Below are 144179 nucleotides of genomic sequence, written 5' to 3'. Positions count from 1 at the left end.
GCAACCTGGAACTCCGGCTTCATCTGCAAGTGTGATATACGTGCTACTCATGCATAAATAAACATTCATCCATCAAAAATCCTGTGTTATGTGCATGCAATAGACTAACCAGGCTAGGAATGAGCATGCACACCTGACTTCATTAATAAGCAGTGATTGCTATGGGGGCTCTGTTTATTCTAAGAACATGCAGAAAATTATAAACTATAATCTCCTTGTAGTTGTCCTCAACTACATGAGTTCTGTTCCTCAAGGACATTTCCTTCTGACAATGACACTGAAGAGGAGCCTTTAGGTATTTGGCAGCTGGGGTGATTCCTGGATATACAGGACTGCCCTTTTCCACATCACATCTTCTCCCACCGTACCATACTTCCTGCTGTTTCCTCTAATGCTACAGTTTCTATCCATTCATTTTGCCCTTTATGTTAATCCGGAATTCTGTCTTACAGATCACTTCACCATATATTCCATAGCAAACATTTTTATCACCACATGTTTATTAATGTCTATTTATTAATGACCCAAAGGCAGAGAAAAAATAATTCACCATTTAAAGTCCTATGAGGTTATCAAAATTAAAAATTTACATGCTTTAAAGACACCATCGAGAAAGTGAAAAAGCCCATAGAGTGGAAGAAAAGTTTCACAACTCATATATTTAATAAGGGACTTGTATCTAGAATATATAGGGAACTATGACAACTCAAGACGAATAACCCAGCTGAAAGCAGGCAAGACACTGAATAGATATTTTACCAAAGAAGACATGCAAGTAGCCAGCAAGCACATGAAATGATGTTCAGTGTCATTAGCCCCCAAGAATGTGCAAATCAAAACCGCAGTAGGATACCACCGCTACATGCGGGTCTTTGTTCTTACAGCTCCCAAGATGTGGCGAGCCACTCTCAGGATGGCGGCAAGTCTTTTGTTCCCTGACCTGGGGTTCTTGGCCTCACGGATTCCAAGGAACGGAACCTTGGGCCATGTGGTGAGTGTTATAGCTCTATTAGAAGCCGTGGGTCACAGAATAGAACCATGGAACCCAGCAACTAGTGTTTAGCTCAGTTAGGACGAACTCTGGGGCCTTAGTCTTGCAGGAACAATAGCGAGCCTCTAGCCCCATCGGGAGCGGCAATGGGCGCCTCACTGGATCAGAAGCACAGCGGTCACCCCACTGGATCCGAAGGGGTGGAAGTCAGCGGCGGGTCTGTGACGACGGCAAACAGCAATGGTGGACGGCGAGCGAAAGCTCAGCTCCAACTGTAACAAACACTGACCAGAGGAGTGTGTAGTTGCAAGATTGAATAGAGTGAAAACAGAGCTCCCATCCAATGGGAGGGGACCCCAAGGGAGTTGCTGCTCCCTGCTCAAATGCCTGGGTTTATATCCCGATCATTGTCCCTCCCCCTGTGCTCTCAGGCAATATCTTATTTGACTATTTATTTACCTCCTGCTTTAGCCTAATTTGTGTTTTAGTGAGCCCTCTTTACTACCTGATTGGTTGGGTGCGAGTTGAGTTACAAGCCCCGTGTTTAAGGGTAGGTGCAGTCACCTCTCCCAGCTAGGCTTAGGAATTCTTAGTTAAACTAGGAAATCCAGCTAGTCCTGTCTCTCACCACTTCACACCCACTAAAATAACTCTAACAGAGAAGACAGATAATAACAAGTGTTGGTGAGAATATGGAGAAATCAGAACTCTAATATGCTGCTGATGGGAATGCAGAATGCTGCGGCTGCTTTGGAAATCATTCTGCAGTCAACCAGTCTGGCAGTTCCTTGAATGATTAAACACAGAGTAACCATAGGTGCCAGTAATTCACCTCCAAGGTATATACCCAAAACACATGACAACACATGTCTACACAAAAGCTTATACACAAATGTGCATAGCAGCATGATTCATCATAGCAAAAAAGGACAAAGAACCCAAATGTCCTTCAGCTGATGGAAGGATAAATAAAATGTGGTATGTCCATACAATGGAATATTATTCAGCAACAGAAAGAAACGAAGTACAAATACATGCTACAACATGAATGAACCTTAAAAACATGCCAAGTGATGTAGTCCCAGCTACTCGGGAGGCTGAGACAGGAGAATTGCTTGAACCTCGGAGGCGGAGGTTGCAGTGAGCTGAGATGGCACTACTACACTCCAGCCTGGGCAAGAGAGCAAGACTCCATCTAAAAAAAAAAAAAAAAAAAAATGTCAAGTGAAGGAAGCCAGTCACAAAGGACCCCATATTATAGGACTTCATATATGAAACATCCAGAACCGGCAAACTGCAGAGACAGAAAGCAGATTAGTGCTTGCCTTAGGTTGCCTAAGTGGTTGCCTAAGAGGCATTCTAAATGGTTATTTCTCCCAAGAAGATGCAGAAATAGCCAAATGGGCGTATCAGGGGCTGACAGCTAAGGGGTGTGAAATTTCTTTTTAGGATAATGAGAATGTTCTAAAATTACTTCTGCTGATGGTTGCACAACTGTGTGGATATCGTAAAGGCCATTGATTTGTATGCGTCACAGGGGTGAATTATCCGTTATGTGAATTGTATTTCATCAAAGCTTTTAAAAAAACTGTGAGGTTAATTAAATACTCATAATTAGCTGGCAATTTTAATTGAAAGAGCATGGGACTTCACTCAGACTCTTTGCAATCTCGTCCTAACCTTGACCCTGCTCTAAATGACTAAGTAACTGAGGCAAGCGCCCTCGGCCTCCGGCCTCTACGCCCTCATCTGTAAAACGAGGAGCGTGGACAGATGTTCCCTGAGGACTTTCCACTTTTAATTCTTTCAAAAAACAGTGGCCTCCAAAACAATTGTACTGATAAAATGGCCTGACTGTTCTTTGAACTCTCTGAAAGTTATCATATTCTTTTCCTTGGTTTTTAAAATTCCACCATGGACTCCACTGGGTCGTTAAAATAATAAGTTAATTGTGTTTGATTTCAATGAAAGCAAAGTGTTTTAGATTAGTGTGTTTTGTTTATGTGCTGATAATGACCTTTTCTGCATGCTGAGGTGGGCAGCAGGAGTGAAATCTTCCCAACTGAAGCCAGCCTCATTGGGGTCTGCCAGGGCCTGGGAAGCCCCTTCCTACTCGGTCTAAGCTGAGTACATCCACTTCCTCTGAGTCCTCCTCTGTCCTCCCATGCAAATTCTTATTTCCTGGTGTCCTTCATGTGTGAGTATGAGCCGGTTAGGTCCCCAGGCCAGCACCACATAGACTTGCAGATTAATTCTAGTTTGCAAGTGAATCATAGCATGGCCGGACATTTTTTTAGGTGTGAGTTTTCTTGTCCTCACCATTTTTTACTTGATGGTGGTGCAGGAAGGTGAAGGTGCCAAGCTGCCATATAAAGTATTGGTCAGAGGTCTGCTTGACTGGCTAGAATTCAGCCAAGGCTGGCTTCAGAGAGCAGTGAACAGAGCGGGTTGCCTCCTAAGCCCTCATGTTGACAGTGACATAGCTGTGCTGATGTAGAGGCTGCTTTCCCTCTTCCCCATTTCCACCCAGCCTCCTGGCTCTGTTTCAAAGATTCCCTTTTCCCCATCAAAATAAATATCTAAGCTTATAAAATACAGCTTCAGCCTAAATCCTGTCTTGTGCTCAAAGCCTTCACATTTGCCTGCACTAATACCCTCTTCCTCCGAATCCCATCACAATCATGCTTATGAACCATAAAATGCTGGAAATGGGTGGCTAGTTGTCTAATGTCTTTCAAATCAGCATCTTCTACTGGTTCTTGAGGTCAGAACTAAGTCTAATGCTTCTCTGCTGTCTTCCTCAGTGCCTAGCACAGTTAGATAGACGTTAAATAAATGTCTATTAATTGGCTTTACGAAAAATAGTCCTAAGGGAGCACCTACAAAGATGTGGTTCATGCTGGCATCCTGAGACAAGCTAAAATGCTGACAATTTCCAACAGATTTCTGAAAATAGTCAAAGAAAACTTTCATAAATATTGTGGTCATGCCCTACTAATCAGCCGGCTAGAACTTTTCTTGGGATACATTTAAGTATTTCTTAAATAAAGAAATAATGAAGCTATGACTTTCTTTTTTTTTTTTTTTTTTTTGACATGGAATTTCGCTCCTGTTACCCAGGCTGGAGTGCAATGGCACAGTCTCAGCTCACTGAAACCTCCACCTGTTTCAACCTTCAAGTGATTCTCCTGCCTCAGCCTCCCAAGTAGCTGGGATTATAGGCGCCTGCCACCACGCCCAGCTAATGTTTGTATTTTTAGTAGAGACGGGGTGTCACCATGTTGGCCAGGCTGGTCTCGAACTCCTGACCTCAAGTGATCCACCCACCTCGGCCTCCCAAAGTGCTGGGATTACAGGCATGGGCCACTACACCTGGCTGAAGCTATCACTTTCTTTCTCGAACTCTTCTATAGGGGAGGAGTGTGTGTCTTTCCAATGTTTTCATTCTTTCCCTCCAGAGACAAGGAACTCATCCCTCTGGACTCCTCACCAGTGTTTTAGGTTAGATCTTCATCTACACTCTGAAAGCCTCACCAGTACCTTCACCCCGAGTTGTCTTCTTGTACTTGCCTTTCGTTTCCTCTTCCTAAACCTCTTTGGAAGAAGAAATCCTCTTCCTCAGTCCTCTTCCATGGTAGCCTTTCCCCTCATACTATCTCTGGAGTAAAAAAATGTTGAGAATCCACGTAGGCAAATTCTCCATTACATGTGTATGATTAATGACCCTCTGAAAAATAACATTACTGCAAACTATTGTATTTTAATTTGGTCATGGCCAACTTTGGGAGTTTTGTTTGGTTTGCTTTGGTTTGGTAGATCACAGTAGGCTTCAAGAAAATTGGAGTGGGCAAATAATTAGTTTTCCTCTGCCACCTTTTTAGCAGATAATAAAAAAAGCAAGTCCCTGACCAAATTCTCACACATGCAGACAAGCTCAGAACAGTTCATCAAGCAGTCCTGTAAACCTGGAGTCCCAGCTCTCAGCTCTCTGTTTAGGTGCCCCAAGCCTGTCCTATAAAAGGTCTGCTTACCACAGACAGCAACAACTCTCGGCAAGATTCAAAACATTGCCATCTGCATTATCTCATCTCTTAACCAATGGCTGTAAGATTAACTGAGGCTCAAGCTAAGAAAATATCCCCAAAGGGAACAGATCCATGGTTGAGTGGATTCTGAGGTGCTCTTCATTCAAGAAGGAAGGAGGACCTCTAAGCTCTAATCTATGCATCTTGAATTCCTTTAATTTTGCCAAAGAAAACTAACTACCAAGACACAGATTTCATCCATAAAAACTCATTGTTTACATCTTACATAAGAATTAGCAAAGTAATGGTCGTTGAACAAGGAGGGCTTGTAAAAGACATGTCTGGCCTTTCTTATGTAATCCTGCCTGGCCACCCCATGAGAGGCGTTCTTGATTGGCACATGAAGTTCACCTAAGCTAAAGTAACACACAGAGTATCACACTAGATACTATCAAGTATTTCTTTCTTTCTAGACGGAGTCTCGCTCTGTTGCTAAACTGGAGTGCAGTGGCGCAATCTTGACTTACTGCAGTCTCTGCCTCCCCGGTTCAAGCAATTCCCTTGCCTCAGCCCCCTGAGTAGCTGGGACTACGGGCACACACCAGCTAATTTTTTGTATTTTAGTAGAGATCGAGTTTCACCATGTTGGCCAGGATGGTCTCCATCTCCTGACCTCATGATCTGCCCGCCTCAGCCTCCCAACGTGCTGGGATTACAAATCAGCGTGCTGGGATTACAGGCGTGAGCCACCGTGCCTGGCCACTGTCAAGTATTTCTAAGTAAGCTACAGGCACGATAAGCCTATAAACTAACACTTTATACCTAAAACTGCTTCAGAAAAATATGTTGCATCATTTTGTAAAGTAGGAAATTACCCCACTACCATATTTATCCTTTACATGATTTTTTAAATTTATCATTTTTATTTATTTATTTTAGAGATGGGGTCTTGCTATGTTGCCCAGGCTGGAATGCAGTGATTATTCACAGGTGCAGTCCCACTACTCATCTGCATGGTAGATTTTTCTTTTTTGTTTGTTTGTTTGAGACAGAGTCTCGCTCTGTGGCCCAGACTGGAGTGCAGTGGCGCTATCTCAGCTCACTGCAAGCTCCGCCTCCCGGGTTCACGCCATTCTCCTGCCTCAGCCTCCCACGTAGCTGGGACTACAGGTGCCCGCCACTGCACCAGGCTACTTTTTTGTATTTTTAGTAGAGACAGGGTTTCACCGTGTTAGCCAGGATGGTCTCGATCTCCTGACCTCGTGATCCGCCCGTCTCGGCCTCCCAAAGTGCTGGGATTACAGGCATGAGCCACCACGCCCAGCCCTGCACAGTAGTTTTAACTGCTTGTATCTGACCTAAGCTGGCTCACCCCTCTTTAGGCAACCTGGTGGTCCCTGCTTCTGGGAGGTCATCATAGTGATGTTGAACTTAGTGCAGATGCTTAACCAGCACAGCGTCCTGCAGCCCAGAACTCCTGGGCTCAAGTGATCCTCCCGCCTCAGACTCCCAAGTAGCTGGGACTACAGGCTAAATGATTTTTTATAAGCTGGTTTTCTTAAAGTTAGGCTTACATGTGATGGAATGCTGGAACTGCACCAGGCAGGTGTGTGAGCACTCGGAGAGTTCCCACATGGGGTCCTCTGAACAAGTGATGAAGATGGAAGTTTGATGGCTGTGTAGTGACATAGTCATATTGCTGCTGGTGGTGAAAGGCCCTTTTAAGCTATGTTGGGCAGAGAGGGACTGTGACTCCCAGCCTGAATCTCCACTTCACATGTGGGCCCCACTCTCTCCCCACAAGGGTTGTGGTCGGCCAGTTTTTTCCATACCTCTCCAGTTACACACTGAAAAGCCTGGAGGTCTTAAGCTTTTGATGTTCAATGACTACTTTGAGAATGTAGTGAAAATCTCTTCAATAAAATTGCATGTACGTACCAGCAGAAAGCAAATGTTAAGTATCATTTCAGTGAGTTATGGACCCCACCACCACCAGTTTCATCCTTAAATCTCCTAGGAATCCATCAAGGTGGTCAGGGAACCTCTGACATTATGATGTCAAGAAAGTCAGTTAACCTCCCTGAGCCGCTGAGTTTCATCTTCCATAAAATGTGCTGCTCTCATTGTGCTACCTCCTACTCCATCACAGTACTCTGAGGAGGGAGTAAAATATCAATTATGGAAGTACATTGGAAAGTGTAGATTACTGTGTGAATGCACGGCGACTCTGTTTAATGAAAGTGCAACCCACCGGGAGGACCAGCTTCTGTCCTCTGGACCTTTCCCTGGACACACAAGATGTTATCTGGCATCTGAATCTACTCATGTCCTTCTGTGTTTTATCAAAGCCAGAGAAGTGACACTGATTCCCAGGACTGTCCTCTACCATGATGGGAAAATCAATATACCTGTGGTGTCTTCTCCCCTCTCAAACATTGCCCTTTACTTTCAGTTTTCCTTCCTCTCCAGTCCTCACCAAGAGCTGTCGTTCATCCCTGAGCCCTTGAACTAGTGAATTAATTTACACTGAAAAGATAATGATTTTATATATTGTTTATTCCCAGCAGTATTTTGCATTTTAAAAGAGAAGTGCACTGTTTAGGCTACAGTGGATGCTAAAGAATGTACCCCTAATGATGGAATTCCAATAACTGTTGTACCAGGAGAAGCTATTTTTTTAGGAAGTTATTCAAATCAACCACATAGGCTATTTCGTATTCCCCATATAAGCCTGAAGGCTAAGTTTGCCACTCACTTTAACTTTTTAGTGAAGATGAGATGATCCTCCCATATCTAGGCAAGAATATTTTGAAAGGGGTGTAAAGAATTCTGCTCCTCCAGCTACAAAGAGCACAGCTTTTCTATGCAAAGAAGAGGAGAATCAGGTTTATTTCAATGCCTGTTGTGTCAAAACTCCATCCACACCCTAGAGGGGAAAACAGGTTCGGAGGGCATGGCTCCCAAAGGGCTCCCATTTTCACCAGCTCTAGAGGGAGTCTTCCTGGCCACGCTGTGGTCACAGCACACCTTTTGGGAAGGCGTATGAGGATGATCAAAGGACTGTGCTGGGATGGAAGACCTTCCCCTTAACACACCTCTCACCTGAAAAGCACTTGAAGTCTTAAAGTCAGAAGCCTGATTTACTTGTCCCCACCTCTCCTTTTTCCACTGTATTAGTCCATTTTCACACTGCTGATAAAGACATATCTGAAACTGAGTAATTTGTAAAGAAAAATAGGTTTAATGGACTCACAGTTCCATGTGGCTGGGGAGGCCTCACAATCCTGCGGATGGTGAAAGGCACATCTTACATGGTGGCAGACAAGAGAAAATGAGAGAACTTGTGCAGGGAAACTCCCCCTTATAATTCCATTGAATCTCATAAGACTTATTCACGGCCGGGCGCGGTGGCTCAAGCCTGTAATCCCAGCACTTTGGGAGGCCGAGACGGGCGGATCATGAGGTCAGGAGATCGAGACCCTCCTGGCTAACACGGTGAAACCCCGTCTCTACTAAAAATACAAAAACTAGCCGGGCGAGGTGGCGGGCGCCTGTAGTCCCAGCTACTCGGGAGGCTGAGGCAGGAGAATGGCGTAAACCCGGGAGGCGGAGCTTGCAGTGAGCTGAGATCCGGCCACTGCACTCCAGCCGGGGCGACAGAGCGAGACTCCGCCTCAAAAAAAAAAAAAAAAGACTTATTCACTATCATGAGAATGGCATGGGAAAGACCCACCTCCATGATTCAGCTACCTCCCACCGGGTCCCTTGCATGACACATGAAAATTGTGGGAGATACAATTTAAGATGAGATTTGGGTGGGGACACAGTCAAACCATATCACACGCTAACCCTCAATGAATGGAACAGACCTAAGCCCATGCTCTGTATTGCAGCCCTCACCTCACCCTTGTCTCACTTCAGGCTAATGGCTTGGCCTCGCCATTCTTGCTCACATCTAAGCATTTTTCCCATCTATGGCCTCTCCCTGATGAGGTCCCCCCTTCCCAGTCAAGTCCTGGCTAAAAGCTATTTTAGAACTTGCAGGTCCAGCTCATGCCCCTGACAATTCTGAGCCCACCCCTGCCCTTCAGGGGAAAAGCAGCACTCTTCCTGGCTCAGGTTGCCCAATCCTCTTAAGCATAGGCCAGCTCTGCCAATTCCTCACCATGAACCTATGTTCCAAAGGAGAGACTTATGAATTCATATTCTTTCCTTGAAACCAACAATTATGGGATCATGGTACAGGACTTCATGTGTTTTTGAATGACTCAAACTTCATTTTTCATGTAATTCATACAAGAATCCTGGAGCCCTGGATTTCCTATCCACCCTCTATTTCCATTTTCCCTTGCTTTTCTTGTCCAATTTTTAATGACTCAGCTGGAGTTGAGACCATATTTGCTACTCGCGTTTGTTTGAACACTTAGGTTCTGTGAAAATATTTGCCTCCCAAATTCCCAATGATAGACAGATGTCCTAGCTCATTGCTGTTGCTTTTTAAGTATCTTGGCAGGGAGAGAATTGGCTTCACATTTCAAAGAATTCCTTTTCTGCTAAAAAGTTCTGGTGTCACCACACAAAAGCACTTGCAATGCATACCCACAAAATGGAGCCATCAGGCCCTCCTTGGAAAGAAAATGCAACTCTTCATTCTCTCTCAAGGTCCACTAATTAGCTCAGTGTCCTTGGGCTTAACCTCTCTGGACCTTAGTTTCCTTATTTGTAAATGAGGGATTTGTTTGATTTCTAAGGTTTCATCCAACCGTGACCTTCTATGATTCTATCAAAACAGGTCACAGGGAAGGAAACCATAATTTTACTTTGAGCACAGGGATTTTTGGAAGACTGTTGCAAATCTGCAAATAGAGTTTAAGATCTCATCAATCTTCCTTTACTAACAAAATACATTACCATTCCTTATTCACTGAGTAATGGAAAATAGCCTTGAAGGGTAATATTTGAGGGGCCTGGGTGACAGCAGGGTTCATTTTCTTGTTTTTAGATTCCAAAGTTAAAAAAAAAAAAAACTATTAAAGCCAATTCCTCTCACCAGGCCAGATCCAGAAGTTGCCATTTCAACTGGGTCTATTTTGAGGTAAAAGGAGATGAATATGAACACATTTCCGTAGATGGAACTCATGCAAGAAGAGGGCAAGGTAAAGTTCCCCCTTCTGAAATCAAAACAAACCAAGAAAATCCATGATCTGTTACAGCTACACTTGACATGTTTCTGCCCGTGTTATTTGGGGCTCCCTTAAGTTCCAGATTTCATGGAGTGGGGGAGACAGAGTTGTCACTCATCTGAGGATTTCTCATGCACTGCGCTGCTAGTTGGTGAACAAAGCTACGACTGTCACTTTGCTCCTACAGCCTCTGACTTTCCAGCATAGCTCTGAATGTCTCTGCATGGAGAAGGACTACTTCATGAAAATGTCCCTGATCATTTTAACTGCACCATGAGCCACACGAAGGCCAAAGGGGGAGCTATAAAGTAGTTAGCTGCAGAAATTGGCCTCCTGCCTGGAGGTTATTTGGCCTCTTCTCTCCCACTTTTCCCTGGATGCTGAGTCTCTGTCTCTTTACTGTTCCTTTGAGTTCTTTCTCAAAACCATGTGCTGTGCTTCTATGAACCAGAGCTAAGTGGAGCCCAAGGATGTCAGTTTCATGCAGCACTCAGAAGAAATTGACCATTTTAGCTCTGTCCTCTTACAGAGTTACAGTCACACAGGAATATTAAAAAGCTTTTTGGCCCACAATTCAGTTCTTAACCGTCACTCCGTCACATATCCATTTTCTAATGAAAAACAATCTGGAAAAAAATAGCTGGCTATATCTTCATTTTGTTTTTTGTCTCCTGTGGAAAAAAATATATAGTTTTTCATTTATTCTCATTAAGAAGGGTTGGAAGAGGCTATAGATTTCATATATGTATATTTAAACTTGTTGGACTTTTTAATTCTCTCTACCCAATTATTAGTTTGAAAGGGTTAGAAGAGGTTCACTGACAACAATCCAGTTTATGAAGGTCTAGAGAAACATTCCATATGGGAAAAATAAGGCCAAGCAAAAAGGAAAATGTAAACTTCCTCTACCAAAAATAGGGAAAGGGCCCTAGAAGAAACCAAATGCCAAGAATATCTTGAAAGAAAAGCATTCCCAGGCAGCAAAAGGCATGCACACACACACATGCACACACACACATGCACACACACACATGCACACACACACACCACCCATATACACGCAAGCATGCATGGATGCAAGGACACAAAGACACACATACACACATATATCTGAACCCAGTGGGCTTGTCCAACCATTGGGAGGTGTGTGTCACGAGCTCCTTTTGTTCTTGTCCTTGATAAACTGGTAATCTTTAAGTTCTGCTGCAAAAGCAAAGATATGGAAGGTAAAACATGATTCTGTCATTTTTTTTTTTTTTGGAAAAAAACATAGAAATCCCTGAATGTATGTCTGTTGGCTTTATACCAAAGATGACTATTCATTTATTCAACAAATGTATTTTTTGGTAAGCATCTGCCATATTCTGGGCACTGTGGATATAGGATTGTAGAACACTGGCCATGACGGATGGCGCTCTCCTGTCTGGGGAGTAAGGTGGGCATAGAAAGAGATAATTAGGGTAAAAATGGTTGGTATGGAGAAGGATTATGTACACCCTAAGTGGCAACACAGAAGAGAGAACAACCGTCTCTGCTAAGGGCTCATAGTGGAAGAAACATTTTGCTAAGTATGGAAGCAGGACAGAGACTCACTAAGGAAGCTGGAAGGGCGTTATTGGCAGAAGGAAGGGCATGAACACCATCACAGAGATGGGGAACAGCATGGTGTGTTCTGCACACAGCAGCGGATCCCACAAAGCTGGAGTTTAGATGAGTCAGGTTTTGAAGGACACGATCGACCATCATGCTGAGGAATCTCAGCTTTATGGCATAGGCAATGTGGCAGCATCAGAGGACTCTCTGTCTCTCTCCCCGCCACAAGCATAACTGTTAATTTTTGGCTTATGGATTTGCTTTGAGATTTATGCTGCTGCAGAGTTTCTTTGGTGATAATAAGAAGAAGGAACTGGAGGTGTGTGAGGCAAGGAGGCAAGTTAGCGGCTGCAGCCGTGCTCCTCATAAGAGCGGAGGAAGAAAGTCCTGGCTTGGGGAGTGAAAACAGAAAGGAAGACTCACAGACACAGGCCAGGAATGACCCAGACCACACTCGTGTCCTTGGTCTCCTGGATTATTCCTATCAGGGGTCACCTGTGTCCCTCCCACCCAGGACAATGGCATGTCTGTGAACTCTTCTGCGAACAGCTGCCAAGTCCCTCTTGTGGGGGCCAAAGAAGACTCAACTCATCACTCTACCCAGGCCTCCTGCCTGAGGGTCTGAACAGATTTAACCACCAGAGCTCACGCCAGATTTATGGAAACATGGTTAAAGGGGACATCAATAAGAATGGCTGACTTGCATATTAACTTTTTCTTTTAAGCTCCAACAGACATGGCATACTATTGGTGCTCAACAAATGCTTTTATGCTGGGCGTGGTGGCGCATGCTTGTAATCCCAGCTACCAGGGAGGCTGAGGCAGTAAAACTGCTTGAACCAGGGAGTCGAAGGTTGCAGTGAGCCGAGATCATGCCATTGCACTTCAGTCTGGTGACAGAGCAAGACTCCGTCTCAAAAAAAAAAAAAAAAATAGGCTTTTGAACGAAATGAGAGGGGTGGGCTACACAAGTAAGTCTGGAACTGAGCTTAACCTAAGTCTACAAATTTGCCAGACAAGCTTTGAACCCTGCTGTGGGGGCCTATGTGCTGGGCCTCACCAGAGATATTCTACCTGCGTTTTTGTGACTGTCCACATCCTATTTCATTTTAAGAAAAACTTCTACAACTAAGACCAGATCATTGCTAAAGCCCTCCCTTTCTTAAAACATCTCTGCAGCATTAAGACATCAATGAACTGATTATCAGTAATTAATATGCTCTAGCAATTTGTGTTTAATGCATTTTTAATCCACTTGTGACTGAAATAAAAACCTTTCTCTTCCCTTATACTTGAGAAAAGGGAATTCTAGAAGTGGCCTTGGTTTCAGAGGAATGAGGCTTGCCAACATGGGGTTTTATAACTGGTTTTATAAATATTATTCTACCCTGTTCCCCGGTCCTTCAAACAATTAGTGATACCACTGTGGCTTAAAATAAAAACCTCTTGGCTGCTCTCTGACCCTCCCTAGTCACCCCCAAACCTCTCTAGGGGACTTGGACTTCCAAACCAGAATGACTTCCTCACCCAACAAGCAATGGGGGCTGGATTTTTCTCCCCTTAGGGTATCTTTCTAACTTGTTATTTCCATAATTAACTTTAATTACTTTCCTCCTCCTCCTCTCTTTCCACACAACACCCTATTTTCATTCTTTGTGGGGGTGGTAGACCTCCAAGCTTCTGGCAACTCTCCCTTTGACCAAGGTCCCCAGGAAGAATTTCCAAGGTCAACTGAGGGGGCCTAGGAGAGCTGTGTGGAAAATGAGGCTTAGGAGATGAGGAGGGGCTGGGAGAAGGGGAGGAATGAACTTTCCAATGGAAAAAAGACTCTAAGAACATTTATTCCAAGTTTTATTTCATAGATGAGAATGCTGAAACCTAATGAGGTGAGGCAACTCACCCCAGGTTGCCATTGTTGGGGGGTCTTGGGGACATGACCCTATCAAAACTGGAGGCAGAGTTGAAACTGAGCGTCCGTCATTGGCAACCTGAACTTCTTCTTGTCTGTTTTAAGTGAAACATGGCAGCAGCTGAGCCTTACTTTTCTGGAACCTCTAGCTCACATCTTCACATTCAAAACCTTTGCCTAGCCTGGCCTATTTTGTAGATTCGGCTACATGTTCCGGCGGGACCATCACTCAGCACTCTCTGCCACAGTGCTCAGGACTTTCCAGGGCCCAAAGGCAATAGGAGATTGAGAAGCTCACCCAGGAGAGAAGGGCCTTGACCACCCCAGCAGACAGCTCCACATTCTTCTCCTGTGCTCTCCTCTCTCCCGCACGCATGAGCCTTCTTGTTTCACACATGTGTTTTTGAACACAGCAGCATCTCTCACTCATTTATTCATGAATTTTACATCACCCTGTGCACTTCCCAGGCACCCTGATCCCTCATACCTTCCCCAGCCCTAAACTCAACACAGGATGCAAGAGAAATATGCACTCAGACGACACACAGGCAAAGTCACATGTGCACACATACATCCCAGAGAAACCTAGAAAACAGTAGGAAAGGACTGCTTTACAAGGGCAATTATTTTCTTTTTTTTTTTTTTTTGGCTTATATTAAATGTTTCTGGAGTTCATTTGAATTACTAACTCTATTTGAATACCTAATAACACAAATAAATGCCTTTTTTCTTTTTGAGACAGGGTCTCGCTCTGTTGCCCAGGCTGCAGTACAATGGCACAATTATAGCTTACCGCAATCTCGAACTCCTGGGCTCAAGCCATCCTCTTACACCTCAGCCTCTGAGTAGCAGAAACTACAGGTATGCACCACCATGTCCAGCTATTTTTTAAAATTTTTTTGTAGAGATGGGGTCTTGCTATGTTGCCCAGGCTGGTCTCAAACTCCTGGCCTCATGCAATCCTCCTGCCCCAGTAAATGTTAGTTTTAAAACTTCTATGCAAAATGTGTTTAATGGGCACAGTCCCTCCCTCATATATATTTCAGCTACTCATTCAATAAGCTTTGGTTTTTACCTCATTGCCAGGGTAGTGCTCAGGGTAAGAAGAAGACGAGTAGCTTGTTTGTGTTCTCAATCTATCACTTATCAAGGAAAGAATACATTGAAGATATCACTTAAATTAAGTCTAGACCCAATCCAGATATAAAAATATGATTACAATTTAAAAGTATGCAACAAAGATTTCTCAGTGCCAGCTAATGATCAACATGTGACAGGTGGAAATATACTACGAAAGAAGCCTCCAGCTCCACCATCGAGTCCTTCAGGGCACACAGAGTGAGGGGCTTTGACCTGGACAAGGCATGACTAATGAGGCAATGAGGCTCGGCTGTCATTCTGCTTATTGGCAAACACGCCAGAACTCCTGCCTCTAAATAAACAGGTCCTTCCTGGGAGTCAGCACAGACGGCTACAGGCTCGTTCAAGCCAGACCATCACTGCTCGGATTATTTTGGAGCTATTCTTTGGGAACTTTCCTTATAACCAGTTTATCAGCCACATGGGAACATTAGCCACTTGCCTCATAGTCTGCTTCAGAATTAATATTTAAAAGAAAGGCAGGAAGCTAAGTGTTGGGAGTCTCACCAAGGGGTAAGGGCGCAACAGATGCCCAGTGCTAAGGAAGCCACTGGGTCCAGACAGTGTGAGCTCTCTCAGGGCTGTCACGGGGCCAGGCATCCTCTGGTGCTCAGAGCAGTGCCTGACACACAGTTGGTCATTAATAAATACTAGTAGAAAAAAAATTGAGAAAAAAATGCAGCAACATTATGGTCAAATCCATAACCCACATATGACACACTCACTTATCCAGACCAGCCAGGTGCTGGACTGTTCCTGCTGAAATGAAAAGAAAAGGGGGTCTCAAAGCTTCTTTCTTCTCTTTTCATCTTCTTTTCTAATGAACATACAGGGTCAGGCTCAAACTGTTAAAACTCTTCCCAGACTCCACGTTTATAATCACATATTTGACATGAAGGCAAAGGTATGTCAGACTCATCATCATAGACAAAGGCAGTCAGGTTCAAAGTCAAATGTTGAATGCTCAGGCCAAAGCCTTCAAGTCCAGGCAGGCGCTCAGGGTGGCTGGAGACCTCGCAGGGCCCTGACTTTCACACCCACCTGGCTGCTCAGGGTCAGGGGTTTGAGAGGGTGTCAGCAGGAGACAGACCAGATCACCATGCATTGGCCCTGCCTTCCAGGTGAAGCAGACAGTGTCTGCCGAGCGGCCCTGCCTTGCTCCTGCCTTGCTCCTGCCTGAGGCTGAGTGGCCCACATTCCTTTCATTCAGCTCAGGCCCATGGAAACCCTCCTTGGTCCATCGTCTCTGCCGGGGACCTCTAGAATCCACTGCTCTCCAAGCCAGGGTTAACAGGGCTTTCTCCAACCCTCCATCCTTTTTTCTAAAAGAGAAGGGGTTTCGCCAGGCGCGGTGCCTCACGCCTGTAATCCCAGCACTTTGGGAGGCTGAGGCGGGTGGATCACAAGGTCAGGAGATCGAGACCATCCTGGCTAACACGGTGAAACCCCGTCTCTACTAAAAATACAAAAAATTAGCTGGGCGAGGTGGCGGGCGCCTGTAGTCCCAGCTACTCCGGAGGCTGAGGCAGGAGAATGGCGTGAACCCGGGAGGCGGAGCTTGCAGTGAGCCTAGATCGCACCACTGCACTCCAGCCTGGGGGACAGAGCAAGACTCCGTGTCAAAAAAAAAAAGAGAGAGAAGGGGTTTCAGAAGATATTCCTCCCTGGGGTGGGGTCAGGAGTGTGGGGAATGGATAAGGGAGTGAGCTTTGTCCAGACAATCAAGATCTGCTGCTCTAGTTCAGTTTTTCTGAAACATGAACAAGGAACGCTTTTTCTCCCCCAATTCAAACTGCACACACCTTATAAGGAAACAATGGCCTGTAGGTGTCATCTCAGCAGCCGGCTGGTTTTGTACCCCTGGAAATCCCTGAAGTGGGCAAGCTGGTCATATCCCTTGGGCATATAGCAATTTTTAGTGGTAACTCTATCAAATAGAATTATTAATTATCTTATTGACTACATTCTATCAAGGGCTAACCATACTCCAAGCCCTGAGCTGAAAGTCAATTATCTCATTTAATCCTCATGAAAATCCCGTGGAGCAGGATTGATTCCAGTTTTACAGAAATAAAAATAAGGTGTGTAGGCAGCCCCTAAAATAGACTGACAAATTCACAGTCTGATGGAGTTCCAGGTGTAACCAATGTATATTGTTACAGGTTGGTTTTCAGAGTTCGCTGGGACTCGGGTTTTTTCTGTTTTTTGTTTTTTGTTTGTTTGTTTGTTAATTGTTGGGAGACATTATTATGTGAGCAGAAAATAAGATCTGAGTGGGCAGCGTGTAGAGCTGTGATCCAAAAAAATTCAGAAGCCTGGTTATTAATCTGACACCTGCGGAAGCTGGGCATGGCTGATGCTTGACTGCAAGGTCACTGAGCCTGAGCCGCCTGGGAGGAGCACAGGCCAGGTGTCCACTTCCTCTACTCAAAACTCCAGCTCTCTGACCTCAGCTTCTCACGCTCCAGCCCAGCCTCCCAGGGATGCCTTGTGATGCTGGCCTGCCCGGGGCTGACTGTGTGGCAGCCTGTGTGCTAGGAAGTTTCCAGGACCCACAGAGAGTGAGGATATGTGTGGCCTTATTCACAAGGACTCGCCCACACCTGGCACATAATAGATGCTCAACAAATATTTGCTGACTTACTGATTCCTCCCCAGGGCCTCTCCTTGGGTAAGTGACAGCAGCCCCCCTTCATCCTGCATTCCTGAGCTGGGCTTACCCAGAGACGCGGTGCTGTATTTGGTCACCAAGCATCACCTCCAGCTGAGTCCAGCAGAGAAGACAACAAAGTGCACAAGGAACCTCGTGTTGGCCTCCAGCGACTTCTCCCAGCCCAGGTCTGCTCTCAGCCAGGCTGTACTGACAGCTGCATCTGCCAGGGCTGGGAGCTTTGGGGGTGTGAGCCTGGGCCCCCACAAAACTGAGGCCCCACCCAGGACTTGTCCTGGGCACTGTTAGAGCAGGCATGTTGGCGGCTGCCTCCCCTCCTTCTCTGTCTCCAATCCTCTGGGTCTCCAAGATCTCATCCCTGTAAATATTTCGCTAAGGCATGCATGGGCAACTAAGGTAGAATATTTACATTTTGAAAGCAGGACTCAAATCTGAAAAACTCACACTCGAGAAATGCAGCTCTGATGTGGGGAGAACGTGAGTGAGGATGGCTTAGCGGAGGGCAGGAATCCTTGCCTCACTTCCCTCAAAGTCAGGCACTGTCAGGAATCCCCAGGAGTAGCGACTCAAAGGCTGATGCTGTGCCACACCCCACAGAGGAATGTGTGCAAGGAGGTCCCAGTTATTGCAGCCTCGCCAGAGAGATGCCGGGCTGTCAGGAGCCTTTTGCCTAAACCACCTGTTTGAGAAGAAGGGGTGTGTGTGCATGTGTGTGCATGTGTGTGCGTGTGCGCGTGCGTGTGTGTGCGTGTGCGCGCGTGTGCGCGTGCGCGTGTGTGCGCGTGCGTGTGTGTGCGCGTGCGTGCGCGTGCGTGTGTGTGCGCGTGCGCGTGCGTGTGTGTGTGTGCGTGTGTGTGCGTGTGCGCGTGCGTGTGTGTGTGCGTGTGTGTGCGTGTGCGCGTGCGTGTGTGTGCGTGTGCGCGTGCGTGTGTGTGCGTGCACACGTGCGCTGTGCTGCTCCTGCTGAAATAAAAAGGGGCTCTCAATGCCCCTTTCTTCTCTTTTCATCCTCTTGTCTGATGAACACAGAAGTTAGGCGTAAACTATTAAAATTCTTCCCAGCCTCCGTGTTTACAGGCACATATTTGAATTGTATGTGGGGGGTTAGGGGGCGGTGGGAAGAGAGAGAGAAGAGAAGGAAAGAGAGAAAGGAAGGAGTAGAAGGGAGAGAAAGAAAGATGGAGAAGGTTAAGCAAATAGTTTTAGGGCTAGGGCCTACTGTTCAGCAGCCACCCTGGGGAGCCCCGGTCTTGGGCACAGAGAAGATAAAAGCTAAGTACCTCCAAGGAGCTCACGGGCCAGCGCAAGGAATGAAACATCCAAGCAGAGGCTGTCGCTCGAATGAGCCAGGTCTGACGGGACCAGCAGGGTCAGACTATGTCTGGGACCACAGGGACAGGATCATCCACCCTTAGCTTGAGGTTTCAAAGCAGTTTTCCCAGAGAGACTTCGCTCATGTTAAAAGATATATTTTTGGCCTTATAGTTTGGCCTCTGATCATTTAGTGGCAAAGAGTTCCCCGACCTGGCTTTCTTCTACCAACACTCCGTAGGCAGCTGTCTGTTCATGCCTCTGTAGTATGAACGCACCCTAAAACCGGCCATGGAGGGCTGAATGCCTCTCCAGCCTGGCCCACAGAGCTTTTCTGGTCCAGAGGTGTAGATGCCATGGGGAGAAAAAAGCTCAGTGTCAGGGACCAGAGGTACAGGGAGGAGAAAAGGCAAATGCTTGCCGCATCTTGGGAAATGTTTGCCAACCATGTTGTCCCAGACGCAGAGATGACAATGTCATCCCAGGTGGAACCTGGACTTTTAGACACTCTGGGAGACCCTCTTTAGGAAAAGGAAATAAAAAGGATTCCTCTTACAAACTGTCAGAAACACAGGACTTACGTAGACATTGACGGGTTCTTTGCAGAAAGCAGGCCACTGCAAATGAGGGGCCCTCAGGCTTAAGCTTCCTGTGGCCTTCATGGCAAACCCACCTCTGCTCAGAGGCCAAGAAATGGTCTTTCTCTGGAGGAAAGAATTGGGAGCCAGCCCACCCTGTGTAACTTAATCATCTGTGAACTGCACAGGCAGAATGGCAGCTATCGAGCGTCCCCTGCTTGTTCCCATGGGTCACTAGGAAGATGTAATCTTATTTTCAGAGCACAAACTTTCTTCAGCATTTCAGTTTGGCATCTAAAATTTTCACAGGGAAGCAAATGACAGCACTCGGCAGAAAACAAAATAGCCCTCCTATTACATTTTTATTGCTGTTCTAATGAGCCAAGGGCACAGGATACTAGTTTTTAAACAACGTAACAAAAATATTTGCCCTTAATGAAGCTTGTGTTCTCTTTCTTTAGAGGTTAAAAATGTCAGAGATTTGAACATCTCACATTAAAATCAGCAATGTATTTATTGCTTTTGTTCCCACCTAACATACAGTGTTGCTAAAGATTAGGAAAAAAGAGTCTGACGAGCAAGTGGAAATTGATCAGGTTTTTCATCATCACTGTTACTACAGCGACTGTGTAACTGGTTAACATTACTCACAATAATGGTAACCAGTTCTCTGTAAGACTTCATAAGTGAGATGAAAATCGCATCAAGTACCAACCTAAGCAGAGTTTGGAAAGCAAAACGTACTCGAAATGGTAACCCTGAAGAGTTTTTCCCTCCAATATTCATCCTTTTCTCCACACCTGTGTTCCTTAGGGAAGCAGCCCTCCACAAGACACAGTTCTGCCTGGTCACAGGTAGGCAGACATCGTTGGGGAAGAGGCCTAAAGCCAAAGGGCAGAGCTTTGTTAGGAGACAGCTCTTGACTCTGTAGTCCTCTTCCTTCTTCCCATTCTCCCTACTGGATAGCCTGGGGGTATAGCAGTCACACTAGAAAACAAAGATAGGCAAGTATGAAGGAGAACCTTCTGTGCTGGGCAATGGGAAGACGACTTTGAGCAATGGGAGGGTGCCATGTTTGGGTCACACACCAGCCCTGTCCAGGCCTCCTCTGATGATTCTTTTCTGAGATAAGCATACCTTTATTTCTTTAAGCCACCATCAGAAATATCAATAGTTCTGATACTTGTTGCCAAATACATTTCTAACTAATGTAAGAGAAAGAAAGAGCCCGGTCCCCTCTAATTCCATCATAAATATATTAGCAAATTATGGGACAAGCAAAAGCGTTCTATGTTCTCTAAGCTTCCATTTTCTCCTGGGTAAAATACATAACTGTTCTTGACCTCGTTATGGCGTTGCTCTGAGGATGAAATGATATATGTGAGGACAGTCTGAGAACTGTCAACTGCATATGATTGTCAGTAGCAGGTGCCATGCTAGGAGCCTAGTCTGAGTGCCCATCTTTGCTTGGGTGTTAGGATCAGCCACTAAAAGATCTAGTTTCTAAAGTCTTCTTACAAAAGACTTCTCTGGCATAGAAGTGCCCCAGAGATAAAGGGCCAGCTAACACAGAAATCAAGTACAGAAACTCAGAACAAATATGAGAGTGAGGGTCAGAGTGCCCCCCACTAACAGTGTCAGAGAAACCACAGAACTGGTGGATGATGAGGAATTTTCTGGTACAACCCTGCATTCATTGCCTGGGGCTACCGTGACAAATGATCCCAAGTTAGGTGGTTTATTTTATTTTTTATTTTTTATTTTTTTTTGAGACGGAGTCTTGCTCTTTCACCCGGGCTGGAGTGCAGTGGCCGGATCTCAGCTCACTGCAAGCTCCGCCTCCCGAGTTCACGCCATTCTCCTGCCTCAGCCTCCGGAGTAGCTGGGACTACAGGCGCCCGCCACCTCGCCCGGCTAGTTTTTTGTATTTTTAGTAGAGACGGGGTTTCACCGTGTTAGCCAGGATGGTCTCGATCTCCTGACCTCGTGATCCGCCCGTCTCGGCCTCCCAAGTGCTGGGATTACAGGCTTGAGCCACCGCGCCCGGCCGGTTTATTTTATTTTTATTACGTATTTATTTGTTGAGATGGAGTCTTGCTCTGTCACCAGGCTGGAGTGCAGTGGCGCCATCTCAGTTCACGGCAACCTCCGTCTCCCGGGTTCAAGTGATTCTCCTGCCTCAGCCTCCTGAGTAGCTGGGACTACAGGCACATGCCACCACGCCTGGCTAATTTTTAGTAGAGACAGGGTTTCACTATGTTGGCCAGGATAGTCTCCATCTCTTAACCTCATGATCCACCTGCCTTAGCCTCCCAAAGTACTGAGATTACAGCCACCGCGCCTGACCTATTTTATTTTTTTCTTAAAGGCCAGTGCAACAGTATTGGGTACTTCAAAGCAAAGGAAACTCATTTCTTTCATAGTCCTGGAGATCAGATGTCTGAAATCAAGGTGTCAGCAGGGTTCATTGCTTCCAGGGGCTCAGAGGGAGAATCTGTTCCTCTCCTCTCTCCTACCGGCTGGTGGCTCCCACAGTCCTTGGCATTTCTTAGTAGCAGATTCATCACTTCAAGCTCTGCCTCCATCTTCCCAAGGCTTTCTCCTCCCAGTGTCTCTGTGTCTGTTCCTTTTTCTTTGTCTCTTACAACACCCCTCACTGGATTTGGGGTCCACCCTAAATCAAGATGATCTCAATTTGAGATTTTTATCTAAACGACATCTACAAAGATGCTTAATCCAAATAAGGTCATATTCTGAGGTTCTGAGTGAACCTAAATCTATTGGGAGCCACAGTACAAATCCCAAGATTATCCCTCGGATATTCTTGGGTCCAAGTTCTGGGTAACAGGCTCACATCCTTGCAAAAGGGGAAGTGTGGGTTTTCCTTTGGGGGCCTAAAGGGTCTGTGGTCACTGAGAGGTTCTCACAGCCTCCAAAGGCACAACTGCAGAAGGGAAGTTGCTGCAGCAGTAGATGAGGCTGGGAGAGAGGCAAAGCCAGCAGCTGCAGCTCCGGGAAGGGATGCACCGCCTCCCCTGTATGGCCCTTTCCCTACTCAGCTGACCAGCCACCTGTCTGTCTTGTCCCAAGTTCCAGAACAGTCTTAACAGGGTGTATCAAGTGCACTCAGTCCTTCTCATCCATCCCCACACCCCTCTACCTGCCTCCCAATACCCAGTTCACAGGGCTTCAAATCATATCACCATCTGCTTTTGGTCCAACCTGGGACACAGAGTCCTAGGGCTGCCGCTGAGCTCCAGGAATCACCTGAGTCATCGCCCCTCCCCAGCGTTGTCCCCACGACAGAGGTTCAGGTTCCACAGCCTCTTCACACAACTCCCTAATCCTGAGTCCACTGAGCACCTCAGGAGAGTGAACTTCTGTCCTGGCTTCTATTTCTGAGCCTGCCATGTCATCTGAGGAAGCTCTCCAACATGCTGTGTGAGGACTCCCGCCTCGCTCTAGCCAGGCTTCTTGGATCTCACCCCTTCCCACTATCTTCTGCCATCGAGGCACACACACACCTTGCAGAATGCTGAGTGAAACAGAAACATAAGGAGAAGGCTCATAGGACTCAGGCAACCTCAGAGCTCACATGATTTGGGGAGAAAAGGAATCTATAATTGTACTAGGAAGCTCATGGCAAGTGTCAAGTGGCAGAATAGACATGAAAGCCCCAGAGAAAGTTACGAGAAAGGAATTAGGCATGGCAAAGGTGGAATTTGATTTAATGAAGAAAATCTTCTCTGATCATTCTTGGCCATCTTGTTACACTTCCAACAATGTCATATGGCTGATGATTTTCAGTCTGTATCTCTAGCCCAAGGCTTTCTCCACAGTCTCACGACTGTTATCTGTAGCCCTACTGGGCATCTCCACCTGGATGTCTCCCAGGACCTCAACCTCAACATGACCAGACTTGAACTCTCTCTCTTTTTTTTTTTTTTTTGAGATGGAGTTTCACTCTTGTCACCTAGACTGGAGTGTAGTGGCCCGATCTTGGCTCACTACAACCTCCACCTCCCAGGTCCAGGCGATTCTCCTACCTCAGCCTCCTGAGTAGCTGGGATTACAGGCGTCTGCCACCACACCCAGCTAATTTTTGTATTTTTAGTAGAAACAGGGTTTCGCCATGTTAGCCAGGCTGGTCTCGAACTCCTGGCTTCAGGTGATCCACCCACCACAGCCTCCCAAAGTGCTGGGATTACAGGCATGAGCCACCGCACCCGGTCAATCTCTTTTTCTTCCTCCTCGGGTACAGAGCGTTGCTGGCTTCCCAAGCAGATGTCTAGGAAGCATCTTCAACAACTTCTTTTCCTTTACCCTCTTATGTGATCACATAGGCACAGAATAGATACATTTAAGAGAAGGAAGAGAGGGAAAAGGAGTTCATGTTGTTGAGCCTCAATCACTAAATTCTTAATTAATTCAGAGGCTCAATCTGCCCTAGGGGACAGAGAACCAACACTGATGTCGCCTGTCTCATATGCTTCCCTTCTTCCTGGCTAACAGAATCATCATAATTGTGCTAGGGGAGCAAAGTACCCAGCTGAAACTACTGGTAGATTTCTCAACTTCCTTCACCACTAACAGCAGCCATGTGACATGATGCTGGCCAGCAAGCTGCAGGTAAATGTCCCCAAGAAAGAGGTCCCCTTCTCAAAATAAAAAAAGCAAAACCTCTCTAAAAGAAAGCCCTTTTGTTGCCCTTTGCACCTTTGCACTGCCCTCATTCCTGCTTACAAGGAGGCAGCCATCCTGCAGCCACAGGGGAACAAGCATGACAATTGATTGGCAAGAGAATGGTGCGTGGAAAGATGGGCCGAGCCTGCATCCATGATGTTGCATATGCCTGGATGGCCCATTCCTGCAGACCTCTTTTTGTATAACACAAAATAAGCCACTCTGTGTTTAATCCACTGTAGTCAGGTTTCTCATTATTTATGTTCCTGATTTCTGCCATTATTTTATCACTAGTATTCATATATAGGCACACCTATGTATATCCTACAAATTCTTCAATGATCCTTCACAAAACACAGGGAATGTCACAGATACTGTGCTACTGCCTAAATTTCCCCCTTCAAAAAGGGAGAATTTACTGCCCAATACTGTCACTCCTTGCTATGGTTTGGCTCTGTGTCCTTGCCCAAATTTCAGGTCGTCTTGTAATCCCCAGTATTGGAGGTGGGGCCTCGTGGGAGGGGATTGAACCATGGGGCCTGGTGTGTGGTGATAGAATCACGGGCGTGGATTTCCCCCTTGGTGCTGTTCTGGCGAAAATGAGTGAGATCTCATGAGATCTGGTTGTTTAAAAGAGGGTGGCACCTTCCCCCCTCCCTCTTGCTTCTGCTCCCGCCATGTGAGATGCCTGCTTCTGCTTTGCCTTCCATAATGACTGGAAGCTTCCTGAGGCCTCTCCAGAGGCAGAAGCCTCTATGCTTTCTGTATAGCCTGCAGAACTGTGAGACAATTAAACTTGTTTTCTTATAAATTACCCAGTCTCAGGTATTTTTTATAGCAGTGCAAGAATGGATTAATATAGTCCTCTTTGAGAGTTAACTTTACTCAAGAGAGATGCTCACTCAAGGTCACCCTCCCGCCTTGGAAAGCACATTGCCAACAGCCAATGCAGGATATCTATGTCTGGTCCCCTTCCCCCAACTCAGATCTCCCTGAGGGACCATGCCCCTGGGATTAGCTGAGAACTCTGGTGACTGCGTCACACCAACTTTTCCCTCTGCTCTCATGGATGTTGATCCTGACGACATTCCAGAGTTAGGCGAATCTCCATCTCAGCATCTTCTTCAGGGACACCAACCTGCAAAGAACCGCCCACATAACAAAACGTGAGAAAGGCAGTCTAGCATGCTCACGTTAAGACATTGTCAATTTTACAAGGACAGGGCTTTTTTTCCCCTCTTAAACAATCAAGTATAAAATAACTTTGTCAAAATAGCATTAACACCAAGCCAGAGCTCATGCATGTCCCATAATGGCTTAACAACCAGGGCCCCAGAATGACTTCTTTGCTTACCATGGGTTCTTTCAACTTTTTACTACTTGGCTTAAACGTTAACAACCTATTGTCTGATTATTTTAATGGACTTTTAAGTACTGTTGCCAACCCTCCTGGAAAAGATCTGTTTGTGTTAGCTATTCAGGCATGAATATTGGAATTTGAAAACAAAGAACATGATCTAGTAAGCTCATGAGACTTATCCTTCCAGAGGAAAATGTTCCCCATGTCCACACACTGTCCCACAGCAGATGCACCCACCCTTCTACTACTAGAGTTGTGTTCACGCCAGATGTGTTCTGCTTAGGGCTGGGGTCAGCATGTACATTTGTGTCTTAGATAAAATGACTTAGTGCCAACGTGTGTCTGAGTCATGGAGTGGTGAATTGTTCGGGGCCCTCTTGTATGTTGTAGAACGGAGGGACCAAGTTCGAACTTGCATTAAAGATCCTTGCCGCTTGGCTTTGACTCTGGACTCTGGTGGTCTTCTTCGGGGAATAAACGGTCTGGGCATAACAAATTTGGATTCCATACCACCCAGGCAGGCTGAAACTCTGGGTAGGTGTGGAAAGGGTTGTAAAGATATTTCAGAATGTCACAGAGAACTGTGAGCTCTGAGAAAACTCTATCATGAGTTTAGTGCAAAGTACTTGAGCACAGGAAAGCCAATCAGAGGAGAACGCAGTTTGGCCCAGGGAAATTCCGTGAACAGAATCCTGAGATGCCTCTGGGCTTCGGTTCAGGTAACTTCAACACAGAGGAGAGGTTGCAAAAGAAGTTTCTTCACCTCAAAATTGAGTCTGGAAGAAATCTCAGGGAAAGATGTTGTCACATTAAACAGAACTGGAAACAGCTGTAAAAATTGGATTTTGCAGTCAATCTGGGGATTTTTTTCAGTTCTATCAAATAACAGAGACTCTCAGCTGGAAGAGCACAAAATGAGCGAGCGGTACATCATTGAAGGGTGACATGGAACCTAGGGACCCAGTCAGAGATCCAGAAACCCTCCAGGCCCTAAGTGGAAGCAGGAAGGGCCCCCACCCCCAGTGTCCTGTGTACTAGAGAGGGGCTGAGGGGCAGGAGTCTGGCTTACTTGGAGCCAGCGACTCTTCCCTTTCACACACACCGACACCACACCAGTCATTTCATTTGTGTGAGTAAAAAGCCCAGATCACCATTTATTCTGTCCACAAATCGCACAAGACAAAGAGCACAGATCCATGGGTAGAGGGACAGGCCCACCCATGCCGAGAATGGGTTTTCTTCTTGCTCAGAGCATCTTTAATGCTAACTCAGACACACTGGTTTCCCCAGGCCCACACGATGGCCTTCCTCAGGACTGGGAGGCAGGACAGGGCTGCTGCTTACACAGAATCCCACAGAATAGTCCCTGGCGAGGTGGGCAGCCATGGACAAGCCTGCTATGGGTTGAATTGTGTCCCATTCCCACAAATTCATATATTGATGTCCTAACCCCCTAGGACCTCAAAATGTGACATTTGGAGATACGCCGGTTAAGAAGGATAATTAAGGTAACATGAGGATATTCAGGTGGGCCCTAATTTACTATGACTGCTGTCCTTATAAGAAGGGGAGATGAGGACACAAACACACTGGGAGGACATACCATCTATAAGCCAAGGAGAGAAGCCTTGGGAGAAACCAATTCCACCCAGAGCTTCATCTTAGATTTCCAGCCTCGAGTCCATGGTACCTTGTGATGGTGGCCAGAGCAGACCAACAGCCTTTCCAGACAAAAGTCTTAAGAGACTGCTGATTGTGCTTGGGATCAGGGGGTCCTGTGTTGGTATTGTTTACCTGATCCCCCCAGGGCCTAGCCCGGAGCCTGGCCTACACAATACTAAATTCATTGTGTTTGAGAAATCAGTGAAAGACTTGGGATGAACCTTCCTGGGACAGAAAATTTCCATGTGGCCTCACTCTGCTACACGGCCTTCCCTGAATGGTTGTCAAGAATCTTGCTCTGTTCCAAAAAGCTATAAATGCATAGCAGTAGTAACCTGTCAATGATTATAAGCCCAGGAGAAGAGGGGAGGGGGTAACAAATACTTTTTATTTTGTTTTCTTTCAGCCCTCAGCACAATTGCCTTAGGTCGGTCAAGGCTCGTGATTTCTTTTTAGGAAGGTAACTATGGTATGGCTCCACCATGGCTGGTAGGACAAATCCATGTTTCGTAAAATTAGTGACATTCAAGAATTTTTCTCTCAGGCACTCATGGCTCTAGCACTGGTCCCATTTTATCCCTCCCAACTTCTGTCAATGGTCCCTCCATTCTCCCATGGCTTAGGCTCAGACCCTCAGAGTCATACTGGTTTCCTTTTTATTCTTGAATCTCTAAATCCAATCAGTCACAAAATCCTCTTCCTTTTTCCTTCCCCATGCCTCTAGCTTCTTCTTCAGATCCCTCAACTTTACAACCCAGCTCATGCCTCGCAACATGGGAATCCTCAATGATTCCCCCTGCCTCTAAACTTGTCACTTCACTGTGTGATATTTTTGCTGCAAACCCCACCTGTGTCAAGCCTCAGAAACTCTTTCCTGGGACCCTGGGTCAAGAATAATGAAGGTGTGTCTTAGTCATTTAATACATGGAAGCCATGGTTAAGAAGTTTTTGGAAGGAGGGAGGATGAAAGGCTAGGAAAAATTGCTAGAAATATCAGCTACCTTCATCTACAACCACTGGGGCTCTTCTAGAATCAGAAAGCACATTTCCAGCTGCTACTCTACAAAATACAACCAGCTTCACCTTAGGTTGTTGGACACAAGAATTCAGCCTTTAGAACACGCCAGAGTTCATAGGTAAACAGTTAATAATCTTTCCTGCTCATTTATTTTTGCAGGAATTGTCATAAGATGGGGCAGGGTTGGGGAGAGAGGTGGCATGTGCAGGCCAGAGGGACATGGGGAGAGAAGGAGGCTGCTCCCAGGAACACAGAGTCATCGCCAAGAACTTTAAGTCTAACCTTCACCCTGCACGGTTCAGTGGCTTGCAGGCTGAGAGAAGGAAAGCGACATCTGGGATTTAGTCCATATGAGACACTTGACCTCTCAGCTTCATGCCTCAACAGGTTTGGTGTGGGGCTGAGGCCAGAGAAGCAGAGCAGCACATACAGTGCAGGCGAATGTTGACAGAAAAAATATTCATATATTCTTCTCTGGATGCAAACTACAAATAGCCTACCCTCCAACAGGAGGTCTTGTGGTAGATTTCCTGCTTACATTAATGTTTAAAACATATGAGTCTGTTCGGTTTGGTTAGCTGTGGGAGGATGAGTTCCTGGACAGCACTGGTAGAATATAACCATCCTTCTCTGCCTTGGGTTTTTTTTTTTTTTTTTTTTTGAGATGGAGTCTCACTCTGTCGCCCAGGCTGGAGTGCAGTGGTGTGATCTCTGCTCACTGCAAACTCCGCCTCCCGGGTTCATGCCATTCTCCTGCCTCAGCCTCCTGAGTAGCTGGGACTACAGGTGCCCGCCACCACACCAGGCTAAATTTTTTTGTATTTTTAGTAGAGACGGGGTTTCACCATGTCAGCCAGGATGGTCTCGATCTCCGGACATCATGATCCGCCTGCCTCAGCCTCCCAAAGTGCTGGGATTACAAGTGTGAGCCACCGCGCCCGGCCTGGGTTTTTAATGAGAAACCATGGCCATGTGTGTGCCATTGGAGTTTCTGAAGCTGAGAGTCCTATAATGGCCAGCGATTGACCCTAACTCTGGGCCTAGGATCTCCAAGTTTGGCATGCAGAGGTGTTTTGGAATGAATAAAGGACTTATGGAAAACAGAAATTGTTTTCTTTATTAATCATTACAAGTGTAGTTAGAGACAAACCAGCCCGGGCATGTCCACCCAAACTCCTGCATCCTGGATTTACTTCCTTACTCTGCCCTCACTTCAATCCCTAACACAATAAAACTTTGAATACACTGTCCCTGGGATGCTTATTACCTTTTAGTTACAAAAGCTGACGCTATGGGGAAAAGTACAGAAAGACATCCCCAAAGGAATCTGGATCGGTTCATCCAAAGAGAAGGATACAGAGTTCTTCTGATTCAGGGTCAATTCCGTTTCCTTGTCTGTCAAATGGAAAAATACTCTGTTTACCCTCTAGCATCCCTTCTAGTATACAGATCTATGATATTAAAATATTGCTCTTTTCAGCCCTAGGCATAGGGTAAGAGGAAACTAACCCACAGTAGAAGGTTATGGGAAGGCTGAAGATACTCTTTTCAAGGAAGGTAGTTCTAGTTATTAAAAAACCATATTCAGAAACATAGTAAACTACCAATGCTAACAAATATTAACATTGCTTTATTTAGTCAATTAATTACTTATTGAGTATGATGATCACTTATACAAAATGTGTGTGCTGGGGACAGTAGCATGCTGATCAACTGGCTCTTTAGAGAAACAAACAGCCCTGAACTGTAGTGTTTGCAGATTTTCATGGTGTAAATAGTCCTACTGTAGCTAGTTTCAAGGTATGAACCTGATGTCACTGGACTCCTCGACAGAGAACTGGGAACATGTGTACAATTGACTCTCGAGGGCTGGCTCAGGATCCAACACACCACTAGTTGGGTATAGTCTGAGCAACATCCAGATTTGTTGAAATCAGCTTAAATTCCTATATTATGATTTTATTTTCTCCTTTCACTATTTGTGCCAGGAAGACCTAGTCTGACAATAAACAGACACATATTTTGAAACTGAACTCCCATGAGTGGAGAGTAAGCAGTAAAATCACTGAAAACCAAAATGGGGTCCAGCCATCTGGCCCTTCTCCTGCAGGGCAGAAAATCATGGGGATAAGCAGACTTTCAGGCTCTCCTCACTACAAGCCACTTGACTGCCTAACTGCCGGGGTGGCCTGTGCTGGCAGCAGCCCCATTTCCAGCACACACTTACTGAGCTGTATGCCAGTTACACAGCTCAACCCACAGCTCATGACACATATTCAATAAATGTTAATCAAATACGAGTTCATTCTCTAACAAGGTCTTGAATGCCAACCATTAAAACACTGTGGTTTCTGTTCTAATAAAAGTCAGGTAGATCCAACAGACCGCCGGTCAGTTGAGTGGAGAAAGAAAGTAATGAGTGATGTCCAGAAGGATAAACACCATCCTCTCTAACAATGGCCAGATTCATTCTGCTGACATAGGGGAAGATGAAATTAACCCACAGCAGAAGGTTCTGGGAAGGTATCTCTTCAGGGAAGGTAACTCTAGTGATTAAAAAACACATTCAGATACTTCATTATCTCTACTGACAAGCAATGGTCCTTGGGCACCTACCTAGACTAGAAGTTGTAGGGCCTATTATCCTTGTACAAATTCGTTTCCTCTTTTTTTTTTTTTTTTAATTGAGACAGAATTTCGCTCTTGTCGCCCAGGCTGGAGTGCAATGGTGAAATCTCAGCTCACTGCAACCTTCACCTCCCAGGTTCAAGCGATTCTCCTGCCTCAGCCTCCTAAGTAGCTGGGATTACAGGTGCATGCCACTATGCCCAGCAAGTTTTTGTATTTTTAATAGAGACGGGGTTTCACCATGTTGGCCAGGCTGGTCTCAAACTCCTGACCTCAGGTGATTCACCAGCCTCAGCCCCGCAAAGTGCTGAGATTACAGGCGTGAGCCACCACACCTGGCCAGTTTCCTCGTCTTTAAAACAAGGACATCAATGCCTATTTTGCTGGCCTATTGTGCAGATTAAGTGAAATAGCATATACCGTGCCTAGCCCTAGGTCGAGGACATGACGGTTTAGTAAATGGCAGATGTTATGATGACTATTACATTCATGTAAGTCTCCACATCCCTTTTCTCTGTCTTCTCACACCTTCATATTGACTCCATGCTGGTAAAAAACTCTGCTCTAAGCCCTGTCAAAAATACTGATCTGCTGCCCCCTCTCTGAGGTGTCTGGGAATTGTTTTGTGTTACGATTCCAAGCTGCTTAAACCGTAGGCAATAAGTAAAATCTTCCTTGGCTGGTGGGACATCCTGTAGGGTCACAATTTCAGCATTTTGCCCTGTGGACTGTGCTAGATAGGACAATGGCCCCCTAAAGATGTCTGCATCCTAATCCCCGGAACCTATGACTATGTTACCTTTCATGGCAAAAGAGACTTTGCTGATGTAATTAACTTAAGAATTTTAGACGGAGAGATTATTCTGCATTAACTGGGTGAGCCTAGTTTAATCTGCAGGGTCCTCTGAGAAGGGGACATGAGGGTTAGGATCAGAGAAGAAGACTGAATGATGAAAGCAGAGGTTGGGGTGATGAGGCCAGGAGTCAGGGAGTGCTGGCAGCCTCTAGAAACTGAAAGAGGCAAAGAATGGAATGTCCCCTAGAGCCTCCAGAAGCATCCAGCCTTACTAGCTTGCTGACACCTTGACTTTGGTCCAGTGAGACAGATTTTTGACTTCTGTCTTCCGGAACTGTAAGATAACAACTTGTTTTAAGCCACTAAGCTCGTAATAATTTATAAAGAAGGAATAGGAAATTAATACAAAGGCAAATAATAAAACACAGGTCATGAGTCCCAGAAGGGGAGCAATCCTTCCTCTCCAAACCCCATGTGTGAGAGGGAAGGACACAGTCTCCTTAGTCTACGACAGTGTCACTTCCTCAGGTGAGACATTTTTACAGCAGAAAAGTACAGGTCACCAACCAGTCCTCAAACCTTCCAATATTATAGCTTAAGTTGGGGATAGGAAAGGAATAAGGTTTAGTGTGCAAAAAGCTGTAAGCCATCAGTATTGTGGAAGTCAGGTGATTACATGTATATATACATAAATACATTATATACACTTGGATAAACATAAAATATATAAAGGTTATATACTTATATATACTTTAGAGTGGCATATATACTTCTATATATACATAGTATATATACTTCTATATATACATAGTATACATAGTATATATAGAAATACATATGTAAATATATAGTGGTATATACTTATATACTTTATATGTATACTTTAAGTATATACTTTGTATATACTTTATAATATAATATATATACTTTACAGATATACTAATATATACACTATAAAGTATGTATAATATATACTTCATTATATCTCTTATAATGTATATAATATATATAATATGTATATTGAATTATATATAATAAAGTAATAATATATTATAATGTATATAATATATGAGATATTTTATAACATATATAATACATAAGATATAATGCATATAATATAATATTACAATATATACAATATATGCTATATTATCACAATGTATATAGTATGCAAGCTGTATTATTCTAATGTATATAGAATATATAATACATTATGTAATATACATTATTATAATGTACATTGTATATTTATTATATATGATATATTTATTATTATGTATATAATATGTATATTATATATTATATACATACTTTATAATATATAAAGTATAGTATAATATGTATACCTTATAATAGATACTATATATACTTTATATAAAGTATATATTATATATTATGAAGTATATATACTTTATATAAAGTATATAATATATAATATGTACTATTTATACATTATACTTCATATAAAGTATATATACTTTATCATATATATCATATGTAAGTTACATACATTATACTTTACATATATACTTTATATATACATAGATTTTATATACTTATATACATATGTACAGTATATATATTTAAAGTATGTATATTTAGGTGTATATATACTTTATAATATATATTATACTTTACAGATATACTTGATATATACAATATACTTTATATACATATACATACTTTATATACAGATATGTAAAGTATGTACTTTAAATATATATAAATAAATAAGAAGTGTGTGTGTACATATACATATGTATATAAAGTATATATATATAAACTGTATGTGTACCCACACACACTTATGTTAGAAGTTCAGAGTAATAACACTGTGAGTGGACCAAGAAAGCTAAGTAAGTGATTTTTCAAATAGATCCTGAAGAGGAATTAGGAAACAAATGACCTTAACTGAGTTATGACCTCATTTTTGAGGAATGAACTGTAGGCCCTGAACTGTAGTGTTCAGGAATGAAAGCTCCAGCTTAGCGTGCATGAGGAATTCTGAGAAACCACTGGAAACCATTTGGTAAGAAATAACGGCCTCCTGGCAGCAGGACTAAAGTTCTTTCACGACCTCACCAGGAGTGTAGCGTGAGTTCCTGTGATCCCAACTGGCCCCACCCATCGTGTCTGAGCCACATTTGTAAACTCCAGAAGTTCATGGGGCATTTGAGGGTACCCTCAAGCTTTCATGGGGCTTGAGCTGTGGAGAAAAGTGTTGAGAGCAGAAATGAGAGCGGGCGGAGCTGGCCATCTGGCTAACACCCTGCACTCCATGGGGTTCATGTTGACTCACTTTACAAAAGGCCCTCTGCGCCCATCTCTTTAAGAAAAATGCTTCTCAGACAGAGCTGCCAATAGACTCAAAATGGAAGGCCTTTCAAAGGGCTCCTTCTGATTTTTTTTCATTGTCATAGCTTAGAAAGCATATAGAAAAACAATCATTAAGGATGATTTCCTGGTGTGTGTGTGTGTGTGTGTGTGTATAAAATATATGCAAATATAAGCATAGTATTTTTGGTGGGATACCCGTGAAATTGGTTAACAGTGGATAATTTTGAAGGTAGGATTAGAAAAGTGGCAAGGGGACCTAAACTTACCGATTCATGTGTTTTTAAGTGGAGATATTTAGGATGCTTTTTTCTTTTATGTTAATTGTTTCAGCTATTTTTTCCCCAAATACTTTCTTTTTCTAAATAAAAGAACTTTTGCCTTTTGGCTGAAAAGAGGTAATATCGCAAAGCAGAAAACAGAAAGCCTCTGATTGAACCCATTGAATTTCCAAAATAAGTTCTTTCCTCTTACAACCAAACTGTCCTGGGCCAGTGAATGGCTCATCTACCTCCCAGACGTGCGCGGTGGTACGGCTTCATTTCAGCGCTTCTCTAACTAAAACATGCAAATGAATCACCCAAGGATCTTGTTACAAGGATCTTGTTCAGGCTCCTATTCCGCGTATCTAGGGTGGGGCCTTTCTAACAAGCTCCCGAGGGATGCTGATGCTGCCGGTCTATGGACCACATGGTGACACCTGTTGGACGAGGTATCCAGAATGAATACCATGCTTTCCAGTTTAGCCATCAGAACATAGAAGCCCTGGAGTTATGCGAACCTCTGGCCGGTAAGTCAGAAGTTTCCAAGGTCAGCCCAAGATCACACAATGAACTCCAAAACCAGAGTGGATAACTGATGGGCATGGTCCCAGGCCCACTGAGGCTGGAGGCAGTTCCACTTTGAAGCCCACTAATCCCACACTAGAATACTGAGGAAATGCTGCCACAGGAACAATCTATGTTTCTACCTCAGGTCCCTGCTTCTTTACTGTTTTTTGCTAGAAGTGGAAAGGCTTTCTTTGGGAGATCCCCAGGGACCTGACACTGGCTCTTGTTGCGGTTACTGCTGTTATCGCTGATGTTACAGTAAGGGCTATGATGCCAGTGAGCTAGAATGCTTGTTCCAAATACCAGGACATTCAATTCTTTGTGATTACCCTTCAAGGAGAGTCTCTGCTATTTTGAAACTGGTACACTTATTAAAAAATTAAATACCAGGTGGTCAGCCAGAGCCCAAGGGCATTTCCCACCCTGAACTGTGCATGCCAAAACCAACCAAACAGCCTGGTTGTGTTTTCCTTTTCTATTACCGGCATGCGAACAATGCAATCGCCGTCGTTTATGCTGGAGATATGGTGTCACCGTTAACCAAGACAAAGGATCAAAACAGGCTTTGTTCTAGGACTCTCTGTTCTATGGCCAGAGAGTTCTTGTAGGATTTGTACTTGCTGATCCTTGGAGTGCAAGTTAGATTTCTTTAAGTCCCCAGTACACTTATTCCTGTAACCAAGATTTTAATAAGGACTTCTCCCCCACCCACCAATGTTGCCTGTGCCACTGCTTCTCTGCAATTCCAGCTATAAAAGGTGTTGTCCAGGTTTGTTTGTTTTTTTGAGGGGGGGCGCGGGGAAGCAATTTCCTTCTTGCTGAGACTAAAGGAGGACAATCTCTACCTCCACGTGTCTCTGGGCTTCTTACTAGCTTCTTAGGCCCAATCAGAGATTCCATTTCATAGAATCCGATTTTTAACAGATTTTGGAAATTATTCAGTACAATCTCTCCAATTTGCAGATGAGAAACTTGTGGCCAGGAAGAATGAAGTGTTCAAAGTCACTCAGCCAATTTGTGGCAGAACCAGAGCCAAAATTCTGTCTTCTGACCCCCAGACCCATGCTGGGCCCACAGCACTCTGGCTGCCTGGGATCATGGCTGACATCAACGGGTTTCCCATCCTATACAGGAAAAGTGGCATTCCAAAACTTCCTTCAAAATGAAATCTAGCCACAGTGTGCAGACATAATCTTGTGAGTCACTCACTGAGAATCTGAATATCTAAACAGTATCTAAGTAGCTAAATATCACCAGATTAAGAGCCAAAAAAAACCTCACTGGAGTTGAGTTGGTTTTACATTTAACATTGGGTACATACTTGGATGGTTCAGGATTTGCTGGGCCATATTTTCCTAAAACATAAAATGGTGCTAGCAATAGGTCCTCATCTGCCTTGCAGGGTAATTAGGAAGATAATTTGAAAGGAAGTTTTATTTTAATAGTCATGGCATAAATGAATTTGATGCCCACACACCTAGGTTTGATTCCTGCTCCGTAAATTACTGGCAGCAGGCTCTGGAAAAATCCTTTAACCACTCTAGCCAATAGTTTTCATACCTTTGAAAATGAGGCAAAGACTTTTATCTCATAGCTTTGTAGAGGATTAAAATGAGATGGGTATGAAATCAGGTGTATGACACAGTTTCTGGTAAGTGGTGAGCATCCACTGATAAACTGCACATTCTACCTTCATCACTTCCTTTGTGTATCTGGTTTTCCCCACCTAGACTTCAACTTCCACACAGATTTGTTTCTTTGAAGTGAAAGGCTAACACTCAAGACATGCTTCCAGTTTACTTCCAAAGCAGAAGAAAACATGATGCTAGCCCTTAGGGAGTTCTTACTGCCTGCAGAAAAACAAAATGAGCTAACATATTGAGCACTTTGCAAGCGTTATCTCATTTAATTCTGATGGCATCTCTATAACATATACGGTGTTTGAAGCTCATTTTACAGTCAACAATATGCAGGCACCAAGAGATGAAGGAACCTACCCAAGAGCACAAATCCACTACATGGCAGAGCTGGAACTCTCCCACTTTTGCCCCTGGTTTGTAGACTCGTCTTCTATTCCTGCCCTAGTGTTCTGATCTCTCATCATGTCTTCCAAGGTGCATTTTAGCAAGGAACTCCGTTTCACGGTTCCTGATGGGTTTTTTTTCTAACCATGTGTGTTTGTTTGCTAGGGCTGCCATAGCAAAATACCACAGACTGCAGGGCTTAAACAATAGAAATGTGTTCTTTCACAGCCCTGGAGCACAGAAGTTCGAGATCCAGGTGTGAGCAGGGTTGGTTTCTCCTGAGGCCTCTCTCCTTGGTTTGCAGATGGCGTCTTCCCCTGTGTGCTCCTATGATCTTCCCTCTGTGTATGTCTGTGTCCTCATCTCATCTTCATAGAAGGACACCAGTTATATTGATTGAATTAGGGCCCACCCTCATGACTTTACTTTTTAACTTCATTACTTCTGTAAAGTCCCTATCTCCAAATACAGTCACACTCTTGAGGGTTTGGACTTCAACAGATGAATTTTGAGGGACATAATTCAGCCATAACATTGTGATTTCCATCACAAATGTGTATCTCCTCCTAAACAAATTCTGAAGTCCTAGCCTCCAGAAACAATGGAGAAAGGGAGGGGAAGGGCAGGTGGCATAGACTCTGCTGAGGAAGGTGCACACGTTTCTCGTGGAACACTTTTCAGTGGCCCCTTCAGCTCCTTTGAATAACCTGACTACTTCATCATTCCCACGCCCTCCGTATTCTCCAATAAGCCCTTTACACCAGTTTCTCTTGTCAGGGCTACCACGTCCCCGCTTGAATCCTCATCTTGGTGTGCTTCTGGGGGAATCCAAATAAAGACAATTGCTAAAATGAAATCCTAAATAGAGCTGATGTGAACACTAGTAGACATACGCTACACAAATCTTTCTCCAAGATTGAGCCCAACGGCCCTGTGATGTGTTTCTGCCAAAATTTCTATTTATCACCAGCACAGCAAGCTCCGTATTCGTGGGACCCAGTGCAATGAAAACTGTTTAAAAGTGGAGGAAGAAAGTATCGTTAAAGGTACTATAAAATAAAGTTTTTTCCTTCCTTCTGCAGTCTCAACTTCTCATGACATTAAAAAAATCTGCTGTTTAGTGTTATTCTAAGTCAAGAAAAAATAAAAATTTAAATTATTAGCATGAATTTTATGATTCATCTTTACATTGCATAATGTCAGTTTTAAATGCAAATATGGGCCAGGCATGATGGCCAACACCTGCAAAACCAGCACTTTGGAAGGCCAAGGCAGGTGGATCACCTGAGGTCAGGAGTTTGAAACCAGCCTGGGCAACATGGTGAAATCCCATCTCTACTAAAAATACAAAAATTAGCCAGGCGTGTTGGTGCATGCCTGTAATCCCAAGCTACTTACTCTGAAGACTGAAGCATGAGAATCACTGGAACCCCAGAGGCGGAGGTTGCAGTGAGCTAAGATCGTGCCACTGCACTGCAGCCTGGGTGACAGAGCAAGACTTCATCTCAAAAAATGATAAAAAATAAAAAATAAAATAAATAAATAAATAAATGCAAATATGAGAGTATTTAACTCATCTGCTGAATCGCTGGAATTATGTAATTCATACTTTGCAGCTTATACATGAATATATATTTTTTTTTCTTGCCAGAACAGTGGAAATACTGCACAAAACTAACTTAACTCTGTTTATTTTCCTTTTTTTTTTCTTTTTTTTGAGATAGAATCTCTGTCTGTCACCCAGGCTTTAGTGTAGTGGCACAATCTTGGCTCACTGTACCCTCAGCCTCCTGGGTTCAAAGCAATTCTCCTGTCTCAGCCTCCTGAGTAGCTGGGTTTACAGGTGTGCACCACCACGCCCAGCTAATTTTTGTATTTTTAGTAGAGATGGGGTTTCACCATGTTGGCCAAGCTAGTCTCAAACTCCTGATCTCAGGTGACCTGACCACCTTGGTCTCCCAAAGTGCTGGAATTACAGGCGTGAGCCACCACACACAGTCTTTTATTTTACTTCTTGATATGCACATACTCTATCAAATCTTAATTCTCAGCTGCCTTTTTTCCTTTTGGTCTATGTCTTCATTTTCAGAGAAAGTGTATGGTTAATTCAGGGAAGTGCATGAGTAAGAAAGAACAGAATAGGGTCCCTTGGTTGTTAGTATTTGTTATTAATAGAATGCCATTGCCTTCTTTCTTGTGTCAAAGCAAGTTCTGCTTCAAATGGAAAGTGTGCCCTCTTGGGGCTGTCAGTGTCCCTCCTCCTTCCTCACCTCACCTTCCTTGGCTGTCCACACTTACCTTGTATTTACTTTGAGTCTTCTCTGAATCCGCACACATGGTGGTTCCACTGGAATTCTGTGTCCGGGGGCATCGCGAACGCTGTATGTGAATGAGCAGCAAGGACCAATGGACATACATGTTCCATGTCACTACTCAGCTCACGTGCATGCTCCATTTTCATGTTGGAGTACATCTATGAGACATGAGTTGAAAGGTATTAAGGATTCATTAAGGATTAATAATTTATTAATCCTTATTAAGGATTTTACCATGGCAACAGCAGAATGTTAAACCAGATGTGAGACGCGTGTGAGTTCAGGGCCCTGGGTAGGTCACTCAACTGTGATGCTAACTTTGATCACAGAGAAAAGGAAGCCACGGCATGTTGTACACCCCTAAGTGGGAATCACGATTCTGCATTACAACCAGAGGCAAGGCACTGAACTCTCTGGTGATCAGAGTCCTTATAAGATGAATGTCTTGTGCATGATAATCACGAAGGTTTTATTTCTAAACACTTTATCATTCAGCCAAGGTGAGAGGGCTTCTTGAAGTTCTTTACTATGTTTAAGCAGGTCTCATTTAAGACCAAGAATGAATTTAAAGAACACACCTGTCTCTTTCTTTGGGATTCCCCTGCTCTCATTAATATCACTTAGATAAGTAAAAAAAAAAAAAAATCTTGATAGCTTTTGAATGTCTTTGGCAAGAACAAAATTTCTTCTAGATGGTCAGAAAATTTCCACTATTATTTTTTCCTCTTAAATGCAGGGGGCTTTGCAGGCTTCTAATTTTTAATCCTGAGTGCATCCGCAGACACACATAGACACACGCACGCCCTTGGTTTCCCCTCTGGCCCACACCAGCATGGCGTGGCCGGGACAGCTGCAGTTTGTTGTGTTCGCTGGTTTCCATCTGTGGTCCTTGCACCTGCCCTCACCCGTGTTTGTACATTCTGGAATGTCTGCTGGTTTTCCTTATCAGACGCGTGGAAGAACATAAACATGTCACCTCTTCCGAACAAGACTTGCAGTGTGTGTGTGTGTGAGAGTGTGTGTGTGCGCGTTTGTGGGACTTCCTAGAAGCTAGGGCTGTTTTCTCTTGCCAGGCGCCACAGCAGGCCTTCCTGTGCAGGAGGTCATTTCAATAAGGACTCTTGGAGTTTAGTAAGCGGAGAAAAGAAGGTCATTCCCAGACAGGATGTTGGGAAGACGCCCGGCCGGCGTGAGCCTTGCTGGGCAAGAGACGCCAACCGGACCAAGAATGTGGGCCAGTCCCCCAGGAAGTTATTCATGAGCCTGCACTGTATGATAAACAGGCAACCAAAACCTTTTCTAAACAACTAAAATAACAATGTTCCAAATTCCAGAAAATCCTCAAACAATGACTGGACATTCCTTATCCCCTATTTGCTTATTTGTTCACCAAGTACTTTCAAAGAAACCAGAAACTGAAGTTCTGTCTTGCGTTTCAGAGCAGGAATAAAGTGCGAGAAGATGTGCTGGCCACGCCGCACTCCCCGGGGCCATTCTTCCTTGCGCCAGCCGGGCCTTCCAGAATCCTTGTCACTCCCAGTGGCAGTTGAAGGCTGAAGGCCAGCATGGACTAGCGTTAAGACAGGTCAGCAGGATGGCGTTGAAAACAGGGAGAAGCTTCTATGGCTTATATAAGGGATCAAAAGATGTAAACTGATCAGGTTAGAAAATTATTCCTGAATAAGCAAAAACCTCTTTGGGGAGCTGGAAATTTACTATATATCTCAATGACTTGAAAGAGATATCAAAATTCCTTGCGGGCACGTATCGTTTAAATTATAATATACACTCACTTGCTACACAATGACATTTCAAAGGCAGACTGCATATATGATGGTGGTCCTGTAAGATGACAGTACAGTATTTTTACTCTACTTTTGTATGTTTAGCCACACAGAAACTTACCATTGCATCCCAGTGGCTTATAGTACTCAGTACAGTACCATGGAATCCAGGTTTGTAGCCTAAGAGTGATAGGGTCTACCATATAGCATAAGTGTGTAGCGGGCTAAGCCACCTTGGTTCGTGTAACTCTGATCACACAATGATGAAGTAACCTAATGAAGCATTTCTCAGAAGACAGCCTCATTGTTAAGCAACACATAACTGTGTGTATGTATAATATGTATGATTACATGCGTGTACACATATATAATGTATACATAATTATGAAATAATATTCTGAGTATCATTTTATAGACATAAATCTCTACAGAATCTAAGTCTGCAAATAGTAAGATGACAGGTGGATATACGCACATATATTTTCTGTCTTCTAATACCCGTTTATAGTAAGACCCATTCTTCATAGGAAGGAATAGAAACTCTTTTCATTTTTCTCACTGGGTCAGTAAAATTGCACTTGGAAACTTCAATGGAATCTTCTCTCTACTGTCCCGGCTGCAGGCCAGAACACCCAGTTTCTTCTTTTTTCCTGTGGGGCTTAAGACTTCATGTATGCGGTTTATCTATTCTTTACTGTTTGTGATCTGTCTCCCACACTTCCCTCTCCCTTATAATGAGAGCTTTCAAGGCAACCATTTTTTGTTGTTTCCTTGTTCCCTAAGTACACAAAGCAGTGACTGGTACATACTAGACACTCAAAATTAATTTTGAATGAATAAATGCATCTAGCCTCATTTCCAAAATTCAAAAGCACCAGGTATTTACCAGACACCAGTGAATACTTCTGATTAGTGTGGACCTAAATGGAAGACTGGATTGGTATTGAGATGGTACTTTCTGGAGAATGGAAAACTCAAACTCACAAACATACAATTAAGATTTGACCAAAGGACCATCACGGGTGTCAAGAAGGATACATTTTAATGGGACAGACAGAAGAACCTGGACCATCTGGAACAACACACAGAAATGAGCCCCTGCCTAGAAGCCCAAGGAATCTCTACCCTTAGACATCCTTGAAGCCAGTGCTCTGAAATGGCCAGTTTCCATCTTGTCTGTTGGTAGGAGACAGGCTGCACAGAGAGACTTTACGATTTTTCCAAGCACTCTTTTCCCAAGATTCTGTGAATTTCTCCATCCATCTCCCAGGGGCAGGAATTCACAGCACATCAAACCTCCCGACAATGCTGGCAGCATGGCTGGTGTGAAAGAGACTCTGGACTTGGATCAAGAAGGGATGGAGGAGAGTGAGGTTGAGATCAAAAAGCAGGAAGAACAGCCTGGGGAAAGAGCCAGGGAGGAGCCAGCTCTGCTCTTTGCACTTCTACCGGTTTCTACTGGACCAGCTTTAGTTCTGCAGCACTTTTCAGCAAGCTCTTTCCTGGCAATGTTCAGATTATTTCTAAAATAAACACAAATCACTTTGCATCTCTCTCCATAGGCTGTGATGAACAGTAAGAGGCTTTGGAGAGCCGTGGGGACTCAGGAGCTGGAACCAGGCTTGAGACGGGGTCTAGAAGGAGCAAGATGGGATACCTTTGGACTGACACCTTAAATTCCACCCAGTTTATTACAGCCCTGCTCACTCCTCTACCTGTCCCGCCCCAGTCAGGTGCAAACTGCCCTCTCCAGTCTTCCTTCCTCTCTAATTCATAGGTTGTCTCTGTTTTAAGAAGACAAGTGGCCAGTGAGAACCTTAAACTACCTTTGGGTTCTCTAAATAAGATATGCCTCCATGGAGCTGTGAAAGTGGATCTTTGCATGTCACAAAATCACATATGCATACCAGGGCCCTTTTTGCTGTGGCGGGGAGTGGGGGAATGTGGTGAGACACGCTATATATTTCTTGTCTTTAAGACAACAATCTTGTCAAGAACGAAGACCAATTCTAATGGAATCCTAAATCCCTTTCCTTACCAACTGCATCAAGAGAAGCCAAGGCAAATCTATTTCTAGCCCGAGATAGCTTGAAATTAAATTTGGAATAAAATTTCAGGAGATGGGTCATTTCTGGCTTTCAAAGGCAAACCCAGAATCAGGCAGCCCCACGTCCCGTTAGGGGCACGTTCCCCTCTGAAAACGATGACACATGGAGGCAGGGAGGTGACAGGTGTTTAAAATTTAAACCATGTTTCCGGGGGTGGGTGCTTCCGGGGGTGGGTGCTTCCGGGGGTGGTGTTTCCGGGGGTGGGTGCTTCCGGGGGTGGGTGTTTCCGGGGGTGGGTGCTTCGGGGGTGGGTGCTTCCGGGGGTGGGTGCTTCCGGGGGTGGGTGCTTCCGGGAGCAGGCGCCGATCCTGGCATGCAGCCCTGGCACCCACATGATAATGAGGGGCTCAGCTGGAATCTCTGGCTCAGGGCTTTTGTTGGAAAAGGTAGCAGGCAAGCCCAAAGAGCTCCCCAACAGATATAATGGCTTAATTATTCCTTTCATCAGTAAGGCTGAGGTTCCTTAAAGGGCAGCTTCCTTCCCTTAGTTTTTTTCATCCCACTAGCTGCACTCACAGCTGACTGTTCTGAGCAGGGTCCTGTAACAGAGGGCACATGGCCAACTGGATCTTAAACCAGCTTTGTGCACTGTAAACAAGATGTACTCTAATTATAAAAGAGGGTAAGTGGAAGAGCCCAACAGGCAGAGGAGATTGAACATGGGTACAGAGTCAGTTGACTCAGAGGTTAACTACCCATTGAAATGGAGTCTAAAATGAGAAGTGACCTTTCTTCAGCACGGTTTTCATTCCATGCTTGATCCACAAAGGAACAGATACCGCACAAGATAAAGGCACCCGTGGCTAGCAGACAACCTTGACTTGGTTCGTTGGATTTCAGCAAGCTTGCCAAAAAAAAAAGGGGGTGGGTGAAGAGCATCTGCTTTTTACAAAGAGACTGAAATGTAAAATTAATGTTCCAGGTCTTGTTTTAGAAACATGCACCTCACAGCAGCTAGGCCACACTGTTTCTGTCTGAAAGGTTAGGATGGCTCATTTCAGTGTCCCATCCCACCCTCCCACCCTGCCCCAGCTTCCTGCATTCAACTCACGGCAGCTTCTAAATAAGCCTCTTTGTGCAAAGCCAGAGTGCCCTGCTTGCTCGGGGCACAAACTTGATAGTCGTGGCTTCCCTCGTCTCTGCCCAATCGCATTTCTGGAAAATGGATTTTCAGGTTTCAGTTTGACCCAACTCTACCCAGAGCTTGTTTTCCTGGAAGGTTCAAGTTTTCTTTGCAGATTTTTCCTGGGAGCCCTCAACTCTTTCCCCAATCCTGATAGCTTTAAATTCTATTTTCAGCCTCTGCACACGATAACCCTTTTTGTTCTCTTGGAGCCCTCATGCTGACATGATGCCCTTCCTCCTTTATAATCTGTCTATCTTTCTATATATTTATCTCTGCAGGAATGTAGCACCAAAGGAAGAAAAGTTGGTAACAGGGTTTACTCCCTGCAGCCTAGTTGGCTGTTTGTGTCTCTCTATACAAAGCACTCACCCCAGAAAGGAACGTGCACAGCTCTGGGCATCCCAGAAAACAAACCATCCCAATGCCAGGTAACTCAGTCAAGCACAGAGGGAACTCAGATCTATTTTTCTTCCTTTGTTTTAGAACAAATGATGTCCGTAAGTGCTCAAATCTGAGTGGGGAAAAAGGAGGGTGTTAGAAGAAACAAAATAAGTGGTGTTGCAATCGTGTGTTCTTCCTTTCCCAGGGCTCTGTGTGCACCCCACCCTCATGGCAGCCTGGCCAAGAATAGGAGATGATTCTTTGACTAAAGCCTCCAAAATGGCCGGGCGCGGTGGCTCAAGCCTGTAATCCTAGCACTTTGGGAGGCCGAGACGGGCGGATCGCAAGGTCAGGAGATGGAGACCATCCTGGCTAACACGGTGAAACCCCGTCTCTACTAAAAACTACAAAAAACTAGCCGGGCGAGGTGGCGGCGCCTGTAGTCCCAGCTACCCGGGAGGCTGAGGCAGGAGAATGGCGTGAACCCGGGAGGCGGAGCTTGCAGTGAGCTGAGATCCGGCCACTGCACTCCAGCCTGGGTGACAGAGCGAGACTCCGTCTCAAAAAAAAAAAAAAAAAAAAAGCCTCCAAAATGAGACCCCCGTTTTTGTTCCTCCCTGGGGTTCCCTGGGGACAGGGGTTCCCTGGGTCCGGTGATCAAGAAGTCCTGCCTGTGGTGTTCTGATGAGTTCTTTGTCCTCTGTTATCCATTCAAGTTCCTAAAACAAAGGTGATGCATGTTTTACTGAGTATTCAAAAAAAAGAAGCTCTGGAAGCTGATAAAAATTGACTACTGTCAGTTTAGAGGCAGAATCCTTAGTTTGTTGTTTCTTCTTCTTTCTTTTCTCCCCCTCTCCGTCCTTCTCCTCCTTCCCCTCCTTCCCCTTCCTCCCCCTCCCCCTCCTCCCCTTACCCTTCCTTCCCTCCCCCTCCTCCTCTCCCTCCCCTCCTCCTCCTCTGCCCCTACTCCTCCTCCTTCTTCTTCTTATTCTATTTTTTGCTATTATATTCTTCCACAGAGTCTTTCACATATCTGTGATGAAATTTGGAAAGTCAAGAATGTGTCTAGGGACCCATGTAGTAGTGAAAACCTGCTGATCAGGGCCCTCCTGCCTCTAACCATGACAAAATCCACAAAATCATATGTATGTATGACTCGCCCAAAACACAAATTCTGATCCGTCTGTCCTCACCCCTCCCATCTCCCTTCCCTCCTTCCCACTTTACCAGCTAGCTTAAGTCATCCTGGTATTACTGCTTTTGCCAGGGGATTAAATTTCTTACTGCAATAAAACCTTCTCTCCCATGCTACCCTGTGAGGAAGCACCCATCCTAACTGTATGGTCAGCCCCGTACCACCCAGCTGACCTCCTGGAGATGAGCATCAACTCTGGTGCTGACAACTTCCCCATCCTTCTGTATCCAGTCCATCAGCCCCAGACAGGGTGCCCTGTGCAGTCAGTCCTGCTATCACAATACTTTAAGTCATCTGGTACCTTGCTCCAGTTTAGGAGGGCGACTTCTTGGTTACTCTGTTACTTTTCTCTCTAACCTCATGCCCTGCAATCTTGATCGACTGGTAGGTGCTCTGGCCCAGGTTTCCAGGGCATGGCCCTTGTCATGTGTCTCTCCAACTACTCCCTGGTTGGGTCAATCCAAGACTTTGGGAATTCAAGGTCTGGCCGTTACCAAGCCTACTAACTTTGTGGATGTGCTAGTGCTCAAGGGAACCTGTTTTGAATTCTGATGAGATTCTTGGACCTCAGCCTCGGTGAAGCCTTTCGGATGGGACTTGAAAGGAATGATCTCAGAAGGAAAACCAGATTCTCCATCATCCTTTTCTCGTCTGATCTAAGAGCCTCTGCTCCTAAGATTCCTCTGCAGAAAGGCCCAATCTTAAGGAGTGACTTTGGTTGGCTGAGAGACCCCAAGAAGTAATCCTCTGTGTTATTTCTAAATGGTAGAACCAAACTCAGGGTCCCAGTCAACCTTGCCTGACACTGGAAAAAGGATGATTAGCTGATTGGCTGCTGCTTCTGGAACTCACACAGATGTCCTCAGGGTTAGCTCATTGCACATGAGCTCAAATAAGTGCAGGGATGAAACAGGGCCAATGCCTTCTGCAACACTCATCCCAGTGCAGGTGGATTCAGTCAACATGTATCCCATGATGGGTATGTATTTTGAATCACTACAGGAAATGAAAAACCAATAGTCATTGCAGAGATAAAGGCAGACATACACAAAAAATAAAGGGCAGAGTGTACATTGTTAATAATAATGTGTAATTACAGATCCAAATAAAGTGCTGTAGGAGCACAAAGAAGGAAGAAGGGACTTCCATTGGGAGAGAGGAGTAGAAGAGGGTGAGGAGGTGGGCTGTTATCACCCAGGCCTTGTGAGCAGGATCTCGAAGAAGCAATTCTTACTAAATGAACCAAATGAAAAGTCTTTTGGTGGCTATTTTTCTTGGCTCATAGCTGCTGCTTCAGAACCTCTCCTGTCTTATACAATTACAGATTTTGAGGTATTCTGGAGGAAGGACTCCTAGGCAGGACAAATATTCTAAATATCAAATAACCAGTGAGGCACAGGCAATAGCCATGGAAATGGGCATACTGTGAACAACTGGCACAACTGGGCTGGTGCACACCCACCGATTTCATCCCCACTTCCAGCGACAGCAGGTGGGGGAGATGAGAACAAGAGGTCAAAGAGGTTTGGGGGTAAGGAGAGGTTTGGGGGTGACGGGTCATGGCAACGTTACAACCAATCTAGTGGTGGTAGTCTTTACTTTTTGAATTTAAGGGAAACTTTGGATTCATTCTAATGAGTATGTCTTGTTTTTATTACAAACAAAAATCAACTAATTTTAAAAGAATATAAAGATTTCAAATTCTTTATATTCTGTGGAACCATACCCACAAGCGTGGGTGACTACTAACTAAAAAACAATAAAAATAAAAACTATCCAGAAAATAGCAAGGATATGGAGATAGTGAAAGCTTTGTGTGAACTGTTGGTGGGGATGTAAAGTGGTACAGCTGCCTTGGAAAACAGTATGGCAGCTCCTCAGAAAATTAAAAACAGAATTACTGCACGATCCAAGAATCCCACCTCTGGGTATATATCTGAAATAATTGAAAGCAGAGACTTGAAGAGATATTTGTACACCTGTGTTCGTAGCAGCATCAGTCACAATAGCTACAAGGTAGAAACAGCCCAAGTGTCCAACAACAATGACTGGATAAACAAAATGTGGTACATGCATATGATGGAATACTATACAGCCTTTAAAAGGAAGGAAATTCTGACACATATGACAACATGAATAAACCTTAGGGATATCATGCTAGGTAAAAGACAGTCATAAAAGAATAAATACTGTCTGAATCCACATATATGAGGTGTCTAATGTAGTCAAATTCAGAGAGACAGAAAGTAGAATGGGGGATGCCTGGGGCTGGGGTAGAGGGGAAGAGGGAGTGTTTAATGGTTATAGAGTTTCAGTTTGAGAAGATAGAAAAGTTCTGGTGATGGATGGTGGTGATGGTGGCACAGCAATATTAATAAACTTAATGCCACTGGACTGCACACTTAAAAATGGTTTCAATGGTCAGTTTTATGTGTATTTTATCACAATTTCTTTAAACTTTAAGAGAAAGAGAGCCTATGGAAGAGAAGCATGTCCCAGGAGAGGGAATGGCTTATGCAGAGCCTGTGGGTGGAAAAGCAAGTGTGTGCCTGCTCCTGTCATGGCAGGTGCAGAACATTGCTGCAACTACACATTAGAAATAGATTGTGGGCCGGGCGCGGTGGCTCACACCTGTAATCCCAGCACTTTGGGAGGCCGAGACGGGCGGATCACGAGGTCAGGAGATCGAGACCTTCCTGGCTAACACGGTGAAACCCCATCTCTACTAAAAAACACACACACAAAAAAAACTAGCCGGGCTAGGTGGCAGGCGCCTGTAGTCCCAGCTACTCCGGAGGCTGAGGCAGGAGAATGGCGTAAACCCGGGGTACGGAGCTTGCAGTGAGCTGAGATCCGGCCACTGCACTCCAGCCCGGGCGACAGAGCGATACTCCGTCTCAAAAAAAAAAAAAAAAAAGATTGTGAGGCCAGACACAGCTTACACCTGTAATCCCAGCACTTTGGGAGGCCAAGGTGGGTGAATCACTTGAGCCAGGAGTTCTACACCATCCTGGGCAACACAGTGAGAATCCGTCACTTAAAAAACAAAGCCAGGTGTGATGGCATGCACCTGTGGTCCCAGCTACTCAGGAGGCTGGGGTAGGAGGATGGATCACTTGAACCTGAGAGGTTGAAGCTGCAGTGAGCTGTGCAACTGCACTCCAGCTCAGGCAACAGGGCAAAAGTCTGTATCCCGCTCCCGCCTCCAAAAAAAAAAAAAATAGACTGTAAGAGGGAAAAGTTGAAATTTTGGCTGGGTCTGGTGGTGGGGGTGCAGGGAGTCGGAGTTGGGCACATTGTTCTCTGATTGGCTGATGGCTTTTGAGGAAGGCGGGGTTATGATTCAAGATGGATCTCAGGCAGCCGTCACTAAGCAGAACCATGTGGGTTCATCCAGCGAAGAACAGACTGGAGGTCTCAGCCGAGCGTGAAGGATTCGAAGAAAAAGAGGCTTTTTGGTGGAAATGGCAGAAGGGGAAGGGTAGAAAAGATGTTGCTCATGTAGAACCAATGTGAGGCCAATATGACATTATAGAGACTTGGGGAAAGAATATATCCTAATGGTTTTTCCTGAGAGGGCAGCACGGAAAGGGTGGGAAGAGTCATCGCTTCAACCTGAAACCTCTCTAGTTTAAGTGTCTGTCACTAGGGGCACCTGGTAAGTTAGAACTCTGATGAAACGAATGAGTGACAGGTCAGGAGATGGCAAAATGCACCAAGCTCCCTCGCCTAACTCCTCCAGATTCTGTCCAGAGCTTTCACCTGACCTTTCAGTTCTCCTCCTATCTCCTTCTAAATGCCAGTTTCTTAGGGAAAGTCTTCCTCACGTCCCCACCCCATTCATACAGAGGCATCCCTGCTAGGTGCTCCTACAACATCCTGTATCCCCCACACCACAGCACTTACCAGGCTATATTGGAATAGCTCCTTCCATTTTTTGGTACACTGGCTGGCCCACAGAAGATGCTCAATAAATACCCATTGAGAAGTTGGGAGGAAGGAAAGGGCCGGTGAAAGAGGGAAGGAGATGGGAGGAAAGAAGGGAGGGAGGTTAGGAGGGAAGAAAAACCTGGAGTTTGGAAAAGAAGTGAGGTCTATGAGTGCCAATTTAGAGGCTATTCACAGAGGTAACAGATAAAGTCCGAAGAAGAAAGAAAAATAAGGCTAGAACGTACATACAGAGAAAATGAACAAAGCCTGTACATTTGAAAAGAAGCAGGAGTGGGAAGGGCAGGAAGATTAGGAAAGAAGACATAGGAATGATTTCAAGGGTTTGAGGAAAATCAAGGCAGAGAAGTGCCACTGCAGCTGGGGAAACAGTTTGAAAAAGCAGAGGCTGAGGTGGCACGAGGAGGGGGAGGATCGTGATTGCGGAAATGTCCTTTGGTCCAGGCATCCAGGAAGGCTGAGGTGGAAGAAGTCAGTGAGAGTGAGGGTGAGGCTTCTGCAGGTGCTGGGAGTGGACACTCCGCCTCTAAGAAGTGTGGCCCCGGCAGGGAGGAGGAAGATGTGCTGGCAGCTCAAAGGAAGAATGGGGCTTGGGTTTTCTTTTTCCAGTGTAGGAGTCTAGGGAGATATGAGACTGTTCATAACCTGTAGTGAGAGAGTCACAGTGCAATGCAAGACAAAGGTCATGGGACATGATCAACAGAGACTAGGAGGACTAATGGTCAGGGTCAGGGACAAAGGGGACGTTCTCCTGTAAGAGGAAGAGGAAGACATGGTTCCTTAAAAGATAAAGCAGAAAGGGACATGTAAGAACAGCAGACATTCAACGTGGTGAGACAGGTTGTAGGCTCCCTCTTGGATGAGTCAGAGGCATTTGCCAAGGAAGGAGGTCAGGTGAGGGGCAGCGGTAGATGTGGCGCTGGGTCTGGCAAGAGTGAAAAAGGTTTGGAAATCCCTCTCCCGTTAAACAGGAGAGAATGTGAATATACATGGGAGGTCTGGACCCCACAGAGCCTTTAAAATAAAAGCACACATGCCCCGAAGATTCACTAGTTTCTAACAGCTTAACTTTGAGCATCCAGGGAAGAGTGAGCACAACAAGACTTTCTGAGAAAAGGAGAAGACTTTGTATCCATTCCAAGAGTTGGTCCAACAGCAAAGTCGGACCTCCAGGTTACTCCCTGCAGGGACAGCCTGCCCACTCCCAGCCTGACCTCTGTCACCTGACACCTGTTCCCTCATCTAGCTTTCAACCCTGAGGCCCACACCCCAGACCCAGCTGTGAGTCTCTTGGAAGTCAGGACCCCAGGCATGGCTGGAGGCAGCCTAACAGAAAGGAACAGCAGGGAATTCCCTACATGATGGATAGAATGAGGTGCGTGCGGAAAATGTGTTACCACTTGAGAAATTCCTATTTCGCTATTAGAAATGTGCCTTTAAGGCCGGGCACGGTGGCTCACGCCTGTAATCCCAGCACTTCAGTAGGCCGAGGCAGGCGGATTGCCTGAGCTCAGAAGTTCTCGACCAGCCTGCGCAACATGGTGAAACCCCGTCTCTACTAAAATACAAAAAATTAGCCAGGCATGGTGGCAGGCGCCTATAGTCCCAGCTACTTGGGATGCTGAGGCAGGAGAATCGCTTGAAATGGGGAAGTGGAGGTTGCAGTGAGCCAAGATTGTGCCACTGCACTCCAGGCTGGGTGACAGGGCGAGACTCCGTCTCAGAAAAGAAAGAAAGAAAGAAAGAAAGAAAGAAAGAAAGAAAGAAAGAAAGAAAGAAAAGAAAGAAGGAAGGAAGGAAGGAAGGAAGGAAGGAAGGAAGGAAGGAAGAAAGGAGCCTTTAAAATCAAAGTGGGAAGAAATAGTAACTAGGTGAGTGATGGATGGGTTAACTTGGTGGCAGTAATCATTTCGCCATATGTACAGATATCAAAACATCATGTCATACATCTAAAATATATGCAATTATTTGTCAATCATACCTCAATAATGCTGGGAGGAGATATCAAAATGGGAAAAGCAGAACATAAAGAGGGAGGTCAGTTGTGGGCATTTGTGGATTGCCTTGACCCTCTGTCTATTTCTAAAAATTAGCCAATATCAGCTATCCCGGGGAATGAGAGTTGTGGAAGGTGACTGGGATAGGCCATTTTGGAAAACAGAATGGAACTAGACAGACTGCTACAGTGAGGACTTCCAGCCACAGGAACACTGAGTACTTGAGATTTTAGGATGGGAGGGAAAAGAAATGGAGATGAAAAGCCTATGAAAAGGAGAGGTAGAGAGGAACCAAAACAAACAAAGCCCTGTGTGCTCCATAATTTTACTTGGAGTTGACTTCGTCTGAGGGACAGTGGAGTATTTTGAGAAAGAACCAGTTAGCAGAGAATTTGGCAGAGCCCAGAGTGGGATTAGGTCAGAGTTTATTCCAGCAAAGCAATCCACCCAGGTTCAGCGGAATCAAGTTAGGGAAGTCTGGAAGGAGGACAGGAAAGAGGGAAGAAGAAAGGGAAGAAGAGAAGGAGGCGGCAAAGGGCGGGAGGGAGCCATTCAGGAATATTTTGAGAATCCAGAGCTGGTTCCACAGACACATTTCAACTGGCAGGGGGCATGGGAATGCCAGATGCTAGCAATGATTGGATACTGCCCAGTTCAGAAGGATAAGCTGCTGGGCACCTAGTCCCCCAAAAAGTCCACCACAAGCTTGGATATTCTGACTTCTGGCTTAGCCCCCTCCCTTCCTCCCTTCTGAGTATTAGTAACATAACATTCTTTTGATAATTTTTCTTTTAAAGGAGATACTGCTCTTACTAAAAGGTCAACCAACTAAAAATATTTTGCTCAGATTTTCCATGCACTTCTGTTCATGATTTCTTTGCTTCTAGCCTTGCCTGGGAGAAATGATCGAAGCATTTTCCACCCTCAGGGAATCATTTTCTAGGCATTGACGCCAATGTTTGTCTTCTCACTTCTCCTTCCCTGCTTTACCCTCTTTGGTTTTATCAGTAACTTTCGGAAGAACCAAATGAAATATTTTATTTTTAAGGAAAAAGTCCAACCTCTCTTTGACATTTTAAGCCAAAGCGTCCTTTTCAGTAAATCCTTTTTAGTAAATCCCTTCACCAGAGCAGAGGCAGGGCGCTGTGGCATGCGGGATGGAAATGGGGGCTTTACTTGGGGCAGGACCCAGGTGTGGTGGGGCACCTGATGGCCCGTGGGTAGGAACAGCAGCTGTGCCCCTGGTAGAGCAATTTGAGGGGTGCCCCAAATGGTACCTGGAATTCCTACTGGCAGAATCATTTGTTTGGGGCAAAACATGGAAGATCCCTATCCAACCTTCTCTTCCTGGAATGCTCCTTCCTCCATTTCTCCACCAGGTGAAATTCTACTCATTCTTAAGACGGAGTCTCACTCTGTTGCCCAGGCTGGAGTGCAGTGACGCCATCTCAGCTCACTGCAAACTCCGCCTCCCGGGTTCAAGCGATTCTTCTGCCTCAGCCTCCTGAGTAGCTGGGATTATAGGCACCTGCCAGCACACCCTACTAATTTTTGTATTTTTAGTAGAGACGGGAGTTCATGTTGGCCAGGCTGGTCTCAAACACCTGAAATCGTGATCTGCCCGCCTTGGCCTCCCACAGTGCTGGGATTACAGGCATGAGCCACCACACCCGGCCCTACTCATTCTTTAGTACACAGCTCTAAGTGTACCTGCTTGGGGTTAGTTGTTTTGTTTTCTGGGTTCTCATAGCAGCTGACTCCTACCACCATCATGGTACTCAACTTGTCTTTTATCTGCTTGCATGCCTGTCTTTCCATAGCACACCCTCTCCCTGTGAGACCCTTCTGTGCTTCCAGGTCAGCCTCAGTCTGATTATCTCTGTAAACGTAAGACCTGGAACCTAATGGGTACTGTTCAAGAAAAAATTATGCTGACACTTGTCATTATGGCAAGGAAGACTGTATTCAAAACTATTGCAATAGGAGAGAGAGACTTAGTTCAACCCCAAATGCAGCAACGATATGCAGGGATTTACAGCAAGGGGCAGAGTAAGGGAGAAAGTGACTAGGAATTACTAAGAGGAGACCTCGGTGGGAGGGAGATTCTGGCTAAACTGACTTAGCAGGATACTTTGCTAAAATTTGTTTGGGCAGACCAAGGACGGGGTGGGGACCATGGTCAAGGCCTAATGGAAAAGAGAGCTTAGAGGAGCCTAACTAAATTTTGGTCAAGGAGCAACTCTTTGTCAGTACCAAAGAGTTTATAAAATGAAAGGATCTATCTCTAAGAAGTAGCTCATTCTTGTCATTTAGTCCTATTCACTTTCTTCTCTCTGTAAACAATTAGTAGCCATGTGACCAAGATTCTCTCTTTGACCAAACTGTAGGAGGATCCTCTGAACTCTCTTCTCATCTATGCCTTGACCTTTGGGCTTCTGTGTTAGTCTTTGCATTGCCCAATTTAGCAAGAATCTTGCTAAATCTGTTTAGCCAGAATCTCCCATCCTTCATATCTCACCAGGTTCCTCGTCCCCCCCATCTCCTAGGTGATATGTGATTACACTGGTCTGTCTTCAGGCAGAATCCCGCAGGGATACTTTAGTCAGAATCTCCTGTTACCTCTGATGTTTTCTCCAGGAATTTTTCATCTGCTGACCTTGTGTACTAAGAGCTGAGCCCAATCTCTCACCCCCACTGCAAAACCCCCTGCCGCGGTAGTCTTGATGTCTCCCTCAATAGTCCCACTGAATAAAGTCTGCCTTCCCATTCTTTAACAAGTGTTAGGAATAATTATTTTTTGGGCATGTTTTGTCACCAACCCTGGCTAGAGAGCAAGCCGAATCCCTGGGCATTGCCAGGGGACTGGGGGCTGTGCTCTGGACAGGGAACCTGGGGCCATGGGTCCCTGAAGGCCAGGGTGGCAGAGGTAGGGGCTGCTGAAGACCGATCTCACCCCCATCACAATTGGGCCTGAAGCCAACCCTTGCCATCAGGATGCCAAATTCTTCTCATATCCAATGAAACTTTCAAACTGTTTCTATTTCCTAGTCAAGGAGAGTTATTTTTCTTTTTTCTTTTTGCCATTACAAACATTTTTATTTAAATATTAAAAAGTAGCATGCCTTTTTTGTTGTTGTTTCGAGGTCTTTTGTGTTTTGAGAACATCCTTCAGCCCAAAAGCGGTCCCCATGGGAATTTCTTTTAAGACTACAAAACCCGAGAATGCAGGAGTGAATGGTAGTTAGCAGATGTGCCCAGGGGAGGGTGAAAGTAAAAGCTGAGTTCTGCTTATTTTTAACCTGTTTTCCTCAGGATCATCTCCTCCCATAAGGAGCTTTGTGTCAACATGATAGGACTCTCCACAGAGTTTTTAGAACTGGGCAGAGATCATCTGATCTGTCCCTGACATGTCAAAGCTTGGAAAGGAAAAGAAAAAGGAAGGGAAGAAAAGAAAAAGACTGAGATAAAGAGGTAAAGGCATTTACTGAAGTCCCCAACTGTCTCAGGGGACAGTTGTCACCAACCCTGGCTAGAGAGCAAGCTGCATACCTGGGCAATGCCAGGGGACTGGGGGCTGTGCTCTGGACATGTCTCACAAGGGAATCTCCATGTCTCACAAGGGAAACTTACATGCTGTTGGTGGGCATGTAAACTATTACAACCACTATGGAGAACAATATGGAGATTCCTCAAAAAATTAAAAATAGAACTACCATATGATCCAGTACTCCTACTTCTGGATATATATTCAAAGAATATGAAACCACTATGTTAAAGGCATATCTTCACTCCCCTGTTTATTGCAGCACTGTTCACAATGGCCAAGATATGCAATCAACTTAAGAGTCCATCAATGGATGAATGAATACAGAAAATGAGGTATATTCATACACAGTGGAACTCTATTCAGCCATATAAAATAATGAAATCCTATCATTTGTGACAACATGGATGAGACTGGAGGAGGTTGTGCTGAGTGAAACACAGGAAGACAAAACACAAGATCTCATTTCTATGTGAAATCCAGAAAGGTCTAACTCATAAAAGCAGAGTAAATGGAGGTTACCAGGGGCTGGGACAGGGAAGAGGTAATTAGGGAGATGTTGGTCAAAGGACACAAAACTTCAATTAAAGGAATGAGTTGCAAGAGATCTTTTTTATAACATGGTGATTATAGTTAATAACAATACATTATACACTTCAAAATTGCTAAGAAAATACATTTTGAGTGTTCTCACCAGAAATAAATAAGTACATTTATGTGCTATAAAAACAACGTTTTGTTCGATGATGGACCCCCCCATGACAGTGGTTCCATAAGATTATCAAAGAGCTGAAATTTTTCTATGGTTTAGTGACATGGTGCAAGGCATTACCTGTGTTTATGGCAATGCTAGTGTAAGCAAATTTGCTGCTTTGCCAGTCATATAAAAGTCTAGCACATACAATGATGTATACTACATAATACTTGATAGTGACAATAAAAAATTATGCTACTGGCTCATTATGTATGATGCTGTACTTTTTTATTATGATTATCGAGTGTACTCCTACTTATCAAAAAAAAGTACACTCTATGATATTTGCACAAGGACAAAATCTAACAACACTTTTCTCAGAAAGTACCCGTGGTTAAGCCACACCTGACTGTAGATGAGGCAATGCATATGTTAATTGGCTTGGTTTAGCTATTGTACAAAGTATACATCTATCAAACCGTGATATTGCACACCATAAATATATATTACTTTTATTTGTCAATTTGAAAAAGGCTTCTTCTTCTTCTTCTTCTTTTTTTTTTTTTTTGAAACAGAGTCTCGCTCTGTCGTCCAGGCTGTAGTGCACTGGCAGGCACTGGCGCGATCTTGGCTCACTGCAAGCTCCGCCTCCCAGATTCACGCCATTCTCCTGCCTCAGCCTCCCGAGTAGCTGGGACTACAGGCCCCCGCCACCACGCCTGGCTAATTTTTTTGTATTTTTATTAGAGACGGGGTTTCACCGTGTTAGCCAGGATGGTCTCCATCTCCTGACTTCGTGATCTGCCCACCTCGGCCTCCCAAAGTGCTGGGATTACAGGCATGAGCCACTGCGCCCGGCCTCCGGGAGAGGCTGTTAAGAGAAAGAATTCCCTGGCCAAGGAATTCAAATATGTTTGATAAAACTTGCCTTCTATATTCCTGTCTTAGAGATTCACAGTTCCCACATATATATTGAAGACCGTGGAAAGCTCTGAGTTACAAACCTATTTGGCTTTGTTTAATTTCCATAAATACTCTTTTAGTAAGTCAACATCTATAGAAGGAATGTCCCTAGTTGATTCTGTGGTCTTCCAGGAAGTGCTTGCAAGCATATTTTTAAAGTTCATCCTGGTCCCCATCCCAAACGTCTCTGGCCCATCACACTACACCTGAACTGGGTTTCGACATCTACGTTTTTTATTTTCGTTTTGATCCCAGGCTGGTGTGCAGTGGCATGGTCTCAGCACACTGCAACCTCTGCCTCCCAGGTTCAAGCGATTTTCCTGCCTCAGCCTCCCGAGTAGCTGAGACTACAGGCGCGCACCGACACACCCAGCAAATTTTTATATTTTCAGTAGAGACAGAGTTTTAACATGTTGACCAGGCCGGTCTCAAACTCCTGACCTCAGGTGATCCACCCGCCTCAGCTTCCCAAAGTGCTGGGATTACAGACATGAGCCACTGCACCCGGCTGACATCTAAGTTTTTATCTAAGTTTGTAATCCCACTGCTCAGTGTTGTTTCTCTTTAGCCTGCCAGTATTTACTGACCTGATTTCTCATCCTCTGCCAGGCCCCTGGGCTCCAAAACCTTCCCAGTCCTATGATGTCATGTTTGGCAGATTTCTGTCTGGAATTTCCTAACTTGGGTGTCCTTCTGGGGATTCCCAGACCCAAAACCCAAGGCTGGCACTCACTACCCATGGCCCAGGTAGTCTACGAATGTGGGAGCCTCGTATAAAACCCAAGATTGCAACTGGCAAATGTCAAATGAGCTGTCTGGACCAAATGTCACAGGGTTCCACAGGAAGGGAGCAGCTGCAGGGGTCTGGGAAGGTCAGGGACAGCTTCACAGATGACTTGGGCAGTGGGACAGGCTTCAAGCCATGAGTTTCTGAAGGCAGAAGTGGTGGCTTATCATGAAGAGGGAACATCCAGATATGGATACTTAGTTGAAAGAGCACCAGAAACCCACACATTAGGGGTCAGAGTATGTGGAGGGAGTTACGGACAAGTGAGGTCACAGTGGGAAGAAGTGGGAGGCAGGTAGGTAAGCAGGCGCCAGCCTGGAGCCCCGAACTCCAGGAGAAAGGGCTGGAATTGTATCTTACAGGCAGTTGAAACTTTTTGAAAAAGAAAAGTGTACCTCCATCTGAAATTAGAGGGCAGGCAAGGGATGGGGTACAGTTGTTGACTCTAACATTGTTTTCGTGTCTGCTTTTTAGATCCAGTGGGAAAGAATGAGGGCTTCCCAGTCAGAATCTTCTATCGAATTCCACCTTTGCCACTTAGGAGTTGAATCATCTTAGGAACGACTTCATCTCATGGCGTCTCAGTTTCCTCACTGAAGTGATTTCAAAGCTTGTAAAGTAACTGTGGTGCTGGAACAGAGCCTGTCTACGGACATACTTAAGGAAGTGGTGCGTTAGAGGACCATTCGAATAGGCATCAGTTCCCTGGACACTGGCAGGCACGCTGTCTGGTCCAATGCCTGCCTTGTCTGGAATCCCTGAATCTCACTGTTCTGTTTGCCTGCAATAGAGAGGATGGTGTTGCAACAGTCTTACTCCTTTTACAATTTTCATTAATGTTTTTTGAGACAGGGTCTCCCTCTGTCCCCAGGCTGGAGTGCAGTGGCACAGTCATAGCCCACTGCAGCCTCAACTTCCAGGGCTCAGGTGATCCTCTTGCCTTAGCCCCCAGAGTAGCTGGGAAGACAGGTGCACACCACCACACCAGGCTAATTTTTAAATTTTTTGTAGAGATGGGGTCTCATTCTGTTGCTTAAGCTGGTCTCAAACTCCTGCGTTCAGGCGATCCTTCTGCCTTGGCCTCCCAAAGTGCTAGGATTACAGGTGTGAGCCACCACGCCAGGCCCATTTCTCCTTCTTTTTTTTTTTTTTTTTTTTTTTGAGACGGAGTCTCGCTCTGCCGCCCAGGCTGGAGTGCAGTGGCCGGGTCTCAGCTCACTGCAAGCTCCGCCTCCTGGGTTTACCCATTCTCCTGCCTCAGCCTCCCAAGCAGCTGGGACTACAGGCGCCCGCCATGTCGCCCGGCTAGTTTTTTGTATTTTTTAGTAGAGACGGGGTTTCACCATGTTAGCCAGGATGGTCTCGATCTCCTGACCTCGTGATCCGCCCGTCTCGGCCTCCCAAAGTGCTGGGATTACAGGCTTGAGCCACCGCGCCCGGCCCCATTTCTCCTTCTTTTTTTTTTTTTTTTTTTTTTTTTTTTTTTTTTTTTTTTTTGAGACGGAGTCTTGCTCTGCCACCCAGGCTGGAGTACAGTGGCCGGATCTCAGCTCACTGCAAGCTCCGCCTCCCGGGTTTACGCCATTCTCCTGCCTCAGCCTCCGGAGTAGCTGGGACTACAGGCGCCCGCCTCGTCGCCCGGCTAGTTTTTTGTATTTTTTTAAGTAGAGACAGGGTTTCACCGTATTAGCCAGGATGGTCTCGATCTCCTGACCTCGTGATCCGCCCGTCTCGGCCTCCCAAAGTGCTGGGATTACAGGCTTGAGCCACCGCGCCCGGCCCCATTTCTCCTTCTTAATCTGAACTGCTGGTGGCTGTTGTTTTGAGACCCTCACCTGAGATAGAAAGCCCCTAAGGGAAAAATTCTAAACATACATGCATGTGACCACCCCCCGGGCTTACACAAACAACTTATCTAGAAAACCCCTAGCCATTTGAGGTTGCAACATACATGCATGTGACCACCCCCCGGGCTTACACAAACAACTTATCTGGAAAACCCCCAGCCGTCTGAGGTTGCGAAAAAGGCAGGAACCAACCAGAAACTGCCGAATGTTCAACTTTAAATGTTAACCAATAATAAGCTTGTAACTACTGTTTCTCTGTGACTTGTTTGTACCTCGCTAGAAAAGAAACCCTAAAACAGCAGCCGGGGCCTCTCTCTTTACCTGCCATTGTATAAAGTGGAGAGGTCCGGGTTCGAACTCGTAATAAAGCGACCCCGGCTATTTGGCTTTGACTCTGGACTCTGGTGGTCACTTACTGGGGTCTCGCGGCTTTGGGCACAACACACCAGCACATTATTCTTAATTAGCATTAAGGTTAGCTGCCGTCAACAGGCAGAAGCAGCCACCTTGGCTGGCTCTTGAGTAGGACTTCTTGAAACCCAATCTGCCTAATTACCTCCTGTGCAAAAAGGCGGGTCAGAAGGAGGTGAAACCAATTGACCTCAACATGGCAGGTTTTGCCTAGAGCCTGAAACCAGAATTCCCTTTGTAGCTTCTCTTCTTCTTAAAGTTCATTAACTGTGGGAGAGAATGCCTGATGGGAATTCTCCTTAATGTTTCTTATCTGGGCACAAGTTGAGGCCTAAGGCATTATAGATAAGTAAAAGTAAACTCCTAGGTATTGAGAGTTTGAAAAGACAAGACACTTAGCAAGTAGTTAATACAAGTCAAACATTTATTTATGTCCCTTGGTCTATTATTTCTATCCTTACCCTTTCTCTTGTATAAAGTTAATATTCACCACTCGGCCCCCTGGCCCCTGCCATGCCCATTCCAGCCTCTCTCTGGACTGAAGGCACTGTTTTGCTTTCTTTTCATTGGTGGCTTCTCCATCACATGTCCATGGAGGTTCTGGCCTCTGAACCTACTCCTGGACCTTTCCCCTTCTCCAGGCGCCACACCCAGCATGGCGGCCTTCTGCAGGCGAGGCTGCACCCGGACCGGGTTCCTGGGAAAGATTTGAGTAGGTTCCGAGTCATGAGGGAAGAAGCCAATGGAGAAAAGAAGAAAGGTGAGAGCGAGAAGAGTGGGGGAGATTGATTGTTGGGGTGAAGTCTCAAAGCAGAGACGGCGGGAGGAGATAGGGGAGGAAAGCCTGGCCCTGATGGGACATCTATTCAATGGCATGTTCCAGTGACGTGAAGCAAAGGGGATGAGATTGAGTGTGGCTGAGGACAGGTAAGTGGTATTGATACAATACCAGTGTTCCATTATTACAAAATGACTACATGCAGTCACACACCCCAACATACTCACAGTGGAGAGCAGCCCTGGCCCCTGCCCCTGTCCAAGTGAGAGCGCTGGGGACAAGACACCTTCCTGCCCTTGGTTTACAGACTTGCTGTCAGTTTCCTGGTGTGGCTGTTAGTTATGTTTTTTTTTTTTTTCCATGAGGACTGGGGTAATTTTCATAAAAAGCATTTCTAGTCCTACATTTTAATTCTCATTTTTCCCAGAATCCCAAATCTGGCTAAGATATTTAAAGACTGTAGTTTACCCCTGAAACTTCCTCTGATCACCTGCATTTATAATAAAATCTCAGCTCCTTCACACCACCTTGATACCTGCAGGACAGGGATTGCCTTCTTGGATTTATAGAGATGTGTCTAGAGGCTTTAGGTCAAGAAGCAAACTAAAAATGTCTACATCAATTAATAATGTATGGAGCAAATAATTTGTTCTTATAAATTGGTGGGAAGGTTCTCATGAATTATCTCAGCTGTGAGTAAAACATTTTTCTTTGTTGCGTTAAAAACATTAAATAGCTTACCCTGCAGCAAGACTTTTGGGATACACTTGGCTAACACGGTGAAACCCCGCCTCTACTAAAAATACAAAAAATTAGCCGGGCGTGGTGGCGGGCGCCTGTAGTCCCAGCTACTCGGGAGGCTGAAGCAGGAGAATGGGGTGAACCCAGAAGCTGGGTTCCAGCTGCACTCCAGCCTGGGCAACAGAGCAAGACTCTGTCTCTTTTTTTTTTTTTTTTTTTTTGAGACGGAGTCTCGCTCTGTCGCCCGGGCTGGAGTGCAGTGGCTGGATCTCAGCTCACTGCAAGCTCCGTCTCCCGGGTTCACGCCATTCTCCTGCCTCAGCCTCCCGGGTAGCTGGGACTACAGGCGCCCGCCACCTCGCCCGGCTAGTTTTTTGTATTTTTTAGTAGAGTCGGGGTTTCACCGTGTTAGCCAGGATGGTCTCCATCTCCTGACCTTGTGATCCGCCCGTCTTAGCCTCCCAAAGTGCTGGGATTACAGGCTTGAGCCACCGCGCCCGGCCAACTCTGTCTCAAAAAAAAAAAAAAGAGCCTCTCCCAGTTAGTGTTCTTTAGAACAGGGGTCCTCAACCCCCAGGCTGCAGACAGGTACCAGTCTGTTGCCTGTTAAGAACCAGGCCACACAGGCCAAGGGAGGTGGCTCACGCCTGTAATCCCAGCACTTTGGGAGGCCGAGGTGGGCGGATCACGAGGTCAGGAGATGGAGACCATCCTGGCTAACACGGTGAAACCCCGTCTCTAATAAAAATACAAAAAATTAGCCGGGCGTGGTGGCGGGCGCCTGTAGTCCCAGCTACTCGGGAGGCTGAGGCAGGAGAATGGCGTGAACCCGGGAGGTGGAACTTGCCGTGAGCGGAGATTGCGCCACTGCACTCCAGTCTGGGCGACAGAGCGAGACTCTGTCTCAAAAAATAAAATAAAATAAAATAAAAAATAAAATAAAATAAAATAAATAAAATAAAATAAAATAAAATACCAGGCAGCACAGCAGGAGGTAAGCGGCGAGCTGCGCTTCACGTCAGATCAGTGGCGGCGTTAGAGTCTGGTGGGAGCACAAGCCCTATTGTGAACTGGGTATGTGAGGGATCTAGGTTGTGTGCTCCTTGTAAGAATCTAATGCCTGATGATCTGAGATGGAAGAGTTTCATCTTGAAACCACCCCCCACTCTGTCTGTGGAAAAATTGTCTTCCACAAAACCAGTCCCTCCTGCCAAAAACGTTGGGGACTGCTGCTTTAGAACACACTTAATAAATGCTATTTACATTTAGTCTAACCCATTTGTCATTGTGGCTACCAAAGTGAGAAGACTGGAAAATTTGAGAGAGAGAGAGGAGAGAGAGAGATCAGGCTTTATTTTACCAAATTTATTACTGTATTAAAAGCTAGAGTTTTTGATAGTTTTGAACAAAAGCTGTTACTAACACCAGACTGGATTAGTAACAGCCAAGATAACCATAGGATTCTTTGAGTTGTGCATCATAAAACTGGAATCCTACCAAATGATTTGAGACATTTTTCAAGTTGATGTCTGATACTTTCCAGAATTAAAAATGCTGAATGGATATGTAAGAATAAACCAATTCTTAGTTATTCGGCCTGATTGTCCTCATTTCCTCTTATGAAAAAGCCCTGCTTTCATGACAGAACCTATTTCAAGGGCTTATTTTGTTAACTTTTAGGACAGTTCTTTAAACACACACACACACACATTATCTACATTATTCCTATCTTAATTCTCCACCTACACTGCATGTGAAGAAATCCTTTGACATTTGACCACCTCTGCCCCCTTCCAGAGATGGTAAAGACAAAGTTGCATACATTTGAGATAGAAATGCTTTAAAATAGAAAGTGACACTTGTAAAGTGATACAAGTTTCAACATCAAACAAAAATTATTTTGGGGATATTTGCCAATTTATCTTTACCTCTTGTCTCCTGCATTGTGTAGGTGACATAAAGTTGAGCTGGTCTTTATGGACATGATTATAATATAAATTTTGGTTCAAACTTTTTAAATAGTTTCCCCAATACAGTCCCTAACACCACACAGATTCCTGATGTCATGAGTTAGGGTGTTTTTACTTAATCCTGATTCTGAGGTTGATCAGCAAACTGTTCATTTTTCCCATCACAACCAACAAAACTGCTCCTGATATACTTTAGACTCCAGTCTACAGGGGTCTTGAAAACACAGCTTCCCATATCAACGACCCCAAAAGTACTGTTTTCTTTCGTCCTTTTTGGACTCAAAAAAGGTCCAGCCGGCCTTCATGTTTTGCTTTGATTTGGCAACTTTTCCTGTCCAGATAATTGGTGGTGTGCATTGAACTAGTCAAGGTGAAACAAGAGTCTGAGAAGCATGCCGCTTTGTTTGTGAAAAAAATAGTCGGCCGGGTGCGGTGGCTCAAGCCTGTAATCCCAGCACTTTGGGAGGCCGAGACGGGCGGATCACGAGGTCAGGAGATCAAGACCATCCTGGCTAATACGGTGAAACCCTGTCTCTACTTAAAAATACAAAAAACTAGCCGGGCGACGAGGCGGGCGCCTGTAGTCCCAGCTACTCGGGAGGCTGAGGCAGGAGAATGGCATGAACCCGGGAGGCGGAGCTTGCAGTGAGCTGAGATCCGGCCACTGCACTCCAGCCTGGGTGGCAGAGCAAGACTCCGTCTCAAAAAAAAAAAAAAAAAAAAAAAAAAAATAGTCTGCTTAGTTAAACTAACGTTGAAAAATCTAAATGAAGCATTGCGGCACTTCTATTCTATGAGCATTCTATTGACCTGGGTGTGTAACTCTTATGACTGAAGAGCTCCGTCACAAGATATTCCTGATAGAAGAAAACGAGACTTAACCCCTCAGTAAGATCTCATGTGAACATCCGGGCCTTTGTACATCCTTTCTCTTAAAATTCATAAGCCAAAGCATTGTGACAGGAAAATGAGCTAGTCATGGGTTACCCAGGAAGTGACTAGTTTCCAAGGGGATCCCTTTGGGCCTCTAGGGATTACCGGAGTCCAGGCAATTAGGCTGTTATGGCCACCTCCATTCTGCTCTTAACATGCACATCTGTTCAAACAGCTGTCCAGGTCTCACAAGAGACCTTTGTTTAACCAAGTAAATGGCTTTCTTCATTTATTAAAAGCATTTTACCTTTCCCTCAAATAAGAACAGATTGTGAGGACAAAATGACATTACAGATGTGAAAATGGTTTGAGAGTAAAAGTTGAATTCCAACATTATTACAATGATTACCCTATCAGTAATACAGGCTTTACATATATCCTCTAGGCACTTGTGAAAAATGAAAAACAGGCCAGACACAGTGGCCCACACCGATAATCCCAGCACTTTGGGAGGCTGAGGTAGGTAGATCACCTGAGGTCAGGTGTTTGAGAGCAGCCTGGCCAACATGGTGAAACCCCACCTCTACTAAAACCACAAAAATTGGCCAGGCATGGTGGTGGGCACCTGTAATCCCAGCTACTTGGGAGGCTGAGACAAAAGAATCACTTGAACATGGGAGGCAGAGGTTGCAGTGAGCCAAGATCGCGCCATTGCATTCCAGCCTGGGCAACAAGAGCGAAACCCTGTCTAAACAAAAAAACAAAAAAACAAAAAAAGAACAAAAGTTATTTGAAAAGCTGAATTTAGATCAAGACACTGTGTGTGTATATATTCTTGCATATGCATATATGAACACACATGTTTGTGTATGATGTTGGCCAAGACATGTAACCTGTATGCCTCAGTTTCTGGATCAGCAAAATTGGAATAATACCTCTGCCTTGTTGAATTGCAAAAAATGGGGAAAAAACAGAAGTTAGAGTTTAGATTTGAACTTTTCGTCCCTTCTCATTCACCTTGGAAAAAAATCCCCCAAGTTAAACAAGTTTCAAATAAATCTGGACATAGACTAAGGCTCAGAACTACACGGACATGTTAAGTGTCAAATGCTTGGAGCCAAACTGGTCCTGGCCTAGGAAAGTCTGAGAATAACAGGCCTGATGCTGTCCTGTTACAAGTTTCAACTTGCATTTATGAGAAAGCAAAAAGAGTTGATGTGTTTTCAGGTTTATTGAAGAAGAAAATGGCATAGAGAGATTAAGTCTAATATGAGGTCTCATGGGCACAAAGGGTCAGAACCTAAGAGAAGACCCAGGTCTCATGTCATCTCCTCTCAGGTAACATGCAAAGGGCTTTCAAAAGTCACAAGTCTCAATAAATAGGAATGCTTTTACACTGTTGATGGGAACGTAAATTAGTTCCACCATTGTGGAAGACAGTGTGGTGATTCCTCAAGGATCTAAAACCAGAAATACCATTTGACCCAGCAATCCCATTACTGGGTATATATCCAAAAAAATATAAATCATTCTACTATAAAGACACATGCACATATGTTTACTGCAGCACTATTTATAATAGCAAAGACATGGAACCAACCCAAATGCCCATCAATGATAGACTGGATAAAGAAAATGTGGTAGACATACACCATGGAATACTATGCAGCCATAAAAAGGAATGAGATCATGTCCTTTGCAGGGACATGATGAAGCTGGAAGCCATCATTCTCAGCATACTAACACAGGAACAGAAATCCAAACACCACATGTTCTCACTCATAAGTGGGAGCTGAATAATGAGAACACATGGACACAGGGAGGGGAACAACACACACCAGAGCCTGCTGGTGGGTGGAGCACAAGGGAAGGGAATCTAGAGGATGGGTCAATAGGTGCAGCAAACCACCATGGCACACGTATACCTATGTAACAAACATGCACGTTCTGCACATGGACCCCAGAACTTAAAGAAAAAAAAGGAAAGTCACGAGTCTCTCAAAATTGTAGTTTCTTCAACCCTACATCTCCCACTCATCCCTGTACCTTCTCCTATTTTCCACATCAAAGATAACACAAGTGTCTTCTTTTAACACATTTTGGAGTCGCCCACCAACACCGATTCCCACAAAAAGTAAGCCAAGTGTAGTTTTATGAAAATCTGTTTGGTCCTCTTCTTTTCTTTTCTTCTCTTTTCTATTTATTTATTATTTATTTATTTTTGCGACAGAGTCTTACTTGGTCGCCCAGGCTGGAGTGCAGTGGTGCCATCTTGGCTCACTGCAACCTCTGCCTCCCGAGTTCAAGCGATTCTCCTTCCTCAGCCTCCTGCGTAGCTGGGATTACAGCCGCCCACCAACATGCCCTGCTAATTTTTTATATTTTTAATAGAAAGGGTGTCTCACCATGTTGGCCAGGCTGGTCTTGAACTCCTGACCTCAAGTGATCTGCCCGCCTTGGCCTCCCAAAGTGCTGGGATTACAGGCGTGCGCCATCTGCTGTCTGAAGTTCAGTCCTGATTGAAGACCCTGAGTGCAGGGGCACGTGTGTCTCCATGGCTGCTGCAGGCCACACTATGGAAAACAAAACTCAACGCTTTTACAACCAGAACCCTGGAGCTGAAAAGACCAACCCTCCCTCTCTGAGTTTGAACTAAATAGTTTGTCTCTGTAGCATAGTAAACAAAGCAGAGAAGCTCATTAGCAACAGGATCTGTGGTGGTTGATGACTATGTGCACAGCTGATGGGCAAGTCCCGGCCATCTTTCAGGATTAATTTATGCTGGCCGCCTTGGCTTCCTCATCTTGTACATATTTGGTTTAGAGAATGCGAGGAATTTGCTATCTGAGCAAGTTTATTCATCCTGCTTTCTAACTAGGCTCTTTCCCACTGAGATATGTTTCTAAAATTTCCCTCAGCAGACTTCGTGGCAAAAGCAGTGCAGCCTTCAATGGGACAGTTTAAATCTAAAACAAAACCTCCCTAAAAATGCACTGTTCTCTGTCAGGGCAGAGTCTGACTTAGTCTTTGAAACAGAAGTGCCTGAACTTATTACCAAAACTTCTAGTAAAGGCTGGAAGGACATTATCCCTCTATGTGCAGACAATACATTGAAAGAGGCCACTGGGACAAAGGTTATTTGCTAAGCACTCACTACATGCAACATGAGATGTCATTCCATTTTACTAATGTAAGAACAGACTGTTGCAGAAGTTAAATGACTTGGACAAGTTCAATTACTAAGTGGGTGGAGGAGGAATTTAAAACCAAGTCTCATGATACAAGGCCGATTGCACTGTGTGTGTGTAACCCCAAGTTGACCAACTGTATAACTAAGTGTCACTAAGAAAGTGTAGACTATTAAATTAGATACTAAGAAGTCAAGGCTTGCACCTGTAATCCCAGCTATTCGAGAGGCTGAGGCAGGAGGATTGCTTGAGGCTAGGGGTCGGAGACTTGCCTGGGTAACACAGTGTGACTCTCTAAATAATAAATAAAATACACTAGATAAAATAAATAAATTAGATAAATCCATTATGCATTGAGTTGGAAGTTAAGAAAAATATATAAATCAAAGTCTAGATTAATGACTTACAAAAATCATAAACTAAAGTGATTTTCTCATTTGCAAACAACCCTGAAACCTATCTTAATAATTCTTTGGAAAGTTAAATTGGCTAGTGATGACATGAAGCAACCTTAATTTTTCTCATATTTAATTTTCTGGTGTGCATTTCTTTTGGAAAAAAATTAACATTAAATATACCACATGGAAATGAATCCAAAAGTAACAGTTAATTTCAGTTCATAGGTAATGTCCAAAGCAAAAAGCAAGGAGAAAAATAAAATAGAACCACTGCACCATCTAGTGACGGAACTCTTGCTTTACAAGAAAACCACCTGATGAATTACATTTTGCAAATCAGTCCCCAGAACTTTCTGAGCCTGAAGAATATTCATAAAATTGTCCAAAAGAATGCATAGTGACAATCAATCATAGAAAATTAAGAGCAGACAGGATAGATTCTTCTCCTAAGTTTCCATTTGGAAGCTAGAGGCAAAGCAAGTTTTACTCCTCAAGGAGTAAGTAGGTGCCATGGGTCCTGTTTACTTTCCCCTCTGCACCCAGAAGTTTTATGTACTATTTTATGAGCTAATAAGGGTTCGAAGCCAGGCATGGTGGCACACACCTGTAATCCCAGCTACTCAGGAGGCTAAGGTGAAGGACTGCTTAAGCCCAGGAGTTTGAGACCAACCTTGGCAAAATAGTGAGCAATCCACTCTCAAAAACAAAATAATAAGGGTTCAACTGCAAAACATAGATGGTATAAGGACCTGTTCGGTTAATCTGAAATGTTTCTCCACAAGCCTGACCAGGACTCATTCATATTGGTAAACACAAGGCTCAGTTTAAGACTCAGGCATCGGCCGGGCGCGGTGGCTCAAGCCTGTAATCCCAGCACTTTGGGAGGCCGAGGCGGGTGGATCACAAGGTCAGGAGATCGAGACCATCCTGGCTAACACAGTGAAACCCCGTCTCTACTAAAAAAAGTACAAAAAAAAACTAGCCGGGCGAGGTGGCGGGCGCCTGTAGTCCCAGCTACTCGGGAGGCTGAGGCAGGAGAATGGCGTGAACCCGGGAGGCGGAGCTTGCAGTGAGCTGAGATCCGGCCACTACACTCCAGCTTGGGCGACAGAGCGAGACTCCGTCTCAAAAAAAAAAAAAAAAAAAAAAAAAAAAAGACTCAGGCATCTTCCTTCTAATTACCTTTCCCTGTAGTTTTGTCCAGCGTAGGTGGTGATAAATCTGAAATGTACTAGCCAAGCCTAGTGGTGCACACCTGTAGTCCTAGCTACTGGAGAGGCTGAGGAGGAAGGATCACTTGAGCCCAGGAGGTCAAGGCTGTAGTGAGCTACATCACTGCACTCCAGGCTGGGCAACAGTCAGACCTCATCAATCACTCACTAAATCTGAAATAAGTAAATGTGAAATTTAATGTCTTATTTGAATGCTCAGCAAATAACAAAACGCCCAAAGAAAACTGACTTATGTTTTAAAATTACAAAAATATTACTTCAAGAGCCAAAGATACTAGAACTAAAATAGAAAACTTTTTTTGGATCTCACGATTCATATTTTGTCCAAGATGTTAATATTCATGGCCAGGGAGAAAATATATTGAATAATTTCATGATTATTATGAATTTAAGAAATTACCAAGGAAGAAGAAAATACATTTCCAGAGTAATTATGTGGAATGAGTATGTCAGGGTATGTGAAAAAATGTTTACTTCCATTATGCTTGCGCAATGTTTAAAGTGAAGCTAGTTTTCATTCCAGCAAGATTTGAAACATGTATAGTGACTGGCCCCGTCAGCTCCAATCTCTTCACAGGCAAGAAAGTAGTTGAAAGCAGTTGGGTACTTAGCACTTCCCTGAGAAATCCCAAACATTCAAAATATGCATAAATTTGACAGTTCAAGTCCTGAGTTCGTCATTTTTCAAAACCACATAATTTCATCTGGTTTTTGACAGATGAGATAATGATATTATCTCATTACAGGTAAGAGCTCCCAAAATACTCTGTGGACACCAATACAACATAGTTGCGGGGAAGCAAGGTCATAGAGCAAGAAAATCCCAGCCCGGCAATTATTAGCTCTGTGACCTTGAGAAGATTCCTACCTTAACTTCAAATGCTTCATCTATAAAACGGTGACAAAACACATCACTTGAAGGATTACCTTAAGTGTTAAAGAATACATATGAAGTGTCTAACAGATAAGAAGCACTCAACAAATGGTAGCTCCTTATTAATAAAACTGATAGCATGCTTCTTTAAACGGTAACTCAGAAGTAGATGTTACGTAGCCCAGGATTGGTCCTAGGCAAGTCTGTTAACTAGACTTTATGCCTCTCACCTTTATGTATTTATTTATTTATTTATTTTCTGAGACAGAGTCTCACTCCGTTGCCCAGGCTGGAGTGCAGTGGCGCGTTTTTGTCTCACTGAAACCTCCGCCTTTCGTGACTTCCCAGCCTCAGCCTCCCAAGTAGCTGGGACTACAGGTACACACCACTGCGTCCGGCTAATTTTTTTTGTATTTTTAGTAGAGACGGGGTTTCACCATGTTGGCCAGGCTGGTCGCCTCTCACCTTTTAAGCACTACCTCCTAAATCTGTAGGTAAAACTGGGCCAGAAAAATTGATAAAAAGGCAAGAGAAGACATTTGAGTCCACAGTGAATGAATTGAAAAGATGTATCACCAAGAGTCGAACACCCCATAAAGCTTTCAAAGACAGGTTTATTTATATATAAGTGCATGAAATTGAATACAGAAACTTTATTAAAATACTGTATATTACAAATTTTTAATCCAATAAATTCTGTGTAATGACATTTAAGTGCTGGATTCACTTTTAACAGTTGTTTTGTGTGTATCAGTAAAGAGTTCACCCTGTATATTACAAAGAGGAGAGCCACATGAGGACCTCAGAAATGGTCCTGTGATTAGACACTGAATGATAGTAACTGTGCATCTTTTCCTTAAAGAAATGAATTGAAACCTAGATCTTATCTTTGTAGACCTACTTTCTATAGTTAAAAATAACTTGCGTATGTTTATTGCTGCCCTTTGAAGAAAATGAGAATGGTGAAAAATAATTTAAAATAAAGATCAACATCTCTAGGCTAAACTGATGCTTACTGCAATTAAAATACTTAAAATTCACTGCAAAATTTGTGTTCTCCAGGAAATTATGCTATATACATAATGAGATTTGTACATGAATTGGGAAATAAAAAATTGCTTATATAAAATTAAAAATCAATAATATACAATATTTACAGCTTGTTAGGTATTATATATAAACATAGTTTTTAAAATAATCCTTCAAAATTAAACTGTTTTATGTAAACATGCAGTACACATACTCATACAGTGTAGTTTATAGTCTTAACAGAAGGGGAAATTGTGTTCACATAACACAGGGTACTTCATCAAATATGCCTTTGTTTTTGTATATTACCCTTCCAGCATTTATTCTCCTGTCTTTAAGCTTCACAGTACATTTAGTATTTCTATAGTAAAAATAAATCCCTGATGGTAAACATATTTCTAAAGGTTAAAGTGTGTGCCCTGTACTACAGTATAAAACTAACACTGTTCACTAGAATCTCTAGTTTACAACAAAACTAAATTTTAAAGTCTCACACTTAATTTCTTAACTACATTTTTTTTTCCATTTCATACTTGGAAAAAGAAAAAATAGAGAAAAATACCACATCATGAAAATATAGCGAAAGTAGCTGTCATCTGTCACAGTCAACGACTAAGTAACTGATTTACATTGAACCATATGAAGTTAGTAGCTACTATTTGTTAGGCTTTCTAAACTTTGAATTCCCAGTCATGGGTGATGTGTACCTAGCCAACTCCCATCCTGAATCTTGCTAAATCCACTTTGCACAAGTATCTTAACTTTCAAGGCACTAAGGCTTCATTTAGCTTTTAAAATCTGCCTGTGATTTACTAAATGATTCATCAGTGGTCTGAGAGTTAACACAATTTGAAAGTGAGACTTTTAATACCTGTCAGGTCAACTACATTTTTGCTATTTAAATAAAGACATTTTAGCTAGTTAACTTTCAAGATAAACTTGATTCCCTCATCTTAGAATAACTAGAGTTAGGGGCTAATATTTACGGTAGAATCCTACGAATTCTGGAGGGCTAAAACAAAAAAAAAAAACTGTTAATTTCCTATTTGTTCATCTAAATGTGTGGAGCTCAAGTGTGAATGTGTATATTGGTGAGAGGGCCAAATTTTTAAAAAAAATTCTTCCATTGTAAATGCATCCAATATCACAAACATTAAGAAGGTGTCAACAGTTAGACTATCAACTCATCTGCTATTAAAAGTAAATCATTTTTATGATGATTTACTCAACAAGTGCCACTATGTTGCTTTCTGTGGAGAAAACTTTAAAATGTTCCATTCCAAAAATACTTAACAATGATGTGTCAATACTTTAAAAACAAGAGAAGCTTCATCATCAGTAGTCCTCTCGAGTTAACACTCATTTAAACAGGGCTCTATAAAAAGTGATTTCTGCTTAATTCAGCAAGACAGAATAAAATTTTTAAAGTGGTGATTTTTAGTAACTACCGATTTATATTTAAGAGAAAAAAGTGTTACAGTTACGGGACTCAGATGACTGATGATGCACCGCAATGCCTCTTTCTGTGTATTTGTGTCAAACTGCTTTTCAGTTTCAGTTATCCACCTAAATCCATTCCCAAAAAGGGTAGAGTCATGTTACTACCAAGAGTAGATATATGTGGATGCAGTACATAATCTTAAAAACATATGTATGAGGTTCATGCTCTCCTGACTTGCCTGAAGTATTTACTTTTCAGTAAGATTAGAGCTGCACAATTGTAGGTGTTAATATTCTTTCCTAAACCAGCTCCTTGGATTCTATCAAAAAATTGTACATATGTTTAAACTATAACATATGACATCTGTATGGAAAGAGGAGGAAGATTTTTAGGAAACTGCTAAATTTGTTCTCAAAATCAGGGAAGAGTTATTATGTAAGTTCAATATATGTGCCATAAATGTAAAGAATGTGAAAACAACTTCTCTAAACTCAGGGGAAGAGATGATTATAGCTCATAGCTCACTCAGAAATGTGAGTGTTTCCACTCATTTAGAAGTATTATCTGATTTATCTCCACATTTACTAAAAATACTTCAAATATTAAGCATTATTTACCCCAAATTCACGGATACATTTTTAGATAACTAATTCAGCAACCTCCTTAACACTGTACCGCCTACACAGAACAGAGCTCCTTAAGTGAGAAGACCAAACCTCTCACCACACACACACAGAATGTAATACAATTTCAAAATGCACGGTGGTCAGTGAAGCCTCGCATATAAACACAGCATGTGTAAACATGCAGTCCACATACTCATCCAGTATAGTTTCTAGTCCTAACAACAGCGTGGAAATTGTGTTTCACAGGATGTAGGGCGCTTCGTCAAATATGTTTTTGTTTTTGTGCATTATGTCTCTAAACGCTATAATTTTTAATCAAATAATATCCTTTTTATCCTGAAGAGTCTTCTTCCAAGATGTTGTAACAAAGACAGGAAGTTAAGAAAGATTATAAAACCATTCGATTATTGGTCCATTTTAACAATTAAGAGTTTCACCCCTGATTATTAAAAGAAATAGTAATTTACCCAGTTACCCAAAAAGTGTTACCAAATTTCTCTGCAATCGAAATCTGCTAGAATTTCTTCAGTAATTTTCCTCGTCCCTCACATCTTAAAAACAAATAATGACTGCAGAGATTCTGATTGAGACTGAGAGAAAAATCTGTAGTGTCAAGAGTGAAGTGGTTTGAGAATATTTCAGAAATTGCTCCAGGCATTTTGTTACTCCCTGAATTATATAATGAACATAAATTTAAAATAATTGTACTTAAAAAAAAAAAAAAAAAGGCTGGGTGCGGTGGCTCACGCCTGTAATCCCAGCACTTTGGGAGGCCGAGGTGGGCAGATCCCTTGAGGTCGGGAGTTTGAGACCAGCCTGACTAACGTAGAGAAACCCTGTCTCTAATAAAAATACAAAATTAGCCAGGCATGGTGGTGCGTGCCTGTAATCCCAGCTACTCGGGAGGCTGAGGCAGGAGAATGGCGTGAATCCTGGAGGCGGAGCTTGCAGAGAGCCGACATCGTGCCACTGCACTCCAGCCTGGGTGACAGAGCGAGACTCCATCTCAAAAAAAAAAAAAAAAAAAAAAAAGAAGCAAAATAACAGCTAGGGCTTAAGCACCCTTGGCCAGTGGAAGAAAGGACTTGGTAGATACTGAGTATCATTCTATTTTTCTACAGAATTAGAACTACACTGTAGAGCCAAAGGCCCAGGGCCGGCAGAAGAAAACAGACACATAGAAGACAGAAGGGTTATATATCGCTCTTACTTTTCAAGAAGAATAATTAGCAAATAGCAGAAAGTCAATGAATCAACATGGCTGAATGAATCCAAGGGAAGTAAGTGGGATTAGGTAAAGGAGTCAAGGCTGACTACCTCTCTACCCTTGTCCTATTTTAACCAGTGGTCAACAGAACTCCTAATTTAGTCCTCCTTGCACTGGCCATTTCTGCCACCACCAATTCACAAAAGGTTCTTAAAGATCTGCTGATTTTAAAAAGAAAAGGTGAAAAGGAGATGAAGCAAGATTCTAAGAGAATGTTTTTAGTTTATTTCCTAAAGTATATGTAGGGAAAATATAGAAATGAAAGAAAACTGATGAATTTTACAAAACAACATATTCAATTGGTAATGCAATTGCAAAATGTAATTTAAAAAAAATTCTAGAGACTATCAATTGATCATTTACTGTCAAATACATACTGCTTTGCCATTCATAAACAATCTCACATAATCCTCACAATAACTACATGACGTATTAGTCACATTTTATAGAGTATGAACTGAGGCTCAGAGAGGTTAAGTGATTCACTCAAGGTCAAAAAGCTGACAAGTGACAGAGTCTTACTTCAATCTGTGTTGCTGGCTTGGAGTCTAGTATTCTCTTCACTATGTCACAGCCATGATATCTCAGTTATGGAAATTCTATTTAGTGGATGAACCAGGAAAATGAGAATTTGGAGAGACAAAACAGGCTAACTCTCAACTAAAATCAGGAAGCAAAATGTTGTCCCAAACTTTTTAGGATTTAAAATCATCTTGCTAGCTCTTGGTGGACTCAAGGTAAAGAATTCCATCTGGGTAATTCTTGTACTCCTTACTAGAGAAAATACTTGGTAGAGCACTTTACATAGTGGATCCACAAAAAGTGTTTACAAAAGAGAATTATTTGGTGTATGAGTGGCAGCCTAGGTACATCAATGTGGCAGCTGCACTTTCTTCATTAGAGGTTCTTTAAAGACCTTTTCCACAACATTCTGTGATTTCAAATTATCCCGTTCCTTATATCACAAATACAAGATATACAGGCCAACTCATTTCTTTATTTCTCTCATTTAAAGTACAAACAAAACCCAACCCTTATACTTTTTCGAGCAGTGAAATGTATGCTGCAAATACTAAGAAAGTATATTGGGTAACAAACTGTAACACTGTTTGGTAAACATTAAGATCTAAAGAATAATTCAGCTATAGGCCCTGAAGATAGCCATCATTTAGGACTTTGTTTATCCTAAGCAAGGTAGGGTATTACCTTGGAACTGTCTCATGGGGAAGACTACTAGTTCTCCTTCTTTTAAAGTTTTAAGCATTATCTGTAGTTTATTTGGGGCCTCCTGACTAGCTGTCAACTATGGGCATTTTTAATCAGCATGTTAAACAATAATTAGTTTGGACATGTAGGAGTTCCTTCTTTGGGGAGCTGATTTCACTGTAAACAATATTTTATTAAACACTTTTTAAATAAAGGAGTGTCCACTATAGAGGACCCTCCCTCCCTTCCTGCATTTGTCATGAAGAAAATGTACTGCTGAATCATATATAGATTTTAACGAAGTATGTAACCCAAATGCATCAATAAGAGCTTTTGTCATGTCCCAAACAAGGGTCTCCAGCTCTATTAAGTGAAGAAAATTTTTCCAAAATTCAAAATTCTCAAACATCCTCAAACCTATTTAAAAGATCATTACACTGAACAAATTTTCCACTAGAACATGAAAGTGTTCATTGAAAAAAAGCTTTCCAAGTAGACTGTATTCATATATAGCAGCTCTCTATATACGTATATAATGATATATATGTGTGTGTATATATATCATTAAACATTTCTTGTGTCTATAGGAAAGCTACTAACTTTTTAAAAATCTCAGCATATAAATAGCTATTAAGACAATTCATAAACTCACACTATTCAACTGCATCTCAAAACATCAAAAGAGTGACAGTTGCACAAAATCTCCATGGAAATAACTGAAAACAGCAAAGGAACCAAAAATAACCCTTAAAATTAAAAGTATACGCATACACACACAATTCATAATGTAAAGCAACTTGATAATGAGATAACTGCAGGACACTCTACAAACTAATTATTAACCGTTCAATTATACTTTCATTCTAGAGTAAAAACAAGAGTTTAAATCTCTTTGGTCCACACATTGGTACATTTAATGTATCCAAGTTATTTTCTCATTAATTTTGGATTATGAATCGTGCTCTATATTACTTTACCGTAACTTTCTTAAATCATAAAATAACCATATGTTAAAATAAGTATTCCTTCTGTAGATGTGAAACAATTTCCACATGCTATTGGTAATTCCTCTGGAAGAATATGAATGCTTTAAATTATTCACAGAATAGCCAAAATAAAGGAAGAACACAATTCAAGTCTGGCAGAAAAGAAAAAATGATTGACTTGGAAAAGTTATGCCTAAATTTAATTTGTAAAAACATCAGGAATATAAAGAACACATGAAAACAATTTCAGGCTTGCACATCATAAAAATAATCAATTTTAAGATTTACTTCAAAGATCCATGCATAGTTGCTTATTATTTTTTTTAAAACGAATTTCCAAGCCAGTGTTAGTAAATCCCCTAAATTGGCTTCCATACTGGGAAAAGTACTGCCTCTCCAACTTCTCATTGATAAGTTGTGGATATATTCTGCTTCTGGCTAGAGAAAAAGTGGTATGGGTAACAAAGTTCTTAAATTTGAATGGAATAGAACAAAGGCCTACCTTTACAGCAAATTGGATTAAACAGCAAGGCTACCAGGTTATTTTTTGATTATCCTTAACATTCTCTGCAATGTCTCCTTTGAGTTAGCACATTATAACTGTATCTGGTGCCAAAAAAATCTCATTAGGAGACCAGTTCAACCCTACTTCCTATACTCTTACAATTACGTATTGCCAGAACCTCTTAAAATGTTTTATATAAAGGACATTTCCACTTTTAACATACGCCCTCACAGATTCTTCTAGTAAACTTAAATCATAACTTCCTATCATAAATCAAGAACTGAACAACTGAAATGAATTACTCAAATACACGTTCAGTACTGTATTGATATGCTGAGACTAACTGCCAAATTTTAAAATTATCTACTATATTTCCCAATTTTCACTTAGCAAAATTATGATGTTCCCACATGTCCAAAGTAAAATAAGTTTATTACTCTTCCTATATAACTTACTTGTTACTTATAGCTACAAATGAGGTCTTTATTTCCAGAGCCTAATTTAGGCCACTCTCTAAAAACAGTTAATACTCCAGAATGAAAGACTGTTTATATTTTGTCAAAAATCAAGATATATGCAACACGTAATATAATCCCACTGAGATACTAGTTATAAAGATGTTTTGTCCATGAGATACAAGGCAAAAACTTTCTTTAGAAGGGTCAAAGAATGCAACATGCATTTCAGACTTTTTTCTTACAAAATGTTTAAGAAAAATTTCAAATTATATTTTTATGACGCACAAACTACAATCAATGTGTATGACCCTTCAAGTTTCTGAATTTGTATAAACAGAATATGTATGCGTGAGGGAAGCTATTAAAAGGGTGTTAAGTTAGTGAAAAGTATGCACCCTATAGAGCTACTCTGAGTTCTTAAAACGGTTGAGCTAGTCTTCAGTTAAGAAGACTTATCTTCCACATCAATTAAATAACAATAATACCTAAACATATTGAAGCCCTAAATCCCAGAAACGCGCAACATTAAAAACCAAATAATTTCTCTCATATTAAAGAATTCAGTATTTAGCACTCATACGGGATTTAGTGTTACAGAACAAAAATCTTAGTACATTACCTGAATTCATGTCAAATATGTTCACAGCACTCAGCTACATCTACGCTTGCAAATTGTCACATGGTCAATGTTAACAAAAAGAAAAGAGTTTGGCACATATATCAATACTTCGAAACGTCCCTGTAACTTAACACAACACTGTTAGGAACGATGATTTTCAACACCAATGTTAACCTGATAGGCAGCTAAACAAGGTGCTTTTTCTTGTAACTTTACATAGTGTCTTAATGCACCTTGCCTGAGACAGAGGCACATAAGGTGCAGTGCGGTAGTGCAATCACTTGAACACCAGAGGGCAATCTTTCCACACAGCTCAAGGTCTTCCTTATGCTTTGACCTGCTCAGTCCACATTCTTGCACAATTTCATTTCCACTTGTTAACAACGCCGTTTTCAGGGAATCTGTACATCTGTTTCCTTATGTGAAGTAAGACATTCCCACAGAAACCTCAAAGTGTAGCGAGGATCCTTGAAAAGGAGATGATTAATGTCAGTACAGTCTGTCCAACGCCCCATACCAGCGCTTCCAAAGGGGCCATGTTCTTCCCAGCTACTCTGTAAATGCCCGCTACTGCTGCACCTAAGGAGAAACGGGAGACAAACAAAGGGACACAGTCACTCGTTTTATAACACACTGCATGCTGCACCTTAAGAGCTCTTTTCATTTCATCAAAACTTAAATCATCGTATTTTTTCATTTTATCCACTTTCTATGAGAAAGTTTCCCTGTGACTGGTGAAAGTTACACCTTACCATAATACACTTAGCCACTTATTTGAAAAACAGACTCTTCTATTCAACCAAAAGATATGTATTTATGGTATATGCTCCATACTTGATAGCAAATACGTTCATAAAAATAATTCATTATTGCAACCTCTCACCTGGGCATTCAATTAGCTACACCTCTGTAGCATTTTTGTAAACATACAACATAACATACTGATAATTACAAATAATAATGCAGAAAAATAACATAATTTAATGTAATTTCTAAATTATTAATAAATATTTTGATATTAAAGGTATCTTTTTTGAATAATATGAATCTTTAAATGTCATGTAAAATATAATACCTGACTAATCCATCTCACAATTCTCACAATCTACCATATAAAATAGTTCGTTGCTTTTTAAATAAACCATCCAACTCTAAGTTATCTGGAGACTAGTATCTTGATGTCTAATAAGAATAGAAAATGAACTTGACATCTATTCTAGTGAGGTTCCTTAGGTAATGTACACTTCCAAGAACGGGAGAATTTCAGCATATGAGGAACCTCAGTGCCCATCTGATTCAACATCTGATCTTCACAGACCATCCATAATGATGTGGTATCTAAGTGGCTAACTTTAAAAGCACATTTAGGAACCAAAAAAGAGGAAATATTTAAATTATAATACGCCATCTCACAGATGCAGATGGCCTGAAAACTATTTTTCTAGCAAAACTGTCTATATATCCTAAAATGGTTAGATAAAAGAACATAAGAAAAAGAAAAGAAGTTATCTGAAGATACTGAATTGACAATTACAATTAAGACTGAAACCTAGTCATGAAAATTAGAATATAATTTTTACTTGTCAACTTAGAAAAAAATTAGCTAAAGATTAATTCTTTGTACTTCACCCAAAATCTTCCAAATAAAAGTTATTGTATTGCTTTGCAAGAGATGTAAACAGGAAAAGCAAATTATTAACCTAAATCAAGGACTTTCATATACATGTTTTAAAATAAAAGGAAATTAAAATAGTGTACTTACCATATACTATGTATTTTGCTAGGAACTTTAAAAATATTATCATATTTAAATATCATACCACCCCCTCAGTATTATCATCTAATTTAAAGATGAAAAAAACAGAGGTTCAGAGAGGTTCAGTTACTAGCCCCAGGAAATAGAGCAAGTACAAGAGCTGGGATTTTTCAATCCAGGTTAGTATGGCTATAAATCCCAAAATCATTCTATCACTTCATATTTATACTAAGTGAAAATGAGAACAAAGAATTCAGAAAATGATAAAGTAGCTAATAAGCATCTCAAAACTCCTAGTAGCACCAACATTTACTTAATCAAACAATAAAATCACTTGTATAATTGGTCACATAACCAAACTGTAGAACTGGATGACATTCTTTAAAAATATTAAGTATCCTACAACTTTGTTATCAGAAATCATGTTAAAATAAATTAGAGTAATACTCTTTCTCTTTGGATTCATCCTAGATTTATGTGACTATCTTCCATTTTAAAAACCACAATTTGGCCTCCATCCCTCTAATACTGTTTTCAATCATGATCCACAAGAAGGGGAAAATCAAAGCAATTACTAGCTCAGGCTGCCACGAAATGGAAAACAAATGTATCAATTCAAATGTTACATGCTTACATAAGGTGAGGAGCACGGGTTCTGAAGCTCCTAGATTAAAATCCAAGCTCCACTACTTAGCAACTGTGTTACACTGGGCAATCACTTAGCCTCCCATGCCTTGCTTCCTCAACTGTAAAATGGGTGGGCATGAAGATTAAGAGATGACACTTGTCAAGTGCTTAAAAATAGTGGATGATCCTAGTATGTACTCAACAAATTTTGGCTAGTAGTCATCATAGTAGTAAAGGATAAAGATAGTTCCAATCAGTGATTCAGCATTCAATAAATGGTGTTGGAACGACTGGTAGCCATTTCAAAAAAATAAATTTAGGTCCCTGCTTCACACCATTCACCAAATAAATTTCAGATGGATTAAATAACTGAATGTTAAAAACAAAAGTACATATCTAAACTTTAAAATGTAAGATAATTATATTTATGATCCTAGGAAAAGAGCTCTTCTTAAGACCACAAAAAAATAGTAAAACCCATACAGGTATCACACCAAGGAACAGACTGGAAAGTATTTGCTATATGCAAAACAAACTGATGATTAGTATTTAGAATATAAACACACACACATACAAGCATAAACACATAATCAATACAGCATTTTTGTAATCAAACAAAAACAAAACAAATGTCCACCATCAGCTGGAGATAAACTACATGAAGTCCATACCATGAATCCATACAATTTCAAAAGGAAAATATAGATCTGTATGAACTGAAATAAAAATAACTTAGACATATCATCTACGTAACAAAGAAAATAAAACATAAAACAATACGTATTCTCTCCTAGTACATACATACATATGTGTGTATGTATGCATGTATGTATGTAAATATGTACGAGTGAATGTAATGCATCAACAAATATCTGGTGGATACATACCAAACTGAAAAGAGGGCTTGCTTCTGAGAAAAGCACTAGTTTGAGAGTGTTGGTCAAAAGGGACTTTGCTTTATCTACAATGTTTTCAGTTTTTTTTTTTTTTTTTTTGAGACGGAGTCTCGCTCTTCCACCCAGGCTGGAGTGCAGTGGCCGGATCTCAGCTCACTGCAAGCTCCGCCTCCCGGGTTCACCCCATTCTCCTGCCTCAGCCTCCCGAGTAGCTGGGACTACAGGCGCCCGCCTCGTCGCCCGGCTAGTTTTTTGTATTTTTAAGTAGAGACAGGGTTTCACCGTATTAGCCAGGATGGTCTCGATCTCCTGACCTTGTGATCCGCCCGTCTCGGCCTCCCAAAGTGCTGGGATTACAGGCTTGAGCCACCGCGCCCGGCCTTGTTTTCAGTTTTATATAATGAATATAATCATATATTACTCACATAATAAAAATTTTTAAATCTAACAACTTCTATACCTAACTTGCCTAAAACGTCCCTAAAATTCCAAGAAACTTTCATCTTAAATGTCAGGATATGAAAGATATTTCATTTTAAATGCCAGGATATCTTTCAATCCTATTTTTCAAACAAAAATATTGGTACACAATGAAAAAGTTAAATAAATTCTTGATTTAAAAAAGCAGGGCACAAATATCTTATGGAATATAATAGGAAATAACTATATTCCTTGTATGCAGCTGTAAGTTACTCATTTTCACTGCCATACAGAATTCCAAGTATGAATATACCACAGTTTATTTATCCATTCTGTGGCCAACAACATTTCTTTGTTTTCAGTCCTTTACAAACACAAACACTGCTCCTGTTCTTGTCCACGACCCCTAGCACACACATGCAATTAAGAGTTTCTCCATGATCCACGGGTAAAACCAGAATTGCTCAGCCCTATGGTATGGACCTTTACAACTTGACTAGATAGTGCCAAATTATTTTTCCAAATTAGTTGTACCAATGTATATTTCAGTTACTCCATATCCTCAGAGGCAGGTGATATCCCTTTTTTTTTTTTTTTTTTTATTTCTTTGCCAATCTAGTGGGTAAGAGAGATTATCTGATTAATTTATAAATCCTTGGCAATTAATGTGATTAAGTTTCTCTTCACATATTATTAACCATTAGGGTTTCTACTTCTAGGAAATGCTTAAGTCCTTTATTCATTTTTCTACTGGGTTGTCTTTTTACTTAAGTCACAGGGTTTTTAAAAAATATATAGTCTAGATATTAATCTTTTTACAATTATATGAAGTTATATATTGTTTTAACAAGTATCCCAGTTTGTTCTTTAGTTTTCACTCTCCTTAGGGTGTCTTGCTCAACAACAGCTAGCTGAAAGAGTACATTAAGATCTTTATTTTCATGGTGATTTATGAGGCTAATATATGCAGGCATTTAAAGAAGTGGGATAGGGTGCTTGAAATAAATAACACATGTGGATCTGCCACTGTGAACAGTGGTGAACATGATCAATTAGACATAAGGAAAGATCCCAAATGAAGTGGAGAAAGCAATACTGCCGAGATGACTTGAAGGTGAGTAAAAGATACAAAACTACAAGGATGAAGGGGAATAGAAGAGTCATCAGTAGACAGAAAACACTGATACACAACATAAAAGTGCCTGCAAATGGGCATCCCAATAAAAAGTGATGTTATCTGCCCTGCGTATTTCCTGACAGAAAGCAAATGATAGCCTGTAGTCCTAGTGACTCGGGAGGCTGAGTTGGGAGGATCACTGGAGCTCAGAAGTTCAAGGGTACAGTGAGGTATGAGGGTGCCACTGCACTCCAGCCTGGGCAGCAGAGCCAGACCCTATCTCTAAAATGGAAAAAGAAAAAAAAAAGCAAGCATATCATAAAGGTTAAGTGTGAAGAGACAGAAAGAGCTATGGGTAGAAAAACAGAAAAAAAATAGAACAAGGATAAGGGAAGAATTCGTTTTAATAATATGTTCATTCTATCAGTCTGCACAGTTAGATCGAGGTTGGCAAACTACAATCCACAAATCTGGCCCACCCACCTATTTTGTAAACATGTAGGCTAAGAATAGTTTTCACATTTTTAAAGTGATTTTTTAAAATTCAGAGAATAGCATTATATGATACATGAAAATTGTATGAAATTCTGATTGTAGTGTTCATCAATAATGTTTTCTTGAAATACAGGTGCACTCATTTCTGACACTGAATTATCTTTTGCATTCCAAGAATAGCAATTCCTAAGGTTCTGGTGTAGTCCTCATCTTATTCAGCAACAAGATTCCACTGACCTCTGCAAATAAGCTGTGCACACCTTTTATTCTATTTTCTGCAGTAACTTGGATCAAATATGAACCAGTTGTTCTTGAAAGTTTGGTAGAATTCTCCTGTAAACCCCTTTGGGCCTGGAGTTTTTTTGGAAGAAGGGTCTTTAATATTGCAATTGGCAAAAATAATTATTTTCCTATTCATATTTCCTATTTCCATTTATGTCACTTTTGACATTTTATATTTAGGTACAGCTGTTCATAAAACTATTTTATTTTTATAATTCTCTATCTTCATTACTGAGATTTAGTTATTTCTTCCATTATGCTCTGTATTTTACTCTTTTGCCTTAATCCTTTTTTCTTAGTTTGCCAGCAGTCTATTCATCTTCTCTCTCCAAAGAACCAGTTTTTTGTTCATCTTTCATAAACCTGACTTACAAAGCTTAATAGTATTTCTCCACACCAATAAAACTAAACAATGTAATCAAAAGATATTCATGCACAATAGCCGTAACAGGTGTTTAGGAATTAACTTAATAAAGAATATACAAACTTCCTATCGAGAAAAGCATTATTAAACTCTAATAAGAGACGTAAAAGATGATCTCAATAAATGCAGATACACTACATGTTCCTGGGTGATATAATATGCCAATGCTTCCCAAATCATCCTCTATATTCAGTTAAATCCTAATAAAAATCATTATCATACTTTTTGAGCGATCCACAGACACAGTCTAAAATTTATATGAAAGAATAAAGCTCCATCAATAGCTATAAACTTTGAGAAAGGAAAGCAACAAGAAGGGCCTACTCCTGACAGATACTAAGATATACCACAGAACCACTGGGATAACAAAAGTGACCCTTCCATGAGAACAGACAAAAAAACCCAATGAATCAGAATAGAGTTCAGAGACACATCCCTGTCATTACTTTGAGAATGTAATACACAATAAAGGTGGCACTACAAATCAATAAGGAAATGATTTTTTTTTAGTGTATGGTATGATAAAAACTGATTTACTATATGGCAGTGGGGGGAAAAAAACACATAGAATCCTATCCAATACCTAAAACAAAGGTAGACTCTACATGGAGGATAAATTATGGCCTGAATGCCCGATGCCTTTTTTGTAAAAGGAAATAAAGTTTTACTGAAACAGGCCATGCGCATTCATCCACATATGTCTATGGCTGCTTTTGCACTACCTTGGCAGAACTGAATAATGTGACAGAGACCAGTAGCCTGCAAAATCTAAAATATTTATTCCTTGGCCCTTTACAAAAATGTTTGCCAATTCCTGCTACAGGCGAATTAAAGACCTTAATACAAAAGGAAAAACTGTAAAATTAACGGAAGAAAATATATCAGAATATCTTTTGCCACTGGTACGGGGGATAACTTCTTTAATAAAATCTTTATGAACCGTAAGGCAAAAACTCTTTAAGTTGATCACATCAAAATCAAGGATTTCTGCTCTGTAAATGATATCATGGATGAAGGTAACTGATAAAAGACTGAGATAAATTATTTGCAAAGTCCAAAACCAGAGGTCAATATCTCTAATATATAAAAATATCTGTAATTTAAAAAGGAAACAAGAATACCAAAAGAAAACCACAGAATGTAAAGGAGTAATCTGTAGAACAGAAAACCTAAATACATAATAAACATAGGAAGAGATGCTCAAACTCATTAATAATCACAGAAATGCAAATTAAACCAACAATGAGAACTTACTTTACACCTTTAGACTGACTAAAATTAAACAGCTAAAATTAGACATTATATAGAAATAAGTTTCTCCCATTTCTGGTATTAACTAAAAATACTATATGAAAAATTACTCTGGTTTCAAAATAAAATCTAAGTAGCAGCAAAATATAATGAATATGTAACTATATTCAGTCAGCAGCATCTTATTGAATATAGATATTTGGCAATCAATGACTGAACTGAAGATACAGCTACGAGTGCACTAGTATTCACAACTTGTATTAAGAAAATAAATATCACTACTCACATTGGCTAGTTTTCCTAACTCACCTGTTTGCAGGTCAGATAATTAGCCAGAAAAAATTAAATGTTTTATTGCTAATACACACACAAATTTTTACTTGAAATTGTGTCAGACTTACATTTTTAAGGATTTAAAAATATAACACTGCAGTTTCTAAAATCACTGGCTTACTTTATTCTTGACTGAATTGCAAATGGGTTACATATACACACATATCATCAGAGATAAATGGAAGAATTCAATTTCTCATGCTCTCTTTAAAGTTTTGCAATAATATATGCAAATAAATACATATATATATATACACACACACATACCACTTAAACTTCCAAACAAGCTGCTCCTTCTTCCTTCCTCCTCTGTTCATGGTTCCACAATTACAACAGTGGCCATGTCAAAAACTACTGGCAGCCCCTTTCATATCTCTTTGTATGCCACCACAATTAATAACTAATTTAGATTTTTTGTCCTTTGTATAGTTCTTACATTAACTCCTTCCTTCCCAATCTACGGCCATTATTGTAGTTCAGAACCTGGCCTCAAGTATAGATTACAGTTAATGCCTCTTAATTCCTCTTCCTTCCTCTTTATTCTCTCTCCCTATCCCCTCTTCTTTATTTCCTTTCCTCCCTCTCTTCCTCTCTCACTCCTCCTATCCATCCAACCTATATGTTTTGAGTATAAATTATGTTCTAGGTACTGTTTTATTTTTGGGGATCGAGCAGTGATGAAGACAGACCAGGTCCCTGCTCTTTCAGGGTTTTCTCTTGCTTCTATACGTTAATTCTGTATTCAACTATAAAACAAAATTTACCACTGAACTGCTTTGTCCCTTGCCAACTGCATTCAAAAATATCCATTTATTTCCATGACCTGCAGGATAAAAGCCCAAACTTCCCAGATAGCTTTCCAAGGCCCTCTGGAATCTGGCTCCGTTCTACCTTTCCTATGTGCTTTAGCTAAACCTGAGTACCTGTTTAAAACCCTGTCTATGACAAAGCGTATGAGGTACCATTCATATCATCAAATTAAAGGTTGAATGCAGAAACAACAAAAGCAGTTATAAAAACTTAACACAAGATAACACAGAAAAAAACAGCAACTGAAGAATAAGAAAACAGACTCCTCCCCATTTCCCACAAGTATTTTATGGTTGTCTTATTAGTGCCTAGGACATACCCAGGGACATGGGAGCAGCGCTTTCCTCTCAAGACAAAGGATATCAATCATTCTGGAAAGGGTAAAGAAGTGAATCCTTTGCATCATAAAGATAAGGTTGCCTTCTTATCTCTGAGGCAAGAATCAACCAGAAAGGAAGAAGAAACTGTCAGAGAGTCCCAAAACAGATCCAGTGGTAGCAGTGAGCTGCCCCTGACATATGGGAACAGGCCAGATGTGAAGGCAACAGACACTTGCACTGGCAGTCACAGAGCTGATGGCAGCACAGAGGTACCCGGTTTCTGGCACAACCACACTAAGCAAGCAGATGTGGCACACTCCAGTCTCTACAGGGTGCACACCTAAGCTCTGCTCAACCAGCAGCTGCAGAAATTGTTACAGTAGGTAAGTTGTCAGCAGTGGGCCAGGACAGGGCTACCCCTATCCCCTAGGAATGTCAGGTGACCATCAGGTGATGGTCCGGCAGTTGTCACACTAAAATGATAACTGGTCACAGGCACCAGGGAGAGACAATTTTCCAAAGAATAAAAACACTTGAAACTGGTAACCAGTAGCTTCCAATAAAATCTCAGGAAATGGGTAAGTGGGATCGAGCATGCGCATTAAGACAAAATGGTAGAGTATGAGCTTCGGGGGCATTCCACTGGAAAATGGAAGAAAGCCTCAGATGAGCATGAATACAACTTCTTAAACACACTGTGCATGCTCACCTCCCAAGTGTAAGGAGGGCACTGCACATGCAGGTGGCTCACCCTAAAGGAAGAACGAAGGAAAAGGGGTGCAAGACACTGGAAATGGGCCAGCAAGTTGTAGGACCAAAGTTAAATGGGACACTTGACCTCCAAAGTGCCCGCCTGGGTCTCTTCCAAGTGTACTTTCCTTTCTTTCCTGCTCTAAAGCTTTGAAATTCCACTCCTGCTCTGAAACTTGCCTCGGTCTCTTTTTCTGTCTTACACCCCTCAGTCAAATTATTTCTTCTGAGGAGGCAAGAATTGAGGCTGCTGCAGACCTGTATGGATTTGTTGCTGGTAACTTGGATACCTTCTGCTGATAACAAAAACCTAACTAATTCTTTGAAGTCAGGCTGGAGTTTGGGCTTAAGTACAGTGTTAAGCAGAGAAGGCCAGAGGGAATGAACCTGAAAACTTGTCTGAAAAAGCTCATGAGGCAGCACAGCAGGGAACCTGCAAAGCACTAGAGGACACTCTAGCACAGCTTATTTCTAGTAGGCCGTAATAATGTGTGCATAAGAAGAAAGTGCAATTTTATTGTGTAGTCACAGGCAGATGACAGTAAGGACCTCAGGGCTATACTTTTGTTTATGATAATTATCACAGACATATTTTTATGCCTTTCCTTTTTCCTAGAAAGTGAGCAACTTTAAAGCAGAAACTATAATCACTGTGAATTTTCCCATTGAACTGCCTTGCCTCTTGCCAATTGTTATGAATTTTTCTGTTTCCCACAAAACCTTGTAAAAGGACTCTTCACATTGCAGAATTACAACTATCTGTTCAATGAATAAATCAGTTCATCTTTATCTTCTAGGTGGAGTGTGTTAAGTGTTGACAAATAATCTACATAAAATATCTCACTAATGTTACATGTATAATAAGAATACAGCTACCAAAATGGTAAGTGCATACAAACTTACATCCTCAGACAAAACAAAATCAACTTACTGGTAATCATCGCTCCAGTTACAGAAGCCAGAAATCCAATGCTGACTGCAATGACAGAGATGACTCTTCCCTGCCTATGCCTCTGCAGCATCACAAACATCAACACTCCTGCAGCACCATGGACAAACAGAGAAGAGAAGAGAGCCCAGAGGAAGATCCAGTACCACATCTCTGAAAGGAAAAGCAAAGTGTTAATAATCATCTGTTGAAATACAACTTAGAAAATTCAGTTTAACAAATAGTGAGCACCTATGACTTGGGAGGTTACACGACATAATACATAGAAAAATGCCTCACGCCACGCCTGACACAAGCAGCACTGAATACATTATAAGGTTTACCATCATCGCTGACGCCTGATGGGGAAATAATTCCTCCCATGGCTTCGAAAGGTTAACACTATATTCTAATATTATATAGCTATCATCCATCCATTTTATATTAAGCCTCTGATATATGTGTAAACTTCTTAGAATAAAATATAAAAATTAATTCCTATTTGAAATAGAATCTTTTGTTTTCTACCCTAAATAACAGTGTTAAGAATGTTTTTAACTACCTTCTAATTCTAATTCAAATCATTCCAGATATCAGTCAATTATTTTTACCTTTTATTTTTAAGAATTTCAGGCATTTTCTCCTTGTGGCCCTGAACTTGGTATACTAAAAAATCAGTTAGATTAAAAAAAAAAAATCATTTGCCTCTAGTCATCTTAATGTTCCTTACCCACAACTTTTCAAGCTCCAGTATTATCTCCCCAGTGTGACCTCAATCGACTGTTCACTGACATCTCGGCTTAGAGACCGTGGACAAGCGCACTTTTCATTCGTTCTCCCACGCTCATTCCCTTTCCTTCTGGCCACCTGACTGCCTCCCAGTCACTCCATATAGTTTCCACAGATGTCCCTGCACTGACTCCTTCTCCCTGACCATACTGTAGTGAGGTATGAAAGAAAGGCAAGGGATCCAAGCTGGGCCAATCGTCCCCTTCCCCTGGGACTTCTGGATCAGGGCCAACTGAGCATCCTTGCTCTTCAGGTAGCTGAAGCTGAAAGGCTCAAGATTTGTGAAGTTACTTCATCATCGCATGATGAAAGCCACAGTAGAAGAAGGAAAAAGATCCATTAAAGACAAGAGAGAATCAAGTCCCTTAATGAGTTATTTCTAAGGCCCTGACACATTACCATCCTTAGATTCAATGTCACATCCCAGTTCCCTTGTAATAAAATCCCTCTTTTTACTTAAACTATTCAGGTAAGGATTCTCTCACTTATACCTGAAAGAGCTGACTCTAAAATATTTAGATGTTACCTTGAGGGTCATCCTTGATATGCAAACATTCCATAATACAAAGTCTCTCATCTGTGATTTGGGCTAGGTAGTCACTATCAATTGTAAAAGAAAAGTCAATAAAATCGTCATTAATAGAATTAAAATGGATGAATCAAAACCTATGTATCCAAATATCATTAAATATGGATATATACTGTTGGTAGGAATGTAAAATGATACAGCTGCTGTGGAAAATAGTATGGAGGCTCCTCAAGAAGTTAAAAACAAAACTACCATATGATCCAACAATTCCCCTTTCTGGGTATATACCCAAAAGAACCAAAAGCAGAATCTCAAAGAGATATTGGCACACCCATGTTTATCAGTATTATTCACAATAGCCAAGAGGTGATAGCAACTCAAGAGTCCCTGAATGGATAAACAAAACACAGTACACATATAATGGAAAAATTACTGAGTTTTAAAAGGGAAGGAAGGAAATCCTGTCACATGCTACAACATGAATGAACCTTGAGGCCATTATGCTAAGTGAAATAAACCATCACAAATGAATACCATATGATTTTTTTCTTTTTTTTTTTTTTTTTTGAGGCAGAGTCTTGCTCCATCACCCAGGCTGGAGTGCGGTGGCGTGACCATAGCTCACTGCAGCCTCCATCTCCTGGGATCAAGTGATCCTCCTGCCTCAGTCTTCCCAGTAGCTACAACTACGCATGTGGGCCATAAAAATATTTTTTGTAGAGACAGGATCTGCCTGTGTTGCCCAGACTGGTCTAGAACTCCTGGCCTCAAGTAATTCTCCTGCCTCAGCCTCGCAAAGTGCTGGGATTACAGGCGAGAACCAACACACCGGGCCTCAAGTTGTAACCTTTAAAGTCAACCAGTAACCATAACCAGTGAAGTGGCTTTCTACTGGTGTCTAAATGGGAGTCGTTTCTGGGACTATGCCTTTAACTTGTGGGATTGGATGCTAACACCACCAGGTAGATGTCAGAACTGAATTGAACTGTAGGACACCCAGTTGGTATCCTAAATTACTTGGTGTGGGGAAAAAAAACCACACATCACTTGTCACAGAAGTGATCTGTGTGAGGGTGGAGAAAATAGTGAGCGCCTTTTTTTGGGGTGGAGGGGGGCCTGGAATGGAGTGATCTCAGCTCACTGCAACCTCCACCTCCTGGGTTCAAGCGGTTCTCCTGCCTCAGCCTCCCAAGTAGCTGGGATTACAGGTGGCCGTCACCATGCCTGGCTAATTTTTGTTTTTTTTAGTAGAGACAGGGTTTCACCATGTTAGCCAGGCTGGTCTCGAACTCCTGACCTCAGGTGATTCGCCCGCCTCAGCCTCCCAGTGCTGGGATTATAGGTGTGAGCCGCCACGCCCAGCCAACAGTGAGTGTGTTTCATCAGATATGTTTTTACCAATTTTTTTAAAAAGGTAAAAAATTTAAAAGCATGGATATAAATTTGAAAAATAATTAGGTCAAGACCATAAATGACTAAGAATTTTAAAACAAAACAAAAACTCCCTAAAAAGGAAGGAGGGTATGGTTATTAAAAAGCAACATGAGCGATCTTTGTGGTAATGGATTTCTTCTTTGACTACAGTGGTGGATATACATGTAAGTGATACAATTGTACAGAAGTAAATACACAGAGAAGAGTACAAGTGTACATGAAATACTAGCAAAACCTGGATAAGGTTGGTGGATTGCATCAATGTCAAGATCCTGGTTGATACATTATACTGTGGATTTCTGAGATGTTCCTATTGGGCAAACTGGATAAAGAGTACATAAGCTCTCTATGTGTTGGTTCTTACAACTGTGACTCTTATAATCTCAAAATAAAAAGTTTCATTTTAAAATCGAAAGAGGGAATAGAAAGATTTTTTAAAAAATCAGCTTAACCCTGCCAAATTCTTAAGAACTGGCACATAGAATGGACTCAGGCAATTTGAAATTATTTCAAAGAAGAGACATCAGATATATTTTACAGTGTGTGTTAAGCTACCATGCATGCTTCTCAATGGCATAAGAGATAGAAGCTAGTGATTACAGAAAAATAGACGTGTTTGCCTTTTAGAGGCTTTTCTCTTCCAGCATTCAGGGAAACAGTATTTCAGACCATTGCTCTCAAACAAATGGCTTCAATTTATAATAAATACATTAAAATTTAAAAACCCCAACTTGCTCAGAAGATATTTGCATATTGAAAGATACAGTTTTCCTAAGTGAACCTAATAAAGTGAGAATATAAGGGAGTATAACATGGGGGTGTATATTTTCATCAAGGGAGCTCTTTTCTCAATTTACCCTGAGACAAGGAAAGGCTCTGCAACAACCACAGACTCTTCAACACAAAAGTCAACAATCCACCTTGTACCTCGAGCCCATTTAAAAAGTTCTTATAATACAATTAGAGGAAATAATTTATTGACTATATTTAACACTACGAACAGGAGATTATCCGACATTATAAAAAAGTAGTGTTGTTTGACTACTAAATATGTAGCTATGATCTTAACAATGAATCTACCTAATAGAAGGCAAAGTAAAATTTCAGTTTAATGTTTTATAAAAACCAAAGGCATAAAAATAATCACAAAATTAAAACAGAATCTCAAATGGTCCTCCAATGACCAGTCCAGGATTATTCCTTCATCAGACTCAACATCAACCAAGTACCCTAATGTCAGATTTACTTTTACATTTCTTTCTCTCTTTTAAAAAATCATACTCTTTATGATGGAAAAAATGGACTATCTTGAGAATATTTACAGTTATGTTAGGTTTTGTGTGATTACTATTATTTTGAATTACCTGACAGATCAACATAACCTCCTGAGTGAACAGGGCCTCTAAAGATTTTGATCAACTCTGGATAAGCAAGACTGTCTAAGGCCCAATCACTATTGGCAAATACATGAAACCTACTGGATTAGTTCAGGTGAAGAGAACTGCAGGATCCTAAGGACGAGGGCAAAAGCAGATGCCTAAGATCCTGGGAAGAAGAACACCTAGTAAAAAGACAGGAGTGGAATATCACAGCCTTTCCTTAAACTGTCGATGCTAAAGTGAACACCCGGAGGCTCACAGTTTTCTCTCTCCACCCATACCCCACCTCATCCAAGCTTCTAGCAAATGGGTAACAATGAAGGGAGGAAGCCAGAGAGACTTTGCTAGTGCTGAAAAAAATACAAAACAAACATTTAAAAAATGTAATACACAAAACAACAGAAACTTTGAAACATCTCATGCCTATAATCACCATAATTCTCTGGAAGGGAACAGCCCTTCTTTCTGAACATATCTCAGAAATTTCTTTTGTAACAATTCCCTACTCAAGACTATCTATAATCCTCACCTTAGACTAATTTTGTCTGGATTGTTGCAGTGTGTTACTTTTTGGTGGGGTAAAAGGCAGCAGAGTTATAATCTGTTCCAGCCTCCAAACAATACTAGAAATAGCTCTGCTCCCAATCTGTAACTTTCATCAGCTCTGGTTGCCAAGTCACTAAAAAATTATCTTCTGTGCTTTTGTTTTTAATCCTTCGACAACATTACTTATGAGAAATGAATTTCTCTAGATGTCTAAAAAATACTGAGTAAAAACAAGTTAAAGAATGGTACGTATTGTATAATCCTATTTGTTTAAAAAAGTACATTTTCATATCTATACAGAAAATGTATAATCAAATGGAAGAATACCTAACAATGGCTATCTTTTAGAGATATGAGATGAATGATACTATTTTATACATTCTTTACTATTTTAAACAACCAGTCTGAAATATTTTACACACATTTTTACTGCAAATATATTTTTAGAAATTAGTTTTTCATTCTTTTTTTTTTTTTTTTAAGAGATAGCGGTCTTGCTGTGTTGCCCAGGCTGAACTCAAACTCCTTGGCTCGAATGATTCTCCTGCCTCAGTCTCCTGAGTAGTTGGTACTACAGGCATGTACAACCATGCCTGGCTCTCATTCTGTTCTTTATCAAAGGAGAAGATGCTCTACTACACTAATGGTTAATACACTTGGGCTGCTCATGAGAACGACTGCATACTGGGTATACAGTAGAGACAGAAATCACTACTCTAGGATAAAGTTACATAAGAGGTATTTGTTTAAAACTTCAAAAGTCATTAAAACAACAAAACCTATCTCATTAGACTAATTATTTTTTAATCCTCAAAAATACAGAGAATCCAACTTCTCTACTAAAAGTCATTAGCAAGTCAATACTGAACACTTACTGTATACTAAACATTCTAGAAATCAAGCTGAAAATACCATTTATATATCATATATATTATTTCTTTATACCATCACCTTCTTTATAGAAATGCTCCATATTATATATTTAAATAATCTGTGTCCAAATTGGGTTATTTCAAGCTTTTTGTTATACCAGCAAATCCAGTGTAGAACTTGCTCCCATTTTCTAACAGCAATGACTTCTGAATTTGGGGACATGTCCCACATATGGGATTAGACTCTCAGAGAGATGATACATTTACAATTTGAAAAAGTGCTATATAGATCAAGGGGTAGCAACATATAGCCCATGAGCCACATCTAGCCTACCACCTGACTCTGCACAGTCTTTGAGAATGGTTTTTAGATTTGAAATGATTTTTTAAAATCAAGAAGCTGGGCACAGTAGCTCACTCCTGTAATCCCAGCAGTTTGAGAGACTGAGGCAGGAGGGCTGCTTGAGCCCAAGAGTTCAAGACCAGCATGAGGCCCTATCTCTACAAAAAAATTAAAAAATTAGCCAGGCATGGTGGTGCGTTCCTGTGGTCCTCACTACTCAGGAGGCTGAGATGGGAGAATCACTTGAGCCCAGGAGGTCAAGGCTGCAGCAGTGACCCATGAGCATACTACCACACCCCAGCTGGGTGACAGAGTGAAACCCTATCTCAAAAAAAAAAAAAAAAAAGAAAAAGAAAAAGAAAAAAATATATAAAGAACAATAATTTGTGACATGTAAAAATCAGAGGAAACTCAAATTTCAGTGTTCATAAAGTTTTATTGGAACAGATACACTCATTCATAGTAGTCTATGACTACTTTCAAGCTACAATGGCAGAGCTGAGTAATTGTGAGACTATATGGCCCATGAAACCAAAAATATTAATATTTGCTACATTTTCTATTTAAGTAAAATAAAATACTATTGCTAAAAGCAGAATATTGCATTTACAGAAAAAGTTTGCTGACTCCTGGGCTGGGCTTGGCTGTCCCATCCCCCATTGAAAATTACAGTCAAGGTAGTTTCATATATTATGAAGAGTTGGCACTTTGAGTGTTCAATTAATGATATTTCAATTACATATGTTCTAATTCTTCAGTTTCTATAGGGTACAGTACGCAGGTTATGCTATGGGGTACACAGCCCTGTGCAAGGGTGTGGGTTGTCAAGAAAGGTCCCAAGAAGAGTCATCACCACATATGAATTTTTAAAAAATTAACAAGATTTAAACAAATTAGATAATCATGTTGCAGGTGCAGTAGGAGTGGGGAGTGGGAGGTGGGACTTGGCTGTGTGCTGGAGTCACCTGGGAGAGCCTAAAATAAATGATGATGCCTTGATACCACCCGCAGACATTCTGATTTGATTGGTTTAGGATGTAGCTTGGGCACTGGAATTTTTGAAAGTCTCCCAATTTTAAACGTTTCTTATGCTCCTGTACAGCCAAGAATGAGAAACCACTGCTCTAAAACACAATGTTCAAATCATGAAATTGTATATAATAGAGAATATGAAATTGCAAGAACTCTGGGTTTGACTAAAACCAAAAAATATGGAAAGATGAGGCTGTAAATTACAGTGGTATGAATTTCTCTAGATGTCTAAAAAACACTGAGTAAAAACAAGTCAAAATTACTCTGGCTAGAGTAATTACTCTGGCTAGAGCCAGAGTAATTTTTGGTGAAGAAAGGGGAGAGGCTTATAGACCATACAGAATGAAGAATTTTGGTAAAAATTGAAGATTATGGGGACCCAATAAAGGCTTTAAATAAAGAAATTATAGAATCATATCTCCTTTTAAAAAGATGGCTCTGGTAGATATGGAAAAGTGGGACTGGATGGAGATGAGAGACTATAAGAATATTTCAAGAGTACAAAGAGATTAGCCAGGTGTGGTGGCATAAGCCCATAGTCCCAGCTACTCAGGAGGCTGATGCAGGAGGATTGCTTGAGCCCAGCAGTTTGAGGCTGCAGTGAGCTATGATCGTGCCACTGCACTCCAGCCTGGGCAATGGAGAGAGACCCTGTCACTATTAAAAAAAAAAAGTAATGATAATAAATGAGTAAATAATAATAATTTTAAAGAGTACAAAGATAAATTAAGGCCTGGATTTTTGTACTGGACTTGGGATTGAAAATAATTTGAGAAATATTTAGAACTTGCAGATGGCCTGGATGATAGAGATGAGGGAGATGTGATGTCTGGCCTCCCAGATTTCTGGTGTGAACACCTGGATAAATGATAATTCCATTAGGTTTGGGAGTATAAAAACGTACGTTTAGTCCATCTACCAAACAGTTCAAACGTTGGTGAGAAGCAAGCAGTAAAGAAACTAAAAGTAGGAAAATAACAAGTACAAAAATGTGAAGATTACCTGTACAATTACATAACTGACCATGTTCTAAAAATATCTAAATTTCTTTTTTTAATTATTTTATTTTTTTAATTTCTGGGGTACATATGCAGGATGTGCATGTTTGTTACATAGGTAAACGTGTGCCATGGTGGTTTGCTATACCTAACAACAACCCATCACCTAGGTATTAAGCCCAGCATGCATTAATTTCAGGTTTGTAGTGTCCCTGATTTTTTCCTAAATGCATGATTTTGTTGGAATTTAAAATCTATGATTACTAAAACAGTTCGGTTATTCTATTTAAATTTTAATATAAAAAGTTGCCAAAAATGTCACTCCCATCCAATGAGAAAAAGATAAAATTATAAAATCGTAACTTTTCCTTAGCTCATTAGTGAGGTGAGGATGCAAAAGAGTGGGGGACATGTGTTACCTGGTAAAAGCACAAGAGCAGGCAGTGGGCAACATACAAGTGGGTAAGAAGAAATCAGCTACAATTTTTACAGATTGTTAAAGACCAAGCATGGGTTAACATATCAGCCTTGAGTTAATGACACAAGTGACAGACACAAATGCACACTCGCTTGCAAGTGCTTTTCCACAGGTCTCTGCTGGGTGCTCCCTGGAAAGACTGGATCATAGGCTGGGACTGGAGAGAGCCACCACTGGTGGTGTAGGCCTGCGGGAGGTGACACTGGCTGCTGGGGAAACACAGACATCTTGCTTCTTGCCACCCTTCTCTTATTCAAGGCAAAAGCCTTAGCCATTAGGGGAGGGCAGCAAATCCTGTCACCCTAAAGGGACAGGCAAAGCTATAACAGAACTCCAGTTCAGGGAAGGGTAGAAGAATAAAACCTCTATTCCTGGGGGAAAAGCAGAAAACCATCCAGGACCCAGGACCCAATTTCAAGCAGAGGTCTGTTACTGCTGATGGAAGAACGGAAAACTGCCTAAGAACAATCAGGAATGTAAGAAGAGTTTGGCCACCATGGTTCAGAAAGGCAGGAATGCTGACAAAGCTCCCCACTTCCTGAGATCTCCATACACAGAGCATGCCCAACACAAAAACAGGACAGCTCCTCTCAGGAGCCTAGCAGCAAGTAACAAGCATCAGCATTCCACCACTCAAGGGGGAGGCCCCTTCTGAGGCATAGTTGTGAGGAAGTGGCTAAAAGCTACAATGGAGCATGGCCACCGAGAATAACCCTGCAGTACAGAGCTCCCATCCTAAACACAAGGCAACAACAGCAGCCTCCACAGAATGTGAAGCGTGCGGTGCGCTGAGTAACCACAACCACCAAATTCAAATTCAGCTCAACTCTTAAGTAGATTAAATCAACTCTCACACTACTGGTCTAATAGAAGCAACAGACCATCTCCAACATAAACACTATGTACCTCAGTCTTTAGTGAGATTTTCCAATTAAAAAATTATAAGAAGCACTCAAAAACAGGAAAAACAACTCACTGTTGAGAGAGAAAGCAATCTATAGAACCAGAGCCAGAGATGGCCCAGTTTGTAGAATAACCAGACATGGACTTTATAGTAATTATTGTTAATATGTTAACGTCTCTAGTGGAAGAAGCACACAACACACATGAACAGATGGGGAATCTCAGTAGAGATGGAAATTCTAAGAGCCAAATGAAAATGCCAGAAGTTTAGAAAAAAAGATATGGAACAATTTCAAATGGTTTAACATATATGTAATTGGAGTCCAGAATAAGAAAGAGACAAGAAAAGACACCTGAAGGGAAAGTGGCTAAAAATTTTACAAAAATAATAAAAGTCATCAAACAACAAATCCAAGACTCTCACAGAATCCTAAGCAAGATAAATACCTCCCACTTCCAAGAACCAAAAAAAACAAACCAAAAATAAACCACACATACACCTAGACACATCATAGTGAAATGAGTGAAAACCAAAGATAAAAGGAAAATACTGAGGGTAGTCAGAGGTTAAAAGATATATTACAAACAGTGGAACAAATATAAAAAGTAAAGGAAACTTCTCATCAGAAACTTCTGAGCCAGAAGATAATAGAGTGACATCCTTAAAATATTGAAAGGGGAAAAAAAACTATAAAGCCAGAAATGTATATCCAACAGAAATATCTTTCAAAACTAAAGGTGAAATGAACATTCATTTGTCAGAAAGAAAAAAGATCGGAGAATCAACTGTCAGAAGATCTATGCTACAAAATATATTGAAGGAAGCTCCTTAGACAGGATTATGATACCAGATGCAAACTTTACACCAAGAAAGAATCAACAAAGAAAGCTAAAATGAAGGTAAACATAAAAGACATTTTCTTCTTATTTTTAATCTAACATTTCAACCAGATTTAAAAACAAATTGTATTTATCAACTGGCAACCACATTTAATACATAAGTTAAAGCTACTGTAGATATTTAATAGTTTTCTACTTTTGCCCCTTAAGAGAGAGCAGAAATACTAGCTTTTAAACTTAATTATGACACCTTCAAGAGCTGCTTTAACATAGTGTCCATCTTAAAATTCATGGCAATACTGTTTACTACCCACTGAAACTAAAATACCCTTTTGCTTGCTAATTACATAATTTCAAACTGTAAATAACAATACCCATAATTAAATAGAAGACAATCCTTAGAAAAACAGGTTTTTAATTAAAACCAATCAAAATATCATTTGCTTTAAAGAAATCAGGTTAAAGCTATTTAAAATAGTTCAAAAATTGCTCTATATTTAAGCCACAGCACTATCTTCCTAAAAGATGCCATTCAATTTGTTCTTCCCCATAACTGATTAACTGAATAATTAATCAATTATAATTCCAGTGATTTTTTACTCAGATAAAAAGTGTCAGGATTAAATGTCAAAATCTGAAGCTAGTATGAAATTATAACAGTAACTATACAATGGTTTTAATTGTTATTGTGTGCCCTCAAGCATCTTAAATTATATGTATCATACAAAAAAATATTTTTTTTGATTCACGGTTTTTTGAATCACTGACCTAAAAAATCTTCTCAATGAAGAATAAAATGTTTTACAATCTCATGATATAATATTTCCATGGGATATTTATACTAAGTACTGAACATTAAACATTTTACACCAATGAGCATAACTTGTAATGAAATTCTCAATATAATACATTCCTGAAACTAAATATAAATAGGTGACCAAATGAATGACAGATCAGGAAATACAAGCATAACCAGGAAAACTGCAAATAATGCAAAGTAAAGTCACAGTAATCACACCTTAAATATCATCCTGACTAATTGTAAGGAAGTAATTATGCTGTACTGGGATTAAGAGAGAGATAATTTCATAACTGGAAGGAATCTTTAAATACTGAATCAGGTTTCCTAAACCATATTTCAAGAAGGCCTAAGTCTAAGAGGTCAGAGGTGTTCAGAGAGCAAAGATTTTCTTGGTTCTAAACCTTACCCTACAAATAAGTATATTAAAAGTCTGAAGAAGTCCCACTTGAAAAAGAAAGTTGCTTAACTTGAAAGATTAAAGAAACAAGTTTATGTGCAAATGCATACATGTTTTCTTAACTCCTAGTAAAACCTCTAAACTTTTTTTCTTAACTCATAAAATTTCTAGATCAGCTCTCCTTTAAACAATATGAAAACTGTTTACATTAGATAGTATTATAAGTGAGGAAACAGGCCTAGGAAATACATGACTTTCAAGGATCCTATTACTTCTTTAAAATCTTTATTTTTAGAAAAAAAAAAATTAGCAGAACTCCAATTATCCAAGAAGGGAGGTGGAAATTCCAATAGCTGCTCACCTAACATATTTACATTAACATTTTTAATGTCTGATTCTCCCATATACTTCAGATTTTATATAAGTAAAATGTTTAGAATTTTTAAGATACAGTAGACCCTTGAACAACACAGGTTTGCACTGCACGAGTCCACATACATGTGGATTTTTTTCTTTTCAATTAAACATGGAGCAAAAATATTCTCAGGATGTCAAACCCGCCTACAGTCAGGGTCGACTTTTCACATCCAGGGGTCCTGCAGGGCCACTGCAGGAGTTTGGTCTATGCAGTAGTCCTAGAATCAATCCCCCATATATACTGTGAGACCAAAATAGACACCTCTTTATCAACTAAGACTGACCCTAAGATTAAGGAAGGAAAGTTACCTACAGGTGAAGGGTTCAGGGTCCAGGTGGCATGGCAAATTTCTAAAGTCCTATGGCTCTAAACTCCCTGACAATAGGAGCTATCAGACCACCCCTAACTGATTTACAACCCAGACCACAACTCTGATTAGACACAGGATCAGCCTTACATTCTTTTCTGATAAGCAATTGCAGACCTTAAGCCAGTCTCTAACAGTTAGAGCATACCATAGAGACTGCGCACACACTGCCTTTGTGTCCCACAGTTCACCTTTTGACGTAGTCAAATTCTACTTTATTTTAATGCTAAAACCTTGCCCCAAAGTAAGCACAGAATGTATGTTACACATGTTTACCCACTGAGCATGCACTCAGCTCCTCTCATAAATATGTATAGCTTTTCCCCCAAACCTGCTGAATATGTATGACTCTATTGTGTAATACAAACTCTGAGAGGCAATAAAACCCAACTCAACTTCCCTTCTATGAAGAGACAGCGTCTTCTGCACATGCACATGCACATGGCAGAGACTGTCCCTTCCTGGTCTGCAAATTGATATTGCTGATAAAACGATCCTTTCTACTATTCAGCCAGCCCAGTGGTCTTTTGGATGAAAACACTGAGGGATAACTGTATTATAATTTAATAAGGATAATTTTCTATGGCTAATACCACATACAAATGAAAACATTCTCAAAAGATACATTTAATATAATCTGTTAAAAGATAGTCACTTTTTTAAACAACTGGGTTATCACATGCTCTTAGAAATAAGTGAATCATTTATACTGAATTTTAATAAGTCTCAATCTCCCATATTAACTATTATACACCATAATTTTTTTTTGTAATCGACTTATAGCTATAAGTTTCTGATGAGAAGTTTCCTTTACTTTTTATATTTGTTCCACTGTTTGTAATATATCTTTTAACCTCTGACTACCCTCAGTATTTTCCTTTTATCTTTGGTTTTCACTCATTTCACTATGATGTGTCTAGGTGTATGTGTGGTTTATTTTTGGTTTGTTTTTTTTGGTTCTTGGAAGTGGGAGGTATTTATCTTGCTTAGGATTCTGTGAGAGTCTTGGATTTGTTGTTTGATGACTTTTATTATTTTTGTAAAATTTTTAGCCACTTTCCCTTCGGGTGTCTTTTCTTGTCTCTTTCTTATTCTGGACTCCAATTACATATATGTTAAACCATTTGAAATTGTTCCATATCTTTTTTTCTAAACTTCTAGCATTTTCATTTGGCTCTTAGAATTTCCATCTCTACTGAGATTCCCCATCTGTTCATGTGTGTTGTGTGCTTCTTCCACTAGAGACGTTAACATATTAACAATAATTACTATAAAGTCCATGTCTGGTTATTCTACAAACTGGGCCATCTCTGGCTCTGGTTCTATAGATTGCTTTCTCTCTCAACAGTGAGTTGTTTTTCCTGTTTTTGAGTGCTTCTTATAATTTTTCCACAGGGCTACTCACAACATGGTTTTTTCAGAGTGAGAGATCACACACACATGGATACAAACACACAGAAAGAGAAGCCAAAATGGAAGCCACAGTCTTTGATAGCCTAATCTTGGAAGTGATACACCATTCTGCTGCTGTATTCTGTTGGTCATACACAGACCAGCTCTGGAACATTGTGCAAGCAGACTGCACAAGGGTGTGGTGGGGACTCCTGGGGGCCTGCTCAACAGTGGCTAAGACAGTCTTAAAGGTGGGTATAGGGAGAAAGGAATGAGGCTAAGGGAAGACTAGGGACATCATAGCAGGTGAGGGGATGAAGTGTCTGTAAAAACAAGGTGGTTAGAAAAGCAAAAAGCTGTCTTGATAGGTAGAATCATGTTTAAATAGCACAGTCTAGCATTTTCAAGGATTAATCCTGATATTTCTTGATTATGAGTTATATGCCAGTCTCTGTGGTCAACACTGATGAACAGAAGTAAAAATGTCAGTCATCAATAAGGAGCTCAGTGATCTAGAGAAGCTAACCTTTAGATTAAGTAGTTCTTTTGTGGCTTGTTGTGTTCAGGAAGAACCAGGCAATGGAATTGTGAAGACAGCACAAGAAGAGGTAGAGAGTGGAGGAGGAACCTGTTTATGGGAGGGTAGAGAGGCAGGAGAGGTGAACTGCCTATGGGTTGGTACTACCAGGACACGATTACGTTGCTGCTCTTGGGTGCCTTGGATAGCAAAGATGTTTTGATCAGTAACATGAAACTGGATTTTCATTATACAGTTTTTTCCTTCTGTTACTCCCTACCATGAATTACTTGAATCTGTCATGGTTTCCAGGCCTACGTATCAGAATCAACTGGAACTTTTCATACAGATCCATGGCTCCAGTCGATATATGTGGAATTAGGATCTTAGAACAAGGCCTAGGATGCTGCATTGTAAACCAACTCTTGAGGAGATTTTGTTATTGAGAGCTTAGAGGTTTTGAACACCCGATTTAAAAAGAAGTTTTTTTTGTAATCGACTTATAACCATTTGGCAATGGTTATTAAGTGACAGATATGGGGTTTCTAGGGATTAATATGCTCGATATGGAATCCCCATACAAGTGTCTTCCAAGGTAGGGGAAATAAATAGCAGGCTGAACTTGGTGGGAGTTCTAAAACTGGCTAGATAATAAATATGGATCACTAGCTTTTACAAAGGCAATGGCAACTTAAAATTTTAGAAAGCCTAATGTATTACATTTTCCAGTATATTTTATTTTCTGGACAAATTAGTTCCATTCATACATATTCAGGCTCGCTGATGCAAATACTTACCAGGGTACTCTTAAGTACAGGTTGAATATCCCTTATCTGAAATGCTTGAGACCAGAAGGATTTCAGATTTCAGATTTCAGAATATTTTCATGCGATTTACTGATTCAGCATTCCTAACTTGAAAATCTGAAATCTGAAATGTTCTAGTATTTCCTTTGAGTGTCATGTTGCTGCTCATAAAGTTTAGAGTTTTGGAGCATTTTGAATTTCAAAATTTCAGATTAGGAATGTTCAGCCTGTACTGTAATATTTATTCTCTCTCGACCTGCCTGAGTTAACAAGCTACGTAGGAGAACAAGGAAAGGCAGAGAACAAACGGCCAGGAAACTCTGGTTCCAGTCCTGCCTCTGTCATTAAATAACTGATCTCAGCCACGTCACTTCACTGATGGAGTGATTATTTCAATATTTCTAAAATTAAGTCGTTCTGGCTGTAAAATGTTAAGATGTTTGTAGTTCTCATTATTACTTTTTAAGAATTTATTTTTGTAAGGTACATAAACAAGACTACTTTCTAGAGGTCAGTCTCCAAGATAAAAAGGTCAGTGTATTTTCCCACTTCACCTATTGGGATAACACAAAAAGTGAAGAATCACATCACATCTCTTTGTTTGTACATGGGAAAAAAACACTAGTGACAGCATATTTCCCTTTCATTTGGTATTTAATTAACCAGAATGCCTATTAAGCAAATTTGTGCAAATCCTTCACACAGTTATTTCTTAAATCCAAGTAGCCCTGGTTCTACACTATGCTCCTTTCTATTAGTTTCATTTCCAAGTTTATAATGATGATAAAAATGCCTTCTGACTTAACAGTATGTGTTATTGCATTATGAAAAAAGATAATGACTTTTTCATTTATTAGCTATCAGATCTAAGCAAGTTACTCTTTGCTTCAGTATCTGAATCTGTAAAATAAGAACAATAATCTCTCTCAGGATTGCTGAAAAGATTAAACAAAATACATGAAAACATTATACCCAGCACAGAAAACTACACTCAATAAGCATTTGCATGTTTTAAAGGTATGTATAAAAACGATTTATACGAGTTGCTTAACACTTCATTCCTCTTAAACAGCATATTCACTCCAAGAGATGCAGCTGAGAAACAATGCAATGTAGAATGTTTAAATCATACAACTGTTAAAAATTTTTAAATTCACCTCAATAAACATGTATTTATCATTTACTATGTGCCAGGTACTATAATGCTAGGGTATAAGAATTCAAAGGTGAGGCAACGGATGGACCCTCAAAAAGCTCACAGTCTAGAATCGATAAATACAAATTATAACGTAATTGAAAAATATAATAAAGGTATGTACAAAGAGCAGAAGTAGCAAGATAAAGCAAGAAATTCATTTTGCTTGAAGAAAGTAAAGAGGAAGTAGCTAAAGTAGCATGGTAAAGAAGAAAGAGGAGTCTAGAGGCAAAGACTTGGGTCTAAAGCCCAGCTCAGTCATATACTGGCTATAAGATTTGGGACAATTTAATTTACCTCTCTTGAGTTTCCTTTTAAATGTACTTTGAAGAGTTATTCTGAAGATTAGAAATAATATATGTAAAGTGCCTAACACATAATGGTCATTCAACAAATGACAGATGTTTCAGAAGTTGTGTTTACTTGCCTCTTTTTAGTAGACTAAATTGTAAATGGCACTGTAGGCAGCATCTGTTAACTAATGATTAAGATACACATGGGATCACTAAGGTCACTAGTATGGAGAAGGCCACAATGAATCCCATCAGAATATTACCACTTACAGACTGCCACCATTGAGATGTGGTTCCTAACATGTACACTCAACCACTAGTGAAACATATTTCTAATCTGGTTTTTTCTGCATTTTTACCCTGATGCCTAGAATTTTACATATTCAGACAATAGTTATTTCCTAGTAGAGGTTCCCATGTGCCTCGGTCCCACCTCAATCCAAGTTTGGGATGTTCGGCATATCCTTTATGAAATGGCAAGGTCCAATGAGCAACTGGCAAGTATTAAGATCATTATTGAAAGACAACTGGAGCTAACCTTGGATGAATAACTACAATTATCAGCTTAATGGTTGACTTGTGGAACTGGAGGCAATTATAATCATTATAATCTTACTTATTTAAAAATATTGTTGAAGCTGGCCAGGAGTTAAGTTACATTTACATTTACTCTATGGCTCCCAAAGCTAACTTTCTCTAAAAGCCCTTTAATGAGCTAAGCCAGTGATTAACATATACAGGCATACCTTGTTTTATTGTACTTCACTTTATTTTGGCTTTTACAAATGGTAACTTTGAGGCAACCCTTTGTCAAGCAAGTCTATCAGTACCATTTTTCCAACAGCAGGTGCTCACTTAGTGTCACATTTTGGTAATTCTCACAATATTTCAAATTTTATTATTGTATCTGTTATAGGGATCTGTGATAAGTGATCTTTGATGTTACTATTGTAATTGTCTAGGGGTGCGACAAACTGCGCCCATATAAGACAGGGAACTTACTCGATAAATCTTGCGTGTGTTCTCACTGCTCCACCAGCCAGCCATTCCCCAGTCTCTCTCCCTCTTCTCAGGCTTCCCTATTCCCTGAGATACAATATTGAAATCAGGCCAGCTAATAACCCTACATTGGCCTCTAAGTGTTCAAGTGAAAAAAAGAGTCAGATATCTCACTTTAAATCAAGTGCTAGAGATGATAAAGCTTAGTGAGGAAGGCTCGTTCAAACATGAGTTAGGCTAAAAGCTAGGCCTCTTGTACCAAACAGTTAGCCAAGTTGCAATTGCAAAGAAAAGTTCTTAAAGGAAATTAAAAGTGTTACACTAGTGAACACACGAATGATAAGAAAGCAAAACAGACTGCTCTCTGATACGAAGAAAGTTTGAGTGGTCTAAATAGAAGACGAAACCAGCTACAACACTCCCTTAAGCCAAAGCCTAATCCACAGAAAGGCCCCAACTCTCTTCAATTCCATGAGGAAGCTGCAAAAGAAAGTCTGATACTAGCAGATGTCGGTTTAACAAAAGACACTTCCATAGCATAAAAGTGCCAGGTGAAGCAGCAAATGCTGATGTAGAAGCACAAATTATCCAGATGATGTAGCTAACTGATGAAGGTGGCTACCCCAAACAACAGATATTCCATGTAGATGAAACAGTCTTATATCAGAAGAAGATGCCATTTAGGACTTGCACAGTTAGAGAGAAGTGAATGCCTGACTTCAAAGCTTCAAAGGACAGGCTGACTCTTCTTAGGAGCTAATGCAGCTGGTGACTTTATATTAAAGCCAATGCTCATTTACCATTCTCGCGCCCTTGAGAATTATGCTAAATCTACTCTGACTGTACTCTATAAATAAAAGAAAAAAGCCTGGATGACAGTACATCAGTTTATAGCACAGCCTATCTAATATGTGAAGCCCACTGTTGAGAACTGCTCAGAAAAAAAGATTCCTTTCATTTTAATGAGTATTTTCTTCACTGACAATGTACCTGGTCAACCAAGAGCTGTAATGGAGATGTCCAACTAGATCAATGTTGTTTTCATGCCTGCTAACACAACATCCATTCTGCAGACCATGGATTAAAGAGTGATTTTGACTTTCTAGTCTTATTATTTAAGAAATACACTGTGTAAGAAGGCTAAAACTGCCAGAGATAGTGATTCCTCTGATGGATCTGAGCAAAGGAAATTGAAAACCTTCTGGAAAGGAGTCACCATTCTAGATGCCATTAAGAACAATCGTGACTCATGAGAAGAGGTCCAAATATCAACTTTCATAGGAGTTGGAAAGCAATTAACTCCATTCCTCATGGATGACTTTGAGGGGATCAACACTTCAGTGGAGGAAGTAAACACAGGTGTAGTTGAAATAGCAAGATAACTAGAATTAGAAGTGGAGTCTGAACAAGTGACTGAATTGCTACAACCTCATGATAAAGTTTGAATGGATGAGGAGTTGCTTCTTAGGGATGAGCAAAGAAAGTGGTTTCTTGAGATGGAATCTACTCCTGGTGAAGATTATGTGAACACCAGTGAAACGACAACACAGGATTTAGACTATTACATAAACTCGGTTGATAAAGCCGCAGCAGGGTTTGACAGGATTGACTACAATTCTGGAAGTTCTACTGTAGGTAAAATGCTATCAAACAGCATCCCATGCTACAGAGAAATCTTTCATGAAAGGAAGAGTCTATTGCTCTTCCTTAGTGGCAAACTTCATTGTTTTAAGACACTGCCCTCATCCCAATCTCCAGCCATCATCACCTTGATCAGTTAGCAGTCATCAACACAAAGGCAAGACCCTCTCTCTACCAGGAAAAAGATAACATCCTTGCTGAAGACTCAGATGATCGTTAGCATTTTTCAGCAATAAAGTATTTTTAAATTAATGTCTGTACTTTTTTTTCAGACAATGCTATTGCACATTTAAAGACTACAGGTAAAATGTAACTTTTACATGCACTAGGAAAACAAAAAATTCCTTTGACTCACTTTATTGCAATATTTGCTTTCTTGCAGTGTTCTGGAACTAAACCTGCAATATCTCCAAGGTATGCCTGCACAAATATATGCGAAGTCCCTACTTTCCATTTCACTTCAACAAAAATTGGTACAGTTCAAATACCAAACAGTGGATAAACGCAAGAAAAATCAGAAGTAAGATAAAGCAGTCTACCTCTAAATTCAACTGAATCATGAGATGGTCTTTATGTCCATTTAGTTTTCCAGAATTATAACAATATGCTCCTTACCGGCAATCAACACGTACAGTCAGTCTGTTTCAAGTTAAATAACCACAGCTTAAAAGTGAGGATAGCATCAAGCAATCCAGAATCTACTTTAACTGTATAGTTTCTATTCAAAGAAACCAGTGTCCTTCAGGTTGTCTTTTGTGGTATATAATTCCATAAAGTTTCCTTCTATGAATGTATTCTATCCCATGCCAGACTTTATATCTGTTATATATATGAACACGTTATATTTGTAAAATACTCGTAACACTCTTAACCAGTTTGACAAAATGCATTTTGAAATACTAATGTTCTATTGAAATTAACTGCCTTACACATTTTCAAGAATTAAATCCTGAGTATGTTTTTAAGAATTTTTTTTCTCTGAAAAGCAGGCACTGAGGAGTCACCAAATCGCAATTGAATCTCTTTCTCGTAAATTCTACTTTAGAGAATAATTTTTAAATTTGGAACTCAAAGTATAACGTAAGCATTTCCACATAACAAAACCAGAAGTTTCTTCACAAAGCAAATCTACAGACTGAATAAAAATATTGTGTGTATTATCACTCACTTTTACAAATAGAAATTAATGTTATAAGGCCAATTCCTGACAGCCTTAATAAGTGAAGGGAAATACACAAAATTATCAAAAGTCTCAGAAGCAGCAGCTTGAGGCCTGAGGGAAAGAGACAGACAGACAAAAGGAAATGGGAGGAGAAGGAGATATATGAAGCTAACATGCTTAGACTGCACTAGACCTTAGCTCAGCCCCGATCCACTGTAATTTACTCAGTTATCTACATTGCCCAAAAAAATTAACGGTTGAAAAGCAAATCGACCATTGTGGGCAGTGATTTTAGGTCCTACATTTGGCTTGAGACTTGCCAGAAAGAAAAAGAGCTAAATCAGAAAAAGATGTAAATAGCAAGAAGCGATGTGCGTGGAAGGGGGAAGGGAAGAGGGTAATGGAATAAAAGCGAACCGCGCTCAAGTCTCAGCACTAAAGCTACTCCGCGCTTACTACAGAGGCCGGGCCGCCGCCGGGAGCTCTCCCCGTGCAGGGCAGGAGCGCGGGTCGCGGATGCTCACCCCGCGACTCAGGGAAGGGGGTGGCAGGCGCCGGCGCCCCCAGGACACGCGCGGAGTGGCTCCAATTAACACCTTCCTCGCTGTGACCTGGAGCTCCGAGCGGGGCGCGCACGGGGGTGGGGCGGCGAGGAGCGTGTCCCCTCCCCGGGAGGGAGAAGAGAGGAGAGGGGAGGACCGCATCCCTGTTACCATCCCAGGCGCGTCAATTACCCGTGAGGTTCCTCAGCACCGTCCCGTGGGCCCAGAGGCTCAGGACCTGCTGCACAGACAGGTTGATCATGGAGTGGTCGCCCCCCTCCGCCTTCATCTTCCCCGAGGGGCGCCCGCCGCCCTCTCCTCGGGTGCCGGGCGGCGGCGGCGGCTGCGAGGCTCGGGGGGCGGCGGCGGGTGCGCGGCTCCTCCAGGCCGCCGCCGCCGGTGGAGGCTGCGGGACGCCGGGCCGGGCGCTGCTGCTGCTGCAGCCGGAGGGCCCCCGTGGGGCGGCCGCTCAGCGTGTCTCCCAGGCAGCCCCCTCCCCGCCGGGGAGACATTGAGGACGGCGGACGGAGGAGGGAGGGGAGGGGGCCGGGCGCCGTCCCCGCGCGGCCCCCGAGCGAGGACTCGGGGCGGAGGAGGCCGCCGCCGCGCCCTCTCAGGGGCAGCGCCGCGCCGCGGGGGCCGGACACGCGAGGAGGCCGAGGTCACGCCGGGAGGCCGGTGCTGACGGGCAGCCGGCAGGTGCAGCCCCAGACAGGGCCCAGCCCATCGCCGCCGGAGGACGAAGAGACGCGGGACCGGCCAGAGGCTGCGGCGGCACCTGCCGCCCGCCTGCCCGCCCTCGGGTCGCCGACACTCGAGGAACCGCCCCCTCCACCCGCAGCCGCTGGCGGGCCGCTCGTGCGCGCGCGCGCGCGCCTCTTAGCGCCGGTCCCTCCTCCCCTGCCCTCCCCGGAGCCGCTGCGCATGCTCACTCCCCCGCTCCCCGCGACCCGCCGCCCTCCGACAGCCGGTCGGCCCCAAAGCCCTCCTCCTCGTTCTCCCCTCGCGCTCCAGCTCGCGTGGCTGACGGTGCCTAGCGTCGGCCCGCAGTGGGGCGGAGGGAAGTGCGGTCTACGTCACTGGCGCCACCGCCGGGCCTTACTGCTGATTGGGCGCTCCAAGGGAACCGCCTCCACACCCCCCACCCCCGGACCCCGGGCGCGCGCCCTGGGAGACCCGGAGACCTGGAGCCCTCGCCCTGGCCCTGCTGGGTGCGCGCTGTGCGGGCGGTGTGGGAGGTGCGGGCGGTGCAGGAGCCTGCGCTACAGGGGCAGCCCTGACCCAAGGTGGGGCTGCTGAACTCGGTGAGGTGGATACTGTGACAGTTCACATTTTTGCCTTAAAATGTAATGCTTTTGGTAAAGATGCTTACGTATAACTTTTTAAAAGGTGTAAATATGTCAGCATTTAGATGTATTAATTTGCGGGGTTTTTTTTTCTGAGCCTGAATCGAATGACCTGGATAGGTCACTTACTTGCAGAATGCGTGTTAAAACCCCTAAAACACAAATAGACCTGCGTTATCATTCTGCTAATCCCTCTTCCCGCGGCAAGAACTTGGGCCTCCCAGGGTTCCAGGACCTGACATTACCTGTTTACTCCAGGCTCAGCAGGTGTCCTAATCCTTAGGGCCATCACCGGCTCTAGTCCCCCCTTTTTTTGGTGGTAGTATTCTTTCGTCTAAATTGTGCCTGTTATTTTTTTCCCTCGAATTTAAACTCGACCTCTCTCCCCATCATTTGCTGTCTTTCTTCGTGTCCAGCGTTAGCCAGAGGAGCATCTAAAATCCTACTACAAGTTAAACTCCTCGAAATGTGAAACCTTTTAACTTTAAAAAATAAAGATTTAAGTTTTAGCAATAACACAAATATGCAGTAGCCAGCCCCTCCCCCCCACCTTTTTTCAACCCTTCTGCCATCTGGATAAAGAAAAATTTACAAAGAGAAGTGAAGAAATACCTGCTGTAGCTAAATCATCAAGTATATTTGTCAAAGCACTGAAGGGTTGAATTACCTGTCAAATAGTGCTCTTGGTGGTCACTTTAAAATAATATTTACCTACACATATTTATTTATTTATTTGTATTTTCTTTTTGATGTCACAACATAAGACAAATTTTTGCACCATTAATAGGAATTGAGCCAAAACTCATAATGTAGAATTTATCTTCCTCCTAGAATTTAGACTTAATTAGATCTATTAAGATTACAGAATATCAAACCTAAAAGAGGCTTTAACATTTTTTTATAATTTTATTTTACAGATAGGGAAACGGATTCTGTGAATTAAGTGACTTGACAGAGATGACAGCACTTCAGAGCCCAGTTTCTGAATTCCTGGTCTATTATTCTTTCTAGCAACCCCATTATCTTTCTTAACCCACTGTTAACTCCCTCACTTTAAGATTCTCGATGGGGAAGTGCAGGTTACCTAATGATATTCTTAAGGGACTTGGCATTACATAATTACTGATGTTAGGGAATGTGACCACATTCAGTGAAGGGTTCACAGCAAACTCCCTGAGCAGGGACTCATTAAACTGTCATATCAGAAACCTTTAGTTAGTTTAAGTTCTTCGGATTGCACACTGTTATTTAAAACACAGTAGCAAGCAGTGAAAATATTCAGAACTCGGGACAGTGCCTGGCACATGTACCACAAATATTTGTTGAATGAATCACTGAGTGATCTTCATAGAAAATTAAGCATTGTTCTTGTTCCGAATAAATATTTTTTTACAGAATCCAAGTGTTCATGTCAGGAAATGAGAAAAACACAGCAATGACGCCTCAAGTCAGTAATGTTCTTTGCTACCCAACAACTTCTCCCCTGCTCTTCAATTCAATTTCATTGGCGTCTGTATTTTTTTGGCACCTACTATCTGTAATGTTCTGTGCAAGGTGTTATCTGTAAGATTTGAAGATAAGGTCTCTACTCTCTAGGCTATTTAACTCAGGTTTGCATTGATAAAGGTAATGATCTTGGATAAAGGTAAAGAATCTTAAAGTTGGAAGCTTATATCCTTAAGAGAATGAGACATTTTCCCAACAGCCAGAGTTATGAAACCCAAAACTGAGTTAATACAAATGAAAGTTATGGAATTTCTTTCCTACAGATTTTTGATACAGAATAATATGCCAATTCACGAATGGTTTAGTCACGATCCTGTTGGAAATCAGGGAACACCCCAAGTGAATCAAAAAATTTCCTTTCAACTCTGTGCCCTTCAGCATGAAACAATTCACAAATGTAATTCGTAAACCAAAATTCCTGGTTTATTTCTCACACGTAAGTGAGGGAACACACATTAGCCTTAGTCATTTTAAAAACTGTCCAGAGACAACCTAGAGGAAAGCTTTTAAAATCAATTAAGATATAAAATGATATTGATCCTTTGAGAAAAACATTTTCAGGTATCTTTTCAGCAGCACCCCACTCTACTGGTATCAACTTACTGTATTAGTCCATTTTCACGCTGCAGATAAAGACATACCTAAGACTGGGCAATTTATAAAGAAAGAGGTTTAATTGGACTTACAGTTCCATGTGACTGGCGAAGCCTCACAATCATGGCGGAAGGCAAGGAGGAGCAAGTCCCGTCTTACATGGATGGCAGCAGGCAAAGAGAGAAGGAGGAAGGTGCAAAAGGGGAAACCCCTGATAAAACCATAAAGAGTCAATATCATTCCTCCCCTGGCCCCTGCCAAACCTCATGTCCTCACATTTCAAAATCAATCATGCCTTCCCAACAGTCCCCCAAGGTCTTAAGTCATTTCAGCATTAACTCAAAAGTCCACAGTCCAAATCTCATCTGAACCAAGGCAAGTCCCTTCCGCCTGTGAGCATGTAAAATCGAAAGCAAGTTAGTTACTTCCTACATACAATGGGGGTACAGGCATTGGATAAATACAGCCATTCAAAATGGGAGACATTGGCCAAAACAAAGGGGCTACAGGCCCCATGCAAGTCCAAAATCCAGATTGATTCAGCCTGGTTCAGCTCAGTCCAGCTCCACGGGTCTTCTCATTTCATACCTGAGGCTGAGGAAGATGTCACGCTCTGAGTACGTGCCATTCTCATGGTATAGGGCTGGCACCAGGGCTATAATGGAACACTGGCCTTGCCTGCAAGTCTTGATAACAGACTCTGAAACAGTCTGTTATCAAGATAAATAATATACTAATGTAATATTTTTAAAAATAAAAATTCATGCAAAAATCCATGATTAATGAAATACCAAAATTTTAAATAAACACAGAATCTGACCCTGCACTTGCAAGACCTTGTCTCACCCATCTCATCCTTATCCCAGCTCTGGCATGAACAAGAGGGGCAGTGCTAAACTACATAGGTGCACTTAAAGTTCATGCTTAGAATATGGGGTCCATGTCACATACATGTCACATATCCACATTCCCTTGTTTGAAGCAAATTGCATAGTTAAGCCCCTAAGTGAATGGGATAAAAAAGTATATTCTGCCTACAGAGAAGGATGGAAAGAATGAATGGGAAGGGGCAACAAATGATAGTGAACAAATAATGCAGTCTAACACAGGCTGAGTGAGGTTAAGTCTTCTACAAATAATATATTTCAGCCTATATTTCTGTGTACTTTTTGTAGTTTGCACTTTACGAATTTTGATTCTATGTGTTTTAGTGAACACATATGTATGTAAGATTTATGATTTTGCTTTTTTAAATTAAAAATATATTAATTTCCATTATAAAATGCTTTTAAACTTTAGGTGAATCTTGTCTGATGTTAACGTCCTGAGTCCTGCTTTCTGTTTGTATTTGCCTGGTATGTATTTTTCCATTCTTTTTCAGCTTTTGAATAATTTTGTTTTAGGAATTTGACATCGTAATCCAATATGAAATTTCTAATTTAATAGAAGAACTTCTAGATAATTTCTAGTCATTGATATGATAAACATGTGGTATTACTTGTATCATAGGTATATTATTCTTTCTATTTTTGTTGCTTCTTTTAAAAAAGTATTTCATGGGTATGGTTTGTGTTTCCTTTGTTTATGTGTTCCTTATAATTTGAAAGGATTGATTTGGTTTTTATATTTTACAGTAATCTCTATGACCATAACTGATATACACTTCATCCTCTGTTTAGAATGTATATAGTGACCATTCACTCTCAGCAATCCTAAAATCATATAACTCCACTTCCTTATAACCTACTTTTCCTCCCCTTCTCCATCAATTATAATACAGTATATATTTTTTTCTATTTCTTACTTCTACAGCTAAACTACGTACGTTTTAATCCTGATTTTATTGCATTACCAGGAGTGAACATTCAACATTCAGTAAGTTACTTAACCTCTGTAACTTTCGGTTTTCTCCTCTGTAAAATGTGACCTATAATGTTCTATTATATGTATAATATATATGTTATACATTATAGATAGTATATATTTAATTATAATATTTCCTTGAGATATTTTGAGGATCAAAGTACTTAGCATTTAAGCACTTAGAGTGAAGTCTGGAGCAGTAAATACTCAATGAATACTAGTTTTTATTACTGTAACATTTAAATGTTAATAGAATTTTTAGAACTGTGTGGGAATGGCAATCTTCTAAATAATTATTTGTTTTAAAGAACAAGCAGAAAGAACTTGTGAAGGATTCTCTTGATGGGTAAGAGTCTACCTCTTTCCCACCTTTTTTTTTTTTTAGCGTGATGAATTCATATGACTCTAAACTCTCATGATATGACGTGTGATCAGTGAAAAGTCTCCACCGCCCCCTGGCCCCCAGCCACTTAGGTCCGTGCTGCCTGGGAGTTGCCTGCCCTTCCTGGGCCATAACACTGTTTCCTGTAGTAAAAGTGTGGAAAGTGATGTTTGGGCATGAAGAAATAATTTAATGTAGGGTGGAAACTGTAGTATTAATAGAAGGTAAGTGATAAAATTGAGAATACAGGAGAAATGCAAGTTTAGTGACAAATGTCCATTAAAAATAGCCCTATTCTGCTCCCAAACCTAGACCGTTTACACAATATTGGTAAGAAAATGGATTTTAGGGGCTCCCAACTGTATGCAGCATTTTAGTTAGGGAAAGAGTATTAGTCAGGATTCTCCCAGAGAAACAACCAATAGGTTGCATATGTATAGAAAGACATTTATTATGAGGAATTGGCTCACATGATGACGAGGCTGACAGGACCCAGTATCTGCAGGGTGAGTTGGCAAGCTGGCGACCCAGGAGAGCCAATGGTATAGTTCCAGTCTGAGACTGCATGCCTGAGAACCAGGAGAGCCAATGTTTCCATTCAAAGACAGGCAAGAATTCTCCCTTACTTGGGGGAGCCTTTTTACTCTATTCAGGTCTTCAGCTGACTGGATGAGCCCCACCCACATGAGGGAAGGCAGTCTGCTTTATTTCATCCACCAATGTAAATATTACTCTCACCTAAAAACACCCTCACAGAAACACCCCAAATAATGTTTGACGAAATAACTGGATATTCCACGGCCCAGTCATGTCGACACATAAAATTAACCATAATTCTATTTAACACACAAAATTAACCATCTGAGAAATTCAGGAGATTTGAAGACACCTGGGTTATACAGTATGTTCAACAAGGCACGACCCTCCTATTATTGAAAGAAGCTTTGAAATGAGAAATGGAGTTGTCATGAACAGCTTGAAAACCATCGTTTATTTAACACTTTCTATCTTTCATATACCAGTCTGTAAACTGTTAACCATCACAACACCCTTTTAAGGTTGTGCTGTTATTAGCTTCACTTTTCAAATAAGGAAATTGTGACTCTGAGCAGCTAGTAACCTGCCAAGGTCACGTAGCCCAACACTGTCTGAATCCAAATCCCCAAAATTTAACCATTACTTCCTCAATTTGCCCCTTGTTTTAATAAGACTTCTGAGGCTCAAAACTTACAGGAACTTTAGATCTGCTTGTTGAATGACTTTTGAGGCAGAGATATTCACTGTTCACTAAAATCTCTTCTTCCTGGGCATACAACCTGATACATTTCCCAGCCACCCTTGCAGGGAAGTATGGCCTTGGAATGTGCCCAGATGTGATGTGTGCCACTTCCATGCCTGGCATATCAAAACCTCTTTTAACTGTTGCTCCATACTCTTATTACTTTTCTGACTCATTGGGATGGTGACACTCCAGTATTTTTGAAAGTCACATATCAAAGATATCAAAGCCAGTATCAGCCTGGGTTCTTGAAAGAGTGCATAGAACAGGACATGGAGCCCCCAGCTGATCTGGAATCCCCTTTGAACTTCCTTGGTATAGAGCTTATAAAAGAAAATAAAATTTTAAGACCCTCTGAATTTATTATGCCAACAGGAAAGGTAAGCCCTGGAGACTGAGTCATGTCACATGTTTGGAATTCTGCTTCTTAGGTTGTAGTTTAACTCTCTTCCTCATTGTTCTTGTTCTGTAAATGACTAAGAGAGCCCAGAGCCCAGATCTTCCCTTCCAATCATTGATCTTTGTTATAGATTGGCTGCCTCCTTTATTGTCCTGTGTCTAACTTAGACCAGATGGTGCTCAAGACCCCATAACAGTTACATCTTCCATGTGGAATGTTAAATGTACCTTTCCCAAGGGAAAAAGACCAATTAGCTAATCAGATCATTGTAACTATGCATTAAAGCTTAGATAACTTCTACACTTTGGAACACTGGCTTCCATTCTTTGCAATTTGTACTTCCCAGGTGGGCCATCCCCACATTGTACTTGAACACACTCTCTTTAAACTAGATTTTGACCATTTTGATTATTTTAGATTAGCAAGCTATTGTATTTTGGGACTTTTCGTTCAGTGGTTTAGCTTCCCTAATTAGTATTCCAATACTGCTCTGATAAGAATGCATTATTTTGTATTCCAGGTTTCCAGTGATTCTATTTCTAGAAGTCAATTGGTGAATTCAGCTTACTAATCAAAGCTAGATGATCCAAATTTTCTATAGACACAAACAATTTGAGCATATCTTGTCTACCCTCAAAATCCTGCCACCTTGCGGCTGGCAAAGGCTGTTTCCTAGAGAAGTCATCCACACCACCTTTCTTCACTTATATGACTTTCTAAGTTTTTATATAATGTACAGAATAAATGTTACCCCAACACTCTTCTCCATATTAAAGTTCTGTCCAACTGGGTACCTAACCCAATCCATCATAAACTGAATTCAACTAGAAATATTAGTTGCATTAAAAAAATTGAAACTCTGAAAGTAAATTTTCCCAGTGGTCTTTTTTTCTTTCTTTTTTAAATTTTTTTTTAATTTTTTAATTATTATGAATACATATTACAATTATTTTTAAATTAAATTTTAATTTTTAAATTATGGGTACATAATGATTGTATTGATGGTGTACATGTGAGTTTCGATACAGGCATACCATTGATCATGACCAAATCAGAGTAATTGGGATATCCTTAGTCTTAATAATTCATTATTTCTTCGTGTTAGGAACATTCCAATATCACTCTTTCAGTTATTTTAAAACATACATTTTTGTTAACTATGGTCACCCTATTTTGCTACAGAATACTGGCTCTTACTCATTTGATCAAACTATAATTTTTGTGCCTGTTAACCATTCATTCTTTATCTTTTTCTTTTTTGAGACGGAGTTTCACTCTTGTCACCCAGGCTGGAGTGCAGTGTTGTGAACTTGGCTCATTGCAACCTCCGCCTCCCAGGTTCAAGTGATTCTCCTGCCTCAACCTCCCAAGTAGCTGGGATTACAGGCGTGTACCACCACGCCCAGATAATTTTTGTATTTTTGGTAGAGACGGGGTTTCACCATGTTGGCCAGGCTGGTCTCAAACTCCTGACCTTAAGTGATCTGCCCGTCTTGGCCTCCCAAAGTGCTGGAATTACAGGCTTAAGCCACCAGGCCCGGCCTGGTAACCATCATTCTAATCTTTATCTCCATGCATTTAATTATTTAATTTTTAGCTCCCACATATGAGTGAGAACATGTGACATTTGCCTTCTGTGCCTGGCTTATTTCACTTCACATAATGTCTTCCAGTTCTATCCTAGTTGTTACAAGTGACAAGATTTGATTCTTTTTTATGGCTGAATAATATTCCGTTGTATGTATGCATCACATTTTCTTTATCCATTCATCCGTTGATGGACCCTTAGGTTGATTCCGTATCTTGGCCGTTATGAATAGAGCTGCAACAAACATGGGAGTGCAGATACCATGTCAATGCTTCATGAAAAGCATTCCTTTGGAAATATACCAAGCAGTGGGATTGCTGGATCATATGGTAATTCTATTGTTAGTTTTTTGAGGAAACTTAATGCTATTCTCCACAGTGGCTGTACTAATTTACTTTCCCACCAACAGTGTATGAGTGTTCCCCTTTATCCACATCCTCCCCCAGCATTCATTATTGCTTGTCTTTTGGGTAAAAGCCATTTTAACTGGTGTGAGATGATATCTCATTGTAGTTTTGGTTTGCATATAACTGATGATTAGTGATGTTGAGCATTTTTTCACATACCTGTTGCCCATTTATATGTCGTCTTTTGAGGAATGTCTATTCAGATCTCTTGCCCATTTTAAAATCAGATTATTAGGCTTTTTTCTTATTGAGTTGTTTGAGCTCCTTATAAATTGTGCTTATTAATTCCTTGCCAGATGAGTAGGTTGCACATATTTCTCCCATTTTGTGGGTTGTCTCTTAACTTTGTTGATTGTTTCCTTTGCTGTGCAGAAGCTTTTTAGGGTGATGGGATCCCAGTTGTCCATTTTTGCTTTGGTTGCCAGTGTTTTTGAGGTATAGCTCAAGAAATCTTTGCCCAGACCAATGTCTTAGAACATTTCCCTGATGTTTTCTTTTAGTAGTTTCATAGTTTGAGGTCCTAGTTAAGTTTAAGTCTTTAATCTGTTTTGATTTGATCTTTGTATGTGGTGAGAGATAAGGGTCTAGTTTCATTCTTTTGCATATGGATATCCAGTTTTTCCAGCGCTATTTATTGAAGAGACTTTCCTTCCCCCAATGTATGTTTTTGGCACCTTTGTCAAAAATGAGTTCACTCTAAATGCAGGGATTAATTTCTGGGTTCTGTATTCTCTTCCATTGGTCTATGTGTCGGTTTTTATGCCAGTAGCAGACTGTTTGGGTTCTTATAGCTTTGTAGTATTAATATAATTTGAAATCAGGTAATATGATTTCTCCAGTTGTATTCTTTTTGCTCAGGAGAGCTTTGTCTATTCAGGGTTTTTTGTGGTTCCATATAAATCTTAGGATTTTTTCCTATTTCTGTGATGAATATTGAATAGTCATTTTTTTATGCCTTCTTAGATAACTTTTTCAAGCTCATATTGTAAATATCTGGGTTAATTGGGAAACTAATGACAATATCTGGCCTATTGTAAAAGTATGAGATTGAATACAAATTTATAATTTTTATCACTTTCATTTCATTATACTAACTATATGTGTTAAAAAATAGAATACTTTTTTTCTACCCTCGAAGACCTTAGCATCTATTTAAGGGAGAATAAAACATACATTAGAAACAATAAAGAAATAGGTAATAAACAGTTACTGAGAACAGATGTATATATGTATTATATGTGTTATATAATACTAATAAATATATTTGCATTCTATAATCCATATCGCGTTATAATTGTACATATTATATGCAATATATATAATATGTATGTATTATGTTTTATTTGTATAATGTATATCGTCATGCATCACTTAATGAGGATTCTTTCTGGGAAATGCATCATTAGTCAGTTTTGTCATTGTGTGAACATCATGCAGTGTATTTACACAAATCTAGATAGTATGGCCTACTTCACACCTAGGCTAGATGGTACAGCCTATAGCTCCTACGCTACAAACCTGTACAGCAGGTTACTGTACTGAATACCGCAGGCAATTGTAACATAATGGGAAGTATTTGTGCATCTAAACACATCTAAATTTAGAAAAGGTACAGTCAAAATACGGCATAAAAGATAAAAATTGGTAGAACTCTATAGGGCACTTACCATGAATTGAGCTTGTAGAATTGGAAGTTGCTGTGGCTGAGTCAGGGGTGAGTGGTGAGTGAGTGTGAAGGCCCAGGACCTTACTGTACAGTGGTATAGACTCTATGCACACTGCACTCTTAGGCTACCTTAAATTTATTTTAAAAATGTTTCTACAATGATAAATTAGTCTTAGATTACAGTAACAATTTTACTATATAAATTTCTAAATTTTAAAAACTTTCTCACTTTTTGTAATAACACAGTTTAAAACACAAACATATTTACAGCTGTACAAAAATATTTTCATTCTTTCTGTCCTTTTTCCATAAGCTTTTTTCTGTTTGTAAAACTTTTTTTTTTTTTTTACCTTTTAGATTCTTTTGTTAAAAACTAAAACACAAACATATGCATTAGTCTAGGCCTTAACAGGGTCAGTCTTGTCAATATCACTGTCTTCCGCATCCACATCTTGTGCCATGGACGGTCTTCGGGGGCAGTAACACACATGGAGCTGTCATGTCCTATGGTAACAATGCCTTCTTCTGGAATCCCCCTGAAGGACTTACCTGAGGCTGTTTTATGTTAACCTTTTTTTTTTTTGAGACAGAGTCTCACTCTGTGGCCCAGGCTAGAGTGCAATGGTGCCATCTCGGTTCACTGCAACCTCCATCTCCCAAGTTCAAGCAATTCTCCTACCTCAGCCTCCCAAGTAGCTGGGATTATAGGCGCCCACCACCACACCTCCTAATTTTTTGTATTTAGTAGGGATGGGCTTTCACCATGTTGGCCAGGCTGGTCTCGAACTCCTGACCTCAGGTGATCCACTGGCCTCGGCCTCCCAAAGTGCTGGGATTACAGGCATGAGGCACCGCACATGGCCCATAGTTCTTTATTATCATTCTTTAAATGCAATTGTGTGTTATATATAATTGTATGTGTTCTACTTTGATATGACTGGCTGCAGGGGAGGTTTTTTACATCAGCATCACCATAAACACATAAATAATGCATTGTGCTACGACATTAGGATGTCTACAATGTCATTAAGCGATAGGAATTTTTCAGCTCCATTATAATCTTGTGGGACCACTGCCATATAAATGGTCCATTGTTGACCAAAATGTCATTATACAACGCATGACTATGTATTATATGTAATATATATGTATTATAATATATATGTGTATATATATAGCACATACAATGTGTTTACTCAGCAAATGTATTACATATATTACATAATATATATAACATATATGTGTGTACTCATAATATATATATAAATGTATACCCAGTCACTGATATATATATTGCACAAATGCTTAGGGAGTTATACAAATAGAATAAGGTGAATGGCCTTCCTCATAGCCATGGTCATGTCACCTAATTTCCAGTTTGAAAAAATGTTTGTATCAACTAGAGCAGACTGTCAACTATCTTAGTTTCTTCATCTTTCCAGATGACCAAAGGAATTTAAGACAGTTGTAAAAATCAAATTAACAAACATCTCTTGAGTAAGACACTGAGGCAGGCAATGGCTGAATAGATGTCATCTTTCAAAATTAGGCCAAGGGTTGCATGTAAGCCAACAAGTTGCACAACAAAATGTGACTTCCTCCCTGCAACCAAGGAGGGTTGCTTGCTTCTGAGTCTGGCTGCCAAGGGAGTTTCCCCTTTAATTTCAACTTCTTTATATTCGTCCTGGATTTTCAACTTCCAAAGTGCAGTTTAGGATTTTATTGTAAAACACAATGCACGAAGTACAGTAGAAGGATGAATAAAGATTTTAACTGACTCCAAGGTGAAGATTAGGCCCTGACAAATTCCTGGTCCATGTGTAAAGAGAGGCCCATTTAAAGGATCTCATTGCTAAGAGAGCAGATCTTATGTTAGGTTCTTACCAAAGTTTAAAAAAAAAAAAAGATCTCATTGTGGTTTAGTTAATGACCTTTTCTCTTTCTCTGGAACCTTTAGAAAAGTTACCTAAAGAGAAGACAAAAAGGCCCTTTTGCCTTTGCCCATCTTCTTCCCTTCTGAAAGTTTGAACATGGTGTGAATAGATAATTAAGCATTTTTGAATTATTGTTTATTCCTTTCTATTCTTTGTAAACCTTTGAAAAGCAAGACCATTTCCTTCTCATATTTACTGAGGTCTAAAATATAAGGAAAATAATAAATCCATAGGTTTAAATTGATCACTTACTTTGAAATTACTGAGTCGACGTCCACCCCTTAAAATAGAAATACACTCCTTGAAAGTCTTATTATTGCTCCAGTCAGAGTAGCCTGTTAGGGCTGTTAATGACTGCAAAAAGATTTATGTATAATACATAACTTCAAAAAACTTATATTGAAAAGCTTGCCTAGTTTGAAGTCATTGGGAATTTAAGCCAACAAGGTTGATTTTCCATTTAAAATCAGAATTTTGTTTTTCATATTTAGGTACTTTAAAACAGCTTTGATAAATATTTGGTCCATTTTTTAAAAAGCCCTCAATGGTATGAATGTGTATAAGGTGAGGGTAGATTTGGTGTTTGGATATAGTCAGAAGTTGTTTAGTGTTGTGTCAGTTAAGTGACCAGCCTGGGAAATATTTATTTTGATCAAAACTGAGGTGTGTCTTAAGAGATAAAACCTTTATCTGAGTAATTCATAACCTGGTTTTGAAGAAAATTTCAAAAGTATTTGAGCTAGGCCGGGCGCAGTGGCTCAAGCCTGTAATCCCAGCACATTGGGAAGCCAAGGTGGGTGGATCACAAGGTCAGGAGTTTGACACCTGCCTGGCCAATATGGTGAAACCCTGTCTCTACTAAAAATATAAAAAAATTAGCCGGGAGTGGTGGCGGACGCCTGTAGTCCCAGCTACTCGGGAGCTGAGGCAGGAGAATCGCTTGAACCCAGGAGGCAGAGGTTGCAGTGAGCCGAGATTGGGCCACTGCACTCCAGCCTGAGAGACAGAGCAAGACTCCATCTCAAAAAAAAAAAAAAAGTATTTAAGCTAATGGTAACAATATTAGAATAAGAGTCATACCTTCCAGAGTGTCTTCTCTGAAGGGTAATATCAACTGGGAATTATAAATGATACAAATGTGACTATAAAGTAAAATACTAACTAACTAAAAATATTTTACTTTACAGTCACATCTCTTGAAATCTTTCATTTGCACCAGATTTGGTCTTTGATAAAGATATCATATCATCTCCAAATTTTTTAGCTATTTTCCTCTCCTTGGAGATCTTATTTATTTTCTGTGTTTAAATATACACAAATAACTCCTATTAAAAGAGAAACAAAATCAAAAACAACATTTACTTTATTGTTTACCTGACTCATCTAAGATCACTTTTTCCTTTCTCCTACAATAAAAATTCTTCAAAGAATAACACAGTATATTGCCAACATTTAACTGAGTTCCCTTTTTTCCCTGGTGATGGGGTCCTGCTCTGTTGCCCAGCTAGTCTCGAACTCCTGGCCTCAAGTAGTCCTCCTGCCTCCGCCTTCCTAGTGGTTGGGATTACAGGTGTGAGCCACCGCACCTGGCTTTAACTGAGTTCTTTCTATGGGGCAGACGCTGTGCTAAGCATTTTTCATGTTATATTCAGCCTGCCTATGAGCAAAGTGTTATTCTCCTTACTTTAAGGATGAGTATGTTAGTTTCCTGATGCTGCCATAATAAAACACTATAAACTGGTGGCTTAAAATAGCAGAAATTTATTTTCTCATAGTCCTAGAGGCTGGTAGTCCAAAATCAAGGTGTTGGCAGGCCCCCTCTGAAGCCTCAAGGGGAGACTGTGTTCCATGCCTTTGTCTTAGTTTCTGGTGTTGCCAGCAGCCCTTTAGCGTTCCTTGTCTTGCAACTGCATAACCTCAGTCTCTACCTCTGTCATCACATTGGGTGTCTTCCCTTTGCATGCCTCTCTCCGTGTCTCTCTCCTCTTCTTATAAGGACACCAATCATAATGGATTATGGAGCCACCCTTCTCCATTATAACCTCATTTTAACTAGCTATGTCTGTAATGACCCTACTGTGAAATAAGGTCACATTCTGATCTGGGAAGGACATGAATTTGGGGGACCACATTCAACCCAGTGCACTGGGACTTAGATAAACTTCTACCCGTTAAGTTGTGCAGTTTGGGTGGAATCAGGATTCAGGTACTGTGGCCATCAGAGCCTGTCATCATAACTGCTTCACTATTTGACCTGACCACTGGCCCATTGCCTTTCCTCCTTCAGCCATGTGATGCCATTTCCAGTCCCAGATTGCCATTGAAACTCTTCTCCCAAAGGACCTCACCTTCTGGATCATCTGGTTTCTTCCTGCCCTGGTGGTGACATCCTCCTCCTTAGCAGTCTGCTCTCTTGGTTCTCTGGCCACACTCTGAGCCTTACACTCCAGACTGGGTGTTCCCTCTTGCGCTTGCTCGTCTTACTTAGCCTACGTCCTAAATGTGGGTGCTTCCCAACTCACATGTCTCTGTCCTTCCCTTCACATTCTTTCTTTCTGAAATCTCTTCCATTCTCAGTTTCAGTTGTAACTGCTATGCCATTGGCTCCCTCATCTCTGTCAGTCTGTTTCTGCCTGCTTCCCTCTCCCCTAATCTCTAGCCCCATACCTTCAAACTCCTATTGGATAAGAAGTCCTACCATCATGTCTAGCCCAGCATGCTCAAGCCAGGTATTTTTCTTCCTTGAAAAGCTTTCATACTGTCTCACGATGTGCACTGACACACATGTCCTGGCCCAAATCTTTGCTGTCTCATGGAAGGAACACTACAGCAATGCCCTAGTTAACTGAATGCCGGTCTCCACCCTTCCAATGTGTCTTGCATAACCTTGACCAACTAATCTCTCCAAACCCAATTATTGTTATTCCCTGTGCTCAGCCATTCCCTGTGTTCTGCTGCTTCATGTTTACACTCCTCTGACATCTCTTCTTCCACCATCTTCGCCCAGTATAATTTCCCATGGCTTCAGCATGCACTTGTAGTCTAGTTAGGCATTGCTTCTCTGCAAAACTCAGCATATTCTCATTTCTATGCTTTGACTTATGTTATCCACTCGACCTTTTATCCTCTCCAGTCTTACCTCTTCCATCAGGCCCCAGATCAAATCTCACCTCCTCTAGGCAATTCTCTCTGACCATTTCAGGTTTTATTCATTTCAGTGGAACCTCAAGGAAAGAATAACAGAAAAGTGGTGAGAAATGCAGGATGGACTTGCTCTCTCTGTGTCCTCTGTTCTTGGCTTCTATGTTTATATTTGCTCCATCTTTCTCTCTCTCATCTCAGGACTTCTAAAAATCAGCATACACATTACTCTGAGCTGTCCTGTTTTATTCATTGTTGCTTTATGTCTCTTCCCAACTATTTTATCAGACAAGTGAGGGCAAAGGCCACAACTCATCTTTTTTTCCTTAATACCTATACCACCTAACATGATATTGAATACTTATTAAACCATTTTCACTTAATTTATGTAATAAAATTTCACAATAAGTTGAGTGGAGTTTCTTACAGAAGTGCCAAAAAACTGTTTCTGAAACCTAATGTGTTCTAGACACTAGTTTTCTTTTTTTTTTTTTTTTTTTGAGGCGGAGTCTCGCTCTGTCGCCCAGGCTGGAGTGCAGTGGCCGGATCTCAGCTCACTGCAAGCTCCGCCTCCCGGGTTCGTGCCATTCTCCTGCCTCAGCCTCCCGAGTAGCTGGGACTACAGGCGCCCGCCACCTCGCCCGGCTAGTTTTTTTTTTGTATTTTTTTTTAGTAGAGACGGGGTTTCAGCGTGTTAGCCAGGATGGTCTCGATCTCCTGACCTCGTGATCCGCCCGTCTCGGCCTCCCAAAGTGCTGGGATTACAGGCTTGAGCCACCACGCCCGGCCTAGACACTAGTTTTCTAAGCCAAAAATATCTCACTGAAGGTAGACAGAGTCTGTAATGTGAAATGTGAAGATAATTTCCTCAATTGTATAAGCAAAAATTAGTTTTCAGGATATTTTAGGGTTGTGTTAATTCTCTGCTATCTTCAGTTTTCTAGAAAAATCCTTAAAGCTATAATAAACAATATAAATTATATTGGTAATACTGGAAAATTTTTATTTAGCAATGTTAGTGAATGTTATTCTTTTTGTCTTAATCACTAAATATATGTCACATATATTTATGCTGAACCCATGCCAAATTTCCGAAAATGGAACTCATTGACATTCAAAAGACAAAAAATACTCAAGCGCTTCATTCCCACAGTATTAAAACTATTGTCTATATTGTAAATAATAGTAAGGCAAACAAAACCTGATTTCTTTTCCATGAATAACATGAAGGGATTAGAACTTTTTGAAAATGAATCTGAAAGACTGGGCACAGTGGCTCTCACCTATAATCCCAGCACTTTGGGAGGCCGAGGCGGGTGGATCACCTGAGGTCGGGAGTTTGAGACCAGCCTGACCAACATGGTGAAATCCTATCTCTACTAAAAATACAAAAATTAGCCAGGCATAGTGGCGGGCACCTGTAGTCCCATCTACTTGGGAGGCTGAGGCAGGAGAATCACTTGAACCTGGGAGGCGGAGGTTGCAGTGAGCTGAGCTTGCGCCATCGGACTCCAGCCTGGGTGACAGAGTGAGACTCCATCTCAACATCTAAAAAAAAATAAAAAAAAAAAAGAAAGAAAAAAAGAAAGAAAGAAAGAAAAAGAATCTAAAGAAGTCACTGAATGTCAAATCATAATCATTTTCTGATAATCTACTCTCTCTACTCAGGAAAATATACGTAAACGTTTGACACTGAACTTATGAGAGCAGAGATGGTCTAAATAGTTCTATGTTCAGCACTTTGGTGAGTGTGCACGAAGCACCATAAGTTTACAGCTAAAATGGGCCCCAAATTTACTATCCAGAATCTGTAGGGAACTTAAAACAACTCAGCAAGAAATAAAACAAGTAACCTCATTAAAAAATGGGCAAAGGACATAGACACTTCTCAGAAGAAGACATATAAGTGGCCAACAAACATGAAAAAAATGCTCATCATCACTAATTATCAGAGAAATGCAAATCAAAACCACAGTGAGATACCATCTTACTGTACTGTGCCACCTGAATACTGTACTGTACTTTACTGTACTGTACCATCTGAATAGTAGCCATTCAGAATGTCTACTATTAAAAAGTCAAAAAATAACAGATGCTGGTGAGGCTGCAGAGAAAAGGTAATTGCTTACACACTGTTTATGGAAATGTAAATTAGTCCAGCTGCTGTGGAAGACAGTTTGGAGATTTCTCAAAGAACTTAAAACAGAACTACCATTTGACCCAACAATTCCATTACTGAATATATACCCAAAGGAAAAGAAATCATTCTACAAAACAGACACATGCACTCTTATGTTCATCACAGCGGTATTCACAAGCGCAAAGACATAGAATCAACCTAGATGCACATCGATGGTGGACTGGATAAATAAAAAGTGGCACATATATACTAGGAAACACTATGTAGCTGTGAAAAATATTAAAATCATGTCCTTTGCAGCAGCATGGCTGCAGCTGGAGGCCATTATCTTAAGAAAGTGAATGCGGGAACAGAAAACCAAATGCTACATGTTCTTGCTTATAAGTGAGAGCTAAACACTGAGTACACAGGATATAAAGATGGGAATAGTGCATACTGGAGACGTCTAGAGGGAAGAGGGAATGGAGCATGTGTTGAAAAATTACCCATCGGATACTATGGTCACTACCTTGGTGATAGAATCATCCATAACCCAAACCTCAGTACTGTGCAACATACCCATGTAAAAAGCCTGCATTTATACCCCCTGAATCTAAAAGTTGAAATTATTGAAAATAAATAAAATAAAATGGGCCCTCAGATTGAGGGAACAGATAAAAGAGGGGCTATCACCATGAGTGAAGCCAAAAATATATGGACCATGATTAAGGCTGGTTGGTTGTTTTTAGGAGAAAACCTCCCACAAACCTTTTTATTTGAGCCTTTTTAACGGAAACTCAACTTGACCAAAAAAAAAAAAAAAAGAAGAAAGGTTGGGATTTGGGTATTATTATTATTATTTTTGAGATGGCGTCTCTCTCTGTCATCCAGGCCAGAGTGCAGTGGCACAATCTCGGCTCACTGCAACCTCTGCCTCCCAGGTTCAAGTGATTCTCCTGCCTCAGCCTCCCAAGCAGCTGGGACTACAGGCGTGCACCACCATGCCCGACTAATTTTTTGTATTTTTAGTAGAGATGGAGTTTCACCACATTGGCCAGGCTGGTCTTAAACTCCTGACCTCGTGATCTGTCCCCCTCGATCTCCCCAAGTGCTGGGATTACAGGCATGAGCCACCGTGCCTGACCTGGAGTTGGGTATTATTAATCATTACAATGATTGAGGGGTTTCACAGAATCAAAAGGCGGGGATGAAACTGGAGTTCTGGAAGGAAGTGAAACCAGCAACTGACAGCTGACAGAATCCAGGAAGTACTGTGTGTACATCTTTGCTTCTCCTTTTTGCATCTTCTCCTATCTTCCTTCTCCTTAAAGACTTCCTTTCTCTGGTCTTCAGGCTTCAAAGTGGGCTATGGCTGCAGGACACATGAAGAGATAAACTTTACTCTTGGACTTAATTTAGAAATTCTTGGTGACAGCCTAATTGCCCCAGTTAAATCAGATTGCCAGAACTTGAACTATCAACTGTGGCCATGGAACTGATTATCTACTATAAATTTGGCTGCCCGGAGACTGCTTCTGTGGTTTTAAGCATAATGTTGAAATGTTCAGTTTTGTGACTTGCCCTAAATTTCATCAGGGGCAAGGGAAGAAATGAGCATACAAAATAAACAATGTAACAGTAGATGACAAAAACAAATTTGTTTCATAATTAATTCCTTGAATCATGCTTGTTTAACATTAAAGTTACATTTTGGATAGGGGATAGGGAATAGAGTTATTTTCATGAAAAAACAGTCATTATAAGTTTGGCAGATACTTCAGAAATAGATGTCTATTGGAAGTACAATTTGGATATAACTTAAAATTAGAATTTATGTCTTCAGTAAATAGAAATGCAGAAATCATGAAATGAAAGCTAATATTGCCATAGTACATAAATACAAAAGTAATTGAATCTCAAGGAGTCTTGAAAAAAATTACATGCAAGTTAACATTAGGTTGAAAAATGCATTATCCAAATGTTTTTCCCCCCATCTCCTATGATCTTGTATGAGATTATACAAATTTTATGACATCATATTCAGAAGATTAGGAAGACCACCAGAGTAATATACTGTGGGCAAAATAAAATATTTTGGGAAGACTACCTCAAAATGTCACTTTTGGTGATTTCTGGGTTGTGTGATGACGAGTAATTTATTTTTTTTACTTTATATATTATTTTTGGAGCTGTTAGTGAAAATCTGTTGCTTTTATAATTTAAAAACATTATTTTTATAAAAAGAAAAAGAGTACTCTGCAGTAGAAATATCACTATATTCGTGGAAACAGTGCTTTGATTAGCTGATATTACATTACCAGTATATAAATAGGAAAGATAACACATCAGATTACCATACCAGACAAAAGCACTGCTGAACATTCAGATTCCTTTTGCATAAACTTTTCCATTTAAATATGCAATTGTTTCAGCACCTTTTGTTGAAAAAATTTTCATTTGTCCCCAGTATAATTACTTTGGTGCATCTGTTGAAAATAATTGACTGTGTAAGTGTGAGTCTGTTTCCAGGCTCTCTATTCTGTTCCATTGACATTTGTTAGACCTTATGCCAATACCATATACTATCTTGATTAACTTTAGCACATTTTGAATTCAGATAGGGTAAATCTTTCAATTTTCTTCTTCTTTTTCATGTTTGTTTGGGTCTTCTAATCTGTGAACATAGTATATATCTTCATTTATTTGGGTTTTCCTTAATTTATCTCAACAATGTTTTGTAATTTTTAGTGTAGAAATTTTGGTTTTATTTATTTGTAAGTATTTTACATATTTCTAATTGCTATTGTAAGTGGATTTTTAAAAGTTTTTCAATTGTTTGCTGCTAGTACATAAAAGGACGATTGTGGAGTATTGGCCATGTATCCTGTAATATTGTTAAATTTGCTTATTAGTTCTAGTGGTTGCTTATACATTCTTTAGAATTTTCTACATCAACGAACATTATATTCTTTATTTCATTTTCTTGCCCCATTTCATAGGCTAGGACTTCTATTACAACATTAAGAGGGTACATCTTTGCCCTGAGTCCATTCTTGAAGGGAATACGGTTAGTCTTTCACCACTAAGCATTATATTAACTATAAGAATTTCATAAATATCCTTTATCAGCTCAAGGAAATTTCCATCTTTTCTTAGTTTACTTAGAGTTTCTTAGGGTTTTATGTATGTACGTACTTAGATTTAGAAGATACAAGTTCAGTTTTGTTACATAATTACATTGCATAGTGGGGAAGTCTGGGCTTTTAGTGTACCTGTCATCCAAATAGTGAACATTGTACCCGATAGGTAATATTTCAATCCTATCTCCCTCCCAGCCTCCCACCTTTGGAGTCTCCAGTGTCTATTATTCCATTCTGTATGTTCATGTGCACCCATTGTTTAGTTCCCTCTTATAAGTGAGAACATGCAGTATTTGAGTTTCTGTTTCTGAGTTATTTCACTTAGGACAATGGCCTCTAGTTCAATCCTTATTGAGCAAAAGACATGATTTCATTCTTTGTTATGGCTGAGAAGTAAAAGGTATGTATATATAATATGATATCCTCTTTGTCAAATCATCCATTGATAAATACTTAGGTTGATTACATAACTTTACTATTGTGAATAGTACTGTAATAAACATATGAGTGCAGTTGTCTTTTTAGTATTATGATTTATTTTCCTTTGGGTAGATACTTAGTAGTGGGATTGCTGGATCAAATGGTAGTTCTATTTTTAATTCTTTAAGAAATCTCCATACTGTTTTGCATAGAGGCTGTACTAATTTACGTTCCCACCAACAGTATATAAGTGTTCCCTTTCTGTTGTATCCTCATCAACACTTGTTGGATTTTTGGCTTTTTAATCATGGCCATTCTGGCTAGTGTAAGATGATATTTCACTGTGGTTTTAATTTGCATTTCTCTGATGATTAGTGATGTTGTACTTTTTAAAAATATGTTTCTGGGTCACTTGTATGTCTTCCTTTGGACATGTTAAGATGTAAACCCAACAAATGAACAACCAGATGTGGAACATCTTTGAATTACTTTCTATTCAAACTCTAATTCTGTCTTCATGGCCACATAAAAAAGATGAAATCTACATTGAAATCTCGGTTTGGTGAGTTCACAGTTTTTGCTGCTGGTTGGTAATTTCCTTAACTACCCATTCCATATTTTTAACACCCATTAGTCAATGGTCAATCCTGTGCTTTATTGTAATATTTTATAAGATATATTCCTTCTCTTTACACCTCCTTAACATTTACTTTTTGAAAGAACTGGTAACTTAATAATACCTGATAATTAGATTCATGACATTATGCTCAAAATTACTTTACTAAAATATCCCTACCTTGCCAACAAAAGAAATAGAATGTTCTTTTAATGCTGTATTCTGAAAGGAAAAGTCTTCAAAGAAGGAAAGTTCAAATAGTGGCCACTCAACAGCAGATTTTTAGTGTTTAATATATCCAGTGAAAGGTCTGTGGGTAAATATTCAGTGATTAAGTGGCCTACATACAACTCACAGCTTTTCCTCTAAATATCAAATATAAAAAGAAAAACTATTAGGCATTTTCAATGGTTTTTAAGTACTTGTAGGAAGTTCTGGCTCTATGTATAGTTTTTTAATATATGTGTCTACTGTTACATTAAAATCCTATTTTTATATCAACGTTTATGGTAAGCAGTGCAAAGTTACTTGACTTCTTGTCTGTTGAAGTGTTTCTTAGTTATGGTTTGAGACGCTTTCATCCAATTTCATAGCTTTCATTCTCAAACTTCATCAAAAGGAAGAATACACAGGACCTTCAGTAACATGTAAACGGTAAGAAAAAAAAAACTTTAAGTGAGATAAATAGAGAGTTTTATATGTGGTAGGTGGAAGCTCTTTGTCTTTTTTTCTGTGTTTTGGCCTTAACCTCCAACATTGAAGGTTGGCAGAGAATGTATCAGGATTGAATAAGTCAGCTCAGTACACATTGGCATGGTGTTCGCTGTTCTATGACCAAGGCCACCAGTGAACTGCTTTTGACTGTTGAAGAACATTTAAGAACTGTGAGGTACTGTTCTAAGAAAACATGTTTAAGATCCTGGATAATGTGCCTCATTGTTGGAGCACTATTTCTTTATAGTAATTCTCTGTGGTTCATTGAGATTCTAGATTATCTTGCGGAGCCCTGAGGAATTTCCCAGCATGTTTCATTTCAGCATCAAGTATGGTTGTCAACCCTGTGGCTTCCTCAAATCAAAATTTACAATAAATATAAATATCTTCAAGCTCTTTCTGTAATGCAACACTGCAGTCAAGCTGCCTATTTTTTTTTTTTTTTTTTTTTTTGAGACGGAGTCTCGCTCTGTCGCCCAGGCTGGAGTGCAGTGGCGCGATCTCGGCTCACTGCAAGCTCCGCCTCCCGGGTTTCCGCCATTCTCCCGCCTCAGCCTCCGAGTAGCTGGGACTACAGGCGCCCGCCACCGCGCCCGGCTAGTTTTTTGTATTTTTAGTAGAGACGGGGTTTCACTGTGTTAGCCAGGAGGGTCTCGATCTCCTGACCTCGTGATCCACCCGCCTCGGCCTCCCAAAGTGCTGGGATTACAGGCTTGAGCCACCGCGCCCGGCCTAAGCTGCCTATTTTTAAGAAGACATCGGAGGTGTGGCCTTGGAGATTTTTTCCAAATGATCTTTCTGAAAATAGGACACTTTTATGAACAATGATGATTTATAATTAAATCAAAATGTTAATGCACTACAGAGAACAAAAGCTCAACCAGCTAGAAAGGTATTCCATGTAACATGGGTGTCATCCTTTATAAGATCTAAACACAAAACAATTGCTAACAAAAACATTTCCAAAGCATCATGCATGCCTGTACATTGTGAATAGCAGATTTCTTTCAGTTCACTTGCCTTTTCTTTGTTGTTCTGAAAGAGGACAGACATTATATTACTGAGCTCTAAAGCACTTGTGATCAACATAGAAAAGAGAACTGCCATCTTTAATTGCTCCCAAAGCAATAGATGATCCTCTCACAACAGAAAACTGATTTTGACTTCTACATATTAAAGGCAGAGGAAGAGCAAGGTGTGTAGATATGTTGGGGTTATTTCTCTAAAGTTCTAGTTATCATGATTGCCATTTTGAAAGAAAGTCTACTAGACGTCATCTAAGCCAGATCACACCAGACTTCCTTGTTCATTTCCCACTTCTCAGTTATTGTAGTGTGAAATTTCACAGCCAAACTTCCTGCATCAGCTTCAGAAGGGAGAAATCCCACATCCTTCTCTCTGGCCCTGAGATTCATCAGTGAGCCTCACCAATACCAGTGATTGCTTTTTCTCAGCTTTTTATGTCCTCCATATTAGCAACAATAGGAAAGAAGTGAATCTCTCACTTCCCCGTTTCTTCCCAGTGCAGCTGTTGTAGATCTCAAGCACCTGTTTCTGTTGTGTTTTCAAACTGAATAATGTGTTTCAAAGAACTTTCTCAGAACTGCCTCACCAGAAAGTACACTGCACTCCAGCAGTGCTTAAACATTAAAAGGAGAAAAGAAACCCTTTGAGATTTGGTCAACCTCATTTTCATCCAAAGATGTATTTTGTAAAAACCAAACTTCAAATAAAAATGTTAAGTGATCTTTGTTTTTATTCTCTTCAAAGTTTAGGGGTTAAATGCCTTCATTTTGTTCTTCACTTTCTTCTTCTGCACTGGAGTTCTGCATATTGCTGTTGTTTCTTTATTGGTTTGTTTCTGTTCAGAAGTTTCATCATTTTTTTCCATTTGTGTCCTGATTTAATTATCACTCAATTATTTAATTTATTTTCAGTGTCCACCATGTGGATTGTTCAGATGATCAGCAAAATCAACCATTGCTAGCATAGCATAATTGCAAAGAACTCTCCTATAAGTACTAGTTCTATAAAGTGTTTGACAATAATGTTTACTCAGCCAATCAGGTGTTTTATCTTGTAAGTTAATTTTTCTACATTTCTTCACCCACTTCAGGCTTCTTTCAAGGTCTTGTAGTAACCTGAAGGCCAGATTGGGCTTCATTTTCTTCCATGTGCAGTTGGGAACTGCATACAAGTTTGATGTTGTAGCCCTACCAGCCAGCTAGCCCACATTCCCCACCCACAAACTCAGGCCCTCCTGCCTTCCTGTTAGTGATGGGGAAAGAAAATCAACTTAACGTGACCAGTGTTTTAATTTTCCTTATTTGAAATGTCTTTGTCAAGTTTAGTATCAGGATCATGCTGACCTCATAAAATGCACTGGGATGTGTTTCTTCCTCCTGGGTTTCTGAAAGCATTTGTGTAAGACTGTTATGCTTTTTCTTACCTAAATGTTTAACAGAGTTCAGAGGGAAGATTTTGAAAACAAATTCAATTTCTTTTATATATATAGGACTAGTTAAGAATTTTTATTTCATCTTGTGTCAGTTTAGTAAGTTGTATTGTTCAGAAAATATGTCCATTCCTTCTAAGTTGTTGAATTTATTAGCATACACTTGTTCATATTTGTTGGATCTGTAGTATATTCACATACTTATTCCTGATATTGGTGATTTCTCTTTTTTTTTTCTAGATAGTCTATATGTAGTTTGTAAACTTTGATGTCATTTCCCCTAGAAAAACCCCAAAATGGTTTATACCTATTAATTTCCTCTATCATTTGTCTGTTTTCTGTTTCATATGTTCCTCCTCTTATAATATCTTAATTATTTCCTTCCTTCTACTTTCTTTGTTTTTTTTGTTGTTGTTGTCTTGAGACATAGTCTTACTCTGTAGCCCAGGCTAGAGTGCAGTGGCATGATCTCAGTTCATGAACCTCCACCCCTCAGGTTCAAGAGATTCTTCTGCCTCAGCCTCCCAAGTAGCTGAGACTACAGGTGTGTGCCACCATGCCCGGCTAATTTTTGTATTTTTAGTAGAGACAGGGTTTCACCATATTGGCTAGGCTGGTCTCAAACTCCTGACCTCAAGTGATCCTCCCACCTTGGCTTCCCAAAGTGCTGGAATTATAGGCCTGAGCCACTGCACCCAACCCCTCTACTTACTTTGGATTTACTTTTCTCTTCTTTCTCTGGATCTTACTGTGGAAACAAAGGTCATTCATTGTATACCTTTCTTCCTTCCTATCCTAAGCATTGAAAAGGTATAAATTTCTCTTTTAGCACTACTTTAGCTGTATTCCACAAATTTTGATATATTTTCGCTATCATTTCATTTGAAATAGTTTCTAATACATCTTACGACTTTTTTCTTTGACCCATGGATTATAGACAATATGTTTTAAAATATCCACATATGTGAATTTTATCCTGCTTTGATATCTTACTGTTTTTGGTTTCTAATTTAATTTCATTGTGATCCAAAAACATTGTCTGCATTATTTTAATCCTTTCAAATGTGCTGAGACTTGTTTCATGGCCCAGCATTTCGTTTATCTTGGTAAACATTACACGTTACTTGAAGACGTTTATTCTGCAATTGTTGGGTGTAGTGTTCTATAAATGTCAATTTACTAGGTAAAGGAGACTGAAAATTATTCAGGTCTTTTATCTGCTTGTTCTGCCAATTGCTGTTAAAAGCAATGTTAAAATCTCCAACTATATTACATAAGCAGAATAGGCATAAAAAAATCTCCAACTGTCATTGTGGAGTTGTCTCTTTCTCCTTCAATTATATTACTTTTTCATGTTATGTATCGTAAACCTGTTTTATTAGACCCACATACATGTATAATTATTGTGTCTTGTGTAAATTTATTCCTTTATTATTACAGTATGTCTGTTTTTTACTTTTTGTCTTGTGGCATCTATTACATCTGATATTAATACAGCTAATCCAGCCCTCTTAGGCTTACAGTTTGCATAATAAATCTTTTCCTGTCATTTGCTTTCAACATATCTGTATTTTTATATTTAAAGTTCATCTCTGATGGAGAAACTGTGTTGAATCTTACTCATTTATCTCCTTTGAGAATTTCTTAATTCTAATTGGAGCATTTAGTTCATTTCCATTTAATTAAGTTATTGATAGAGTTGAGTTTAGAGTAACAACCTTACTACTATTTTCTGTTGGTCCCGTCTGCTTTTTGTTTTTAAATTCTCTGTTACTACTTTCTCCATTTTTTTTGTTTAATTAAATTTTTTTGAGAATTATTTTTTAATGAATGTTGGCTTTTTAGTTATATCACTTTGTATTGTTTCACGTGATTGCTCTAGGGGTCACAGTTTACATCCTTGATTGTTCACAGCCTACTTAGATTGAATATTGGACCACTTCGTGTAAAGGAGAATCTTTCTGAAAATAGAGATTCATTTACTACTTCTGTTTTGGTTGTCATATGTACTTCATCTAAAAATGTTATCAATCCCACAATAATGTGGGGTTTAAAGCAAATATAGATTTTTCTTTAGTCATGTTTGTTTATGACAAATTAGGAGAAAGGGATAATCTTAATATTTAGCCACATATATATCATTTGGGGCATTGCATTGTTTTCTAAAGCCTGAGTGTCCACCTGGCATTAATTCCTTTTGCCTAAAGAACTTCTTTTGTGTTTGTAGCTGGGCACTCTGGCCCATTCCTGTAATCCCAACACTTTGTGAGGCTGAAGTGGGTGGATCACGAGGTCAAGAGATCCAAGACCATCCCAGCCAACATGGTGAAACCCGTCTCTACTAAAAATACAAATGTTAGCTAGATGTGGTGGTGCACCCCTGTGGTCCCAGCTATTCGGGAGGCTGAGGCAGGAGAATCACTTGAACCCAGAAGGCGGAGGTTGCAGTGAGCCAAGATTGCACCACTGCACTCCAGCCTGGCAATAGAGCAAGAGTCTGACTCAAACAAACAAACAAACAAACAAACAAAAAACTTCCCTTGTGTCTCTTGTACTATAGGTCTGCTAATAAAAATTATCTTAGTTTTCATTTATCTGAAAATATCTTTATTTTGCCTTCATTCTCAATTTTTTTTTTTTTTTGCATTTAGTTGACTTTTTTCCTCCTTTCATCATTTTAGAAAAGTCATTCCACTGTCTCCTTGTGTCCATTGTTTCTGACAAGAAATTATTGTTATTTCGTGTCATTCCACATTATGGAATATGTTAATCTGTGGTTAATCTGTGGTTGTTTTCAAGAGTTTCACTTTAACCATGGTTTCAGAAGTTTGATTCTAATGTGCTTACGTGTGGTTTTCTTTGTATTTTTCCTACTTGGGCTTCACTGGGTTTGTTATAGTTACATCTGTAAATTAATGCCTTTCACCAAACTTGGGAAATTTTTTCCAATTATTTTCTCAAATATTTTTACGCTCTCTCCCCTGTTTTTAAGACTACAACTACACATGTTAGACCTTTCCACATTGTTTCCATAGATCACTGAGATGCTTCACTTTTTTCTAATCTTTTCTCTCTCTCTCTTTTTTTTTGATTAGGTACTTTCTATTGCTCTAGCTTCAGATTTATTGACTTTCTCATTTTAAGTTATCTGCAAATTTTAAATACAGTTTTTAAAAAATTTTTTTAGATTTTCATTTGTTTCTCTTTTGTAGTTTTGATTCCTCTGCTAAAATTTTCTATCCTTTCATTCATTGTGAGCATGTTTTTCTCTAAATCCTTGAAATGGTTATAGTAGTTGTTTTAAAATCCCTGTGTGCTAATTCCAACCTCTGGGTCATCTCAGAGTCAGTCTTCACTTATTTGCCTTTTGTCTTGAGATCACATTTCTCTGTTTCTTCATAAATCTAGTAATTTTGGATCACACGAGTATTATGAATGATGTGTTGTAGGGACACTGGAATCTGTTATGTCCCTCTGAGGAATTTGTTTTCTTTGTTTTTGTTTTTAAGCAGGCAGTTAATTTAACTTTAATTCAAACTCCAATCCTGCTTTTTGTGGAGTGGAGCAGCTGAAAACTCAATTCAGTTATTTTAGACTCATAAGGCCTATTTGGAGTTATCCCTGTGCAGATGTAGTGCAGGGTCAGCCAAAGATTTTATCAAGGTTCACATATAGAATCCCCCTTGCCCTGCCCCACCCATGGCTTTTATCTTTTGTGGGTTTCCCTCTCACTCTGCAGCTGCCATGGCCTCCAAAATCTGTCCTGTCATTCTCCAAGCCAATAAGACTGGATTTCTACTAGAATTTTACCCACCTAGAAAGCTGCAACTAGGGCCTACCCTCCAGCAAAATGTTGTACCAAAACAGGAAAACTACATGGCCATTTCCTTCTTTCAAGTATAAGTTTACTTCCAATTTCTTTCAGGTCTTCTAGAGTGCCTTTAGATTAACCTAATTCTATTTTATATTTTGTATGGAGCTTATATTTGTTACCTGAGAGTGGGTTGACCCGATAGCAATTACTTCTCCATTTCATTCTGGAAACCTATTTGCATTAAGTTTTTATTCACCAAGAAATCAGTGTTTATTAGTTTTCACAGTACCTCTATGTAATAGTTTGCTGGTACTTGTGTTAAGTAGATTTTTCTCTGTTCTACCACTGTAAAATATTTATTCATTCATTCACTCATTCTCCATATATATTTTTAGGGTCTGCTATGTTCTAGGCATTGGATAAAAGTGAATAAGATATGGTATTTGCCCTCACTGAGCACAGCTACACTGTGCATTACAGTAGTTACTAGCCACGTGTAGCTATTTTAAAATTATTTTTACGTTCAGTGAAAATAAATAAAATTAAGAAGTTAGTTCCTCTGTTGACAGACAGGTATTATGTTAATACCACTAGCCACATTCCAAATGCTTAATATATTACCACATGTAGCTATTGACTACCATAGTAGACAGCACATATATAGAACATTTCTATCATTCCAAAAGTTCAGATGTACTGTGTTAGTGTAGGAGAAGAGAGAAATATGAAAATTTTTAACTAAAATATGGTATGATAACATATAAATAAGAGTTAGATACAAGGTATGGCAGCTGAACATATGTGATACTATTTAATTGATATTGCAAAGATCCAAAGGGGAGATAATATGTAAGCTGAATGTTTAATGATTAGAAAGATTTGATCAGTTATCTTAGGAAATATAAAGAACATGTCAATAAGCATTGAAGACTTAAATCAGATTATGAAACTATTTTTTACAAACCCTGACTCTCATATTTCTATTTTAGGAATCTGAATAAATGATAATATTCACTGTTTGGGGATCATAAATGGAGCACATTTATGAGAAAAGTAGTAAGTTTGAATGGGGCCATTTTGAATTTGGCATGCCTGTTGGACACTTAAGGAAGCTGGATGTATAGTTCTTGAGACTGGAGAAAGGCGGTTTGAGTTAGAAAAGCAGATTTGATGGCATAATATATTTTAGGTGGTTGTTAAATTTGTTAGCATGTTTGAGATGTCTTAGAGGATGTGCAGTGAGAATCAAAAGGGCCTAGCACATCGTGATGATTTAATATATGTCAGACATTCTGTTAGGCACTTTACAGGTATTTGGAAGAAATGCAATTACACTTACAATTGTATTTTGGCCTGAGAGACCTGGATTTGAATCCTTGCTCTACTACTTTACTGTGTGTGACCTTGAGCAATACACTTAGTTTCTCTAAACTCCAGTTTTCTCATCTTTCAAAAAGGGTAATAAGAAGGCCTACCTCATTTGGTTGTGTCAGAATTAAATACAAAATTTGGAGTGTCTAGCATATGGTAAGTCCCTAATACATATAATTCACTCTTTTTAATTATTAATATTATTATTATTAATGACATATTATTTAGCCTTCATAACAACCTTATGAAGTACCTTTATTGTCTTCCTTTAACTGCAAGTATTATGACTTGACTAAGGTTTCCAGTTGGCAGCTAGATGATCCAGAGACAGAATCCAGGTTTAAATTAATTGAAATTTAAAATTTCTCTCCAGGGCTCTTTTTATAAAACTGCTCTGTGGTAGTTTCTTATGGACATTTGAAACAAATATTTGATGAAATGATATTAATAAGAATATATATATTCTTCATTGTTGTTATTTAAAGAAAACCAGGACAACTCCAGACATGACTCCAAAACAACTCTATAATCATGTTTCAGTGCATGTAACCTCTCTCTTTGCCAAGATAGTTAGTGCTATAAAAGTAATACCTGTCAACAGATTTGATTACCCTCTGCTTTTAGACAACTGAAAATAATAATCTTAGATGTCAGAATATCAACCAAGAACTACAAAAATGTTCTTCTCCATTAAGTTTTGGACAGATAACCTATACTTACTTTGAAATATCTTGCTAAGACTGAAGTCTTAATATATAAATATAGTGGAAATAATTTGTGCCACCCACCAATTTCAAAGGCTAGTTGATAAGTGATTAGAGCAGCTTTATGTCTCTTTACTGTAAAGAGTTATAGGAACCTAATGATTTGTTAGCATTTCAACTGCTGCCTTCTTTTTCCTTTCATGCTCTGACAGTTCTTGTCATAACACCCTTAGCTGGTGATTTAGTGGAATCTCCCTTAGCTGATGATTTAGTAGTAAGCAGATCGTAGATTTAATATTACACAGCTCCCCTATTTAAAGCTGCAGGGTATTTGTTCCAACGGAACTTTACTTATGTAGCAAACATTCATTGGTACCTTGTATATCAGATACTGTCCAAAAGTGGAAACCCCAAACTGAAAAGGCATAGTCCCTTTCTTTAACGAGTTAATATTCTAGTGAACATAGTGGACTTCTCTACAGAGTAGATTTCTCTACAGAGAAATCATTGCAATAAGTTTTGTAATAAAGGGATGTTAAAGTTGTATGTGGAGCTTAGGCAAAACAGTCTTCAAAGAAGAGGTTACATTTGAGTCTAATATTATAAGTATGTACATTTTTAAAGGCCATTAAATTGAACACTTACAATTTATGCACTTCAGTTATGTAAATTTTATCTTTAAAACTATAAAGAGATATTTAACTATAGTTAGCAGGTTTGCTTTTCACAAGGGTATGGGCTAGCAATTCAGAAACATTCTCTGTATTCTAGACTTCATAAAATGCATTTATTATAGTAATATTTTATAATTTTATATACATGATGTATGTATAATATGTATCACATATCTATGATAATAAGAGAATGAGAGTCAGGTTTCCTACTGTTGAGAAGGGAAATGCATATGGACATGGGTAAAAGGCAATGTACTCTGTAATGTTTGATTGCAATTGGAAATATTCGCGTAAACTTATAGTTTTTAATAGTAAAACTTTAATCTTAATTTTTATTTTTTTAACTTTGGTTTTAGGTTTGGGGTAGATGTGCAGAGTTTCTGGGCCGGCCGCGGTGGCTCAAGCCTGTAATCCCAGCACTTTGGGAGGCCGAGACGGGCGGATCACGAGGTCAGGAGATCGAGACCATCCTGGCTAACACAGTGAAACCCCGTCTCTACTAAAAATACAAAAACTAGCCGGGCGAGGTGGCGGGCGCCTGTAGTCCCAGCTACTCGGGAGGCTGAGGCAGGAGAATGGGGTGAACCCGGGAGGCGGAGCTTGCAGTGAGCTGAGATCCGGCCACTGCACTCCAGTCGGGGCGACAGAGCGAGACTCCGCCTCAAAAAAAAAAAAAAAAAAAAAAGATGTGCAGAGTTTCTATATAGGTAAATTGCGTGTCAGGGGGATTAGGTGTACAGATTATTCCACCACCCAGGTAATAAGCATAGTACCTGATAGGGAGTTTTTTGATCCTCACCCTTCTCCCTCCCTCCACCCTCAAGTAGGGCCCAATGTCTGTTGCTCCCTTCTTTGTGTTTGTATGTACTCAATGTTTAGCTCCCACTTAAAAGTGAGAATATGCAGTATTTGTTTTCAGATCTTGTGTTAGTTTATGTAGGATAATGGCCTCCAGCTCCATCCATATTGCTGTAAAGGACATGTTCTTCTTGTTTTTTTGTGTCTGTGTAGTATTCCATGGTGTATATGTATCATATTTTCTTTCTTTATTCAGTCTACTGTTGATGGGCATTTACGTTGATTCCATGTCTTTGCTGTTGTGAATAGTGCTGCAGTGAACATACATGTGCATGTGTCTTTATGGTAGAATGATTTATATTCCTTTGGGTATATATCTAATAATGGGATTACTGAGTTGAATGGTAGTTCTGCTTTGAGTTATTTGAGAAATTGCCATACTGCTTTCCATAATGGCTGACCTAATTTACCTTCCCACCAGCAGTGTATAAACATTCCCTTTTCTCCACAACCTCACCAGCATCTGTTATTTTTTGACTTTCATTAATAGCCATTCTGACCGGTGTGATGGTATCTCATCATGGTTTTGATTTGACTTTCTGTAATGATTAGTTTGTTGAACATTTTTTCATACGCTTGTTGGCTACATGTATATCTTCTGAGAAGTGTCTATTCATATCCTTTGCCCACTTTTTAATGGGATTTGTTTTTTGCTTGTTGATCTGTTTAAGTTCCTTATATATTCTGGATATTAGACCTTTGTTGTATGCATAGTTTACAAATACTTTCTCCCATTCTGTAGGTTGTCTGTTTGCTCTGTTGATAGTTTCTTTTGCTGTGCAGAAGCTCTTTCATTTAATTAGGTCCCATCTGTCCATTTTTTATTTTGTCATACTTGCTTTTGGTGTCTTCGTCATGAAATCTTTGCCAGGTTCTGTGTCTACCATGGTATTTCCTAGATTATCTTCCAGGTTTTTTGTAGTTTGGGGTTTTACATTTAAGTCTTTAATCCATCTTGGGTTGATTTTTATAAATGGTGTAAGGAAAGAGTCCAGTTTCAATCTTCTGCATATGGCTAGCCAGTTATCCCAGCACCATTTGTTGAATAGGGATTTCTTTCCCCATTGTTTTATCAAAGATCAGATGGTTGTAGGTCTGTAGCATTATTTCTGGGTTCTCAATTCTGTTCTATTCGTCTATGTGTCTGTTTTTGTACCAGCACCATGCTGTTCTGGTTACTGTGGCCTGGTAGTATAGTTTGAAGTCAGGTAACTTGATACCTCCAGCTTTGTTCTTTTTGCTTAGGATTGCCATGGCTATTCGAGCTCTTTTTTGGTTCCATATGAATTTTAAAATAGTTGTTTCTAGGTCTGTGAAGAATATCATTGGTAATTTGATATAAATAGCATTGAATCTATAAATTACTTTGGGCAGTATAGCCATTTTAACAATATTGATTCTTCCTATCCATGATTATGGAATGTTTTCCCATTTGTTTGTGTCATTTCTGATATCTTAGGGCAGTGTTTTGTAGTTCCAATTGTAGAGATCTTTCACCTCCCTGGCTAACTGTATTGCTAGGCATTTTATTTTACTTTTTGTGGCTATTGTGAATAGAACTGTGTTTTTGATTTGGCTCTCAGCTTGGATATTGTTGGTGTATAGGAAAACTGGAAAGAAAACATAGCATCTACCATAACAAGAAAGCTCCAGATAAACGATACAATTGTAACTATTTTTCCCTCACAGAACTAAGGTTGCAGCACAACAAAGAAGCCTGAAATTTAAAGAAAGGCCCTTATTGGGATGTAAGCACTGTCATACCTGAGTCAAAGCATGAGATGAAGAGATGTTAGCTGCCATACAAACAGGATAAAAAAGAAAAAAGTGGGTCAGATGAAATATTTGAAAAAATAAAAATTATGGAAAACATGAAAATACATATCCAAGAAATGCATGGGACCCCATGCAGCATATGTGAGGGAAAAAATCTAACTAGACAAATAAAATCCAAACTGCTGGAAACCAAAAGTCAAAAGAAAATCTTGAGGACAATCCAAATAAGAATTATAGTAGATATCTCATTAGAATTTGTGCAACCCAGAAGACAATAGAGTGACATCTTTAAAGCATTGAAA

General features: G+C 40.8%; 1 protein-coding gene and 1 long non-coding RNA gene across 3 annotated transcripts; one reads left to right on the top strand and one right to left on the bottom strand.

The window, feature by feature from the left end:
• Nucleotides 1-29059: 29059 nt before the first annotated feature.
• TMEM170B (transmembrane protein 170B) lies at nucleotides 29060-110075 on the bottom strand. Of its 2 annotated transcripts, XM_033216223.1 has the most exons (4): nucleotides 109303-110075; nucleotides 88440-88610; nucleotides 39035-39115; nucleotides 29060-29519 (listed from the first exon to the last, which is right to left on the bottom strand). In XM_033216223.1, exons 1-3 carry the CDS (start codon nucleotides 109397-109399, stop codon nucleotides 39042-39044), a joined length of 342 nt encoding a protein of 113 aa, XP_033072114.1. In that variant the 5' UTR covers nucleotides 109400-110075; the 3' UTR covers nucleotides 29060-29519; nucleotides 39035-39041. The 2 variants fall into 2 exon arrangements, with proteins under 2 accessions (XP_033072114.1, XP_033072113.1); XM_033216222.1 differs by lacking the exons at nucleotides 29060-29519; nucleotides 39035-39115 and adding an exon at nucleotides 70487-78606 and having other exon boundaries at nucleotides 109303-110039.
• A 100-nt stretch (nucleotides 110076-110175) lies between these two features.
• Nucleotides 110176-114435, top strand: LOC117086730. Its single transcript, XR_004438551.1, has 3 exons — nucleotides 110176-110414; nucleotides 113856-113911; nucleotides 114369-114435. It is a non-coding gene; the product is annotated as an uncharacterized LOC117086730 (long non-coding RNA).
• Nucleotides 114436-144179: the final 29744 nt, after the last annotated feature.

This window comes from Trachypithecus francoisi, unplaced genomic scaffold (assembly GCF_009764315.1).
Source record: "Trachypithecus francoisi isolate TF-2019V2 unplaced genomic scaffold, Tfra_2.0 Lachesis_group10, whole genome shotgun sequence".
Classification (NCBI taxonomy): domain Eukaryota; kingdom Metazoa; phylum Chordata; class Mammalia; order Primates; family Cercopithecidae; genus Trachypithecus; species Trachypithecus francoisi.
Note: the sequence above shows the minus strand (reverse complement) of the source record. Positions and strands in the feature narration are given on the sequence as shown.

Excerpts from the sequence above, each read along its gene's own strand:
- TMEM170B (XM_033216222.1), bottom strand. The coding sequence starts at position 109,399 with ATGAAGGCGGAGGGGGGCGACCACTCCATGATCAACCTGTCTGTGCAG. Across the intron at positions 88,611-109,302 it reads GGTGCTGAGGAACCTCACGG|AGATGTGGTACTGGATCTTC; the intron begins GTAATTGACGCG and ends TTTTCCTTTCAG. Across the intron at positions 78,607-88,439 it reads AACTGGAGCGATGATTACCA|GTGCAGCAGTAGCGGGCATT; the intron begins GTAAGTTGATTT and ends GTTTCTCCTTAG.